We start from the raw sequence: 144,179 nt of genomic DNA, 5'->3' as shown, positions 1-144,179 counted from the left end.
CTCAGCTGTTATTTCTCAGCAACAGCTCATGTTTCTGCTCTTGAGCCATCACCAAAACATAAAAACCTAGTGGCTTATCTCTACTGGCTTAAGGGAGGAAACACAGCAATGCCATATTTCACCAATGACGTTGACAAGACAGCTCACACATTAACCTGGACAACCTCACGGGGATGTCACCCAGCATCTGGACACTCATACCCAGTGGTTAAGAGGACAAGCTCTGGGACCAGGCCAGCTAGAGTTTGAATTCTGGTTCTGCAACATCTCCTTTCTGAAATTTCCCACCTTTAAATGGGAATAATAGCACCTACCTGGTTGGCTTGTTGAGATGTATCTAACACAGCACCTGGCACATAATTAGCGCTCAGTATAGCTCTGTAATGACAACGACCACGAGGCATGTGCCCAACTGCAGCTTATTTATTGTCTGGTTTCCATTTAAGAAAACTGAAGACACAGGAAGGAAACCTGGATGGGAGTAGGAGTTGAGGTATTTGCATTACACTTAATGGCCCAGAAAGCAGGGAAGGAAACAAAGCTTTGACCCAGTAGTAGCCTCTCACATATGAGGAGCAGCAGTGTGATCTAGGAGGAGGACACAGGTCCACCCTTCCTGACCGTGGCTCACCAGCCTGAACACCACCTGCACCACCTTTGCCTGACTCAGAGCCCCCGCTACTGGGAAGCCTTCTGTGTGTCAAATGAAATCTTCTTCATAGCCCAGGCGAGGCCCTAGGTTTGCCCTCTGTTGCTGCATAGAGCAGTTCTACATCCGCTTCCAAATGGTGGCCCTGCAGAAAGTACCACGTAAGGACCCCTTATTCCTTCCTCAGTGCCCAGTGCCCAGACTGAAACTGTGGTTCTTCACTGCAAAGGCTCTGAAAGCAAATGGACATGGAATGAAACTGGTTTGTTCAAGACTTTTACCCTCTCAAGACTTCGTTCCTCTTCTACAATATGGAGAATTTAATAGAGAAGATGCCTCACAGAGTCTTGTACATAATGTCAAGACAAGTCTTAACTCATATTAAGCACTTACTAAATGTTAGCAATGTATATAAAATGCAGAAATTTAGACGATAGCTCATAGTGTTGTGTACAATGCAAGCAAACACGTCTTAACGCATATTAACTACATTAAATACTAGGAATTATTCTTCCTTCAAACACTCTTCTATTTATGATTCTGACACCGTTAGCCATATGTATGTCTGTATACCTCAGAAGCCTCTGAAAGTGTCTAGTTCCCTCCTTCATCGCTGGCTAATATCACTCAGTGTCTTTTGTTAATTCAGGCCCTTGGGACGCTTCCAAATAGTGGGGTGCCTGGGCTTTGTCCTAGGCCCTCAAACCTTCTCTGTCCCCTGCTGGCTAGTTCTAATACCCTCCAACCATTTTAACTCTAGCTCAAATATTTTCGTTGAGCTCCAAACTCAAATCTAACTGTTTACTTCACATTTGCATTAGATGTTATGCAGTGAAGAAATTGACCTTGACCAAAAAAAGGTCTATTCTTTGCACTTGGTTTCTAGGAGGTAATTTCTAAGGCCTCAGAATGTCCTACCTAATAGGTGTGTCTTTATTTGTCTGAGAGCCTTGGATCACACCAAATAGCCTAACGATGTGATCTGTGGTGGGGGATTTAAATTATGTTGTATCAGTGCAACCAGAGGGACTGGAAATTAAAATCAGCCTATGTGACGAAGCCCCAATAAAAAAATCTGGACAGCGAGGCTTGGATGTGCCTCTCTGGTTGGCAATAGTCCGTGCACATTGTCACACAGCCATCCAGGGAGAGTGATGCTATCCTGACTCCATGGAGAGAGGGCAGCGGAAACTCCACATGTGGTACTTCTGGATCCGGCTATAAATTTCTTTATTTGGCTGATGTTCATCTGTATCCTTTCCTTATAATAAACCATAAACATGAGTATGACAGCTTCCAGCGCATTCTGTGAGTCCTTCCAGTGAATTACTATCAGACATGAAGGTGGTTTTAAAAGTCCCAAAAATTGCAATTGGTGTCAGCAGTCAGAGTGGTCCCATAGCCTGTGTGGATTTTAACTTCACAGGGCAAACTTTTGTGGGTGTCCAACTGGCAGCTCAAACCTAATGTATCCACTCAGACCTCAGCTCAAATGTCACCTCCTCAAAGAGGGCTTTCCTGGCCACCCAATCTAAAGTGGCCTTTACTCACCAGTTACTTTCTGACATACCCACAATTTCAATTTAGTCAGGCACTTACACCAGCGTCTGAATCAGTCTTGTTATTTCTGTACTCATTTTCAGTCTCTACATTAGATTAGGAAATCCATTAGGGCCTAACACTGGTAGATGCTAATATTTTTGAATGAATGAGTGAATGAATGTTTTTCTACATGTGCTGTAATTGACTAAACATCATCTGAACAGTGCATCCCAGCTCTCCAATGAGATCACAGAGCAAAACGCCCATCTTTCCTCTGGTTCTGCTGTTTCACCTAGTAGAGCTCGTGCTCTCATGAGTACTGAGACTTTTTTAGGCAGGGCCCACAGCTCTGCCTCTTCTGACTTGTACCCGTCTAGTTGATGTTATAGACCAGATGGTGAATTTGGGAGTTGTTCCTGTTAAAATTCATTTTATTTCTACTTAAAGGATATAGTTTGTCGATCAGGGTCTATTCAACCACCAAAGTATTGGTTCTCCCACCCAAATGGGGTCAATACACGAATTGGTGCCCCCCCACAGAAAATAGGGTTCTTTCAGGTCTATCTGTCAGCCTTGCCCCAAACAACAGGCAGAACTTTTTCTTATTCAACTAACTCCAGACAAAATTAGATAGGCCTCGCGCCCAGCTGTCCTTGGCATCTCTTGTGAGTCTCAGATTCCCAGGGGCTTTGTTCTTCCTCTCACTGCCTGGCAAGGCCGGTGCCCTGCCTACATGTTCCTCCTCCCACACATGCCCTGTGGAGCCTCGCAAATCTCTACGGGGGCTTCTCGTGTCAGTTCCTGGGCTTTGCCTCAAACACACCAAGATTTTAAACATTCTAGTCATATGACTCTGGGCCTCTGTTTCCTCTTCTGTAAGATGGGGTGATCCTGCTCCTATGCAGGGCTATTGTGAGGAGCGAAGAAGATAAGGTATGTAAAGCAGAGTTTGGCACAGAGTTTGGAACTTCAACAAGGGAAGTTCACATCCTCAGAATAATACTCCCCCAATGGGTTCACCAGGTCCTGTATGGTGCAGGTTGGGGAAGGACAGTTAACTGCCACACACCTCCCCCTTAGAAAGGTTCCATGTGGAGCACACCTCAACCGTCATCTCACGCACTCGCTACCTTAAACATTAGAGCACCAACTCCCCTCCAGTGATGGGCTTACATTTCATGACAACATATAACAACAGGATTGGTGGGTTCAATCCCTGCCTGGGCAAGAGTCAGGGATGAGGAGTGATTGCTGCTCAGACTGTGGAACAGACTGATGACCCAGGAGTTCTTACTGAACTCTTCACCTCTCTGTCCTCTAGGCCTAACTAACATCAGGTTCCGAAAGCTTCCACAGGGCAAGCAAGACCAACTGGGACCACCTACAACTTGGTCCCACAGACAGGCCTGGGTCCTGGCCAGAAATGGCCTGTGCTACAGGGACACGAGCTGATAGGAGGCCTCAGGTCTGCACGCTGATTGGGCACAGCTAGAATGAAACCAGGTCAGGATAGGAGCTGACAACAGCCACCTCCCACCTGCCCCCACCAGCTCCCAGGCGTCTCTGCCCTGGGAGACTCCCTTCTGCTCAGGTTACAGAGAAAGGCCCTGCACACTGATAGGATAAAACACAGCTCAAAGATATTTCCTCCAGAAATAAAGGTAGCTGGAAAAGAAAGAAGAAAGAAATCATATTCTTTTCACTGCAGCATTTTTTTCTTCTCTTAAAGTCATTGTATCTGAAAGGTCATGCTTCAAGGTTGATGGCTTTCTTAGGATGCACTTTCAGTCTACTCCTCAGTTGTGGGGTCTGCATGTCACAAGATAGAGAGGCCGCTGCGGTGGCTACTCTCATAACATCTTAAATTGCAACCACCTGAATAGCTAAAATAAAACTCCCCAAGGCTCTAGGGTTCTGGCCTTTATAAAAATTGAATTTATAGGCTGCTCTGCTTTCAGATGTCCCTTGTCAATTATGGCTTTTGAAAAGAACCATAAACCCTGAGGGAGAGGCTGCTTTTCCAGAGTGTCTCAGAAGGCAGTGATTCTGGTTCACCCATCCATGCATTCATCATGTATCCATCCACCCACCCATCCATCCACCCACCCACCCCCCCACCCACCCACCCACCCATCCACCCATCCACCCATCCATCCACCCACCCCAGCCCCCACCCACCCATCCATCCATCCACCCACCCATCCATCCATCCATCCATCCACCCACCCATCCATCCATCCATCCACCCACCCACCATCCACCCATCCACCCACCCATCCATCCACCCACCCACCCACCCATCCATCCACACACCCATCCACCCACCCACCCATCCACCCACCCCCCACCCACCCCCCATCCACCCATCCACCCACGCATCCACCCACCCCCCCACCCACCCACCCATCCATCCACCCATCCATTCACCCAGCCATCCACCCACCCACCCACCCATCCATCCATATAGGCATTCATCTGTTCTTGTACCAACAATTGGTTGAGTGCCAGACTCTGTGCTGTAAAGTAGGGATACAGCAGTAAACTCACAGGCGTGCTCCCTGGTCTCGTGGAACTGACACGCAAGGTAGATAGAGGCGAGTAAACTAATGCAACAAGATGATTTGTTAGAGATATACTATAACCTGTCTTAGAAATAACTGTGTCTTCTTTCCCCAAAGAGAGAGCCAGGGCTTTCAGTCCTAAAGGCTTGTGCTTCCTCCACCCCCTAGGTGAGTACATGAATAACCTTTGGTTTTCAAAACTCCGAGCAAGAGGTCGCACGCTGGCCACTGAGGGCCAGCGTCTAGCCACTGCCTTCAGCCTGCACAAGGCTTTTAAAGACACTGTGTCTGGGAAGGGGGCACTTGGCGTCCAGTGTTGGTATGAACCACTCACCCTCTGCAGGCAGCTGGTTTGTGAACCTTCTCTTTGTCCGATGAGGAGGAATTGGACTGGCAGGAGCTCTCAGGCTTGGCTGTGGGTTAGAATCACCTAGAACTTTTAGAAGTCACTACCGGTATCCTAGACTACATTCAGGCCAATTAAATCGGAAAATCTGGAAGTGAGAGCCAGTCATAGTTTTTGAAGTTCCCAAGGTGACTCCAATAAGAAGTTTGCAGCTTCAAGCATGGGGCACTGAAGGGCTGTTATTCCAGCCCTGGGATCAGCTGCAGAGGGAATGGTTTGGGTTTCTGCTCCTCCTGGAACCAGAACATCAGCACAGCGGCCTTCCCAGGGAAGCAGCTACATTGTTAGCAGACGCAACATGGAAAAGGAAGCCACTGTGGATCGTGTTAGCCTCCGAGCATTTGTCTAAGCAGAGCCCCAAAATGACTGCACCTGGCTTCCTCGTGAGCTGAATCTCAGAGCTGGATTTTGTGTTATTTCAAAAAATCAGGAAATGTGTCCCTTTTTGTACAAGTATCATGTAAGTAATTCATACCTTTTACCCGCTCAGCAATAATACAAAGTAGCAAGTGCTAAAAGGGAGAGAGACCCCTGCTGCAGGAGCACAGAGGGTCCTCAAGCTGGCTAATACTTCTCTCCTCTTATCAGCACCCTCAGTCATTCACATCTACCCCGCTCAGCTCCCAGCCACACCCCACCAGGTCATGTTTCCTTGGCAAGGGCTGCTGGTGGTACAGAGCCCTCACCAGGGCCCCCAGGGAGAGGGACACTTTAACCTCAAGGTGGAGGGAGGTGGTAGGTGGAGACATTGGGGTCCAGGCAGCCATGTCCTCCTCAAACATCAGAGCTCTTCCTTTGACTCTGAAGCTGGAGGAGGGGTACTGTGGGGACAAAACCCCAAAAAACAGTTTCCAGGCTCTCGGCCTCACATAGAAAGGTGCTGGCTCGGGTAGTAAATGGCCATCAACTGTGATCAGATGCCAGCAGCTGTGGCTAGTTGGCCGTCAGCTGTAACCCGTAAGCCATTGGCCACTAATATAACTGCTGTGGCTACGCTAGCGGGAAAGGAATGGGGGCTAGCAAGAAGATGGTGGCTGGCAAGCGCAGACTGCTGTTAGGCAGTAAGGTACCCTTACTCAGGCCCAGCTTCCTCCTGGCCTCTGGCCTCTGGCCTTCCCACCCCATGCTCCAACCTCCGTCCCCAAACAAGGAATTTTAAAACATCTGAAATAATTGTCCCACCCCCTTTTCTTCTGCAAGGAGACCTCTATCCCATCCCTCTGAATTTCTCCTCATGGCAGCTAAGCCTAGACCCCAATTTTCTCCTGAAGCATATCGCTTTAAGAACCTTCCTTTGTTTACTGTTGGAACTATTGACTGTATTTTATAGAAGTAAAAAACCATAAGCTTGCTCTCTTTGTTGGCACAGCCAACGAGGAACAGCTGGCAGCTTTGTAAATGACTCCATTAAATCCCAGCTCTGTAGTGGGGCAAAGATTTCCACAGCTCAGTGCTTGTCAAACTCTGGAATCATCTGGGCGGATTTTTTAAACTAAGATGCCTGGGTCCCCACCACCCAGAGATTTTGTTTTAATTAGTCTGCATGGGATGGAAAGAGCCATGCATGAGGATTGGCTTTTAAGCCCCATTCCACTAACCCCCAGGAAATTCGAATGTGTGACCAGGTCAGGACAGGAACTGACAACAGCCACCTCTCACCTGCCCCCACCAGCTCCCAGGTGTCTCTTCCCTGGGAGACTCCCTTCCGCACAGGTTACAGAGACAGGGTTGAGAAGCACCGCAATGGAGCAGATCAATGAATATCTTCTTGGCCAGGAGTCTTGCCTCCTCATTCAGGAGAGCATCTCTGAAGTGCCGTGATCCAGTATGGGACATGATGAAATAATGCCACATCACTCATTATCTTACAGGGAATCTGCAAGTTCCCATCTGGTGCTCTTGCTGCCTCCAAACTCACCTCCAATTGGTACAGGAACTGCTGGGGCCACCCATCTCTACGTAAATACATTTCTCAGGATAAATTATCTCTGTCTTGTGTTCTATTCAATCAGCAAACGTTTTCTAAGCACATAGGAAAAGAGCGGTACAGCACACAAGATACCCAGCCCTGGCCCTTCCTCAAAGGGTCCCTTGTTCAACTGGGGAGATGAGCAGGTGACCACTGGCTGACCTGTACACTAATGCCTGTAAATTCAGGGTATACAGTGGCTTTCAGAGAAGGGCTGACAGTGTGAGCTGTGGTAGAGACAGCTTCCTGGAGGAGGCAGGCCAAAGGCAGGATGGAATGCAGAGAAGGGTTAGGTCAAAGGGAAGGCTTTCTAGGAAGAAGAAACAGCATATGTATAACTCTTATACCTTTGTGGTTATCATGTATAAGAGGAAAAGAAAAGGTATAACTGTATGGAGAGAAGCTGATGGGAGAAATGGGAAGATTAAAATGTTCTGTGGCTCATCCCTTCTCACTAACCCTATCATAACCCCCTTGATTGGGGCTGCTGTCATCTCCTCCTCCCCTGTATGTCCCTACAGTTGAGGGACATGAGTAGTAAGAAGTAGAGGGATGAACCATAATCCAAACTTTCACTATATCAGACCGAGCCAAATTAGCAAAAATTCCTTAGTATCAATTAATTTCCAGAACAAGTTCAAACACCCCTACATGTTTCACAAATGTCCTAATTATAGGTGATTTGTTCAAATCTAAATACAGTGTCCACACAATGCATTGGGTTGATCTGTCTCTTAAGTTTCTTTTCATCTTAAGCATTACTTCCCCACCTCTATTTTTTTATTTCATACCTTTTAATTTTTGAAGAAATCAGGTCATTCTCCTACAGAGTTTTCCTCATTCTGAATTTGGCTCACTACACCATCATATAAGGTTTAATTTAAAAAAAAAAAAAAAAAGGCAGAGAATCACCAGCACAGACCAGGAGACCTGCCTGAGATATATTCTCTAGTTGAATAGAATCACCAAAACATTAACTTCCTTTTATACTAATCTTTCAATTTGTGGTTTGAAGTATGAGGGAGAAGTAGGATACAACTATTTTCATCCCAAACATACTCATAGTTCCAGACTTTTGGAATGTGCTGAAAAAATTGTTAATGAGAAGAAAGAACACATCAGATAGGAGGGAAATTACACTGAGGTTTGGACTAGCTCAGAAGAGGTGATGAAAAATTGAGACAGTGAAAGTAGTTTTTCCAGTTGCCCCTGGGGAAGATCAAAGCTCACCCTCCTGCATTTCCCCTTCAGGTGAAAATCCTTCAGGGGCAGCAATGGAGCCTGGGTTTCCTTTAGAGCTTTGGAGAAAGCAAGAGTGTAAGAGTGGCTTCCAGGAATACTCTACATGCTGACTCATTTGAAATCCTCTCATAAACGGATAGGACCATCAGTTCTATCACCCTAGAAACATGTCCTACTGCACCTGGCACCAGAAGTAAATTGAGAATGAAAGAAAAACAAGGTGTAAAATGTACTCAGCCAGAAGCCAGTCTGTGAAAAAAGCCTTCAAATCATCAAGTGTATACAATTGATGGTGGAAGCCAGAATTCTCATTGACATTTAGTCAAAATGGAAGTTTTCTCCTCTCAAGAGTATACTGAAGAATGCAATAAAGTTACAAATGCACCATATATTTTCTCTGTGTTGATGGGGATTGGGTGAAATACAATCTTTTTTTTTTCCAGATTTCCCATTTGAAAAGCACAATCCTTTAACAATATGACAAACAATGAGTATGTCTGTTTCTGGAGTCATATAGTTTATACATCCCAAATATCAAGAATAAAACATAAATTTTGATCAGCCTATTACAGGAAAAAATAGCTTAACTTTTTAACTCTTTGTATGGAAAATATTATAAAATGACCAGTTATACGGAGAGATGACCAAAGAGTATAAAGCCAAAATGTAGGAAGATGAAAGTATTATAGAGATGTGTTAGGCAACTATTTAGTAAACATATTATGCCATCTTTCTGGATTGGAGGATGTTTGTGGTACTTGGCAATTTATTCACATTTGTATTTTGTTGTGATTTCTTTTCACATTTTAAATATTCACTTTTGTACCTAAAAAACTTAGGCAGAAAAAAAGTGGAATTTACAGAATAGATGAATTAAGAAGTTATAATTAGCTCTGCATAGTTTGATTTAACAAAAAATTCTTTTAAATAGAATGTTCTCCCAGGGCATTTTAATTATGACTTCATAGAATGTTACAACTTGAAAAGACTTTGGAGGTGATTATATGCTCCTTATTCCTAAGATAGCTGAAGGAACTAAGGTCAAGAAAAGGAATCAAGTCTCAAATTTACACTGTGAGTTCTTGGCAACGGCAGAATTAAAATCCAGGTCCCTTGCCCCCAGCCACACGCTCCTGCCTTCAAGGACTGGAGAGATGGATTTGTTTTTACAGGTTAGTCCCATCACTTAGACTGAAACACGACAGAGATAAAAGCCCCCTCCACTTCTGTACCACAGCCCTACAAAGCCAGGTTCCCCAAGTCGGGCAAGCAGAGAGCAGGGCTCTTTCATCATGGTGTGATTTACTCCCCACAGTGCACACTCCATATGTCCAGGGTCTCAACTTCCCACATATCTTTCCTGCTGCTAGAGAAGCTGCTGCCTGTAGATGCTGCAGATGCCCCCTGCTGGCCAAACAGGATATTACAGGTCTGGCTGCACTCCCTTTTACAGATTTCTGGCCTGGTCTCCGGAGGTTTAAACCCTGTACATAAGATACGGAGCTAAAGTGGAACAATTCTGCACATAGAAAGGAAAGGAAATGTTCCGTGAGATTTGTTCTGTTCATGCTCAATTAACTATGACAATCACAATTCCATCCACAAGATCTAGAAAGGATGAAGCCTGGGTTTTGTAGCCCACAGCAGTGCCTTGAAATTTAATATGAATAAACATTACCTGGGGATCTTGTTCAAATGCAAATTCTGATTATCTGGATTTACAGTGGATCCTGGGATGGCGTATCACTAACAAGGGCTCAGGTGATGGGATGCTGCTGGTTTAAGGACCACACCTGGAGGAACAACATTCTGCGTGAAAGTGCGTGGACTTCGGGAATTTGCCAAGATGGTGGATTAGGGAAACACTAAGCCTGCGGCATCCCAGGAGCACACCAAAATTACAAATAAATTATAGAACAATTAGTCTCAAGAATCACCTGAAGATTAGCTGCACAGATTACCCTTTTTTATAAGGATATAAAAAAGAGGCCACATGGAGATTAATAAGGGGGCAGGGGAAGACATGAAGTGGTCTGACTCCAAGCACCCGGGTGGTGGTTAAATGCCGAGCGGGACACCTGGGTGGCAGAACCCCTGAAGAGGGAGGGCTTCCAGCCCCACACTGGGCTCCCCAGCCCGGGGGTCCTGTGCTGGGAAGAGGAGGTCCCTTGGCATCTGGTGGTGAAAGTCAGCGAGGACTCTGTCTGCCCGTCCCAGTGAGACAGAAGGGAGCGGGAAACCCAGACGCCCTTTTATAGAGCCCGCACACAGACTCACTCGCTTGCAAACACTCACCTGGTCTCTGGTGGAAGGATGGCAGCTCGGAAATCCCAGGGATGTGAGGGGAAGAGCTGAGTTGGGGGACGCAGGGTGGAAGCTGGAGGGACAGAAGCCATTGTTGTCCCTGTGGAGCCTGACACACGTGTGGCCCACAGGCGGGTGCCATCTTTCCAGTGTTAAGCCCTCCCCCAGAGGGCCAAGTCTGAGGCTGCACTGGGTGGTGGAACCGCTGTGTGCGCGCGGCCTCCTTAGTACCCTGCTCCCGCCCAGTGGTGCTACATCACCTGGGACACTCTCGACTGCTCGCCCCACCCCACAGACTGTAAAAGCCTTTGTGCTGCAGCTGTGGGCCCTCAGCAGCCCAGGAGAGGTTTGCTGGGGGGCGGTAACCCAAGGCCTGTGCGGCAGCACCTCTTGGGCAGCTCTTGGGAATATGTGAGCCTAAGGCAACTGGTGGCTGGCTGCAGTGTTCTAAGGGCATTGTGGGAAGTAGTCACAGGCCAGGTAGTCGTCTGAGGCGAGGAGTATTCTTGCAGCAAGGAGCTGCGGTATTCTTGGGGCACTGTGCAAAGTGATCATAGGCCAGGCACTCACATAAAAACTGAATCTGCATTAACTTTGTAAAAACCACCGGCCACATCTCCCGTGACTCCCTGGGACTCCACCCCACCCAGCTAGTGCTGCTTTGCTGAGGGCACTCTCAACCAGCTCAGCCCTCACAACGAAGGAGGTTCTTTCTATGGTTGGGCTTTACAGGCAGCCAGCAAGTGGCAATAGGCCAAGGGGGTCCTGAGCCTTTTGCAAGGCTGCCTCAGGCCCACTACTTGTGGCAGCCAACCTCCGTACACAGCGAAGCCATCCCCACATGCCTTCAGGTCCAGCACAGGCAGCAGCCAACCAAATATAGCTTTGAGGCTCCTACCAGGTAGCTGCAAGCTGGTAACAGAGAAGGGTGAAATTAGCCTGCAAGGGAGCTCCGCCCAGGTGACACCAGAAACAATACACTCAGAGGCCAGCTTCAGACCACACCAGTACACAGTCTGGTTAGCCCCACAAGTGGCACACCCAGAGGGGAGTCTCAACAGGCATAAGAGCCCACGGAGGCAAATCCTCCTCTGTGGGGTCAGCCCACCCACAGGAGCTCATACACTATGGGCATAGCCAATCCTCACAGTCAGCCTGAGAGCCAAACTCACCCACTGATGCTCCAAAAGCAATCAAGTCTCAACTACAACAGAACACATACAAAATACTCAAGACACCCCTGGGACACACACACAGAAGACCAGGGAGGTTCCATTGAACCACACAGGACACATCTACACAAAGCCACTCTACTAAGACTGGGCGGCATAGCAGCCCTACCTAGAAACATAGCAACACACACAGGGAGGCAGCCAACATGGGGAGATAAAGAAACATGTCCCAAATATAAACAGGAGAAACCTCCACAATAGAACTAAATGAAAGGGAGGCAACCAACCTACCAAAAACAGAGTTTAAATATTCTAAGAATGCTTAAGAAACTTAATGAGAACTTCCACAAAGGAATAACAAGCATAAAAAAGGACATAGAACCATAAAAAAGAACCAGTCAGACATAAAGGATACAATAATTGAAACGAAGAATGCACCAGAAGGAATCAACAGCAAATTAGATGAAGCAGAGTATTGAATCAGCGATTTAGAAAACAAAGCAGCAAAAAACACTCAACTGGAAGAACAAAAAGAAAAAAGTAAAAAAAAAAAAAACAATGAAGATAGTTTAAGAGACCTGTGGGACAATATCAAGAGTACAAGCATTTGCATCATAGGAGTACCAAAAGAAGGGGAGCAAGGGATTGAGAATCTATGTGAAGAAATAATGATACAACACTTCCCTAACCTGGAGAAGGAAATAGACATACAAGTCCAGGAAGTGCAGAAAGTCCCAAACAAGATGAACCAAAACAGGCCCACACCAAGGCACATTATAATTAAAATGGCAAAGATTAAAGACAAAGAGAGAATTCTAAAAGTAGCAAGAAAAAGACAACTAATTACTTACAAGGGAACCCCCATAAAACTATCAGATGATTTCTCAACAGAAATTTTGCAGGCCAAAAGGGGCTGTCAGGAAATATTCAAAGTGATGAAAAATAAGAGCCTACAACTAAAACTACCGCAAGGCTGTCATTTAAAATTGAAGGAGAGATAAGGAACTTCTCAGATAAGAAAAAGCTAAAGGAGTTCATTACCACCAAGCGAGTATTACAAGAAATGTTAAAAGGATTTCTTTAAGCAGAAGAAAGGAGAAACAGACAAAATAAAAAAAAATATGAATAATAAAATGGCAATAACTACATATCCATCAAAACCACTTTAAATGTAAATAGATTAAATGCTCCAATCAAAAGACACGGTAGCTGAACGGATAAGAAAACACGACCCATTCATATGCTGTCTACAAGAGACCCCCCTCAGATTGAAAGACACACACAGACTGAAAGTAAAGGCATGGAAAAAGATATTTCTCACAAATAGAAATGAAAACCAAAGCTGGGATAGCACTACTTATATTGGACAAAAACAGACTTTAAAATGAAGACTATAAGAGACAAAGAAAGACATTACATAATAATAAAGGGATCAATCTAAAAAGAAGACATCACCCTAGTAACATTTAGGCACCTAAAATAGAAGCGCCTAAATACGAGTGTATACATATGAGCATAAATATATGTATAGTCACAGGATGTGAAGTACAGCATAGGGAATAGAGTCACTAGTACTGTCATAGTTATGTACAGTGTCACGTGGGGAGTAGACTTGAGGGGGTTATCACTTTGTGAGGGGTGTAAATATCTAATCATTATGTTGTTTTGTACATCTGAAACTAATTTTTAGAATTTAAATATTCTAAGAATGCTTAAAAAAGAAAAAAAGAAAAAGAAAGAAAGTGTATGGACTTTAGAGACAGAAGTTAGTCTGAACCCCAACTTTACTACCAGCTGTATGATCTCAGACAAAGGACTTAACCATCCTGAACCTTGAATTACAAGTCTGTAAACTGAGTATGTCCACACCTACTTCACTGCATTCTGAGCGGATTGTAGTTACCACTACAAGTACCTGAGATGTTATACAGCATGGAATGGACACACAGTAAATGGTGAATATTAAACATCATGTGAATTTTCTCCCAGTAGGCTTGTGTTCTTAACAGCTCACTGCTCGTGGATACTAGCAACAGATTCTGATTGACTCAAACATGTAAATCATAGCATCTCAAACCTATGGATGTCATAGTTTCATTTATTAGCCCCTCACTGCCAAGGTTAGATCCACCTGTAACTGTGAGCCCTGAGGCTTTTGGTCAGTTGTAACTGCCTCCGTAACACTGGTCCCAGGCATCCCTGATGAATGTACATATTCTTTCACATCTAAACTGGAAAGACAAAGAAGAAATAAGATTGAAGCCTCATCACCACACTGGAGGCGAGCTGTATTTCACATGTGCTCTAGGCAGACACTGGAACGTGACCTGCAAATAAAATCTTCAGAGAGTACACGGTGAGAGATTTGCTGCTGTGGAGCTAAAAGGTCGGGGTTTACAAAGCAGTACCGGTGTCCAGTCATTGAGACACCTCCACAAACCTTGTAAGCTTTCTGAGCTTTGGTTTTCCCACCTGTAAAATGAGATGGTGAAAACAATGCATCCAAATTAGATGTAGAATGTGAAGCGCTTGCTGGGCTCCTCCTGTGTGAGAGGGGTTAGAATTTCAGATCAATTGGGACCCTTTCTCCACAGGTAGTTCTGGACCCAAGGATCCAGGAAGTTAGAGGCAGTAGATGCTACATAAATGTTTGTAAATAAAATACACTGCAACTTACTTTATGGTCAAAGAGTTTAGGTCACTAAGTGTCGCAGACCCATCTCCCCACATGGGTTACATTTTGAAGCAAAGAATGAGTAGAACAACATTAGTCCCATCTCTGTAGCAGAGCCCAGAAGAGCCTCCCACACTGGCTCTCTCCAGCTCACCCTGACTCTTCTCCCGATAACACCAAAGTCCCGGAGCTCCCCAGATCCTGGTGCCCTGAACACCCCGGTACTTTTTCGCACACCTCTCCCCGCAATCCTCCCCAAACTTTGGACTCAAGGACCAGTCAAGCCTCTTTGTTGCAGCAAAATCTGTCTCTGGGTGATCTGAGCAGTAAAATAGTACATCAGAGGATAGATACTAGGGGGCTCACAGAATCACCAGGAAGGCTGGAGAAAAAAGCCGGGCAGCGGGATAGGAATGAAGGAAAGCACAGTCAGAGCCACAGTGCAAAACACTTCAGGCACAACCCCTCTGCTGCCACCAGCAAACACTAGAATCCATAGGTGTGTGTACGCTGGTGCCAGCAGCCCTGCAGGCTGACCCTGCCCCCACACTGCTGCCATCACTGACCTGGGAAAAGAGATTTATCAGCTGCGGTACCAAGTACCAAATGGATCTGTCCAGCTGGGCAAGTCTGGGGGACTTTGCCCTTCTTACAAGGGGGCGCAGAATGGGAAAATTCGGCTTTTCAACTTCCATAGTGAGACATGGAGCCTGCACTCCAGCCAGACTGACTTGGATAAAGGGCTCTGATGCCAGGCAGCCAGAAAGATAACAGACCAACACTACAATTCTACATGAGCACCACGGTGGTGTCAAAACTTCCCTGACACACTTTCTGTGTGTGTGTGTGTGTGTGTGTGTGTGTGTGTGTGTGTGTGTGTGTGTGTGTGTGTGACTGCCTTAGGACAGACTTCTCAAAAGCAGACCTGGAGAGGAGGAGTCACATATAAGTGATTTAGGAAGGAAATGTTCCAGGAAGAGAGTGAAGGAGCAAGGAAGCAGAGCAAGGAAGGGACCTATGGCAAAAGTGCTGCAGAGGTGGCTTCCAGCTGACACCACAGGGCAACTACACCTCAGAATCACCCCAACCCAAGGCTAGGGGCTGAGCTCCCGCGCTCCATGCCCAGCAGGCCCTGACTAATGGCAGCCAGGGTTGGAGGAGGAGAGTGGAAATATAAACTCCAAGACACAGCTTTGCGAAGTGGCTCTAGTCGCTCTAGCACACTCCTCCAAGAAGAGTGGAGGTGCAAGCTACTGAGAGCATGACACTGAGCAGCGATGGGAAAGTGGGGCCCAGCAGACAGGATAAGCTCTGACACTGTCTGCTCCAGTGACCCCACTAGACTGGGAGCCCCTGGAAAGCACTGCCTATGGCTGATTTCTCCCCAGCTTCCCAGCATTCTACACAGGGCAGGAGCTTAGTAGACATCCAGGAAATGTCCAAAAAGTGTATAAACACTGGCTAGAAGGAACATATTGCTCCCAGGTGCAAAATGAAGCAAAGGAACAAGTGCAGACCCAAACAGAAGGCAAGCAAGCAAGGGTCAGGGAATTTCGATCTGGATTTCAATTCCCTTTATTATCTTACAAGTCCTGGCTTCACTGTCTCCATCAATGGAAAGAGATTGTGGAGTTTCCAAGGTATCAGACGGGATCCAGTGTGAAGTGAACACTTGTCTCTAGGTGAACAAATGTTTGGAGTTCTTAGACACAGCCAACCTACAACTTCCCATCCCATTGGGAAGAGAACAGAAGCTGGAGATAATATGGTAGCTCCCAGAAGTCACAGCAAATACCCAAGGACACAGGCGATTTGCTACAGCAGCTGACTTCTTTTCACCTACTAGCAAGTAGAAGGCAGGACTGGACAGGCTTTTAAGCCCCTGATGGATGTGCTTTCACGGGAGAACCCCCAGAAATATTCATCCAGGCAGACTCTGGAGAAGAGGCTATTTTTAATTCGATGCCTTTGTATTGGCCAAACTCAGGGAAAGAGCAGAGCCTGGGGGCCTGGGGGCAATCACCTTCTACCATTTTAGGATGAAGAAGCAGGGTGATAGGATTTAGCAAAGGTTTGATTTGGGATGCGAGAGAGATCTGGGCCCTTCCAGTTTGTGGCACACATGGTAGCCCCAGGAGTACTGCAGACCACCGAGAGTAGGGACCGCTGAGTAAGGCCTTCCTGAGCATCTCTGTGGCCCAGGTCGAGTCATCAGCAGGTCAGCGCTTAACACCGCCATTGGCCTCTCGGGAGCTAAGGGCCACTATCATGGCTCACTGTTTTGTGGCAACTTGGCTGTGTCGCAATGCCCAGATATAAACATTATTCTGGATCTTTCTGTGAGGGTGTTTTCGGGTGAGAAACGTTTACATTGGTGGACTTTGAATAAAGCAGAATGCCCGCTGTAATGTGGGTGGGCCTCACCCAATCAGAGGAAGGCCTGAATAGAACAATACTGACGTCCCCTGAGCCAAGGGAATACTGCTGCAGAAAGTCTTTGCACTTGACCTGCAACTCCAGAACACCAGTTCCTTTCTGAGCCTCCAACCTGATGGCCCACCCTGCAGATTTACACACACACACACACACACACACACACACACACACACACACACACAGGGTGCCAAAAAATGTATACACATTTTAAGAAAGGAGAAATCTGTATTGAAATTTGGCTGATGGTAACCACTTTGAGCACCTCTTGTAATTGCAGAAGTCATTTGTGACTTGCATTCATCTTTTGTTATCGGTATATATTGAGTATCACAATTTTAATACAGTTTTTTCCTTTCTTAAAGTGTGTATACATTTTTTGGCACCCTGTGTGTGTGTGTGTGTGTGTGTGTGTGTGTGTGCATATATATATATATACATATGGAGAGAGAGAGAGAGAGACTGACTGTATGGATATATGGAGGTGCCAGAAGGATGGACTCAGTGGTGTCACAGTGTCCCCACACATGTGGACAGAGAGAGCTCAGAAAGCAGACAAAACTTTTTCTGTATGACTTTGACAGAGAGTGAACCTGCAGGGCCTTTGAAATCAGGGCACAGTTTGAATCTTATGGCTGGGAACATCTCCCAGGGTCCAGCAGGAAAGCAGGACAGACCCCAAAGATCAGAAAGGTCTACAGGTACCAGTGGCTATTGGCTAAGATAGAACATCTGTCTCCTGAAAAGGAGACCCCTAGCCCACCCAATCACACCAGGATAAGTCACAAAGCCCCCATTGCTGTAAATCCACCCTGGGGAGAAGAAGGGATTGTGAATAGACTGACTTTAACCTGAACTAACCGAGTTTTATTCAGCAGAATGGGAACTTGATATAAATTAGGTTCAATCACAGAAAATTAAAGTTGCATTTCTTGCACAGCTACCTGAATTATGAAGATTGTATGTCATCATCCCTGCAAAGACAGAATGTTCACACTATCCTATGCCCCACAGAGGGGACACTTAACCCCCAAAACACAGTCCCTGTGACCTTAAAATACATGCAGAGGCTCCAGCCCAGACCAACGGTATCAGCCTCTCTAGAGCAGGAACATTGTAGGTCCCCGGATGATTCTCATGTGAGTATAATCAGAAACTACTTTAGATCTTCCTGTTCATGGCTGCCACGTAATCCTGTGTATAAATGATTACTGGCTGGACTGACATAAGCAGAAAATTAAGGCTCTTTCCTTTCTTTGCTAGTTTGGTTTCTGTTCTGTTTTTGCAAAGTTGCAAATGTAGCCGTATTAGACTCAGCCTTAAATTCAAACTATAGTTAAAGTTGACCTCTCCCTTCTAATTTGCCAGAGATTACACTAGTAATTTCATCCTGCTCTCAGATGAACCACTGAGGAAATGACAATAGCCATTTTGAATGGCCAGCCCCTCATTCTGCCACAACCATAAAGCAATGACATGGAGCTGCCTGGCGGGGGTGCTGCCTGGAGGGTGGGACCCAGCGTCTCCATGTTCTCCCAGCAGCAGAGCTCTGACTTTCAGGCCCCAAAGGACCCGTGCAGGAACCCTGAGCCATAGATTCAGATAAAGAACCTCTGGGATGCTGAGTGCTGATTTTAATTGTGTCCTTTTCTGATGAATCTCACAAGTTTCCAATTGTTACTTTGTCTTTGGAGACCCTCCTCCAAAAAAAGGAGAGAATCTACTCCATGGAAAAGTAAAGAAAGAAGAAGTGAAATAAACCTTTAATTAGAGAGTGTTCAAATAGTTACAGCCAGGGTAGAAATGTCCCAAGAATGGTTTCATTGCTAACAATGAAACTAAGTGGGATACTGGAAAATTAATTAAAATTGGCATATCACAGTGATGTCAGAGTGTAAAGGATGAGGCCGCCTGGCATCTCAGGGTCCAGTGATCACAGCCATGCAGTCTGTCTCCTCGGGTACGGATGGAAAAGAGAGGGTCACCTCATGGTGGGAGCACCGAAACACCACAGCCTGGGAGGTATAGTAATGAGATGTGGCTTCTGTCGTCAAAGCTAGATAGAAAGGCCCATTAACAGACTTTACCAGGGGATCTAGGAAGTTGACAGTGGTGGATGAAACAGGGGAGCAGGCAGAGACTCTATCTCTAAATATGTGAGAGGATTCAAGTTTGGCAAGAAAAGCTGGGGTACCATCAGACTAACTTTGCCCCTGCACCCCCGCCAGATGTACTCTTGGCCCCCTCCATCTTGGGAGGATAACCTGTGCAGATTCTACAAGAGTCATGGACCGTCGGGCTTAAGGCTGGTTCAGCCACTGGGGCACCCAGCAGAGATTAGAAGCAGGGAGGTGGGTGATGTCAGGATATTTATTTATTTATTGCCCTGGCTGCCTCCCTGCAAGATCACCTCCCGCTGGCTCTGTCCCTAGGCACAGTCCTGACCCTCTCAGAATGACAAAGTGCGTGTGTGTCCTCACACCATTACTGCTCCCTCCGTCATTAGGGCCTCAGGCGTCACAGCTGGGATGCTGCTGGGCCACAGGCCACTGCACTTTTCACTGTGGCTCCCACACCCCACTTTTGTGAATGAAACCTCATCAAACTGCCGTTTGTTGAGGATCCCTTTCCTCTCTATTAGGGCCCTAACTAATAAATACAGACACCAAAACCTCAGGATCTTTTCCTGGCCTTCTCAAGTATCTGTGGGAAAAGACAGAATATATATTCAATAGGACAGAAAAACTATTCCATCTGAAGAACTAAGAAACAAAGACAAGAGGAAAAGCTTATAAGAATCTATAAAATGTTTCTCTAACTTTTTCTCCAGTTTGAGTCACCATTGTACTTTTGAGTACAATTGGTTAAAAATTAGTGGTCAGGGGCTTTTAAAATTGCCGGGAGAAATAGTACCTCCCTTAAACCAATAATGGAATTGCTTAATTGAGAACATAAATCTCTATTGTGAATACTGACGGTTTCTTTTTAACTATTCTGTGCAGCCTGGGCTCTATTGTTTTATAGCCGCATCAGGTAAGTGCTTATAATACAAAGTATTCCTCCCTTGGTATGTACTAAGTAATAAAAGTTAAGTTGTTCCTAAAATGATTTTCCATTTCTGTTTTAACAGCTATGAGTTAGCATCTGGTTTTTGAGGTTAAGAATGTTTCTAGTGCAAAGTGTCATTAATTCGTTTCCCGATGGCCCATTTGTTCAGGGATTCCATGCCTCTTGAACAAATTGCTAAGCTGTTAATGGAAAATGATATTTTGTTAGGCAGATTTGGGGAGGTGTCTGATTTGTTCCTCAAACAGTGTACTAGAGTCAGACTCTGGTCTACTGGCTCATAGATGTTTTTATGTATTTAGTTACTTATTAGAATACTAATTTGTGTATTTCTATACAATATTTTGGTTATTCTGTTTATTTTGTTTGCTTATAAGCCACAAGTGCTTCTTACTTTTCATAAATCCTTAGAAACAAGAAATGAGGGGAGAGACTTAATTATCCCCAAGAACTTTCTGGAGTTTTGTTCAACAACCAACTACCAGTAGACATATGAGGCGGAAAAAAATATACATGCCACATGGGGGGGGAGGGGTGAGTCCCCCCTTGTCAAATTGCCAAGCAGCTTCCCAGAGGAAAAAGAATTGTTCAAGAATGGCAAAATGAAAGGAAATAATTATAGCCAATCAGAACAAGCCAAATGTAAAACCCACCAAAAACTCATGAAAATGTGAGAATAAACGGGAATTAATAAGACCTGTCAGCATAAGACATAAAAGGTAGATCCAAGACGGTGGAGTAGATAAACACTTTGCTTGCCTTTACCCATGAATACATCAAAACTACAACTAAACTATAGAACAATCAACTTTGAAAACCATCTGAAGTCTAGCTGAACAGAAGTTTTATAACTAAGGATATAAAAAAGAAGAATACCTTCAGACTGGGAGAAGGGGTGGAGACACAAAACAAGCTGGTCCCACACCCACTTGTGGTGATTGAAAATCAGTCACAGAGGTTCCCCACAAAGGAGCAAAGGACCACACCCCCCAAAACAGGCTCCTACGAGGCACTCCCCGGCTAGTCACAGGCAGTGGCTGACGTGGGCCTACCCCAGAAGCCCTCCCAAGAGGCCCCAGAACCAACGCACTTGAAGGTTGGCTTCAGACCACAGCAGAGTACCACCCAATTAGTTCCACAAGTGGCACAACCAAAGGGTGGTCTCAACAGGCACCAGAACCCACTGGGGCAAATCCCACTCTGTGGGGTAAGTCCCCCACACAGCAGCCCATAAGCTGTGGATGTGGCCAAACCCCACAGCCAGTCCACCTGAGGGTCAATACCACCCACTGACAGGCCGACAGCAATCAAGTTTCAACTACAAAAGGAAGGCACACACAACCCACACAAGGGACACTCCAAGAGCACCCAGCACAGGTGACCAGTAAGGCAGTACCAGTGGGACCCCTACTACTTAAAGCTATCCAGCAAGAGTGGTAGACATAGCAGCCCTACCTAATACATAGAACCAAAATGAGGTTCTATGTATTAGAACCAAATGAGGAAAACAAAGAAATACCACAATGAGGAAACAAAGAAATACATCCCAAATGAAAGAACAGGAGGAAACTCTAGAAAAAGAACAAAACAAAAAGGAGGCAAGCAATCTACCAGGTACAGAGTTCAAAACAATGGTTATAAGGATGCTCAAGAAACTTAATGAGAACTTCAACAAAGAAATAATAAGCATAAAAAATGACATAGAAACCACAGAAAAGAACCAGTCGGAAGTAACAACTACAATAATGAAATGAAGAATGCACTAGAGGAAATCACCAGCAGACTAGATGAAGCAGAGGATTGAATCAGTGATTTGGAAGACAATGTAGCAGAAAGCACTCAATCAGAACAGCAAAAAGAAAAATGAATCCAAAAAAAAAAAAAAAATGAGGATAGTTTAAGAGACCTGTAGGATAACATCAAGCATAACAACATTCGCTTCATTGGGGTACCAGAAGGAGAAGAATGAAAGCAAGGGATTGAGAATCTATTTGAAGAAATAATGACTGAAAACCTTCCTAACCTGGCAAAGGAAATAGACATACAAGCCCAGGAAGTGCAGAGTCCCAAAAAAGATGAACCCAAACAGGTCCACACCAAGACACATCCCAATTAAAATGACAAAGGTTAAAGACAAAGAGAGAATCCTGAAAGCAGAGAGAGAAAAGCAGTAAGTTACTTATAAGGGGGCCCCATAAGACTGTCAGCTGATTAATCAACAGAAACTTTGCAGGCCAGAAGGGATTGGCATGAAATATTCAAATGATGAAAAGCAAGGACAAAAATATAAATAATAAAATTACAATAACTACATTTCTATTAACAACTGTTTTTAATGTAAGTGGATTAAATCCTCCAATCAAAAACAGGTGGTTCCTCAGGGATACTGTGGATGCCTGATCATGGCATTGTACACCAGAAGCTAAACATTAATGAATGCCAACTATAATTTTATATATATAATGTGATGGCTCTGTGTGAGGTCGGAGGGATAGTGGATGGGGGAGGGGGGAGGAGGGTTCACAGTGTGAGGGATATAAATGATGAACGTCTAAGTATTACCTTGTCTTGTACACCTGAAACTAATAAATTTAAAAAAAAAAAAACAGGGTGGTTGAATGGATAACAACAAAACCCTTACATATGCTGCCTACAAGATTCTCACTTCAGATTGAAAGACACACACAAACTGAAAGTAAATGAATGGGAAAAGTTATTTCATGAAAAAGGAAATGGAAGGGGGAAAAAAGCTAGGGTAGCAATACTTATACCAGAAGAAATAGACTTTAAAACAAAGGCTATATAACAAGAGACAAAGAAGGACCTAGCAATCACACTTCTGGGTATTTATCCGAAGAAACCCAAAATGCTACTTTGAGGGGACACATGCATCCATATGGTCATTGAGCATTGTTTACAATGATCAGAGGCAGCCTGGGTGCCCGTCAATAGAAGAATGAATAAGAGGAGGTGGCACATACATACAATGGGATATTGCTCGGCCAGAGAAGGGAATGGGTTCTTGCCATCTGCAGTAGCATGGATGGACCTGGAGGGTATTGTGCTGAGTGGAGTATTAGACAGTGAAAGACAGATGCAGTGTGATTTCACTTATATGTGGAATCTAAAAAACAAAATAAGCAAACAAAATACTCATAGATACAGAGAACATTTTAATAGTTGCCAGATGGAGGGGAGTTCAGGGGGTTGAAGTTTTTTTCCCCTAGTCAAACCTCTGTTGAGGTAGAGAACCATGACAGTGATGCTAATAGTGCCTTAAAGACAAGCCAGCTATTAAATCACTTCCAATCCTTCTCTTTTCCAGGCTAAGGTGAAAGGATTAAGAGGCACAAATTGGTTGTTATAAAATAGTCATGGGGATGTAGGGTATAGCATAAGAATTATAGTCAATAATATTATAATAACTATGTATGGTGTCAGACGGGTACTAGATTTATCGGGTTGATAGGTGGGAGGAGGGTTGGGGAGCAGGGTGAAAAAAAGTGACAGGATTAAGAAGAACAAATTTGTAGTTACAAAATAATCATGGGGATGTAAAGTCAAACATAGGAAATATAGTGAATAATATGATAATAACCACGTGTAGTGCCAGGTGGGTACTAGACTAGTGAGGGAGATCACTTCTTAAACTATATAAATGTCTAACCATATGCTGTACACCTGAAATTAACATAAGATAATATTGAATGTCAACTGTAACTGAAAAATCAAAAAGGTGGGGGAGGTGAAGGGCAATAAGTGGTCCAAATTTCCAGGTATAAAACAAATAAGTCAGGGGGAGGTCATGTACAGCATAGTCAATAATATTGTGATAGCATGGTACAGTGTCAGAGGGTTGCTGGACTTATCATGGTGCTCACTTCTTTAGGTAAACAACTATTGTATACACCTGAAACTAATAATATTGCATGCTGGCTATATTCTTAATAAAAATCTTTTTTTAAAAGACATAAAACGTAGTCAGGAAAAGATGTGTAAGAAACAAACTAAGTTATGGAAGATCTAGGCTGAATTTTGGTCAACGCCCAACTTATGAGCACAAATTTCTGGCTTGTGGAAGAGTCCCAGATGCTTGGCTGATGGCTGAGAATCTGGGCAGAACATGTCCCTTGTGATGAATCGGGTTGTACAAATCACACACACACACACACACACACACACACACACACACACACACAGCCCGTATTGGACCTGAATGAGCCCTGTGGATCATATTGAAAGCTTTTTGCCCTGGAACTTACACACACAGACACTTATGCACCTTCTTGCTTCCATACCTTTGCTTATGCCAGTCTTTTCCTCTTCCTAGAAGCCTCTTCTATTCTCTTTCTGCCATTTAAATTCAGATTTATATTAGTGATCCCAAAGAATGACTCTTCCCACTATACTCTGCTGCCTCCTCCTGCCTTGGGGGAGAGCAGGAGGGCTGTCTTGGAGGACAGGAGCCCGTGACCAGTGTATGAAGGGTCCACCATACACAAGCTCTGCCAGCCCCTTCATTCTACAGAGCGTGGATGCTCCTGACAGCTCCTCTCCTGCAGCTTCCCTCTGGGGGTCCCTTTGATTGCTGGGCCTCTGACATTGGGTGCCCCTGGGATAAGAAATTTCCCTCCAGAAGAGCATCTGCCTAAACCATTTTCAAGTCTGCCTCTGGCTCTGCAACTTCATCATCCTCTACCTCATACAGTCTCCTGCGGAATGAGCTTACAGCCCAGCAGGTTTGTGAACATGTTCTCTGAGATGAGGACATCAGTGGGCACAGAATAGGACTTACTACAGAGACTTACAGCTGCTGTTAATGGCCAATGGAGAGGAGACATTCAGCTCTTCCATAGTGGTTATCATGGACACCTTGCTTTATAGATACCATCTTTTTAAAGCCCACCAGTTAAAGCCCACCTGGAACACACATGTAACCAAAGTTAGGTTTATTGGCTTGTCACAGCAAGGGAGAGCGTATACCAGGGGAATCATGGAACATCTCAGAGGGTGGTAGTTAGGAAAAGTTACTTACTGAGCCTGGGGAGCTGGAGTTGACCACAGAATGGCCTCAGCAGGATTGGTCAGCATCTGTAAAGTAGGGCGTTGCTGGAGCACCCAGGAGCTCTTTGTAGAACACAAGTCATACAGAGCATACACCTGTGCTCATAGTAGCATCAGTCACAGTGGCCAAACGATAGAAGCAACCCAAATGTTCATGGTCACATGACAGGATCAATAAAATGTGCTATATTCTCGTAAATACAATGGAATGTTATACAGCCTTAAAAAGGATAAAAAGTTCTGACACATGCTACAACATGGAGGAACCTTGAAGAAATTATGCGAAGTGAAATAAGCCAGTGACAAAAACACAAATACTGTTATGATTCCATTTATAAGAGGTGCCTAGAGTCGTTCATGCAGGCAGAAAGTAGAATACTGGCTCCAGGTTTTGGGAAGGGAAGATGGGGAATTACTGTTTAATATAGGTATAAAGTTTCACAAGATGAGTTCTGTGGAAGGATGGCGGTGATGGTTGCACAACAATGCAAATGCACTTAATACCACTGATCTGTATGCTTACAAATGTTAAAATGGTCTATTTTATGTTATGTATATTTCACCACAATGAAATAAAGTCATGCAGAGTTACTATTAGATCAGTTTATCTGTACTATTATAACCTATGGGTCTGCATACGTAGCTGGTTAAAAAGGCTTCAGCTTAGACAGTTTCTCCTGAAGGCTTAGTTCACTTTCCAGTAGCCCCCCAATCCTCGAAGGATACATTTCAAGATTCCCAGTGGATGCCTGAAACCACAGATATACCAAACCCTATACATACTCTGTTTTTTTCTTATCCATACATATTTATGAAAAAGTTTAATTTATAAGTTAGGAACAGTAAGAGATTAACAATACCTAATAATATAAATAGAATAATTATGACAATATACTGTAATAAAAATTATGTGATCAAAGCATTAAGTAAACTAGGGTTACTTGAACACAAGCAACTGTGGTACCATGACAGTGGATCTGATAACCGAGACCTCTAAGTGACTAACAGGCAAGGAGCATGCTCAAGTGTGGAAATGCTGGACAAAACATCTGTGCAGGCGATATTTCATCACGCTACTCAGAACAGCGACTTACTTATGCATTTAAATTTAAAACTTATGCATTGTTTATCTCTGGAATTTTCCATTTAGTATTTTCAGTTTTACCACAGTTGGCCACAGGTAACTGACAATATGGAAAACAAAACCCTTGGATAAGAGCATAGGGAGCGGGGGAGCTAACTGTATCTGTTTTGCTAGTTTTGTCAAGATGTGATTTCTGCTTCAATTCATAGTTTACCGCCCATCTCAAATTAGCTGTTAACAGAGCTATCTTTGACTTTTTCAATCTCACTTGTTTATTTGTTCATTTGTTAGTTTATTCCACTTACTTAACAACTAAAGGTAGTGGATTTGGGATTCCAACCCAAAGCAGCTGTATGTTCAGCCTGGGCTTTTCGATTGCAGGGCTCCTCTAAAAGTTAAAGCAGGTTCTTGAAATCTACGCAGTCCATTTGTCCCTAATCTATAACAAATGCAATTCCACAACATGGACTGCTGTCGGCACCATAAAACCCGAAGGTGAACATGGCATCATCTGACCGTCAGGACCTTAGAAAATGAAGGGCAACAGATATATACACAGTTAATTGTAGGAAAGTATGATAAACTCTAGAAAGCAAATGATGGCCCGGTAAAGTTTCTGTATACCCAGGTAAAGTGTCTGTATGTGTGATGGTACTTGCTTACATTTAGTTAAAATTTTCTGACAAAGAAACAAGCCTCCTTTTCGGTTGCTAGAAATGAAATGAGACGAGATTCAAATTTAAAATAGGGACACTGCTAGAAAATGTAACACATTTACTGAGGTTTCTCTGACGTATAAATGATGGTGTTAGAATCTCTCCTAAGACTAGATTTAGAAAAAGCAGAAAAAGAAACCAAAAGGCTTCCTAATACATGTACATCTAAAGTGAGGGTCAGCCGATTTTTTCTGTAAAAAGTCAGTTAATAAATATTTTAGGTTTTGCAGGCCATACACAGCCAAAGATACTATACAAACAGATGAGCGTGGCTGCATTCCAATAAAACTTTATTTATGAACACTGAAATTTGAATGTAATTTTCACAGGTCATAAAATAGCATTCTCTTTTTTAACTCCTTACAGTCATTTGAAAAATGTAAAAACCATTCTTGGCTCTTAGAAGCACAGGCAGCAGGCTGAACTAGCCTGCAGCTATCATTTGCCGAAGCGCTGTTTTCAAGTCTTGCTTCTCAGCGTGGCGGCCGTCCAGCAGCACCCAGGAGCTTGTTACAAATCCAGCACCTCAAGCTCCGCCCCAGGTCCACAGAAGGAGAATCTGCATTGTAGGAACATCATCTTGTGTTGGAGCTGCACATCCTCATTTGAGACAAACTGGTTTAAGGTCTACACAGAAGCCGAAGCCAGACTGGTGAGTCCCAGTGCTATAATACAACTTCTCAGAAAAGCGGCCCTGAACAATGTTTGAATTTCTCTGTGCCTCGGTTTCCCCATGAGCCAGATGGAGTGGACAGCATTGTCTCCTTCAGCATGGCTGTGAGAATTACACATACACACACACACACACACACACACAGCTGAAACAATATTTGTCAGTACTATCACAACACTTCACATTATGCTATTTTCATAGCCACCCACTAGACAGGTACTGTTTACCCTATTTCACAGAAGAAACCGTGGCCCAGGGAATTGGAGACACTTGCCTAGGGTGACAGAATAAAGGTAGGTCTTTCTAAGGAAAGGTTCAAGAGTACAAAAGGGGACCCAGTCCCCAGGAGCCCAGGTCTTCATGTCCACGTCTTCCTTCTAATGGTCCACTCCAAGTAGCCTCTTTTAGCTACATTCCTGAGACAGTCCCCCACTCCCGAGCACACAGCTCCCCACCTCTGCTACAGGGGTCTCCCTGAATCTGTACCCCAAACTATACGTTCATCCCTTGAAATGTATCTTCCATTAAGCTGTGTAGTATTTTTCACAACTTCTTTCTAGTTATAGATTATAAATTTTCCCTCTGCTGAGTCTTATAGCTGACTGGCTGTTTTTCATTATATTTGTAGGGCTCAGGGAAAAAAAAGGCAATTCCTTTATTTGAGAATCCTGACATTTATTAGCATAATAAAATTCTCAAGATGAAATTGCAGTTTTCCAGACAGTAATTTCATTCACAGGACAACTTACAAGGAATTTATTTTAAGGCCAGGTAACACCTAAAATATATGAGACATGCAGAAAGTGCAGGCCCCAAATAAAATGAATGTGTTAGGCATTGAAACTTCAGCTGTTGTCTCTCACATATTCATGAGGGTCAGGGACAACAGCTCAGGGATTCAGGTTCTCAACCCGTCTTGTCTGCTTTCAAAGCTGCTGCTAGTTCCAGGAATTAAGGTTTTTGTAACCCGGTGAAAAATCATCACATCATGTCCCCTTCACATGTGACTGTGAAGCACAAAATAATCGCTGCTGTTGTTGTGGTTGTTGTTGGCAATACCTTTCACTTGGACAGAGATTTCACACTTATCGTTTAACCAACCTGCCAGGAAACCTAGTGGTGGCCGTACAGAAAATTCTCTTCTCAGCGCTTTGGTGCAGTTAAATGACTCAGATGAAGTCACGTAGTTTGTAAGTAGCACTGCCAACGCTAAACTTTGGTGCCTCTGAGTCCAAAAGAAAGAAGGTAATTTTAATAACAATCGGTTGTGGTTTTAAAGCACTTTAGAGTTCAGAAAGCAGGTTTCCTACATCATTGCATTTTATCCATACAGGGGTGCTGGGAGACAGGCAGACAGGAGGGAAGCCATGGAGGCAGATGGCAAACTTGATATTATTGAGCACATTTGTATGATGTGTCCCTTACCCTGGCTTCCCCAAAAGGCAGAGCCTGTGGCAAATGCTTGCCTGTTGTTGCTTTAGTCAGAAGTACAATCCCGGGGGAGCAAAAAAACAGAGAGGGGAGTGAGGCAAAGAAGGAGGAAAAACATACAGGAGTAAGAGCTGATCTGATTGACCATTATGCTTGGTTTCATTATGACTAGTTGCTTGATCGTGCAGGACTATCCTGTAAGAGGCCATATGAAGAACTGCCTCTCAGAGAAGTCACTCCAGGAGGAGAAAGGGAGAAGCATTGATCTACCAGCCACTGTCTCCCATTGATCAAAGGTTCACCGCATGGGGAGTTCACTTCCCAGCTCTTCTTGGTTACATGGTATCTTAGGCCTTTGCAGCAACAGGAGATGTGAGGCGCAGAGCACCACGCGTGGCCAGGTATCACTGGGATATGCTCCCATGACGCTGATCAACACAGTGAGAAAGAGCAGAGCCCATGCAAAACTGGTTGTAGTGGTGGCGACTGGGGTGAAACAAGTGGCCAAGGATCTGAGAACAGGCGACACAGAGGTGAAGTAGAGCATAAGAGATGTTTGATACAACTCACGTAAGTTCGTTGACATCCCAGAGTCTATTCATACTTTTACTCTCACCACATACAACACTGCTAGCATTCAAATACTAGTAAGTTCCAGTGTGGGGGGGAGAAGGGGGTTGCAAGCAAGTCTGTTTGATCCTAGAGCCTATACTATTTTTGTCATCACAAGCTGTCTCTTATGTACTCGTATACGTCCATAAATGTGAAACATGAGTGTGCACATATAGACACCATCCCTGAGAGTCACTGAGAGTTAGTGGGACAGCCTTCTTCTTAAGAACATACTCAGAAGAACAGTAGAATCAAAATCAAAGGCCTATGAAGGCAGAGGAAATCATTTGAGTAACCTGCATAAAGAGGGCCAAATCCTAGAGAGCAAAGGACTTATCAGATGTCTACAAACCATCCTTGGATTTATAATTCACCCCAGGTTTGGGGCACATCTATAGGGATACGTGAAACCCCTGCCTCAATATTGCAGAATGAAGGCCAAGATATGATTTCAAGACAGAGGAGGGGTGAAAGAAGACGAGACAAACGAGGAAGGAATGGCAGTGTCAGTCACCTGTTCTGGAAGCTGGGGTTCAGAAGCCTTAGTAATTCCAATGATAATGTCAATGAGGGTGCTAATGAACATCATTAAAGATGCAGCTTCTATGTTTTCCATATAAATCCTTTACAATATTTCTTCTATAATCTCCTTGATTTTATAAACAGTGACAGGTGGGAAATAACTTACTAGAAATCATTGATGATCAGTGGTGTTAGGAAACTTTCAGAAGTGCATTCAGTCAACAAACATTTTATTGAATGTCTACCGTATGTTAAACTCTGAATTCGGCACTGGAATTATTCTGGATTATGAAAACATGATCCATGGGCTCTAGAAGCTGAGTTTAGAGCAGCCCTAACAAGTAGGCTTCATCTTCTGAGGTCATGTCTAAACTTTTCATGAAAGAGTTGCATCAGTTATTAGCAATTTCTATCCTGGGCCCTGGGTTGAAGACCAGTAGCACTCATGCCATATATTTCATATCCCTTGAGATGTACTAATCTACTTAATCCTCTGGACGGGGGTGGATCTTCCAGAAGGCCATAAGGATTTGAGCTTGGAAGTTCTTAATTTGAGTTAAAAAAAAAAAAAAAGGGATGCCCAAAGGAGTTCCGTATCAATATCAATTGATACGGAAATAAAAGTCATTCAAACAACAAATGGTAGTCTGGCGGGCTGTCTCTCTGTCCACAGGGTGTCTGCAGCAACTCTCCCCCTGAAACAGTGATAATTTCCTCCTAAAAAGAAAAGAAAAGAAAAGAAACATTCATTTACAATCAAGAAAGGGAAACAACCATCCACCAGAGAGAGACCAGTTCAAGACAGAAAGACTAAGAATATGTGTCTGCCTCATCCTTACTTAAATTTCTAGAAATGACCAAAAAAATATGCTTTTAAAAATAAATTGATAAAAATAACAATAACAATAACAAATAAATTGATAAAAATAACAATTCTCCCATAAAAATATGGGAGAATAAGAAGAAAGGCTGTCAACAGAGCAAAATGTTGAAGAATACTTGAACACCAAAAGATACACAGGATGAGATTTTCAGAGGAGTTAATGGGGCGGGGGGTGCTAGAGCTTATCAGTGAGACAGGTTGGGGAGAGAGCCCCAGACAGCAGAAATCTGCCTCAGGCATGTCAGAAAGTAAGGAGAGGCACACAGTTCCTTGGAAAGCCTAAGAGACCCACAAAGTTCAGACGCTCCCATGCCCAAAAGATGAACTACTCACTATCAACTCTAACCCCAACAGCACAAAGAGACTGGATTTGGGAAACAAGAACCGTATGCACTGATGGATAAATACAAAATTCAAAGTTCAAAAATCACTTCCTAGCTCAAAATTTGTAAGCATTTAAGAAAAATCATTACTACAAAAGAAAGATGTCAAACTCAACAACAGAACTGACTCCCAAGAAAATATCAAGTTTCTAAAACAGAAATAGCCTTTAAAAGATGTGTATGAATCTCTTCAGTGGAATAAGATGATAAATCATCCATGAAACAAGAATGGGCTATTATGAAAAGGAAAAAAAAAATAAAGAAGCTGGAAATGAAAAGGATGCCCATTTAAATTACAAGAAAAAATTCAATGGAGGAACTGAAGAGCAGAATGGACATGGCTGAAGAATAATTTAGTCGCTGGAAGAATTGATACATCAATAAGAAAGCAACATCTAAGTGGAAAAAAGGACAAAAGATATCAACAGACAATTCACAGAAGAAATCCAAGTAGCCATTAAACATATGAAAAGAGGCTCAGCATCAGTGGTAATCAGAGACATGCACGCTAAACAACACTGAGATTCAGTGTCTGCCCATCTGATGGGAAATAATTAAAATGACTGATAATCCCCAGTGTTGGCAGCAGTGTTCGGGGAAACAGCCTCATATAGTTTTGGCAGGAGTATGAATCGGCACTACATTTTTAGAGGGCAGTCTGGCAGATCTTCTCAAATTAAAATATGCATAGTCTTCTATCCAGCAATTCCAGTTTGAGGGATCCTTCCGAGAGAAATACTTGTACATGTGCCCAAAGTGACTGTGCAAGAAGTCTCTGCAGCACTGTTTGTGATCGTGAAAACCTGGAAGCTGTGTAAGTGGCCATCAAAAGGAGGATGGATAACGAAACTGTAATATACATCCATACCATGGGACACCATAGGCATTTGCAAGGCTGCAGCGAAGTGCTGACATAGGAAGTTCTCATAGACATATTTCAGCAACAGCCAAGTCCTGACAAGTTCCAGATGCCAGGTATATTGTTTTAGCACTTTACAGGGATATCTCACCGAAACCTCACAGTGACCCTAAAGAGGTGAGTGCTATTGTTAAACCCATCTCACTGAGGAGGAGACTAAGGCACAAAGGTTTGAGTAGTTGCCCAAAGTCACACACAGCAAGGAAGGTAGGATTTAAAACAAGGCAGCCTGATTGTAGAGACCATGTGTTTATAAAATACATTCTATGATATATTAAGCATGTTTAAAAAATCAAATTGCTGAGCTGTTGGTAAAGAATCGTCCAACTTATGTGAAAAATAATAAAACTGTGTATTTCTTTATGTACACACAATTTTTTTATGTTAACACCCAGGAAATACTTGGATAAGTACAGTATAAACTGATAATTCAAGGTGGATGGAAATGGGGGTTGATATGAACAAGGCTTTCACTTTATATTGTACTTGATTTTTCTTGAAATGTAATCATAAATTAATTGTGTAATTAAAAATTTAACTTATAAAACTGGCCACCAGATCTCCGTCCACATGGGCATGGATGAGCTCTCTCTTTAGTGTTAGAAACGAAACTGGCAATCTCAAACCCCTTAGATTTGGGAGAGAGTAAAGACCTTCAAAGACATCTGGTCTAGCCTTTCTATGCAGGAATGTGTGTCACAGCATCTCTGAGAGATGTACATTTACCCTTTGCTTGGATACTTCCTGGGACAGGGAGCTCATCACTGCTCACAGCAGCTTATCTAGGACAGGGAAAGCAAACAATGTGGTTTAGGGAAAAAGCACAAGCCTTAGAGGCACACAGCCTGAGGCTTAACTCCTGGACCAGCCATGAACACTTAGACAAGTTACACAAGCTCCCTTTCCTATTTTTTAGTATATGTGCTGCCGAAGTGAGCACTAAGCTCCCTTTCCTGATCTGTGAAATGGGACTGATCTGCCACCCTCACGGAGCTATAGTGAAGATTGAATGAAAACCTGGACGTAAGAGCAACAGGCACAGAGTCTGACACAGAGAAGGTGCTAATACCCACATGTCCCCTCCCTTTCTCTTTCCTATAGTTGTTAGAAAGCTCTTCCCCGCACAAGGAGAAATCTGCCTTGAACTTGGTTCATCTAGCTTTCTGAGCAGTCCGCTTCTCCCAGTGTCTGGGTATTTGTAAATGGGTGATTTTCTGTGTACATTACTTATAAGATCCGATTAAGAGCTAACGGTCCGTAGAGCCCTGGAGACATCCATGAAGAAAAATCCAAGAGTCCCTATTATAGCAAAAGCCCAGTGAGACAGTCAAGTAATTCTGTGGAACTTTCTACACCTGCAAAGCTCAGACAGATGGTGGACCCTCGAGCTGTCTTTCAGAATCCTGGAGCCCCGTCCTTCCAGGTCACTGAGTCCTACTTTGTCTTTCTCCCACTTACTACTCCTACCAACAGCCACATTAATATAGAAATTGCCTCTTTCTACCTATATTATTTAGAAGGCAACATCTTTCTCAATGTGAGGTCCATGGCAAGGGAACAAATAACAAAGAGTTCTGGGAATCGAGACCTTCCAAACCACTTTACAGGTACTGTTATACTGTTATACACGTCCTATACAGTTACTGTTATACACGTCCTCTCATTTAATGCTCATAGGATCTGAGCCAGGCAGTATTTACATCCATTGGCCCGGTAGGAAAGTAAGCTCAGTGAGACTATGGAACCTGTCCAACGTCACACATGTACTAAGTGGTAAAGCTGTAGTTGGAACAAGAGACAGAGTTAGCCATGAGGGAAGCTCCTCTAACCACGAGGTTGCTTGCTAGGCTTTAGCTTACTCTATGAAGCTGCCAGAAGCCTTCCCAGAATGTCCTCAGGAGGGACATCCAGGATGAGTTGGAGGTGAGACATGGGCTTGGACAGAAGACTGGTCAATCAGTCTCTAAGTGCTGACAGTAGGAAATACTCAGGTATTCGAGGTGAGAGGAGGGCTGGGGACCAGGGCTAGAGGTGTCCGCATGGGTCAGAGGGTAAGCCAGAGAGAAGACTAGATCTACACAACCTCTGTCTCTTTTACTCCAATGTTCCACATCCTGTTATCCTAAGGACCTCCTAGGGCCACCTGCTCACTCTCCACCCCCACCTTTTAGAATGCCAGCAGCCTGGCTCTCCCTTTGGAGCTCAAGTTTCTCTAATACCAGTTTCACTCCCCAACTAGCACCTCTAAGAGTGATACCTTGTGGAAATCAATGAGATCGGTAAGTGTTGCATGGCGATTGGGGTCCACTCCCAGGAAGCTGTAAAAATCTCCGGAGGCATCCACAAGAAAGTGCTTGAACCCTTTCTGCAGACGGTAAGAGAGGGTATAACCCCAGATTTTCTCACTGACCCGGACTAGAAATGCTCCCTCGGTCATGTTCTCAAGGAGGTCTTCTGCATCTTCTCGGCTAATAATTCCTGGTTTCAAAAAGAAAAAATAAATGTCAGTTGCAGAAGGTTCTGCAACTCTTTCCCCATGCCCCTGCCCCCACTCACTGCCATCCCCGCTCATCCCTGCCCCCACTCACCCCCATCCATACTCATTCCTGCCCCTCAGCCTCTGTCCAAGGAAAGGTGGGATCTAAGGGGCCATCCAGCATTTGCCTCAGTCCACTGAGAGGCCATCTTGGCCCAAAGCAACCAGCTGTGAGCCTGGGGGCAGAGTTTCTACTAGGACTTGAATTTAGCATGTTTCCTCTAAATTAAGCCACACTAATTTGGATTAATTGAGTAATTAATTGGGTAAGAAATAGGAATGAGCTGGAATTCTAGCATTTATCGATTACAAATAGAAGTCAACAAGCATTGCCCTGTGGAGAGCCGTAAGAGACTTGCTTTAACGACAAGACCAGGGTGACTTACGATTCCTGCCTCAGTATCTCTCTGGTACCCATAAAGGAGCACCTGAAAACAGCATTTCCACTTAAGAAGTAACAAGACTTCCTCTGTCTACCTGTGGACACTAGGCAGACAGTTTCTTAATAAAGGCACATAACTAAGCTTCACCTGAGCTCAAAGAACAAAACTTTCTCAGGTTCTGCAATCCTACACAATGTGGTTTCAGGTCTGACCTTGGAGTGGTTTATGTCAGTGGCACTCCCGCAAAGGAGTTTAGGGTACCACCCTCACCTGGGCAGTGTACGTTTAGTGGATGGGCTCTGGAGGCCAGGGCAGTGGGAAGATGGGCATAGTCAGATGACTCAGACGACCTGCCCAGCTCTGCCCTGACCTGGCTATGTGGCCTCCAGCCAAGCATTCAACTTTTCCAATGGTAATCTTAACCCATTCACTTCAAAGGTACGGTACAACTCTCAACTCAGATAAAGAATTGAAAATCATTTCGTAAACTGAGAAGAGCTGTGGTAAAGCTGGCTACTGTTATCATCTGTTCTTTTAGGGGGAGAGGTGAATTGCAACAAGTTGTCCTTTAACACACTCACTTGTTTACCCTCTACATACATCCAGTGGGATTATTTACAGCCAGTGAGGTAACAGAGGGATAGAAGGAAGCTGGGCTGCTCATCCCCATGACTTGGAAAGGCACCACACACAAGGGAGCCCACCCCCGCTGCATCCCCCATGCCCCTCCCCAACTACCTCCAGGAACATTCCCCTCTAGTTCCTCCCCTTAACAGGAGGCACAATAGGACTTTCCTTGTGCCCAAAGCGGAAGACAGAGGCAACTGTTCTGTCACTTGTGCCCCTTTTAAAGACAGCCAGCACAGTTGGAAGCATCTCTTTCCTCCTTGACCAGGACTTACCACGGGACAATCAAGGCAGCCAACCCCGCCCCATCCAGGCTATAATACATAAGGAGAAAACTTACATAGGCAGAGAGAGGGAAGGAAGGAAAGGGGAGCCCTCCCGCGACAGCACACATGAAGAATCACACATGTAGGAGGCAGGATGCCCCCTGGAGGTGCCCGCTGGAGGGCCATAGTGGCTTCAGCCAGACAGACCGTGACAGACAAGAGAGGACGAAAGGGCACATCAGGCATCTGTCAAAAGATTCAGCACTGTCCCTCACCCACCTCCCTGCCTCATCACCAGAGGACCGAGACCTTAAAGGTGGCTGGGGTGGGGAGATGAGAGTAGGGGTGGGAGGAAGAAGGACCAGAAGATGTCACCCCGTCCCCACCCCATGCACCTCAAGCTGAAGCCCGGCCTAGACTGGGAGTGGGAGAGAAGTTGAGTGTTACATTGGGTGGGAGACTAAACAATCAAATTTCAATGTGACTCGATTTTTTAGTAGCTAAAAGTGACCAGTAACACCAAAATGACAACGTCATGTCTTTCCACCATCTAAATCCCTCGAATGGGCTCCCACTGACCTCCGGCAGAGTCTGCCTTAAGAATGATGGCACCCGCCCCGCCCCGCCCCACCCACCTGTCTAGGCTCACCTCATGCACCCTTACCACCTGCTCTCCACAAGCCTCCCTGTGCAGAAGCCCCACCCTCATTCCCAGCCCCCTTTGTCTCAGCTGGCCCTGAATGCTCACTGAAGGATTCCTCTTTTCTCCCGGGAATCACAGGCTGCTAGTTGCCTATACTCCACCTCTGTGCAAGTTAGAAAAAGATGTCCCTCTGAGTGGTTGAACTAGAAAAGGGTGCCTCTCTGAGCCAAATTGGCAAAGCTCACATTTCTGCATGTTACTCCCTCCCCCGCCCCTAACTAGCCGTCTTGGCAGGGTCCCTTTCTTCAGTGTACAACCCGCTCAACCCTACCAGAAAATGGTTTTTATCCCAGGAGGCTACAGAGGATATCCCACCTTGGGGCTTTCATAGCGTCCTGCCCAAACTCTACAGTATATTAGTAAACTGGCTGTGAACAGCTCAAGGATGGAGCCTGTGGCAGCCATGCAAGCGCGTGCTGCTCAGGCCTCCATTCAAGAGAGACCCCCCCACTGCACGGAGGAGTGTGGGGAGCGAACAGCCTCCAGCTGCTGCACCTTCAGGATCCACTGCTCTCGTCTGGCTGCTTCCAGTGCAGGGAGTTCTAGACTGAGTACCCCCTGACTCAGAGCCCAGCAGGTTCTATGACTGAGCACGGGGCATGAGAGCCACCATTCCTACCCAATGTGGGGCTCCTCTAGTAAGCAGCCCTTGCCCAGGGTCTTCTCATCAGCCTGACAGAGATTTTCGCTGAGCTGCACTCCAGTACCAGGTTCTTCCTCCCAACCATCCTTCCTTCCCTCTCTCCCTTCACAGGTGTCAGACCTCCAGCCCATCTGAAGACTCTCCCACCTTCCTCTGCTCTATTTCCCCTTTATCCTTCACAGGCATTTACTCCAATAAATCTCTTGCACTGCTGCTTCCTTAAGACCCAAATGGACACCAAAACCTTATCTTTGTACCCTAAGTGCCTGGGATGTCGTGGGGCTTGTTTGGAGCAGAGATCAAGTGCATGGACTAAAATCACAGCTCAGAGACTTGATCAGTAGGTGGCCTTGGGCAGGGTACATAAATCCCTCTGAAAGTCAGTTCAATGTCCTCATTTCTTAAGAGGTACTGATAATACACCTACATCAAAAGGTTGTTTGAGAATTCATTAAATTAATGCATGAATGTGCTCATCACAGTGCCTGAGAACATAACGTCTAACACAATGTAAGTCGTCTGCATTGGCTATACTAAGCATTGCACACACGTGCGAGTGGTAGGTGCTACCTCTGGTAGCAGTAAAGGTCACAGTACCTCCAGGCTATGTTACCCACACCCTGCATACACGGTCCTCTCAAACACAGGCTGCTGAGGGTGGCTTCCTCTGAATGGGACTGTCCCTGGGCCCCAGCCTGCGCCATTCCTAAGTGTCTCCAGAGTAAGCATCCATGTATTCTGCCCCCTCTTTGAAACTTACCTAGAAATCAAAATTGCTATTTGGCCCAAGACCAAAGATGATGCATTCTCACAGTTCAGGATGGCAAAGACCATTTCACAGAAAACCCAGCCCCCAAGAGAATTGATTCATGGCTGTGGGACATATAGGAAGCTTGCAAGAAGCTGTTATGTTTTCCTTCCCTATTCACTCTGCCCTCCCCTTCCCTCTCTCTCCCCCTGGATAGCCTCTAAGCCAAGTATTCTGGGAACATAGCACTAATCATACCCCACCCCGTCCCATCTGCCCCTTCTAAACACTCTATAATCTCCTGGCTAAAGAGAGAGGAGAAGGCCTCATGTCACCCCTTCTGGCTGGGAAGAGACCACATGTTGGAACCATGAAAACTTTCTAATTCCGCTAATGAGCAGTGTTGGCTGAGGCATGGCCTTACCAGAATATCGTCCAGGGCTGTCGTTCTAGAATGATGACTGGAGAATGTAACTACAGACTCTTTCTAAGCCATTTCTCACTCCTTACAATGGGAAATGTAGTTTTTCCTATAGTTTCTCTCCTTCCTTTATTTCTTCCTTTTTTCTTTCTTCCCTTTAAGAAACATTTATTAAGCACTCTTTGGGAGCCAGGCCCCATGCTGGGCATCTGAAAGTCGGCACTGAATGAGAAATAGTTGCTGCCTTCCAAAAGCTCTGACTCTGGACAGAAATAAAGATTGGCATATTTTTTTTTAAAAAAGGGCTCACTGTAACCAGTTGTAATAAAGGCCACATGGGGTATGGCCTCAGCTGCTGTGGTCACACCTAAGGAAGGTGCCCACGCAGCTCTGGAGCTCAGGGATGGAAGTGACAGACTGAGAACAGAAACGTTAGAACAAATGGGCAAGACAAGAAGGTCAGTTTGCAAAAGGAATTAGCACATGGTTTTTTGTGGCTGGAGGGAGGGCTAAAGTAGCAGCTGGGCAGTGGCATGAGGCATAGAGGTAGGCAGGGGTCAGGCCCCAAAGTACTCTCCATACCATGAAAATAATTATAGATTTAATTCTGATGGCCATCAGGAGCTACTGATGTTTCCTAAATAGAAGAATATGCGAATGTTCAAGGATAGAAAATGGATTCAAAGGGTATAAATTGAAGGCATATAAGCCAAGGATTTCAACTCAATGAGGGCTTCCTGTTCTAAGGATTGCTTCGCAGCTATATTTCCACAGTTATAGCATTGAAATCCAGCCCCCAAGCCACCAGGCTGCCAGAAATGGCCTCCATTTTGAGGTAGAGAGGCAAAAGGACACAGTGAGGGCCACAGTAGAAGATTTATGCCAGAGCCAGCACTGGGCACCATCTCATTAGTCTTGCTAACAACTCATAACTGAAGACACTGAGGGTCAGCAAGAGAAGTGACTTACCCAAGTTCACAGAGCTAGTAAGTGGTAGAGTCAGAATTTGAACTCAGGTCCTCAGACTCCAAGTTCAGTGCTCTTTGCTCTATACCACATTATCTCATGCAGAGGACAGTAAGTGCTGTGAAAGACACAAGAAGGAGGAGACAGAGGAGGCCTCTATAAGTCAGGACGAGCTTTGTACAGACAACGAAGGGGGTGTGAAGAGGACCTTGAAAGCTGGGTAGACTCTGTGTGAGCAGCAAGGAGTGCTGATGCGGGCAAAGGAGAGAAGAAGAGATACGATGAGTGAAACAGTGAGGACAAAAAATGATACATCCATGGGACATTTATATAAACGTAGCATAAGAGAAGTTTAATCTTAGTCTCAGGCGGTTAAAAGACATGGACGATGAAAGGTCTAACACACGTATAATCTGAATCTCACTGAGAAGAAGAGAATGGAGAGGAAGGAGTACTTAAAGAGTGAATGGCGAGAATTAATCACAGACGCGTAAAAGTGTAACTGCACAAAGCTACTCAATGTCTCATTTTGCCAACCAGACAGAAAAGTCAGTTTACCTACAAAGAAGAAACAATTAGACTAATGGTTGACATCTCAGTTGCAACAACTGAAGCCAGAGGACAATGAGATAATATTTTCAATGTGCCTAGAGAAAATAACAGTGCTTAATAAAACCCTTTCAAGGAGAAAGGCAAAATAAAGACATCTTCAGAAAAAATGTTCAGAGTTGACGATTAAGGAAATTCTAAAGGACGCACTTCTAGGTAGATGAAATATGATCCTGGACAGAGAACCTGAGATGCTAGAAGGAATGATGAACATAGATACTATAGGTTAACTTAAAAACATATATATTGACCTACAAAATAATAATAATGAATAATTTGAGGGTTTACAAAAGTAGAACCATAACACAGGACAACATCTTATCAAGAAAAAGATGAAGCTTGGAAAAAAAAATGGCGGCGTGAGGTGAGCCTCTGTAACGCTCCCCTGGAATTTACAACGAATCGGACAACAATAACTCCACAAAGGACTCCCTGCACAGCAGACAGGCAAGACGAAGAGGCCGACTACTGAATTCACCTCCAGGTGGGTGAATCGCGCGAGCGGGGGAGGAGGGAGAGGAGAAGTGCGGAGACGGAGCCGCGCGGGCGCAGGACACAGACCTAGCTCAGTGCTCGGAGCCCGCTGCTCCCGGATCTTCCGCAGCTGCAGGAGAGGGAAGGACTCGGACTGCTAGGGCTCCGCTTACGGCCCACAGGGCTGAGGGGGCAGCATACAAAACCGCTGAACCCAACGCTCCCAGCAGCAAAGACTGAGGGAAGAGGGCTGAAATCGGTGGTTTAAGCCCTCACTGCCGAGCGGAGAACGGAAGCCTTAGGCACGAGACTAGCCGCCCCCTCCCTACCCTCCCAGAGCTCGCCCCGCCCCCACCTGCCCCGGTGCTAGAAGCGATAAAGTTGCAGTGTCGGATCAAAGGACAGAATATTTGCTGCTCTGAGAACTGTGGACTGCAGACACAGATTCGCAGCTCAACTAGTTCCGGCAAAGGGGAGGGAGCTGTGGAAGCAGGACTGGCTGTGGTAGTGGTCGCCGCCATTGCTCTGGGCCACCTCTCACAACTCACCCCGCCCCTAGCCCCACCTATCTGGGCGGATCCCTGCAGGAGTAAACAGAACTGCTGAAACAAACGGGCTCTGAATCTGCTGCAGAAAGAGCTTTGGAACTCCAAAAGCTCTTCGCATACCTATCAACCTGTTGCAGAAGACACTCCTGTAGATGTCTAGGAAGAGAAATAGTAAATCAGTGATTGCCATGAATAACCAAGGCAACAAGATAGCTCAGAAAGAAAGTGAAAAGTCTCCAGAAAAGGAACTTAGAGATATGGACCTTTGTGATTTAAATGACAGAGAATTCAAGATCGCAATTCTGAAAAAACTGAACGAGATGCAAGAAAACACAGAAAGGCAGTTTAATGAACTCAGAAACACAATCAAAGAACACCATGAGCATTTTACAAAAGAGATTGAAATCTTGAAAAAGAACCAAATAGAATTTCTGGAGATTAAGAACTCAATAGAAGAAATTAACAATAAAATATCCAGCTTAGGTAGTAGAGTTGACCAGATGGAGGAAAGAATCAGTGACATCGAAGATAGGAACCTGGAATTTACACAGAGGGAAGAAGAAAGAGACTTGAGACTTAAAAGAAATGAAAGAACTCTACAAGAACTTTCTGACTCCATCAGAAAGAGCAATATAAGAATAATGGGCATACCAGAAGGAGAAGAAAGAGGGAAGGGAACAGAGAATATATTCAAACAAATCGTCGATGAGAACTTCCCAAACTTGTGGACAGAACTGGATCCTCGAATCCAAGAAGCAAATAGAACACCTAATTACCTCAATCCCAACAGGCCTTCACCAAGGCACATTGTATTGAAGCTGTCTAAAATCAATGACAAAGAAAGAATCCTCAAGGCAGCCAGGGAAAAGAAGACAGTAACTTACAATGAAAGCCCATTAGATTATCATCAGATTTTTCAGCAGAAACTCTACAAGCTAGGAGGGAATGGAACCAAATATTCAAACTATTGAAAGAGAGAAATCATGAGCCAAGAATAATATATCCAGCAAAGATCTCTTTTAGATATGAAGGAGTAATAAAGACCTTTCCAGACATCCAGAAGCTGAGGGAATTTTCTAATACACGACCTGCACTACAAGAAATACTAAAGGAGGCTATTAGACCACCATCAACAGGGACAACTTGTGGCAACCGAAACATAAAAAGGGGGAGCGTAAAGGCCTGAACTGGAATATGGGAATAGAGAAAGTAAGCGTACTGAAGAAACTAGAATACTCTAAATATCAAACTTTCTTTTACATAAACTCAAGGGTAACCACTCAAAAAACATCCAAATCTGAAATATATACTGTAATAAAAGAAGAAACAGAGGGAAACATCATAGAATACCACCACACAGAAATAACAGACAACAACAAAAAGGCAAAGAAACAATGGAGACACAGCCTTACCAGAAAACTAAAGACAGAATGACAGGAAATCCTCACATATCAATAATCACCCTAAATGTAAATGGACTGAACTCACCAATAAAGAGACACAGAGTAGCAGATTGGATCAAAAAACTAAACCCAACCATATGCTGCCTACAAGAGACACATCTCAGCTACAAGGACAAACGTAGACTCAAAGTGAAAGGGTGGAAATTGACACTCCAAGCAAATGGTACCCAGAGAAAATCAGGTGTAGCCATAATGATTTCCGATGAAACAGACTTCAGGGTGAAAAAGATAACAAGAGACAAAGATGGACATTTCATAATGGTAAAGGGGACTATACAACAAGAAGACATAACAGTCATCAATATTTATGCCCCCAATCAGGGAGCACCGAAATATACCAAGCAACTACTAACAGAACTAAAGGGAGAAATTGACCAAAACACAATTATACTAGGGGACTTAAATACATCATTGACAGCTATGGATAGATCATCCAAACAGAAGATAAATAACGAAATTGCAGCCCTAAATGACACATTAGATGAATTGGACATAATTGACATATATAGAGCACTTCATCCTAAAACATCAGACTATACATTCTTTTCTAGTGTACATGGAACATTCTCAAGGATAGACCATATATTGGGACACAAAATCAGCCAGAGCAAATTTAAGAAGATTGAAATCATACCAAGCATATTCTCTGATCACAAAGCTTTGAAATTGGATATCAACTGCAAAAAGAAAGCAGGAAAAAACACAAATACATGGAGATTAAACAACATACTTTTAAAGAACGACTGGGTCAAAGAAGAAATTAGAGGAGAGCTCAAAAGATACATAGAAACAAATGACAATGAAAATACATCCTACCAAAATTTTGGGGATGCCGCGAAAGCAGTTTTAAGAGGGAAATTTATATCATTACAGGCCTATCTCAAGAAACAAGAAAAATCCCAAATAAATAACCTCATGTTACACCTTAAAAAACTAGAAAAAGAAGAACAAGCGAAACCCAAGGTCAGCAGAAGAAAGGAAATAACAAAAATCAGAGCAGAACTAAATGAAATAGAGAACAAAAAGACAATAGAAAAAATTAATGTGACAAAAAGCTGGTTCTTTGAAAAGATTAACAAAATCGACAAACCCTTGGCTAGACTCACTAAGATAAAAAGAGAGAAGACACTAATTAACAAAATCAGAAATGAAAAAGGGGAAGTTATCACGGACACCACAGAAATACAAAGGATTATCCAAGAATACTATGAAGGACTATATGCCACCAAATTTAATAACTTAGAAGAAATGGACAAGTTCTTAGAAACATATAGCCTTCCAAGGCTGAATCATGAAGAACTGGAAAATCTTAACAGGCCGATCACCAGTAACGAAATTGAATCAGTCATCAAAAACCTTCCCAAAATCAAAAGTCCTGGACCAAATGGCTTCACCAGTGAATTCTACCAAACCTTCAAAGAGGATCTAATACCAATCCTGCTCAAACTCTTCCAAAAAATTGAAGAAGAGTCAGTACTCCCTAACTCATTTTATGAGGCCAACATTACCCTGATACCAAAACCTGGTAAGGACAACACAAAAAAAGAAAACTACAGACCTATATCTCTGATGAATACAGATGCTAAAATCCTAAACAAAATTCTAGCAAATCGAATACAACAATGCATTAAAAAGATTATTCATCACGACCAAGTGGGGTTCATCCCCGGGGCACAAGGATGGTTCAACATTCGCAAATCCATCAATGTGATACATCACATAAACAAAATAAAGGACAAAAATCATATGATTCTATCAATTCATGCAGAAAAAGCATTTGATAAGATACAACATCCATTTATGATTAAAACACTTACTAAAATTGGTATAGAAGGAAAATACCTCAACATAATAAAGGCCATATACGACAAGCCCTCAGCTAATCTCATAATTAATGGTGAAAAGCTGAAGCCCTTTGCTCTACGTTCAGGAACACGACAAGGTTGTCCCCTATCACCTCTGCTTTTCAACATAGTGTTGGAAGTCCTCGCCAGAGCTATCAGGCAAGAGAAAGAAATAAAAGGCATCCAAATTGGGAATGAAGAAGTTAAATTGTCACTCTTTGCAGATGACATGATGCTATATATAGAAAACCCTAAAGACTCCACCAAAAAGCTATTAGAAACAATCAATGAATACAGTAAAGTTGCTGGCTACAAAATCAACGTACAAAAGTCCATTGCTTTCTTATATACCAACAATGAAATCTCAGAAAAAGTGATAGAAAAAACAATTCCTTTTGCAATTGCAGCAAAAAGAATAAAATACCTAGGAATAAACTTAACCAAGGATGTGAAGGATTTATATGCTGAAAACTCTAAGACATTTTTGAAAGAAATTGAAGAAGACACAAAGAAATGGAAAGACATTCCGTGCTCATGGATTGGAAGAATCAACATAGTTAAAATGGCCATATTACCCAAAGCCATATACAGATTTAATGCAATCCTCATTAAAATCCCAATGGCATTTTTTAAAGAAATAGAACAAAAAATCATCAGATTTGTTTGGAACCACAAAAGACCCCGAATAGCCAAAGCAATATTAAAAAAAAAGAACAATACTGGAGGTATCACACTCCCTGATTTTTCCTTGTACTACAGGGCTACAATAATCAAAACAGCTTGGTATTGGCGGAAAAACAGACACATAGACCAATGGAATAGAATTGAGAACCCAGAAATAAAACCACATAAATATGGACAGATAATTTTTGACAAAGAAGCTAAAAACATACAATGGAGAAAAGACAGCCTCTTCAATAAATGGTGCTGGCAGAATTGGATAGCTACGTGCAAAAGAATGAAACTGGACTGCTATCTGTCACCATGTACCAAAATTAATTCCAAATGGATCAAAGACTTAAGCATAAGACCTGACACAATAAACTGCATTGAAGAAAACATAGGTACTAAACTTATGGACCTTGGGTTCAAAGAGCATTTTATGAATTTGACTCCAAAGGCAATGGAAGTAAAAACTAAAATAAACAAATGGGATTATATGAAACTGAAAAGCTTCTGCACAGCAAAAGAAACTATTGACAAAATAATGAGGCAACCAACTGAATGGGAGAAGATTTTCGCAAACGGTTCCTCTGATAAGGGGCTAATATCCAAAATATACAAGGAACTCATGAAACTCAACAACAAAAAAACAAACAACCCAATTGAAAAATGGACAGAGGACCTGAAGAGACATTTCTCCAAAGAGGATATACAAATGGCAAATAGACATATGAAAAAATGCTCAACATCACTAATCATCAGAGAAATGCAAATGAAAACCACAATGAGATATCACCTCACCCCAGTCAGAATGGCTTTCATCAACAAGACAAATAGTAACAAGTGTTGGAGAGGCTGTGGAGAAAAAGGAACTCTCATACACTGTTGGTGGGAATGCAGACTGGTGCAGCCGCTATGGAAGGCAGTGTGGAGGTTCCTCAAGAAATTACGAATAGAATTACCATATGACCCAGCAATCGCTCTCCTGGGTATCTACCCCAAAAATATAAAAGCATTTCTCTATAGAGACACGTGTACGCCAATGTTCATTGCAGCTTTGTTTACGGTGGCCAAGACATGGAAACAACCAAAATGTCCTTCGATAGATGAATGGATAAAGAAGTTGTGGTACATATACACAATGGAATACTATTCGGCGTTAAGGAAAGATGATATAGGAGCATTTGTGACAACATGGATGGATCTCGAGAGAATAATGCTAAGTGAAATAAGTCAGACAGAAAAAGCAGAGAACCCTATGATTTCACTGATATGTGGTATATAAACCAAAAAGAACAAGACAAACAAATGAGAAACAAAAACTCATAGACACAGACAATAATTTAGTGGTTACCAGAGGGTAAGGGGGTGGGGGGTGGGTGATGAGGGTAAAGGGGATCAAATATATGGTGATGGAAGGAGAACTGACTCTGGGTGGTGAACACGCAATGGGATTTATAGACGATGTAATACAGAATTGTACACCTGAAATCTATGTAAATTTACTAACAATTGTCACCCCAATAAAATTAATTAAAAAAAAAAAAGATGACTGGAGTTAAAAAATCCTATTCATTTAGGAAGATGGTAAAGATATATATATATCTTTATATATATATGTATATATATATATATATACATATATATATATGAACTTTAGAATATTAATTATGCATGTTATATCATCTAAATAAACCTCTAAAAGATAGGCATTGAGAGTGGTATAACCACAACAGAGGTGAAAAAACACAATGAGAAAAAAATTTTTTCAATGAAGCATGAAACAAGCTAATAACTGAAAAATAAATACACTATGGTTCCATTTATATTAAATTGAAAAGCCCACAAAGCTAAACACTATAGTATTTGGAGATTAATATATAAACAATAAATAAAGCAAAGAAATGATGGACAAAATATTCAGGATAGGGATCATATCTGGTGGAAGGAGAGGGCTACAATGGTGAGAAGCACACAGGGCCTTTCAAGGATTGGTAGTGTTTTCACTTCCTAAGCTTTCTTTACGCCCTTCACATACATATTCACATATGCTGAATATATTCAATGTTTAATATTTTAAAACATTTTAATATTATTGTGCTACAGCTCCCCACATATCACTGCTATGACATTCATTCAAGATTGGTCAATGTCTTTGGGGGACTAAGAGATTATCACCAAGAAATAAATGGTCACTAATGAGCTTTAACTGTCAAAGGTGGCTGTTTTGAGTCTCTATCGCATGACTCTAAGCACTGGCGTACTCTGAAAGAGTCTGGTTTCAATCATTTTGGGTACACCAAGCATCAGTAATATTTAAAATCTTCTCATGTAATTCTAATACGCAGCGAGATTTGAGACTCACTGAGCTAGAGAGTAGTCTTACAAGCCAGGACTGGCAAAGAAGTACACAGGGATTTTCACATTCTAGAAACTCTCTGTCTATTCAGAGTAATAGTCAGAGGTTTGAACACAGAGTTTTATAGACCTACTCTAGAGGGATATAGGATAGATCCTAGGAGGATCTATCTATCCCTGCCAGACAAGAAAGAGCTTTTCCTGGGCTGGGGCTGGGGTCGAGGGGAAGGATGGAAGGGAATGCCCTCACGTACTCTTCTGTACCCCATAGCCAGAGAGATTGAGAAGGTAGCTGAAAGTAGAGGAGTCCTGTACCCCAATGTTTGTGGAGAATTAGCAGGTGCTCTGCACCTGCATCATGTAGCCACAGCCAGGCAGAAATGGCATGGCTTTCGAGAGAGACCAGTCTGAAGATGGTGGCTTCCAGCCTCTGAGTTCCTGTGAAGCATGGAGGGGATCCAGGAGCTCCACCATGATCTCGTGTGGGATTTGAAACATGGAGGTGGAGCAGCCCTCATGTCTGGCTGCTGAGAAGAGTCCGGATCAGCCTTCTGGAGAGCCATTGGCACCACTAGTCAAATTCTGTGCATGTGTATCCTCTGACTCAGTCCCAATCCTGAGATACATTATAAAGAAATCCTCATGCAGGCCCGTAAGAGTCCAATGCAAGGAAGTTAATTGATTCTTAGATTAATTTGTGTGGTGATGAGTTGGAGGCAAACTGGAGGTCCATGACTCAGGGAGTGGATGGGCAAAATTAGGCGGCTACACCCCAGGGAGCACTGTGCAGCAATTTGAAAGAATAGACCAGAAGTACACAGAGCATGGGTCTCATAGCAGAGTGTTCAGTGAGATACAGTAAGAAACACCAGTGACACTTAGAGCGCCTCACCTTTCATGCACCTGTACATAAGTACAGGGTAGGAAGGCTAGATTCTAGGATCGGCAGCAGCATTTATCAATCTTTCCAAATTCCCCAATGAAAACAAGCTGAGCAACTAAAGAGGAAAACCAATAGTGCGCAGACTATGTTTACAACAACACTAGGTGCCAAGGTATCCCCATGAACCCCAAATACAAATTGTGGTGGGAACAAACGATTAGTATGAGACCTCCAGGGTATCAAGTGTGTACACAGGAGGAAGAAGAAACAAGGGTGACCAATGGACCTGAGAGCAGTGAACAGGAATTCGCTGGAAGGCAGAAGGCCAACGTGAGAAAAGCAGCTGAAATGAAGGAGGGATGTGCCCTCCCCAACCCTTGGTGAGTATGAGAAGCCCATGGCAAGACCCTCCAGGGCCACCTTTACCGTTGGGAATGAAATCTAAATTGAGCAAGGCAGGGGCAACAAGAAGAAGAAGAAGGTCCAGATCCATGTGTGGGAGGGGACCAAAGCCTAGCTGTCCCAAGAGGCAGGCTGCTGGATTTGTGAAGACTTCCCAACCACAACAGAGGAAGAGGCTCTATGGAGTGTAAAATACTTCCCAGGCCCTTGTTTCTTTGAAGAGTTCAGGAAAACTACTTTCACATAAAAATTAGCCACAGAAAAGCATCAAGGTCAAATCACATAAAACATTTCAAGAGGAAAAAAAGAAAGAAAGAAAGCGCAGAATAACATCCCTACAGGAGGTACATATACAATATATATCTCCTATAAATAAATACACAAGAACCCTTTCAACAGATATGGGTGAAACTTATCAGAAAGGCTGCTTATTAAGGAGAAAGGAGAATGTGGGTGGAGAGTGGAGATAAAGGAGGTTAAGTAAATAAAGAAACAAGGGAGTGCCTTGTTTAGTCCAATAATGCTAATAAACTACAGAGGCAGGGAAGGGAAGAGGTGACCAGTTAACTCAACCCTCAGGACTTAGGGTTTTATTTTTTTTTTTTTAACAAGTAGAGATCTTTAAGAGTATGGTGCAGCTCCCTGAGGGGCTACTAAGAAAAGTGGCAAGGTGACCCCAGAATCTAGGCTTGGGGGGTGGGCAGCCTCAGATAACAGTATTTGATGGGAGTTACTGAAACCCGGAAGCCCCAGCAGAAATCAAGGTAGGGCCAAGTCAAATTTTGGGGATGATCAATGTGGGTGAGGGCCCCCCCAGACCCTGGCTGTGCCTAGTATCTAAAAGTCACAGGTAGTCCCAGCAGCCATGACCATCAGGGGATTAGCAAAAACAGAGGACGAGGTCCAGAGCATAGCCACAGACCAGCTCCTTCCTTGGGTTCCTCCCAAGGTCATGAGCTTTCCCTGCACCCAGACACGAGTTGGGGGAAAGGAAAGAAACTTCAAGAAGGGAGAGGCCGGACTTTGAGCTTAAAATGCTTGAAAATTTGCTAGAAAGTAACCAAGTTAAACTGAAACAGACTTAAACCAGAGAAGACAGGATTATCTTTCACTGGAAATTTTAAGGTTTGTTTTGATATTTTTGTTGTTGTTGTTTAAGGCATTAACAGGAAATAGAGATCCAGAGTAAGATGAAATCACTTATAAAAATGAATAAAGTTATACCTTTTGCATATCCTTCTAGTAACAAGTTAAAGTTTAAAAGAGATACAGATATACATCCAGACACAGACCCGGGTTTCTCAACCTGGGCACTATTGACATTTTGAGCCAAATAATCTGTCATGAAGGCTGTTCTGTACATTGCAGGCTGCTTAGCAGTACCCCTGACCTCTACCCACCAGACGCCAATAGCACCTCGCAGCTGTCACAACCTAAATTGTCTCCAGACATTGTCAACTGTCCCCTGGGGCACAATCACTCCCACCTTGAGAACCACTGACAAGGAGATAGACCTAAAAGATCTCTAATTGGAAACTGGGGGGAAAAAGTTGTAGAAAAATAGTAGTGTATAATGTAATTTATGCAAGAAAGGTAGATACTACAATAGTTCATATAAAAATTATCATAATTTTGTAAACATAAGATCTATGAGTGCAAGAACTTTGTCTAATTTGTTCCTGCTATATTCTTATGTCTGGAGCTCACTAGGCCCTCAATGTTGTCGAATAAATCACTAATTAACTAGAATTATAATCCTATATCTAGCATTTAGGGAATGCTGACATTACGCCAACCACTGTGCTAAGGGCTTCACACACACTAGTTCATTCAAACTTCACAATAATCCTTTGATGCAGGCACTTTTATTCTTCCTATTTTACAAAATTGAAAATTAGGCCAAAAAAGATTGAGTTACTTGCCCAAGGTCTCACACTAGTAAGTGGCAAAGCGGGAAAAGCAATGCCCAGAATGTCTGATTTTGTCAAGCACTGTACCCAAAATGGCATGAGGGTGGGAATAGTCACAAACCTCCGCAAACAGAAACTGTGCCCAGTCTCCAGTACAGGGACCTTTCTGTTTGCATAGGCCTGTCTCCAGGGGCTAAAAGATTTAGTATACTATCCTGTTGAAAGCAACACCAAATCAGACAAATCTGAGTTTCCATTCAGATGTATGCCACTTATGGCCTGATCTTGAGCAAGTAAATTTCTCAACAGTATATAAACAAAAAGAGGGATACATGGCAGGCTTGACAAGCTCAATGACCAAAAGTAACCACACAAGACACTCTGAACATTAATTCCTACCTGGGTAGATCATGGTGAGTGGTCACAGCACAGGCCAATAGCTTCCTTAGTAAAAAGTTAATCTTTAACTGAAGGGAGACCTATCCATTGTTCTTGGGCATCTAGAATAACATACGTTCAAAATCTCAGAGTAATTTTCTTTTCCAGACCCGTCAGAAACAGATCCACTGGCAACAGAGCACAACAACACTAAAACTTTTCATTGTTATCTTGTTTCCCACATACAGTCTCTATTTGTTGTAGTTGTTCAATATTAAATGTCCTGCACCCACCAATGTAAAAGATGTATCAATTTCCAGTCAAGATGGAAGAGTAGGTAAACGCTATGCTTATTTTCTCTCATGACCACATCAAAATTATAACTAAACTACAGAATAACTATCATTGAGAATTGCCTGAAATCGAGCTGAAAAGAAATCACACAACTAAGGACATACAGAAGAGACCACATGGAGAGTTGTAAAAGGGGCAGAGATGCAAAATGGGCTAGTCTCACACCCACATGTGGTGATTATAAATCAGAAGGGAAATCTTGGCTGTGAAGGCACCCCCCAAGAGGAGTGAGGGGTCCCAGCCCCACACCAGGCTCCCCAGCCCAGGGTTCTGGTGCCAGGAAAAGAATCCCCAGAACTTCTGGCTATGACAACCAGTGGAGATGGTGGCTGGGTGAAATGGAAGGCAGCTAGAGTCCCACGTGCTCCTCTTAAAGGGCCTGCAAAGGGATTTATTTGCTGACAGACTCACGTCCTCTGAGCTCCAGTGCTGGGGCAGAAGCTTGAAAGGCGCCAGGTACTTACAGGAAGGAACAAATTGTCTGGCTTCAGGGCAAAGGCTAGAGGGGAACCTTTTTCCCGGACAAAAGTGCTAGCAGAATCCACTGTTTCTTTGTTGAACCCTCCCCCCCCCCCCATGTGCAGAGCAGTCCATATCTGAGTCTCCATCAGCCTAGACAAGAATGGTCTCCCTGCCCTGGTGATTGCCTGAGACCCTGCCCCATCCAACTTTCAGGCCCACCCAAGCTGTTTCCAGTAGCTTTTCCATACAAATAGCCTGTTTGGGCTCATGCTGTGGACTTTCCTAAAATATCTCAAAGGTTCACAAACCCAAAACAAGCAGCATCTGGCCTCAGTGTGCCCTGTACCTCTTGATGAGCAGCCCCAAGCCTGGCACCAGTGGCAGTTGGCCTCAGTGGTTCGTGGCTTGGCCTCTCAAGGCATCTTCAAGCCCAGTGCAAGTTGTGACAATCTGCAGATTTCTTTGTGGCTCAAGCTAGGTGGCCCTGGGTAATGACAGGCTGCAGCTGATCTTGGCCTGAGGTGGGCCCCCTCTCAGGAAGCCCCAAGGCCGGCACACCTGATTTCCTATTTCAGAGGCCCACCTGGTCACCTCCCAGGACAATGAACCCTGCTCTGTAGAGTCAGCTCCTGCCCAACAGCTTCTCCTCTGTAGTCGCAGCCAGTCCCCACAACCAATCAGCCTTAAGTCAACCCTTCACAGTGATGTGCAAACAGCAACCAAGGCTCAGCTACAACAGGGGGGCACACACAACCCACACAAGGGACACACCTGGAGCACCCAGCCAGGTGATCAGGGAGACTGCGCCACTGGTACCCACAGGACTCCTATGACATAAGGCCACTCTACTAAAACCAAGAGACATAGCAGCCCTACCTAATAAATAGAAACAAACCAGGAGGCAGCCAAAATGGAAAGACAAAAAAAAAAAATACATGTCTTAAATTAAAGAACAGAACAAAGCTTCAGAAAAATAACTGAACAAAACAGAGACAAGCAATGTAGCAGACACAGAGTTCAAAACACTGGTTATAAGACTGTTCAGTGATCTCAGAGAGAACTTCAACAAAGAGATAGGAAACACAAAAATGGAGATAGAAAACATAAAAAGAACCAATCAGAATGAAGAATACAATAACTGAAATGAAGGATACATTAGAGAGAATCAACAGTAGTTAAGATGAAGCAGAGTATCAAATCAGCAATTTAGAAGATAAGGTAGCAGAAAACCTCCAATTAGAACAGAAAAAAAAAAGGATCCCAAAAGTATGAGGATAGTTTACGGGACCTCTGGAACAACATCAAGCATAATAACATTTGTATCATAGGGGTACCAGAAGGGATTGAAAACCTATTTGAAGAAATAAAGATGAAAAGCTTCCCTCACCTGGCTAAGGAAATAAATATACAAGCCCGGGAAGCCCAGAGAATCTCAAACACGATGAACCTATAGAAGCCCACACCAAGACCCATCATAATGAAAACGTCAATTGATAAAGACAAAGAATTTTAAAAGCAGCAAGAGAAAAGAAGTTAGTTACTTACAAGGGAGTTCCCATAAAACTGTCAGCTGATTTTTCAACAGAAACTTTGCAGGCCAATGAGATTGGCAGGAAATATTCAAAGTGATGAAAAACAAGGACCTACAATTGAGATTACTCTATCCAGCAAAGCTATCATTTATAATCAAAGGAAAAATAAAGAGCTCCCCTAACAAGAAAAAATTAAAAGAGTTCATCACCACCAAACCAGAATTACAAGACATCTTAGAGGAACTCCTTTAAGTTGAGGAAGATCAAAAATATGAATAATAAAATGGCAATAACTACATATCTATCAACAATTACTTTCAATCTAAATGGATTAAATGCCAGTCAAAAGATAGGGTGGCTGAATCAATAAGAAAACAAGACCCATACATATGCTGCCTACAAGAGACTCAATTCAGATTGAAAGACACACAGACTGAAAGTAAAAGAATTGGAAAAAGATATTTCATGAAAATGGAAACAAAAAAGCTGGAGTAGCAATACTTATCCCAGACAAAATAGATTTTAAATCAAAGGCTGTAACGAGACAAAGAAGGACCCAGTAACCCACTTCTGGGTATCTAGCCAGAGAAACCCAAAAACACTACTTCAAAGAGACATGTGCATTGATGAAAGAAACAAAACAGAAACTCATAGATACGGAGAACATTTTGATGGTTGCCAGCTGGAAAGGGGATTGGGGGCCTAGGTGCAAAAGAGGAAAGGATTAAGAAATGCAAATTGGTAGTTACGAAATAGTCATGCAGATATAAAGTACAGCATAGAGAATATAATCAATAATATTGTAATAACTCTGTATGGTTTAAGATGACTACTAGATTTATCAGGTGATCACTTTTTAAGTTATATAGATGTCTAATCGCTATGCTGTACACCTGAAACTAATATAATAGTGTTGGTCAACTGTAATTGAAAAGTATAAAATTATCAAAAAAATAAAAAGTATGTATCTCTCTCCATTTTCTTTTTTATCCAGTCCTAGATATTTCAACGCTTTGCTTTCTCCTGCCTGCCTCCTTAGTCCACCAACAGATTTCATGTTTCCTTACATTTTCTCCTTTGATTCTAAATATATAAAAAGAACTGCAACACTGCTATTCCTTGGAGCGTTTTTGCAATCCTTTAAGACTTTGCTTCTGGGCTAGGTCCTCGGCCTTTGGCCCAAATAAACTCTTTAAACGTTTCTCTAGGTTTGGACTTTCATTCTTCGATAGGTAAAATGGATTCACATTAGTGTTATCCAAAGTTATTGGCCATATCAAGTGAAACAATGCCAGGAAAACAATGGCGGCTTCAACCAGGGTGGCCACTACTGCCAAGCTAGGCACAAACAAAGCCCAGCCTTGGCCTACACCACAGAAGTTGAAGGCCAGAGGCAGAAGCAAGGAGAGCCATAATCTGGAAACTGAGGCAGAAGGCCAGCATACAGATCAGAGCTCCTGAAGGACTAAAGCAATGGGGAGGGTTTGCACCTAAGCTAGCCCACAGAGGAGCCCTGGGCACTGAGTGTCACAGGCAATAATGCAGCACAGCCACTAGTGGGCCTCTGAAGAAAAAGACAAGGCCAAGGTCAGAGGACAGAGGCCCTTCAGGGCAGCAGCCCCAGTCCACATGGTTGCACTGGGTGAGGGTAAGAAGGCAGGGGACACAGAAGGGAAGATGTACGCCAGCATAGCAAAGAAGTCCAGGTTTGCTTTCACTCTCCCAATATTGCACATTAATATCACAGGCAGGCTGCTTGCAGCCAGCAGCTCCCGACTCCTCTCCGTTCTGCACTGTGAGCACAAATCCATGGTGTGTTCTTCCTGACACCTTGCCTATTCATCCCCCTGCATTCCATGCAGATGCTCTCAAACACTGCCAACAAGTTCACATTTGCTATCAAAATATTTATTTCATCAGTGCTAATCAGAGGCAGCCCCAGGAAAGAAAAGGCACTCTAAGCATTCTTTCAAAAGATATTCTGCTATAATGGATCCATAAATCCACGTGTTAATAAACCTACAGCAAACCCATGATTCAGTTTCCGGCCCCTCCTCCAACTCCATACCAGTTCCTGAAATCATTAGCTCAGAATCGAACCTGAGTAACCAAGTGAGCTCCTTTTATTTCTGTTCGGGCTTCTCCCTGAAAAGAAAAAAATGCAGGCAGGCCAGACATGACCTTTTACTTTTTATGGGTCTCAATTTATTTGATGTGCATATTTCTTCCAGCTTTCACTGCAGTTACGCCTCACCAGCTGACAACTCCTCCATTACCGCTTAGCTATTTCTCATTCTTTTTTGTGACTTCCCTTTCTTATTGCTATGCTTTCCAGACGATATCATTAAGGAGGCTGGCATTCTTAAGTTCTTCATTCTCAAGTTTCTTAAAGCATCCTAAAGCCACAGAGATTGTGATGAATGAGTTCAAACGCCTTCATTTTTTTATAACTCCAAATGAAATGTAACCACGGCTAATGGCTGAGATAAGGGTTTGACTGGACGAGCTTCTTGGTTCCAGATATATTTATGCACAAGAGGATAGCCCATGCCCACGGCTGTCTGCTCCAAGCTGACATGGTATCTAATGCTGCAGTTCATGACAGAGGGTTGTAACCACACAGCAAAATGATTTCTGAAACCAGCTACGCAGGATCCTATGTAGCACTAACCTCAACCAGAAGTATAAATCTATTATTCGATCCATGCCAGTCTTGCTGACTGCGCTGACAGTTTCACTAGGAGAGAGGACAGGTTATTTTCCTCTCTATGGTGGACACTGATCGGTCTTGTTCACTCAGGACCATTTGCATTTCTTTGGGGAAGCCACATGCTCTCATTCAGTCTATGCAGTTGGAATGGAATAGATTCTACCCCACTCCAGGGATGGTCATGTGACTCAAGCCTAGCCAATCAGATAGTTCATCCCTCTAACTGTAGTAATTGGTTCAGGGATGGGCATGTGATCAAACCAGACCCTACAAGGCAGAATATTGGAATTAATATTAGGACTCTTGAGAGAAAAGTGTGTCCTCTCTTCTGCTGGATTGGAACTAGGAGAATGCAGGCATACAGCCACAGCTGATGTGTTGCTTGAGAATGAAAATAACATGGAGAGCAACAGAGCTGATAAATGAAGAGAGGCCAGGTCCTGTGCCTGGATCAAGCAAAGCCTGAAGCTGGCACTGCTTTGAGGGTTTTTCAGTCATATGAGCCAGTAAATTATCTTTTTTTGTTATGTTGGTTTGGTTTTTCTGTTAATTGCAAGTGAATATAAGTTCCATGAGAGCAGGGAATTTGTCACTTTTGTTCACCACCACATGCCCTGTACTTAACACAGTACCTAGCACACAACACAGTGTAATATTAATAATCAGCAAATTAATTATTTAAATGCCTTACATAGGGAGGTTGCTTCCTAATATCCCTGCCCAGGTAACTCAACAAGCCCAAACACTGACAACTTCCTGTTCTACTCCATTTATTCAATGAGGACTTTACAGACTATATGGAGACCTTCAGGAATTCCGTGGGAAGGTGGGGCCGGCCTCAGGAGGAGCAGACGCTTGCGCCAGCCGTGAATGATCTAGAGATGGCTGGATGTCTCCTAAACGAGCAGCCATTCATCATCCTCAAGACGTCCTAGATTGCAAAGAAACTGACCTGCCCGAGCACTGCGTGCCCCAGTGCAGTCACTTAACCTTTGGGGCTGCATTGCGTCACGGATAAGAACATGGACTCTAGAGCCAGACCACCAGGGTTTGAATCCCATCACCCCGGCCTACTAACAGGCAAGTGGCCTCACATCTCTGTGCCTCAGCTTCTTCATCTGTGAAATGGGGCTAACGCTAGTAGCAAGAGCACAATGACATAAGGGTTAAATAAGTTAACTTATGTGCATAGAAGAGTACCCACATACTATAAGCACTGTGTACTTGATTGCTAGTATCATGACCTCTTCCAGGGAGTGGTCTGAGGAGTAAATAAAATACTGAATATTTTATGTTTACATGACACAAAAAAACAGCACAAAGTAATGTTTAATAAATGATCAGTTAAAACATAAAAGCCAGGGTGACCCCCACAGGCGAGGCCCACCAAGCACAGCTCATGGATACCAACCAGTGTACACCTGAGGAGTGGAACAAGGTCAGGTGACCCTTGCCCAGAGATACCACCAATCCGAGTGTGCACCGCCAGACGGACACAGCCCCAGGCAGGGTGCAGGACTTGGAAGCAGAACAGGGACCCGGATCTCAGCCTCTCTCCTCCCCTCAGCCCACACAGCCTCATGCAGAATGAAGTCTGCACGTCTGCATGAGACCCCTGCCCCTGACCACCTCCCCACAAGTGAAGGGGAACCCCACATACTCAGATGCCTTCTTGGAGAGAAGCGGAGGCAGAGGGGAGGAAATCCTAAAGACCTAGTCTTCCCCAATGGGACTGAGTTAACTAAAAAGACTAAACCATTGAATAGGAAGAAGTTAAAATGGACTCGGGTTTATTTTGTCCTCCACTACCTGGAGGGGACAGAGGGGTGGTAATAACTTCATGAGATTGGAGAAATTGTAGAAAAATTGTAGAACTGCATTTTTCTGTGTGCACTTAAATAAGCTTGAAACATGGCTGCACAAATGTTGATAGTGCAGGAGGCAGACAATGTATTTGTGATGCCTAGAGGAGAAATTGCATATGTAAGCCATGTTGACCCCCTGCAGGAAGCACCTCTGGGGAGGGCACTCCCTCCTACCTTGTGTGCCCCTGGGGGCTGGTGAGAGGGATTATCACTCATAAGGCATCTCCAAAGCATCATTATTGTAAATGAAGCCTATAAGCGAGTGGCTTTGGCATGTGAATCTGTGAAGAACTTAATTACTAAACAGAAGGTAATTTGAGTCTGACAAACATTTAATAATTAAGTATAAATATTTCATGAGTCTTCACTTTCAGAAAGGCTTCTCAACTGCTATAGTGACTGGACTTTTTTCTCTAGAAAATGTCAAAGCCACCATATTTGTTTCTCAGATAAACAGAGAAAGAATGGCTTGTGGTGGGGAGGTAGGGGAGAAAAATCACATAATCTGATTGAATCCCATCAGACAGGACCATCCACACATTCATGGTCCTGACTCGGTGGCTGTCTGGCCTCAGTTTACACACCCAGCAGTGAGTGCTCACAACTCCTAGAGGGAGCTTATTCCATCTCAGGATAAACAACTACTAAAATGTCCCACTAAACAAAGTCAGCCCCTTGTGATTTTTAACCAAGCGCTCCATGTCCTAGCCTTGAGGCCCCTAACAGATTAGGGGACACTAGAGATTTGAAGACAGTGGCTATGGCCCCCATCCCAAGCCTTCCTTCTCTACCCCATGCCTGCCCTCATGAAATCATGAGGCTATGGGCTCTGGACCAGCTGGGACCCGGGGTGCCAGAGCTGGGATGAGCTTGGGGCTAGGCAGCTATGGGAAACTAGACTCCAGGGCCTGGAACAAAGAAAACCCAAAGGCAGCTTCCGGGAGTGAAAGGAGGGTCCAACCTATGATATGAACTTCCTGGAACCCAGGAGATAGAGAAAGTCTTTTGTAATCACCAGAAATACAATGGGATTATCAGAAGATGACTGAATCAATTACATCATCAGAAATCACAATTTTGTTTATTGTTACCCTGTGCTTTTTAACATCCAGGTAGAAAATAAAAAATCAGTTCTATCAAATCCAAGTCATCTAGGTTCCCCAACCCTTGTCCCTTACCCCACGTTTTAGTTACCCACACCTAAACTGTGGGTCAGAAATCAAGATGATGTCATGAGAACATCCAAAGTAAAAGTGTTAGGTACACAGGAGACAGAGGGTCTGAAATTAAGTACACAGAACTATAGACAGCTGAAAGGAAGGAGTTAAAATCTTGCAAACATCGTTACCATCCATGCTTTCTCAAAGCAAAAACTAATTTCGCTCTTCTTTGTAATCCTTACTTGAGACTTTACAGCCAGGGCACGATTTTTTAAAGAGAAGGTAAAAGGTTTCTTTATTTTTCACTTGGAACAGCTTAAGCAAGAGCTTAAGAAGAAAGTAGGTCAAGTGACCTACTTTTTTCTTCTTTAGACATTTTTTGCATTTGGGATCAAAGCTGGTGGAAAATTTCCATTCCAAATTCTGCTCAGGAGAGGAAAATTAGCAATCTGACTTGACATGATGGAGCGTGACATGCCAACCACCCTTCCAAATGCCCCCTGTGTTACCCCTCATAGCTTTTAAGAAACATTTCAAGATGAGCATCATGTTCATAATGAAAGGAAATTCAGACTTGCACTTGTTTTGAAAGGCTAAATAAGTATCATCCTCCTTTTATGGAGAGTCATTTGATGTTGACTTTTTCTTTACTTCTAAGTGATAGCAGTGTATTAAACCACAATTCACAAGCTTCCAATCCTGATATGCACCTCCAAGGGCTACCATATTGAATTATTCCATGTAATAAATGGAAGCACTTATTGCATGCCAGGCATGTTCTAAACATTTTACTAATATGTTTAATCCTCATAACACCACTACAAAGTTGATATTATTACTTTCTCTATCTCTGGTTTCTTCAGCTATTCCTTGCTATTCATGGATTTAGGCCTGCGTCCACACTGCCAGGTCCCCCATTCTGGCTACCACCTCTTAACACGTTCCAAAGCCTCACCATAGTTTGCTCTCCTCCCACTGACCTCGGAAGCCAAGGACAGGGGCCTGAGCTGGCTCACTCTCTCCAACTCAGCCCCAGACACTCTAGCTCCTGAGAGTAATCCCAAAGACCAAACAGGGCATTCCCAGAGTTTCCCCTCCAGTTGGGCCAGGAATCCAGTGGCAGCTCTGCACTGCGAGGTCACCGAACAAGGAGGGCTGAGATTTAAAATAAAGAACTCACGCTGTGCATAAAAGAAGTTCAAATGCATATACAATAGGGGATTGTGAATCCAGAGAGAATAATTTTTTGCCCTTATTTCCCTCCTAGATAGTCATGTATTCCAGGAGGCACCAGAAAGAAACAGGGAAAACTAGGAGTCAGAAGCCCTATGTCCTGTCCCAGCTCCCAAACTTACTGCAGGTAAACAGGGGTTGGCTTCTCAAGCTCTCTGGGCCCCGGTATGGTGACCTATAAAGGGCCAGCCATGCCCAGCTCCAGCAGCAGCTGAGAGTGCCTATGGGATGGTGCACATAAAACCACTCTACATCTACACAGCCAGGTAAACACACAAGACTGCATGGCAGCATCGTGTGGAAGAATCACCAATGGTCAGTACTGGCCAGCCCGTCCAACCCCTTCCTGTACTGTGCAGCCCAGAGAAGAGGTGACCTCCCAGTGCAAGCAGTGAGAGGGGCCGAGCCTGGACTCCACTCCCACGCAGACTCTGCCTCCCAGGACACACTCTCTCCCACCTCTCCAAGGAGCTGCCTCCCTGCAAAACAGCCTGGTGTGTCTGCCCCTCACCTGCAGGACTCCTGGAAGGGCGATCCAGTGTGGGTCGCCATTGTGCCTCAGCTCCTGGACCAAAATCACCTCTAGCAACCGAAAAACTAGCAAGCGGGAGAAGCCCAACAGTTGTCAGGAGAGAAATACCCTCAATCCTCAACCCACAGACTTCCATACCCTGGCCAAACTTTCCCTTGCTCCTGACCCCTGAGAAAACTTTGGAGGCTCGGTAAAGGCAGCGCCAGTAACCCTGGAACGATGACAGTAGAACATGTTCTCGGAGTCCCACTGCATCACAGATGCCAGGGACAAAGCTTCAAGGCCCCCACACCCCCATCTAGAGAGTCCGCGAGCCATCCAGACTGTGCACTAGTAAGCTGCAACCACCACAAAGCCCTTCAGTCTACTGCAGTGAAATGTGTCCCTTCAGAACTCCCAGGCCTGAACCCTGATTCTATCCTCTTTAACAATCTCCCTTTCTCAAGATAGGACTCCAGAGATTAAGAATTAGTGGCTCTGCTCCTCCATGCACCCCACCGCAAGGCTCCTCTTGTCCAAGAGAAATATTTCCCAAGTAATCACTAAAGATGACTATTCCGATGTCTATTTCCTTCCTCCGCCCCCCAAACACATTTGGATGCATTGTGGTCAAGAGCAAAGTGGACACGGAGTCGGAAGGTATGGGCCTGTTCTAGAACCTCACAGCTCTGTGACCTTCAACACCCGTCTGTGTAAATATGCTCTGAAGTCGCAGTGTGGGAAGGCAGGAAGCAGTGCCCATGCCACGTGGGAGCTCTCGCTTTGCAGGGAAAGTAACCCTCAGTTGCTGGGGTCCCTGCTGATCTCACGATCTATGTGGAAGGGGAGTGCCTTCTCCCTGATTAAGCTCCCCCTTCATGCTCATCAGAAAGAGTATGACAATCCCACCTCACCTGAATGCGGGTGAGGCCATGCTTGAGGTCCACTCCCAGCACCTGAGCAAGTTTACCAATGCCAACCCCATCATCCACGGGGTGGCCCCATTCTCCACCACACCCTAAGGGCAAGCCAGCCCCAAGACAGCCAGTGGGTCGTTGCCAGGACAGTAAACCATGGACCACGTTGTGACTGTTTTCTAAAAGTAAAGCTCAGGAAGAGAAACAGATTCTAAACGAGCCAATGTGCAGACCAAAGGTGTTCTTAATAATTTTAGATACATGTCAAACTCCAAAAATAGATTGTTTTTCCTCACAGCCAAGCTTGTATGCACCAGCTTTCCTCAGAAGTATTTTTGGATGACTAGAAGTCTCTTGTAACCCCTGGAACATAACAATGAACAGCGGAGAAAGGAAGAATGACTTTACCACTTCATCTCTCTTGTTAACAAAAGAGACTTTATCACGAAACCCGTGGTAGCAGAAGGAAGCCAGCTCCCTCTCCCAGCGCCTCTGAGATGGTGCTCTGAGCTCATCTCCCTAAACTCTCTTTCTCTGGTGGTGACCTCAGACCCCAGAAGACATCAGCACTCACATTGATGTGGCTCATTACGGTGGCAAAGCACGTTTGTTGGCTTGATTTTCATACATATCCTGTGAAGTCGACGTTATAATCCCAATTTCCCACATGGGGAGTTTAAAGGACACTTCCAAGGTCACAGAGCTGCTCGATTCTAGACCTATATCTTCAGCCTCTTGTTCATCTTGCTCTTGACCACAACATATCCAAATGTGTTTGAGAGAAGGGACAGTCACAGTTCATTTCTAACCCACATCTAAAATCCAGCTAATTAACTAGAATTTTTTTTTTTACCCAAGAGAAATAAAAAGATTGATATTAAGATTGTGATAGATTGCATTGTTGGCTCAAAGTCTCCTCTCCTCTCTGTCTTCACACCTTGTGACATTCGGTTTTGCAGTTCCTCATACGAAGGGAGCAGAATATATCCCTCTGCCCCTGACTCTGTGACATATGGTAGCCAATGGCATGAGGTGAAAGTGACAATGTACTTGTTGAAAGACTAGACTGCAAGAGGCTAGCACGCTGCCACTTGCTCTCTGGTCTCTGAGAAGAGCATGCCTGGGCTAGCCTGCTGGCCCCAGGAGAGCACGAGAGATACGCCAAGCAGCTGCCCCAACCAAGATGTCCAGCCAAGCCCAGCTGGCAGCAGAGCTCCCAGCCAACCTGCAGCAAAGACTCCCTGACAATTAGACTGGTGCAGGCCGCCTGGGGAGCAGGGAGCTCCGTCTCTCCATAGGGATTAGTATAGAGGAGTCCTACCAGGAATGCTGTCTGGGAATTCCTATGTTGGGAAAGAAGTTGGATCGCACCTGTCATTCCATACATTGGGATTTTCGGTATGAGTCAAGTTACTTTAAAGAGTTTGGAAACCAACATGGAAATGCTACCTTTTTGCTTTTCTGAGCAAAGGCAATATATAAAAATAACTACTGCTTACTATCACCATTAAGTCCTGAAAGATAGGACAGTTTGACACTAAAACTGAGAAAAGGATATCATCTTAGAATATGACACGGCCCTTTCCAAGCAAAGACAGTTGGCCACCCTCCATATGTGAGCCTTTTTCTTTCATTCCGTCACAGATCAATGAAAACTTTGTCATTAAATAGCTCCCGTCCATGTATTAGCAACTTTTCAGCGTGCTTTATGGTAGAACTATCAAAAGAACATGACATCAGTTACATAAATTGCAAGACTGAAATCATGGTTCTGTTTGTTCTGTGACAATATAAAACTTAGGTGTTTTCTGTTTTGTTTTTTTTCACAAGGATAGACGTTAAAGATAAATTTGAGCACTTCTGGTGTGCTTTCTCATTGGCTGCCACAAGCATGGCAGAGCAACACATACCCTGCCAAAACTGTGTTTCCACAGAACTTTTGGGTGGCACCGCACAGGTGCCTGAGATGCTAGTGCTATGCTCCCGTGACTGTATTAATGTATAAATGAAAAAGAAAGCAGTGATACACATGGAAGCTCTCTCAGAGGCTCCAAGGACACACAATTGGGATGGAAGCAAAAGGCAGAGGGAATCCCTGGGACCAGCTCCAGGGACACATGGCTCAGTTCCCAGGAATGGTGACTGCCTTCTTTCTGAGCCATAAAGAGCCACTCCATCTTCCTTTGGATATGCGGAGGCCGGGGAACAGGAAGGGGTCTATAATACATGGTAGTTATAATAGGCCCTACTATCATTCAAAACTACCCACCCATGCCACAGATGCCAGGCTGCCTCTGACCAGGGAAATGTGAGCAACAGGAGTATGTGTCAGTTCCAGGCAGAAGCTTCAGGAGCCAGTGCATGGTTGGCCATGCCTCTCTTTTCCCTCTGTCATGAGACCACTAGGGTTTCCAATAGAGGCAGCTCCTTCTGTCTAAGGCCCAGATGAAGATCCAACCCCCAGTGGGTATGTAATATGGGTAAGAAATAAGTCTCTGTTGGTGAAAGTCACTAAGACTTAGGGATGGTTTATCACTGGGGCATCACTAAGCATAATCTGACTGACACAGTGGGGATGCCATTAATTCAGGTGGAGAGCACAACAGTGGCCACACAGAAAGACGTTGAGTTTGTCTTGGATGTGTTTCTGCACCAGATCCCTGGGCAGGTGTAAAGCAGAGGTGAGTGGCGATTACAGAGATGCCTAAAGCATAGGGCACTGGCCCCACTGGGAGCACAGGACTAACTGGGAAGGCTAGCCTAACCTCCCACATATGGCTCTGGGTTTGCTGATTGCTCCCAGCTCAACCTCACTCATCAGGCCCCGAGGGCACTCAGACACCCACCAGGGACCAGTGCGGAGAAACAACGGTTATTCTTTGGAATCAGAAAGACTGGGGTCTAATCCCAACACTAACACTTCATTTCTGCTTTCATCCATTCTTCCCATAGAGACTTACTGTGGTAGGCACTGCGGAAAATGGACAAGGGCCTTAGTTTCACAGGCTTATATTCAGGTAGGAGAATAGACATTCGACATATAAGATAAACACCAACTGGATGAGTACTCTTAAAGAAATAAACATGGTGAAGTGAGAGAAACTGGTGAAGGCTACTTTAGGTAAGAGATTCAGGAACGGTCTCTCTGAGGAGGAAATATTTTAGATGGAAAATGGATATGTGTCAGCCAAGCAAAAAGGTAGGGGGAAAGCAACAGCAAATGCAAAGGAATTGGGGCAGAAAAAAAAAATGGCTTGTTTGAGGAACAGGGAAAAAAGGCAGAGCTATGGAAGCAAGGTGGGCAAGGGAAGAACCGTGGCATGAGGCTGGAAGCAGGACCCATCACCTGGGCCTTGTGGGCCCTGGCATGGAGTTTGAAGTTCATTGAACGTATAAAGGAAAGGCAGGGGGTATTGAACAGGGGAGTTCAACAGGATCTGATTTATATTTAAAAGATTCTCAGGTTACCAAGTGGAGTAAGAACTGTACAGGGGACAGAGTGCAAGAGAGACCAATGAGGTCGCTCCTGCAGCCTGGACTGGGTGGTGCCTCTGTGACCTTCGTAACCTTGGACAGTGCCTTACCAGTGCTATGTCTCTGCCATCCCACCTGTAGAGTATGCCTACTACCTGCCCTTCATACATAGCTCACAAACACTCTGCGCTCCTGGAGGTGGGGATAAAGGTATGCAGGGGCTAGCACCATGCCCAAGCCTGGCCCACGAGGGCCTCCCAATCAGCCCTCGGGATCCCAAAGTCTCCAATGCCCACCATGACACTGGATTCACCTCTCCCTCTGGATGGAACTGAGAACACCTGGAAGCTGGCCACGAAGCAGGTGGGCAGTTCACATCACCAGGGCAATTGCGGGGAAATACAGGCCATTGTGGAGGCCAGTCAAGCTCCCAGGAGGCCCGCAGAAGGGAAACAGACAGGTAAGGGTCAGATGGGTGCTAACTGTAGTAGGAGAGATCGACTCTGACCAGTGGAGACCTCAGGCAAACCTGGACTTGACACTGATGAAGGAGGGAGATTCAGAGAGCAAGGCCAAGATACAGCTTATCCAGAGAAACCTGACAGTCTGGCCAGGCTGCTGGAGAATGAGAGACCATATGGAGCAGAGAGGAGATGTCTCAGCCAAGTCTGTCCTGGATAAGCCAGCCCCAGTTGACCTGCCAGCTGTCTGCTGACACATGAGCAAGCTCAGCTCAGATCACCTGAGGCTGGCCCATTCCAAAAGAACTACCTAGTTGATTCAGAAACTCATGAATAAATAATAAATGCTTATTTGTTTTAAGCCCCTGAGATTTGGGGTGATGCATTACATAGCAATCACTAACTGATACAGAGGGGTGTGATGGCCAGTAGCCCCTCCTACTTCCCTGTAGCATGTCTCTGCTGCAATTACAATCCTGTTTCCCACGTTCAGATCACTGGACGTGGGTCATGAGCCCTGAGATACATTTTTGAATTTGACTTTACAAGTCTTTTGGTGACCTTAGGAACGCTTCCTCCCCTTTCTGGGGCTGCTTTCTTACCTGTAAAAATGAAGCAATAGATACTTCCAGAGAGCCTCCCAGCTCTAAGGTTCTATGTTTGGATAACTCTGACCTCTTCATGCAACCATTCTGTGATCTAATCAACAAGTATTTGCTCAGAGCCTGCTGTGTGGCAGGCTATGGCCAAGATATGGGGAAACAGGCTCAGACAATAAGATGTGGGCCCTGCACACCAGGAGCTTATGGTCCACTGAGAGCTCACTGTCTTGTGAGTATAGAGAAGATGTCTCTGAGGAGCCCTTGATGGCCAAGGAGGCTGAGAGGTGAGAGTTATGTTCATCCCTTCCCAACAGAAAGAGAGAATACATATTCAGAATCCGTGGTTCCTCCCATCTCCTGGGCTCCTGCTCAGAGATGTCATGCCTTGGTCTCCAAGGGCTTCGATAAAGGTCACTCCATAGTTTAGCACATTCACCAAGGGAATCAAAACTTGTGCCTTGAACTCAGCACACTGAATGAGCAAGGAAATGACAGGCATGGGACATTTGGCCACTCTAGGCTCACCCAGGTGAGCCAGGAAAGCTGATATTTAACCCTGGGAGATTGGCCAGTCTTTATGGGGCAGAGCAGAATTAGCAGAGTCAAACATCCTCTACTCCCCTGATGATAACAGTCCTTCAGGACCTCCTTCCTAGCCCCAGAAGAGGTGCACAGGTGGGAATTATCTGCCCCAGCGACCCAGACAGCCATCTTACCATGGAACCAGGGGGCAATGGACTTGGTGTTTCTCTCGAAGCCAGCTCGGCGAGGTAACTGCTCCTCCTTAAACCAGCGGACTATGACTTCTCTGGAGACAGGACGCAGGGGGCGCTCCCAAGTCCTGCTGAGAAGAGAAGTAGTGTGGGAGAGTCAGGGAGGGAGGAGGAAGAGGAAAAGGAAGGGGTAGGAGGGGAAGACGGGGAAGGGAGGGAGGGAGGAAGGCCACTGTGAGAATGAATAAGGATGGCACCCATACTCATGCCTGTGGAGAGGCTTAAATGAGTCCAGGTACTCGAAGGCACTTTGCAGATTATAATGTACCAGCTGTTATTATTTCTCCCAAAAGAAAACTGATATCACTTGCTTTGAAAAGAAGCCACACAGGTAGGAGTAGAAAAGAGTATAGGAAGGGATGTTTGAGGGAAAGAAAAGGCACATTTTCCCTCTAGAATGACCAGGGCATTGACATCACTATCCAGGAAGCAGGACTCTAATGTAACTGCCCCATACCCCCACTAAAGAGAATTCTTTTTGTCCCTCGGTGTGGCCCCTCGGGGTGGTCCCTTCCCTGGCCTCCTAAGGAGACTCCTGCCTTTGCCGGCTAGTTTCCTTCCGTACTTTGGTGAGGCAGAAGTCAGGACAGCGACCAGAGAGAAATCAGAGAACCTCGATTTTCTCTGGGCGTGGCTGAAATTTGCCACCACAAAATCAAAAGGATAAGGACAGAGGAAAGAGAGAAAGGAGGGAGTGGAATACTGCACTGGTTGACCTTTGATGGATTTGATGGGGGAGCTGGTGAGGGATTGAACATACTGAGAATGAGATGAGTACAGGCACTTGAATAATTTATGGGTAATGAATTAGAGACTTTTTGATATTTTCTCACAGGGAAGCCAAAATTTTAATTGTTTTTGTGTTTGAACTGTGGTTCTTGAATGCACCCAGAGACGGGGCCACACAAGGCCCCTGTTATATTGGAGCTACACTAACATGAAGCACAGTCAGCGTTCAACAGCACGTGACATATAACAGGGACGCACCCACCATTTGCTGAATTAATATGCAGCAAGATCACATTGCATGAATTTAGGGCATGAAGGTACAGCATGTGGAGTGCAGGCCTTTGGCCCAGCTTCAATAACCACAGCCTTTTCACCTTTCCATCTGAGTGACAGAAACCTAGGAAATTCTTAATTTGCCACTGCATCTACCTAATAGTAATGGCATTTAGAATTCACCACTGTTGTTGTCATCATTTTTCATAAAGCAAATGTCAGCTGGCCCCTCATGTTGTCTCCGTATTTGCCTCGCACCAACACTGAGAGGTAGAGCTCAGCACTTCTTTCAAACTCCGGCATTAATGCATATTTTGACTTGCCCTAAAATGAACCCATGTACACATACACACACACACAGAGTAGTGAACTATGGGTTTTAGAAAAGATGTCAAGGTTGCATTGCATGGCTTGAAGCCATCAGTGGTGGAGCTGGCTCTCTAAATGCCTGCTTTCCCACCGCTGCTCCCTGGGCTCTTCTTCACTCCCCACAACTGGCTTTGCTCCTCCCATGCCCACCCTTTGGGGTCCCCCCATCTCAGCAACCTCGGGTGTCTTTCTTCTTTATTAAGCAGCACACAGCAGCCCTGCCTCAGCCTCTTCCTTCACACTTACATTTCCCAGTAAAAAAACCACTCAGGGGGAAAAAACTCTTCTGGTTTCTAGGACCCATTTTCCTTACAAGGCAAGAGGAGGTTATAAATCACAGCAAGAAAAATTCGTTCACTCTTGTCCCTCTATTTCTAAGCAGAGAATCTGGTTCATCAGAATGTAAATGCTAGGATGGTGCTCCAAGAAGCGACCTGGCCAGAAGCCTCCATCCTGCACCTGGAACATTCTGCCAACCACAATGTGCGTCTGCTTCCCAGCACAGCCAGTGCTGGTACCACAGAACTGAGAGCAATGAGGCCATGGGGACCTGAGTCCCATGGGACAACCACCGGAGGGAGGCTGAGCACCGCCTTGCCGGTGCCCGGGTCTGCTGCTCCACCTGCATGGCCCCTGGTCACGTGATGGCTCACTGTGGCCATCACTGCTCCCCTACTGACAACTACCCACAGCCAGTCTGGAGCCAGGCTGAACCACAATCCATGCAGCTCCATCACATGGGCCTGAAGGACAAATTATCTGTTTCCTTTAAAATGACACATTATCATCTTTATGGGAAAATGCCCAGAAGGCTTTTCTAACTACTCATATGTCTCCAAATCCAGGAAATATTAAAAAAAAAAAGTCTGACCTCATAAAAATCAAGAATTTCTGCATGACATAAACTTCATTGCAAAAGACAAACAGGAAAAACAAAAGGTGTTTATCACAAACAAAAGGATCCTCTTCTCTAATACTTAAGGAGTTCTTAGAAATATGAGGTGTAATCAAACAATATGGTAAATGTTTAAATAAAAAAAATTATTACAGTAAAAGACACATTGCCATTAATTCCCCTCAAAATACTCCCCCTCGCTTCAAACACACTTTCTGAAGCAGTCCTGGAAGTCCTCTCTCATGAGTGTCTAGTTGCGCTGTTGCTGCCGTGGCTGCCACGATGTCCTGAATCATTTTGACTTTGGGGAAGAGCCAGAAGTCACACGGTGCCAGATCCAGTGAATCAGGTAGTTGAGGACACACCATAATGTGTTTATTTGACAGAAATTGCTGTATACCAGAAGCGATGTGTGATACAGAGCACTGTCATGATGGAGGATGATTATGTCACACTTTAAAACACACCTTCTCTCAGCTGTAGCTCACACCCTACTGACTGTACCAAACAAGTTGAAACTTGTTACACACTGTTACTAAGGTTCGATGTGCCACTTCCTGTATTGAAGATCCCTGCCTTTGCTTGGATGGCACTTGGCAGCAGCATTCATCATATTTTGTGATCACAACGGAAAAGCTCCATGTCACACACCACTTCTGGTATGGCAATTTCTGTCAAATAAAAACATTATGGTGTGTCCTCATCCACTTTATTCACTGCATCTGGCACCGTGCAACTTCTGGCTTTTCTCCAAAGTCAAAATGACCATGAAAGGAAAATGTTTTGAATCACTTCAGGACATCAAGGCAGCCATGACAGTGCAACTAAAGACACTCACCAAAGAGGACTTCCAGAACTGCTTCAGAAAGTGGCAAGACGATGGGATAAGTGTGTTCAAAGCAAGGGGGAGTATTTTGAGTGGGATTAACGGCAATATGTCTATTACTATAATAACTTTTTTATTTAAATATTTGCCATATATTTTGATCAGACCTAATAGATAAAGAAAAGACAGTAACACAATGAAAACAGGTAGAGGAATGGACAGGTATGGAAATACCAATGGTCCTTAAACATATACAAAATACTAAATCTTACTTATAAATAAAGTGCAAATTTAAACTGTCACTGAGATAATATTTCTTAGACAAAACTAAAGTTTGACTACATGCTGTTGACACAGCTAAAGGATAAGAGTGTTCATTGGTGCCACCCCTGTGAAGAGCAAGTTGAGATAACTATCATTACTGTGAATGCACACAGCCCGTAACCCACTGATGCCACTTTTGGGAATCTCTCTTGTAGGTATTAGTTGTATGCATATAAAATTAATGACTACAATGTTATTATTCATTAAGGGCATTGCTGGTAATAACCTAAGATTTCAAACAACACCTTTGTCCATTAACAGAATTTTTGAGAAATTATAGCACATCTTTGCAGTGGAGTACTATGCAGCTATAAAAAAACTAAATTAAAATAAATAGTTAAGAATCGATATGAAAAGATTTCCAAAATATAGTTAAGTGGGGGAAAAAAACAAGATGCAGAACCCTATGTAGAATATGCAACCTATGCAAAAAACAAAAAAAGGCAGGAAGATGTGACTTTTTATGTTGGCAATTGCAAAAAGGAACTAGAAGGATACATAAACTAAGAACAGTAGTTCCACTGGGGGAAGAGAGAACTGAGCAGACGGAGGGCAAGGATGGGAGTCAGTCTTTTCTCCATACATCTTTTTAAACTTTCTGGTTTCTGAATCACATAAATGACAAGGAAGGAAAAAAGGAAAGGAGGGAAGAAAGGAAAAAATTCACACATGGTCAGCTCTTCCCTAGACTGCAGGGAGAAGAAGGGAGTTACGAATAATCCTAAATCCCAATCAAAGCAAAACTCAGCCTACCATCATCTGTGGTGAATGGACTCCTCTGCAGATTAACTGTGATTAAGAGAACCAGCAGACACTCACCATCCAGCCTCTGAGCCCTCACTGGGGACAGTAGTTGCTCAGCAATGATGGGGTCCCAGATCTTGGGGCTGGCCTAAGGTAGGCACAGGCGGAAGGTGGAGAGGCTCCAGGCAGTCTCTTTACCCTTGATCGTGGTAATCATGGGCAGTCACCTCAGTGCCCTTGTTAAAGCCTTCCAGAGATGCCGATGTGTGTGACCCTCCTGCATTCCACTACGCTTACCTGCAAACCTGCTATCAGAACCCAGGATGGCCCAGCACTGCCTATGGTTGGTTACAAAAGGCAGTCAGCCCTGGTTTCCAGGCCACTGGACTATATTTAACCCATTTGAGTTACACATTACAAATTCTTATGTTACAAATTTTTAACCTGGGATCTGTCGATCTTTAAGAGCTTGAAATTAGATGCAAATATTGTTGGGTATTTATATATGCACATTTTGGAAGGAAGAGGGTACACAGCTTTCTTTAGATTCTCGAAGGGATCCTAGACCCGGAAAAGGTTAAGACTCCCAGAACTCCAGAGTTATTAGAAATCCCTAACCCCCTCCTCCTGCCCCTCTCCACAGACTGGGACGCTGAGGCCCACAGAGGGTAAATGATTAGGCCCAGATTTCACAGATTTCATAGCAAGTTGGAGGCAGAACCAGAACTGGACCCCAGGTGTCCTCGGCCCCTATCCAAGGCCCTGCCCCCCAGGCGCACCTCCCGATACGGAGCCCCCACGCCCCCACCCCCATACACACACACACACACACACACACACACACACACACACACACACACACACGACCTACCTGACAGGCACCCCGTGGAGTGGCGGCGGCCCTGGCCCTGGGAGGTGGTGGTAGAGTCTGGCTTCCTGCTCGTGGCTCTGGCCAAGCTCTTGGAACATGGAGCTGAGGCCAGCCACGGTGCCCTTCTGGATGGGGCGGAGCAAAAGGCGCAGGTACTCGTGCCGGGCGTGCTGGGCTCGGCGGCTTCTCTCCTCATCAGCCGCCTTGGACCGACGCACTGGAAAGGGATAGAGAGCACGTTCGCCCAGACCCGCAGCCCAGGCCATACACTGAGCAAGCCAGGACTGGGCCAGGAGCCCCCGGCCTCGTCCAGAGTCCCAGGATTCAGCCGGATTCACCCGGATTCACCCACGTGGGCCAGGAATGGCAGGGCAGACATGCCCTAGCCGGCCGCTTTGAGCTAGCCTGTCCCTGTGGGGGTAAGAACAGTCATGACAGTTTAGGGTGGTCAGGCTATTCCTGTGGCCCCGTCCAGAATGAGCAATCGACCTTTCGATGGAAATTGACATCTCCACGTGTATTTCTTTCCGGGCGGATCCTGCTTAGGAGCAGCTTCTCAACCTCTGTGTCCACATGCCCAGCCTCTCCAAATACCACCACCATCACCACATTGACTGCAGGCTTTCTCTGTGCCCAGCCAGGGCTGCATGCAGTGTCTCATGATAGACACTTCCCCGACACACCCAGAGAGGAGGGCACATCACTATTTCTACACTATTTGAGCTAATAAGGGGCAGAGCCAGGACCAGAACCCAGGTGTGTCTGGTTCTAAAACCCATGCAGCTCTTCCCACCACATGGACCCCACCTCTCAAGCTGCCTTCATTTTCAACCCAGGTGTATTTGATACCAGAGCCCATGATATTTCCTACAAAAAGAAAAAAAGAAATCCCGTCCAACTCCTAATGTTACTCATGGGAAGCTATGGCCCAAGGAAGGGCAGTGACTCGTCCAGCTGGGTGGGTGGCCAAGCTGGGCCAGGAGCCATCTTTTCTGCTTCTGGAATGAGTTGCTGGAAACACTGGTGTTGCCGTTTGGGTGCCATTCCCTTTGGTTTCCTGCGGCCTTGACAGTTAGTAGGTGAGTGCTGGGGGAGGGGAAGAAGACCCTTTGATAGCTCTGTCACTTACAAAACCCCAAGATGCCCTTCTCCCCAGCCTCCCAGCTTTCTGTGTTCCTCAAGGTGGGGTCCTGGCCCAGCCAAGCGGCCTTCCAAAGACTTCTGTGTGTTGTTGCTTCAAAACACCAAAGGGCATCCTGGAACTGGGAAAATGCCAAGAAGCAACAACACCTGTTGGAGGTAAGGTCTAAAATTAAAACCAGCTATTTTGTCTTCTGATCACATCTCGTCAATCCCCTCTCTGCCTCTAAAATCCGATCCTTTTGTAGAGAACTCGTGGAAGCTGGCCATGTTCTTGTAATCGTGCACAACTCGTGAGCCCTCGCCTAAGCAGGGCACTTTCCCCTCCTGGAGTAAAATCTTACCCAGAGGCTATTTCTACTCCCACTCCATTCAGTACATGTGCAGCAAGCACCTACAACCTACCAATGTCAGAGAACTATGTTCTGTTAGTATTTGGAGAATACAAGGTCAATAGCCCTGGTCCTGAAATAAAGCACTTCTGATCCACGTTGCTGAAGACCCCTTCCCAAAACATGACATCCCCCAGACCTGAGAAAGGCAGCATGAAGTCTGTCCCTCACATGGTAATTACGGAAGTGGGGGGTCACGTGCAGAGGCGCCATTGGCTGCCTCTGGTCTATTCATTGCTGTATTCCAGAGCCTAAAATACATTTGCACCAATTAGCAGGCGATGCATATTCTTGCACGACTGTGCCCGATTAAATATTTAACCTCTGCCAGAGCTATAGAGACAACAAAAACCAGACCCTTCCCTCTAGGCACTCAGAACCTAGCTGGGAAAACAAGACAAATAAATATCTCTAACACAATGAAAACAGGTATGGATAAAGTATGGTCAGAGTTAAATGCTTCAGCACTCATGTACAGACAGAGCCAGAACAAACCCAAAAGAGGGAGCACCTGGCTGAGTCTGGGAAGGTCAATAGGAGTTTTCCAGAGAGAGAAGAATGAGGAAGCGTTACCTGGGGAGAAAACCTAGGTTTCGGTGCCCAGTCGGCTCATCTGTAAGTTCCAGATGCTAAAACTGCCATGCCTGCCATGTATGTGGGGAGAGGCTCAAACAAGGCAAACAGCCCAGTATAGACTCTGCAGCCACGGGGCTACAAACTAAACATAGAAACTGGTGCCCTACAGGGGAGTGACCTTGGAAAAGTTTACAGCTGCTGAGAGATAGCAACACTCAGTGACAGGCAGACAGTTTGCAGAAGGAAGTCATATGCGGACTAGGAAGACAGGTCCTTTGCACTCAGCAAGGTGAGGCCCTGAGCCATTGGTCACTCAAAGACTAAACCTAGCCTCCTAGCCCAGCACTAACCATGCCATGTTCTTCCTCAGAAGCCGTCAGTGACTCCTCCTGCACCCAGGATAAGAAGGTCCTTTCTTTCCCAGTCCAGTGGGCTTCTGAGCGCCTGCGACACTCTGGCTTTGGCCCCAGGAACCCTCCACCCCTTCTGTGAACTCTCCTCTGTTCAGCTGTGTTCACCAGTTCAGACCAACCGTGATGACCAGGCAGCCGAACCTGCTCAGAAATGCCAGGGGGCAGCACTGAGGGCACAGGGACGAGGATGCTGTGAAGGCTGCAGGCAGGAAGTGGGGTCTCTGCCCTGGCATTGGCAAAGCCAACCCTGCTGCCCAGCCTGGATGACGGAAAAGGGTCCAACGTGGAGTCAGCAGGGACAAGAGCAGCTCCATGACAGCTTTCTTTTTTCTTTTTTTTCCTCCCCAGGCATTACTTTTTGTTTGTTTGTTTGAGATATAATTGAGATATAATTATATGTCAATTATAATTGAGATATAATTGACATATTGTGTAAGTTTAAGGAGAACAATGTGTTGGTCTGATACAATTATGTGTTGTAAATGATTACCACCATAGCATTAGCTAACGTCTTCATGACATCCTATAATTATCATTTCATTTTTGTGGTCAGAATATTTAAGATCTAGTCTCTTAGCAACTTTCTGCTACAATATTGTTGACTGTAATCACTGCTGTGTATTAGATCTCCGGGATTTATTCCTGCAAGTTTTAACTGTAAGGTTTTTACCCTTTGATTAAACCTCCCCATTCTCCATCCCACCACAGACCCTGGTAACCACCATTCTAGTCTCTATTTCTATGAGTGGGGCTTTTTTAGATTCCATATATAAGTGAGAACATACAGTATTTGTTTTTCTCTGTCTGACTTATCTCACTTAGCATAACAACCTCAAAGTCCATTCATGTTGTCGCAAATGGCAGGATTTCCTTCTTTCTCGTGGCTGAATAATACTCCTCTGCGTGTGTGCGTGTGTGTGTCACATGTTCTTTACCTAATTCATCCATTGATGGACACTTAGGTTGCTTGCATATTTTGACTACTTGGAATAATGCTGCAATAAACACGTGAGTGCAGATATCTTTTCAGTATCCTTTTTTCATTTCCTTTGAATATATACCCAGAAGGATCGCTGAATTATGTGGTAGTTCTACTTTTAATTTTTTGAGGAATCTCCACACTGTTTTCTATAGTAGTTTATCCAGTATACAATCCCACCAACAGTGCACAAGGCTTCCCTTTTCTCCTCATCCTCACCAAGACCCCACAACAACTTTCCTAAGAAAGTCCCTGAATGTCTCTAGGCCTCCGTTTCCACCTCTGTCAAAATGACAATGACATGAATGCCTGCCTCACTGAGTTACTATGAAGATTAAATGAAATATAAAAACACTAGAGGGGCCGGCCCGGTGGCTCAGGGGGTTAGAGCTCCATGCTCCTAACGCCAAAGGCTGCTGGTTCGATTCCCACATCAGCCAATGAGCTCTCAACCACAAGGTTGCCAGTTTGACTCTTCAACTCCCGCAAGGGATGGTGGGCAGCGCCCCCTGCAACTAAAGATTGAACACGGCACCTTGAGCTGAGCTGCCGCTGAGCTCCCGGATGGCTCAGTTGGTTGGAGCATGTCCTCTCAACCACAAGGTTCACAGTTCGACTCCCGCAAGGGATGGTGGGCTGCGCCACCTGCAACTAGAAAAACGGCAACTGGACCTGGAGCTGAGCTGCGCCCTCCACAACTAAGACTAAAAGGACAACAACTTGACTTGGAAAAAAGTCCTGGAACACTGTTCCCCAATAAAGTCCTGTTCCCTTTCCCCAGAAAAAAAAAAAAGTAATAATAAATAAATAAAAATAAAAACACTAGAAATTATGACATATTTTGGAAAAGCAATGTTTTATTAAATCAGGCATCCTGATTTAATCCTGATCCTGACCCTTTCTTCAAATTTCCCAAAGCTCCCAAAGCCCGAATCTGAAACCAGGCTGCCTGGGTTCAGATCCCAATCCAATTACCAACTGTGTGACAGTGGACAAGTTCTTTAATCAACCTGGGTGACCATTTCCTCATAAGTAAAATGGAGATAATAATAATCACTACCTCATAAAATTGTTATGAAGATTAAGAAAGCTAATAACAAAAACCACTTAGAACCATGAAACACCATAGTAAGTGTTAGTTAAAATTTTAATTTTCACTAGCCCTGGTATTGCCGGGTCCAAAAGGGAGCCATGAACAGTTCTTAGTAAGTCGAGGAGGGGGCACCCTTGTTGGCCCATCACTTGGAATCTGCCTTGGATCAATTTATGAGCAGCTTCTCCTAAACAACACTCAAAATCTTAAAAGTTTGCTTTAGTTCCTTCTCAGAATCAGGGATGGATTTGGACTGTATCCCATGAATCTGCCATGAGAAACCCTCTGCCAGAATTCATGGAGTTTTGCGTTGTTTTGTTTTTTATTTAACCCAGTAAAAAGAACCAAAACGAACATTAACAGCCATACTGGGAGCAGCCACAAGCAGCTTTTGCCCTGAACCAGCAAGTACTGGATGGTCCTTACACCCCAGGGGACCGACTGCAAAGGTGAGGACTCAGACTGACTCACCTCTGCTTCCTCCCACAGCCCACACTCTGGCCCAAGACAATTCCCCACAGTTCTACGCAGCAGGCACTGCGAGGGTCTGCACTGCAAGCAGATCAAAGGAGGATGGCGGGCACTCCTACTTCTAAGGCAGGTTCCGGGATATCCTTTCTTCATATCTTAAAAGGAGAATAAGCCTCACCTCACAGAAATACTCTAACGACGACTGAGAGAGCACGAAAACACTGAGGACTTCAGAAGAAAGGCTGAATTTAGATATTGAAAAAAATGGACCAAACACAATGAGATACCACTTCATATCCATTAGGATGGCTATTATTTTAAACATGCATTTAATTAAAAAAACAGGAATAACAAGTGTTGGCAAGGATATGGAGAAATTGGAACCCTTTTGCAACGTTGGTGGGGAATGTAAAATGGGGCAGCTGCTGTGGAAAACAGCATAGCAGTTCCATAAAAAAATTAAACGTACAATTACCATATGACTCAGCAATTCAACTCCTGGATACATATGAGGTATGATCAAAAGATACAGCGAATGTTTAAATAAAAAATTTTTATTACAGTTAAAGATATATCCCCCTCAAAATACTCTCTCTCACTTCAAAGACACTTATCCCATCATTCTTGCCACTTTCTGAAGCAGTTCTGGAAGTCCTCTTTCATGTCTTTACATCATCCTCCATCATGACAACGCTCTGTGTCACACATCGCTTCTGATACAGCAATTTCTGTCAAATAAAAACATTATGGTGTGTCCTCACCCACCTTATTCACCAGATCTGGCACCGTGTGACTTCTGGCTCTTCCCCAAAGTCAAAATAACCATGAAAGGTAAACATTTTGAATCAATTCAGGACATCAAGGCAGCCACAACACCACAACTAAAGACACTTACAAGAGAGGACTTCCAGAACTGCTTCAGAAAGTGGCAAGTACACTGGAATAAAGGTGTTCGAAGCGAGGGGGAGTATTTTGAGGGGGATTAATGGGAATGTGTCTTTTACTGTAAAAATTTTTTTAAATTAAATATCCACTATAGTTTTTCATCACACCTCATACACAAATGGACTGAAAGCAAGAATTTGAACAAATATTTGTATACCCATGTTCATAGCTGCATTATTCACAAGAGCCAAAATGTGGAAACAACCGAAATGTCCATCAGTGGATAAATAGATAAACAAAATATAGTATGAACATACAATGGAATATTATTCAACCATAAAAGGAAGGAAGTTCTGGCACATGCCACAACATGAACGAACCCTGAGAGCATTATGCTGAGTACAATAAGCCAGTCACTAAAGGAGTTGGGAGGCAGAGCGAAGCTGAGCATTCTGGTTGGCGTGGCTCTTAACATTCTGTCTAGCCTAGGACAAGTTTTCATCTCTCTGGGTCTTAGTTTTCCATCCACAGAAAATAGAAACACTACCATCCTTTGTCTAAGGGCTGCCAAAACTACCAGACTGTTCTGGAATCATGGCCTTATCTGTGCTCAAGGCTCCCGCCCAGTTCTCTAACACTGAACGGATGACAGGAGTTGGTTTTCCTCTTGGCAGAATCTCTGTGAGCATTTACGTAGCTCCAGAAATATAGCCAGGCTCATCATTGCAAGAGGCAGGGTTTTTAGCAGTTTAAGTAACACACTCCGGCAGGGTGTGCACATTTATTCAGCACAGGTGTGTTTAGTGGCTACTTTGTGCCAGCTCTGTGCTATGCAGGACAAAGCTGTGCATTGCACAATTGCAGGGGGCGTAGTCACCGCATAGTCATCATATTCTTGTACAGATGTAACCACATGATCATCATATATTTGCACAGATGTAACAAGTTTCTGGCAGATGGCAGTGCAGGTCTTGACGAATGAGTGCCTTTTTCTAATTTTCACAAGAGCACCATATCCGCTGGCTACCAGGCTGGTGCTAGGGGATGTGGACACAGCAATGAGCAAGACGCATTCCCTGCCCTCAGAGAACTTACTGTCTATTAAGGGAAACGTGCCAACAAATGGTGAATGGAGTTGTGGTTGGGTGTGCATGGGGTGCTGTGGGGTCCCAGAGAAGGGGCACCTGATCAGGCAGAGAAACCCTCTGGAGAAGGATCTCTGAGCTGATGCCTGGTGGACACACAGGATTCAACCAAGAGAGGCTGAGCACAGGGTATTCCAGGCTCAGGGATAGAGACCAGAAGCAAGCAGTAGCTCAGGCATCCCTCTTAGGATGGGTCAGTGTCGGGGCCCGCCCGGTGGCTCAGGCGGTTGGAGCTCCGTGCTCCTAACTCCAAAGGCTGCCGGTTCGATTCCCACATGGGCCAGTAGGCTCTCAACCACAAGGTTGCCGGTTCAAGGCTCTCAACCACAAGGTTGCCGGTTCAATTGCTCGAGTCCCGCAACTAGCAACGGCAACTGAACCTGGAGCTGAGCTGCGCCCTCCACAACTAACTGAAAGGACAACAACTTGAAGCTGAACGGCACCCTCCACAACTAAGATTGAAAGGACAACAACTTGACTTGGAAAAAAGTTCTGGAAGTACACCCGGTTCCCCAATAAAGTCCTGTTCCCCTTCCCCAATAAAATCTTTTTTAAAAAAAGAATGGATCAGTGTGGCTGGACGGAAGCTTTCAGAGAGAGGGGCACGAGATGAGGTATAGAAACAGAAAGGGCAATTTAGGAGACCAATAGACACTGGGTAATGAATGTGAATGCTTTACCAAAGGGTGATTGGAAGCCACTGAAAGGTTTTAAGCTGGAGAGTGAGATGCTGTTTAGACTCTTCAAAGACTGATTTGGCTCCTGTGTTGGGAATCAATCTGACAGGCACAAGCAAGAAGGCTTGGAAAAGAGAAATTTAGGCAAAGAGCAATGGGAGTCAAAGTTAAGATAGCACCAGGGAAATGGAGTAGAGGGGTGTCAATGCGAAAAATATTAAGGAGGCTGAATCTTTATAACTTGGTAGTTTGGGGTTGATAGTGAGCAAAAAGGAAAAGATCAGAATGACAGCTAAGTTTCTGCCTTTAACAACCAGTTGATAAAGCAGGTTGGGAGGAACAGGAAGAGAAGGATTGAGTTTGGACATGTTGAGGTAGAGGTGCCTGTGAGGTGCCGGGAGGAAAGGTCCGGTGCGGACAAGGTCCTGGAAGAGCATTCATTGCTGCTTTTCATGAAAGCAAGGAACGTACTCACATCCCCTGGTGCTCCCCCTGCCTCTGCCCAGACAGAAAAGACTCAGTGCTTTACAGAACTCAGAGGGTCTAGTTACATCCTACAGAGAAACCAAACGCTTCAAAGCAGTATCAATTTGTAGTAACTCCTTGCATGAGTAGTATAATGTTTCCAAAAATTAGTGAATAATCATATATATAGGAAAAAGCACCAATAAAGATTTAAATTACATATAGGTTCCAATGTGTTTAAATTCTGCTTCATTTCCTGCTCCATGTGACCTTGGGCAACTTGTAGCCCCATAGCTACACTATTTCCTCATCTGTAAAATGGGGCCTCATTGGTGGCTTTGAGACATAAATAAGATCGTACATAGAAGGGGCTTGGACAGTTCCTGGCACATGATAGAGGTTCATTAAATATATCTGCTGTGAGATAAGCAGACTGGAATGCCACCTTTAGAAAGGGCCCATCCCTGTCAAGGCACAAAGGAGTGGTGGCAGGGAAGTAGTGTCAGATGGGGCTGGGTAGAGTCAGAAGTTCTCATCAGGGAATGGGAAAAATGAACCCTTTATGAAAGGGGAGGTTTCCTGACCCCTGGAAAAGGGAAACAGGCAATCTAGATATCGAAGGATGTGCACACAGGTCTCGGGTAGCTCAGCCTGTTGGAGCAGCCATCACCCAGGGAATGGCTGGGTTTGGCACCAAGATGGTGAGCCTGAGAGATGCGCCTCAGGGAAAGCAAGTGAGGTGCACCCACACCTAAACGTAGGCCAAGGGCAGGGACTCCAAGGCTTCTGTAGTTCCCTGTCAGCCATCCTTGTCCTGCCAGCATATCCTTATGGCTACAAACAGCGACCGCCTGTGGCCACGAAGAGCAATTTAGGACCAGAATGCTCCCCACGCCAGGGTGAACCTTGGAACAACTTCACTTTGGGACAACATAGGGCCCCCGGGGATTCTTGAGCAGTTCAAGAGGAGAGAGAAACCTAAGCAGGACATGAACTGGGCATGTGGCGACTCAGCCTGCCATTGTTCTGAGCTGTAAAATCAAAGAAAGATATGTGGCACCTGAGTTTGAGGAGCAGTTCAGATAGGTTATGTCCAAGGAGAAATTGCACAATTTCCCAGCCCATCACTGGATAGAAATCCCTTCTTTTGTGTTATGCTTTAGCTTTCTTTCCAGGCCTAAATTCTGCTCTGCACTGCCCTGTCTCCAGAACACACCTCATCTCCACAAGCCCCTTCAGGGCCCGTCCATCTCAAGCACACAGCATTTTAGGATCACTGATGTCAGACTCCACAGCACACTCCTCTCTAAGGAGGGAAGACAATGGAACCCACACAACTGGACTGCATACTGGGCCTGAGCACACATTTTTTTCATTCAGCTCTGACAACCTCCCGGCAAGGGGTGAGACAACTACCTCTCTGATTGTGAGTGGAGCCACAATCAGATTCACACAATTCAAGGAGGGAAGGAAGGGGTTAACAATAATACCATTCTAGTTTTTGTAAATAATACCACTGACCAAGTCAGGCTGGCTCATCTCTAAATCCCTGGGCAACTAAATGTTACCTAACTTCACACTCTGACAGGTTCACAGTTGAGAAATAATTAAATGAATTTCTGCCTAATACAGTCAGAGTTTCTCAGAAGCCAGAGCCTGCTCTACTGTTTGAACTGAAAAACTAAGTCTGTATTCAAGTGATACTAAAGGGAACAATTCCCTTTACTTCTAAGTTGGAGGATTTAATTTAGGTGTTTTATCAAAAACTGCTGTTCTCAGTAGATTAATGGCCTACTATATCTTTCATATTAAATGAATTGAGTGCAGAATGGCTTTGCTGGGTTTGAATGACAGGCTCCAGAGTTTAGCTCATCATTCTTTAAGAAAGCATAAAATGAGGAATCAAAATCATGAGGCCTGAATTATCATATCTTTTCTCTGTGTTTTGGAGATTTTTCCATTTTCTCTTGCCACACAGTACATTAATTAGCAATCAGGCAGCACTCGGGCCAAATGATTTCCATTCTCCATCCTAACGAAACACCAGCCCAGCCCATAACTTTCCATCTCATCATGTATCTACGAAAAGAGAAACACTTCACACTTGATAGCTCTTCACAACATAGAAAAAAACCTTGCTTCTTCTCTCATTTTACACTTCCAACAAGCCCCAACTCAACATGACCACCCCCATTTTACAAATGAAGAAACTTAGCAAGAACATGCTCGTGGTCACACTAGTAAGTGGCAAAGCTAGGACAGGACCCCAAGTCAGGCCTCCTTCCCCTCCACTGTAGTAGTCTCACGTGACTTCACTTTGTGACTTCACTAGTTCTTTTAGTATAAACTACATCCTACCTTCTTTTTTTTTACTATCTCTTATTCCATTCTGAATTTAAATGAATGAATCCTTCCTCAGCTCTTGCAGCACCCCCTGCAAATAAGATTGAACACGGAACCTTGAGCTGAGCTGCCGCTGAGCTCCCAAATGGCTCAGTTGGTTGGAGTGCATCCTCTCAACCACAAGGTTGTCAGTTCGACTCCCACAAGGGATGGTGGGCTGTGCCCTCTGCAACTAGAAAAACGGCAACTGGACCTGGAGCTGAGCTGCGCCCTCCACAACTAAGACTGAAAGGACAACTTGACTTGGAAAAAAGTCCTGGAAGTACACACTGTTCCTCAATAAAGTCCTGTTTCCCTTCCCCAATAAAATCTTTAAAAAAAAAACAAAAAAGAATAATCAACCTTGAGAACCATTTGAAGTCTAGCTGAACAGAAGCTTTATAACTAAGGATATAAATAAGAAGCCATGTCGAGACTGGTAGGAGGAACGGAGATGCAAAATGGGATGAGCTGGTCCCACACCTATGTGTGGTGGTTGAAAATTGGGAAAGCTATCTCAGCCACAGATATTCCCCACGAAGGAGCAAGGGACCCCAGACCCCCACATCAGGTTCCCAAGCCCAAAGTACTGGTGCTGGGAAGAGGAACCCCCTCAACTTCTAGCTGTGAAAAACAGTGGGGATTCCAACTGTCCAGGTGGGATGGAAGGATACAGGAAATCCAGATATCCTTTTAAAGGGCCCAAGCAGGCACTCACCCTGGGCTCCAGTGGAGGGATGGTGACTCTAGATGCATTGGAGACACATGGGAAGAGACTGAGTTGTGTAACTTCAGAGCTAGGACTGGAGGACAGTCCTCCTTTTCCCTGTGTGGGACTCTTCTCCTGTGCAGCCAATAGGTGGGTGCCATCTTTCCTGTGTTGATTCTACCCCCATGGGCCAAATCTGAATTTCATTGTCCTGGTGAGCTACACTGCTCCATCCTGCTGACTCATTGAGACCCTGCCTCACCCAACTTGCCTACTTCAGAAGGCTTTATCAGCGGCTGAATCTCACAGGAGCTGGCAGGTGGCAGAGGCCTCAGAGTGCCCTGGTTTTTTGCAGGGCTACCCTAGACCTGGTACGGGAAGCAGAGATCCTCAGTTCACAGTGTGGCCTCTTCCACACACCTCCAGGTACAGTGACCAACTGTAGGCAGTAACCAACTGTAGACAGATTTGTAGCTCCTATGAGGTAGTCCCCAGGCAGTCACAGGCATTGGCTAACCTGGGCCTGCTCCATAGCCCTTCCCAAGAAGCCCCAGAACCACCATACTTGGAAGTTGGCTTCAGACTGCAGCAGAGCACCACTCAATTAGTCCCATAAGCAGCACACACAAAGGGTGGTCTCAACAAGCACCAGAGCCTGCTGGGGCAAGTCCCACTCCATAGGGGTAAGGCCCCTGCACAGAATCCCATAAGCTGTGGACATAGCCTAACTCCAGAGCCAGTCAGCCTGAGGGTCAATCCCACCCACTGACATGCCAGGAGCAATCAAGGCTCAACTACAAAAGGAGGGCACACACAGCCCACACAAGAAACATTCCTGGAGCACCTGGCACAGGTGACCTGGGAGACTGTGCCACTGGGCCCCAAAGGACCCGTAATGCGTAAGGCCACCCAGCAATACTGGGAGACATAGCAGCCCTACGTAATACATAGAAACAAACAGAGAGGCAGCCAAAATGGGGAAACAAAGAGATACATCCCAAATAAAAGAACAGGAGAAAACTCCCAAAAAAGAACTAAATAAAATGGAGGCAAGTAACCTACAGGATACAGAGTTCAAAACAATGGTTATAAGGATGCTCAAGGAACTTAGTGAGAACTTCAACAAAGAGATTGGAGGCATAAAAAAGGACATAGAAACCATAAAAAAGAACCAGTCAGAAGTGAAGAATATAAGAACTGAAATACAGAATGCACTAGAAGGAATCACCAGCAGACTAGATGAAGCAAATGATTGAATCAGTGATTTAGATGTTAAGGTAGCAGAAAACACCCAAATCAGAATAGCCAAAAGAAAAAAGAAATCCAAAAAAAAATGAGGATAATTTAAGAGACCTCGGGGACAACATCAAGCATAACAACATTCGCATCAGACCAGAAGAAGTGAGAAAACAAGGGACTGAGAATCTATTTGAAGAAATAATGACTAAAAACTCTCCTGATCTTTTGAAGAAAATAGATATACAAGCACAGAAAGCACAAAGAGGGACTACTTTAAAACGGAAAAAAAAAAAATTGCCCGGCCCAGTGGCTCAGGCGGTTGGAGCTCCATGCTCCTAACCCCGAAGGCTGCCGGTTGGATTCCCACATGGGCCAGCGGGCTCTCAACCACAAGGTTGCCAGTTAGATTCCTCGAGTCCTGCAAGGGATGGTGGGCTCCACCCCCTGCAACTAAGATTGAACACAGCACCTTGAGCTGAGCTGCCGTTGAGCTCACGGATGGCTCAGTTGGTTGAAGAGCATCCTCTCAACCACAAGGTTGCCGGTTTGACTCCTGCAAGGGATGGTGGGCAGCACCCCCTGCAACTAGAAAGGGCATCTGGACCTGGAGCTGAGCTGCATCCTCCACAACTAAGACTGAAAAGACATCAACTTGAAGCTGAACGGCACCCTCCACAACTAAGATTGAAAGGACAACAACTGACTTGGAAAAAAGTCCTGGAAGTACACAGTGTTCCCCAATAAAGTCTTGTTCTCCTTCCCCAATAAAATCTTTATAAAAAAAGTATATGAATAATAAAGTAGCAATAACTACATATCTACAATTGTTTTCAATGTAAGTGGATTAAATGATCCAATCAGAAACAGGGTGGCTGAATGGATAAGAAAATAAGACTCATGCGTATGCTGCCTACAAGACACTTACTTCAGATCAAAAGATACACACAAACTGAAAGTACAGGGATACAAAAAGTAAAAGAGACGAAAATGGGGGGGAAGAACAGCTGGGGTATCAATACTTATACCAGACAAAATACGTAGACTTTAAAACAAGAGGCAAAGAAAGACCCAGTAATCCCACTTCCTGGTATTTATCCAAAGAAACCCAAAATGCTACTTTGAGAGAATGTGCCCATTCCTATGTTCATTGAGCATTGTTTACAGTGGCCAAGATGTGGAGGCAGCCTGGGTGTCTGTTGATGGAAGAATGGATAAAGAGGAGGTGGTACATATATACAATGGAATATTGTGTGGTCATGGAGGGAATGGGTTCTTGTCGTCTACGGTGGCATGTGGAGTATGTCAGACAGTGAAAGACAGGTGCAATGTGATTTCACTTGTATATGGACTCTAAAGAACAAAATAAACAAAACAGAAACAAAAAGAGACTCATTGATACAGAGAACATTTTGATGGTTGCCAGGTTGAGGGGGTGGGTGAAAAAGTTGAAGGGATTAAGAAGTACAAATTGGTAGTTACAAAATAATCATGGGGATGTAAAGTAAAGCATAGAGAATACAGTCGATAATAAGGTAATAACTATGCATAGTGTCAGGTGGATACTAAATTAATAAGGGGGAATCACTTGTTAAAGTATACAAATGTCTAACCATATGCTGTACACCTGAAACTAATATAAAATAATATTGAATATCAACTGTAACTGGAAAACTAAAAAGGGGGGGAGTGAAGGGCAATAAGTGGTCCAAATCTCCAGGTATAAAACAAATAAGTCATGAGGATGTAATGTACAGCATACGGAATATAGTCAATAATATTGTAATAGTGTACTATGGTGTCACATGGTTGCTGGACTTAGCATGGTGATCACTTCTTTAGGTATATAAACGTTGAATAACTATCGTGTACACCTGAAATTAATAAAATATTGTATGCTAACTATTTTTTAATAAAAAAATCTTTGAAAAATAAATTAAGAAAATAATTCCATTTACAATAGCATCAAAAAGAACAAAATACTTAGAAATATACCTAACCAAGGAGGTAAAAAACCTGTACACTGAAACCTACATGACAAGGATGACAGAAATGGAAGAAACCACAAATAAATGGAAAGATATCCTGTGTTTACAGATTGAAAGAATTAATATTGTTAAAATATCCATACTACTTAAAGCAATCTATAGATTCAATGCAATCCCTGTCAAAATTCCAATGGCATTTTTCACAGAAATAGAAAAAACAATCCTAAAATTCATATGGCACCACAAAAGATTCTGAATGGCTTAAGCAATCTTGAACAAGATGAACAAAACTGGAGGCATCTCACTTGTTGATTTCAAATAATATTGCAAAGCTATAGTAACCAAAACAGTATGGTACTGGCATAAAAAACAGACACGTAGACTAATGGAACATGATAGAGAGCCCAGTAATAAACTCATGCATATATGGTCAACTAAACTTCAACAAAGGCACGAAATATACCTAATAAGGAAAGGATCATTTCTTCAATAAATGGTGTTGGGAATGTTAGGTAGAAGTTAGAAAACTTAGGAGGAGAAGGGGTGGGAGGGAGTCCATAGTGCCGACAGAAAAAGCTCTAACTAGCTTTAATTTACTGCCTCCAGCCACGTATCTGTTTTTACAACAACAGATGACAAGAGGTAGTCGGGAACAAGATAAGGATCTGAATCAACACAACTGACCTCCACCTATCTTAGGAGGTCACACCCTCCCATGGAAGAGCTTGCACCACTTCTCCTGCCAAATCAATATGTCACTCCCTCACCCCACCCAGCAAACTCTAAGTTTTGGAGACAATAGCTCTCTCACCATTTTTTGCTCCAGCTCTCTCGCCCACATGTTCTCTCTCCCTCTCTCCCTCTCTCCCACCTCAGCTCGGCCTGGCCTGTTCTCTTCCCTGAGAATGTATCACTAATAAACCTAATAAACCCTGCTTGCATATTAATCAGCTTGCTGACCTTTAATTTTTCACTGCATCAGCAAAAAGAACCGAGACACCTGTAACAGGAAAACTGGATATCTACATGCAAAAGAATGAAATTGGATCCTATGTCATGCCGTACACACAAAAAAAACAAACTCAAAGATTTAAATGTAAGACCTAAAAATGTAAAACTCTTTGAAGAAAAATAGGGGGAAACTCCTTCACTTTTATCTTGGCAATGATTGTTTTTAATATGACACCAAAAGCAAAAATAAACAGGTGGTACTACATCCAACTGTTTCTGCATAGAAAAAGAAACAACAAAATAAAAAGGCAACCCATAGAATAGGAGAAAATATTTGCAAACTATATATCCAATAAGGGTTAATATCCAAAATACAGAGGGTGCCAAAAAAACGTATACACATTTTAAGAAAGGAAAGCAATTGTATTAAAATTGTAATACTCAATATATACCAATAATAAAAGATGAATACAAGTCATGTATATACATTTTTTGGCACCCCCAATATATAAGGAACTCATATAATTCAATAGTAAAAAACAAATAATTTTATTTCAAAAATGGACAAAAGACCTGAATAGATATACATACAACAGGTCAATAGGCACACAAAAAAGTGCTCAACATCTTTAACTATCAGGGAAATGCAATTCAAAACCACAATGATTTATCATCTCACACATGTTAGGATATCTATTATCGAAAAGACAAAAGATAACAAGTGTTGGCAAGAATGTGAATTTGAACCTTCATATACTGCCTGTGGAAATGTAAAATGGTGCAGTCAGTTGCTTTGGAAAATAGTATGGCAGTTCCTCAAAATGTTAGAGTTACCATATTAGAGACCCAAAAATTCTATTCCTAGGTATATCCCCAAGTGAATTGGAAATATATGTTTACATAAAAACACACAAAAGTTCAAAGCAACATTACTCATAACAGACCAAAAGTGGAAGCAACCCAAAGGTCTATCAACTTATGAATGGATAAACAAAAATGTGGCACATCCATACGTGAGTGCATTAGAATTTTATTCCGCCATAAAAAGGAAGTGAGTGCTGATATATACTACAACATCATGGACCCTAAAACATGCTAAATGAAAAAAGACAGACACAAAAGGCCACGTAATGTATGATTCTATTTATATGAAATATCCAGAATAGGCTAATCCATAGGGACCAAAATTAGATGAGTGGTTGCCAAAGGTGTGGCGAGAGAAGGAGCAACCAGTGGGGACAGGCTTTCTTTCTGTAGTAATGAAAACATTCTTGAATTAGATAGTGGTGATGGTCACACATTTTGTAAGTATACAAAAAAATCACTGAATTGTACACTTTAAAAGGATGAATTTTATATTGTGTGTATTATATTCACTTTTTTTGAAAGTCTGTTTAATCAATCTGACTGACATCTGGTTCAGAAAGGCTGGCCATAGAAGTCACCTCATATCTCTGCTGTCCTGGCTGTGGCACTGATTCCAATTATCTCTGAAGTAAATCATTGCAACCTCTCCTCCTCTCCCTCACTCCAAACCCAGCCTGAATCCTGTCACTCACCTTTAGAATTTTCCCACTGTCCACCTGTATTACATGCCTCTTTATTTTCTATATTTTTTGATGTTTTGCTCATCCTAGAAAGACTGCCCCTCCCAGAGCTAGCTGATTCCTAAAATTATAAAGGACTCTCCTGAAAGTGTGTCTTTCACATGCAAACCAACCAATCCAAAGCCCATAGCCCAACTACCTCCTTTATCTAGTTCTTATACTCGTGTCCCTATTCATCTGCCCTAATCACCCTGGGGCCAGGTATCAGACAATGAGAGACAGCCCCTGGATCCCAAAGCCTGCTGAAATTATTCTAACTAGCCAAGCCTAAACCTGATTACCCTACCTTGCCTTACCTGTCCCACAGAAACCACAATGAAGGCTCTTGCCTACATTTTCCCTTCACTTCCTCTGCCTCCTGACTGGCCCTGGTACTTCCCCGTTTGGCCCTGTGTGGCATGACATGCCCTCTATTTCTAGGAATCTGGGAGTAAGACCTTCTTCCTTCAAGACAGTCATTTCCACATCTGCAAGTCTTATCATACTTGATAAAAACAAGCCTGAGTACATATTAAAACACCACCCTGTCAACCTAGTTCCACCCTCCCTTTCCCACCTACATTCTCACCATCCCTGATGCTGCTGGAGCTTTATAGTCACCCCACATGTCTCCAATTTCCTAAGCATACTACACTCCATTGTCATATGCTTTTGCACATGCTGGGTACTCCATCTAGAGTGCTCTCTCCAGCTTCTTTGCCTCACTTATTCCTATGCCACCATCAAGCTTCACTTTACAATGCTGCATGGTACAATCTCCCACAGAGCCCTTACTCTGTGTGTCTATGCCCTGGCTGGCCAGTGAGTTCCGCCAAGAGAAGCACCATAATCCCTCATCTCTGGATCCCCAGGGCTTAGTACAGAGCCAGAATATTATCAGTAACTCCAGAAATGCAGGGTTTTCTTTTTTTAGTCTAAGAAATCTCACCTACAGGCATGGAAGCTCCTTGAGGGATCCCTTCCCCTCTGGGTCCTTAACAGGACCACGCACACACCGCTGGTCCTGAGTAAGGCTTCTGGGCTGCATGAGTGAACTAGAATGATGACTGAGCAAATAAACAAGTGGGGGGAGGGTAGCTGGGGAAGGTGGGCTGGACTCTGGGAGCCTGAGAAGCAAGCTCTACTCACACTGTTCTTCCCACTCGCGCTCCTCCTTCTCACTGGCTTGGCTCTGCAGCTGGGCCTGCTTCAGGGTCCAGTACAGTTCCTTTGCTCTCTGTTCTTCCTGAAGGCGAATCTGCTCTTCTCCTTGCTTCCTCTCCTCTTCCTCTTTCCTCTAAAACATCATGGGGACAGAATAATGTTAGGTGACAGTGACACTTCATGAGGGAGAAGAAGTGCCTCTGTGATTCTGCAGCAGGGCAGGGCTGAGTTGTCTCAGGATGGGTTTGCTCAGCAGTGGTCACTTCAGTCTCAGTCTCTACACACGTGAAATGGCAATAGTTACACCTACCATGTTTCCCTGAAAATAAGACCTAGCCAGACCATCAGCTCTAATGTGTCTTTTGGAGCTAAAATTAATATAAGACCCAATATTATATTATATTATATTATATTATATTATATTATATTATATTATATTATATTATATTATATTATATGAGACCCAATTTTATATTATATTTAAAAAGACCGGGCCTTATATTAATTTTTGCTCCAAAAGACGTATTAGAGCTGATGGTCCGGCTAGGTCTTATTTTGGGGGAAACACAGTAGTCGGGCTGTGGTAAGAATCAAATGGGCTGAAATATGTGGAACAATTTGTAAACTCTAAAACTTTCTGCAAAGATAAAAGGACTCTGGGCCATCCTTGGCCACACTTCCATCCTGGGGGAAAAGGGAGGGTAGGCACAGGGGTAAGGGGAGGGGCAAGTCTTCCTGGAGGCCAATTTAGCAGGATATGATCATATCTTAACCTTATGTCCAGATAAGATATTTCAAAAAAGAGCAGATTAGGGGGCTCCAAGTCTCCAATTTTTGTCCCATTTTTAAGCTCCAAAAAGGTCGTTTTGTGTGTGTGTGTGTGTGTGTGTGTGTGTGTATTTTCTTCTACCTTATTTTACATCAAAGTAACAAGCACATGCTAAACATGGAATATAAAACACTTGTTATAAAAAAAACAACTCTCCAAACTACTTCATCCCCACTGACCCCACCCTAGTCCATGACCAAAGGCCACCATTTTCAATTATTTTAGCTGTTCCTTCACGTGGTTACATCTATGTCTGAGTAATGCTGCTAATTCTTGATATATCAATTCTAGATAAATTACCTGCTGCCTTTCTTTTTTGGTACATGAGTATTTAGCACTTACATTTCCAACGCAGATACATGCCCGTACCTTTCCTTTCCTCCTCAGCACAATAAATTTCTATCACAATTTGTGGTTAAACTAATAATCATTGTAAATATAGCTCACTACAAAGCCAGAGAGGGTGCTATTTCTACCAATTCTAAGAAGTACATTTTTTTAACTTTTTAACATAATCTCTGAACTATGTGTGTCTCATAACTTACAACTTGTCTTTTAAATAGACAACAGGTTTTTTTCTTTCTTCTTAAAATAATGATATATTTTACAATTAATGCCATCTTAAATTTAATAAAGTATGGTAGTATGATGGCTTTTTTTTCAAAAAATTTTTTTTGCTTTTTCCTGAGTTAGTAATTGTTTTATCTTAAGTCGGAGATTGTCTTTTCCCAAACTTATCTAATGTCTGTAATAAATCTTTCTCTGTGTTTAACCAAGTGCTTTCTATTATACTAGGTAATGCAGCTTTTCCCAAGGGACGCCCTGCCCCCAACTGCCACCTTTCCTTCTTCTCCAATCTCCACTGGTTACTATTTAGGTCTCCTGTCCATCCATCTACCCAGGACGCACCTCTTAGCCCTCCCAGAGTTGAAGCCCTTGTTTCTTTGTTCCATGTTTTCTTTTTTGGCTACTTCCTCGTTTTGCAGCAACATAGCTTATAGCACTTCTCAGGTAAGGATGCAGAGAGAGACACTTTCTGAGTCTTGTCTGAAAACATCTACATGCTATCTTCACAAATAACTCCTAATTTAGCTGAGCATAGAATTTGATTAAAAATCATTTTCCTCAGAATAGAGAGTCCAGACATAAATCCATGCCTATATGCCCATCTAATCTACGACAATGGAAGCAAGAATGTACGATGGGGTAAAGACAGTCTGTTCAATAAGTGGTGTTGGGAAACCTGGACAGACACATGCAAGAAAATGAAGCTGGACCACCTCCTTACACCATATACAAAAACAAATTCAAAATGGCTTAAAGACTTAAATGTAAGATCTGAAACCATAAAATATCTAGAAGAAAATATAGGAAGAAACTTCATGGACATTACCCGGAGTAAGATTTTCACTGATATATCCCCTCGCGCGAGGGAAGTAAGAGAAAAAATAAACATGTGGGATTACATCAAACTAAAAAGTTTTTTCACAGCAAAGGAAACCATCAATAAAACAAAAAGGGATCCCACTGTATGGGAAAAGATATTTGCCAATGATATATCTGATAAGGAATTAATATCACAAATCTATAAAAAACTTACTCAACTCAACTCCAAAAAAACAAACAACCCAATTAAAAAATGGGCAGAGGACTTGAGGAGACATTTTTCTAAAAAGGACATACAGAAGGCAAGAAGACATATGAAGAAATGCTCAACCTCACTAACCATCAGAGAAATGCAAATAAAAACCACAATGAGATACCACCTCACTCCAGTCAAAATGGCTATCATCAATAAATCAACAAACAACAAATGCTGGCGTGGATGTGGAGAAAAGGGAACGCTAGTGCACTGTTGGTGGGATTGCAGATTAGTGCAGCCACTATGCAAAACAGTATGGAGGTATCTCAGGAATCTGAAAATGGAACTACCCTATGATCCAGTAATTCCACTCCTAGGCATCTACCCGGAGAAATCCAAAACTCCAATTCAAAAATCTGTATGCACTCCTATGTTTATTGCAGCACTTTACACAATAGCCAAGATATGGAAACAACCGAAATGCCCATCGGTAGATGACTGGATTAAGAAGCGGTGGTACATTTATACAATGGAGTATTACGCAGCCATAAAGAAGAAAGAAATCTTATCATTTGCAGCAACATGGATGGATCTAGAGAACATTATGTTAAGTGAAATAAGTCAGAAAGAGAAAGACAAGTACCATATGATCTCACTTATACATGGAATCTAAAGAAAAGACTATGTGAATGAATTAATCAGAAACAGTTTTGGGGACACAAAGAAAAAACCGAGAGTTGTTAGATGGGTGTGGGGGGGGGGGGGTTGGGGATAAGGGGAAAGGTGAAGGGATTTGGAAGCAGCTGGTAACCACAAGATGGCCTCAGGGTTTTTTTGAAAATTAATTTGGGGAAGGTATTCAATAATGTTGTAAAGATTTTGTTGGGTATCCGATGGACATGCGTCCTATTTGGGAGACCACCTCAGGGATACTGTGGATACCTGATCATGGCATTGTACACCAGAAGCTAAACATTAATGAATGCCAACTATAATTTTATATTTATAATGTGATGGTTCAGTGTGAGGTCGGAGGGATAGTGGATGGGGGGAGGGGGGTTCACAGTGTGAGGGATATAAATGATGAACGTCTAAGTATTACCTTGTCTTGTACACCTGAAACTAATAAATAAATAAATAAATAAAAAAGAAATTCCTATCAAAAAAAAAAAATCATTTTCCTGCAGAATGTAAAAGACCTTACTTCCTTGTCTTCTAGCATCCAGTGCTGCCACTAGGATTCTCATTCTTCTGCATAAGGCACTAATTTTTCTCTTTATCACTGATATTCTCTACTTTTAAAAATAATACGCCTTAGTGTAGATTTTCTTCCATTGATTGTTTTAGGCACTCAGGATGCTTTTGACCTAGAGTCCCAGGTCTTTCCAGTCTAATATGTCTTGGTTTAGGATTTCTTTGATAATTTATTTTCCTTTCATTTCTCTTTTTGATTTCTGGAACTCCTGTTTGTCAAATACGGGACTTCTTGAATTGACTTCTAAGAGCCTTACCATTTTTTTCTTATTTTCCATCATTTGTCTTTTTTTGTTCTATTTCCTGGTCAATTTTATGACTTTATCTTCCAAACTTTCTACTGAATTTTTTTATTTCCGCTATTGCATTTGTAATTCCCAAGCCCTCTTGCTTGTCCTTTGGTTGTGCCTTTTTGCTTCATTGTACCCTATACTTATTTCACGAATGCAATAGCTCATCTCTCAGGGTTTTAAGAGTTTTTTCCTTCCTCATATTCTGATTTAGGTCTACTGCGTCTGTTTTTTGCCTTTCGGTTTTATGTTAAAGTTGTTTTTATTTGCTGCCCATCATTCATGTTGGAGGCTTTCCTCACCTGTCTGATGTTGCCCGACTGTTCATGTTCAAGAGAGAAAGTAAGTGTCTGAACAGGAGGTTCAGAGTGTGTACATAGGGCTTTCTTGAAAGGTAGGCTTCACTCTAGGGTGGCTGGCTGAGGAGCCAGACATTTCATTAAGGAACACTCAAATGGAAGAATCTAGAGGTCCTGTCTCTAAGACTATTCAGTGTGGGTGGTGTCTGACACCCGCGTTCCAGGAGTCGGTGGTGGAGGCAGGCTGCAGGAGGGACAGCCTGTAGACACAAGTAAATAGGACCCCTTCCTGGGAACACTATGCCTTGAAGTGCCATCCTTGGAAATTTCCCCTCACACCCCCCCAGGACTAGCCAGAAACAGTCTTCCCAGGATTGGTAAGGGCAGCAGTGCTATCTAGGTAAGACGTCCCAAGCCCAGACCAGACCCCACATGAGCCCTCGTCCCTGTTTCTCCCCTGCAGGGTGCTCTCGGACCCTCTCCTCCATGCAAGCTGTTAACCGAAGGCCTGAAGGAGCTCCAGAACTCATATTTATGAGTCATCCTGGGACCCAGTGGCCAGGCCATGGTTCCAGAAGTGTGGCCTAGCAAGCAGATGAATCCTACTGGCCAGCACGTCTTTATAGAAGGATCACATGAGATTGGGTCACCAGAATGGAGCTAACAGGCTGGTTTTTATGTGGCTCAAATTGTTAACTTGTTATGGACAAAGGTACCACAAAAAACCACTTGCCAGCCTGAGCACCCGGCGGCAACTCCAGCTGCAGGTCCCACTGTTCAGAGTTCAGACACTTACTTACTCCTCCTGTTTCCCACATCCCCTCCCCTGTTCTCGCCACTGGGCTTGATTCACTGAGCCTCAAACCTTTCCCTTTCAACTCTCCATCTCCTTCTGGTCAGAGGGAGGGTGTAGTAGCCTGGAAGAAACAGGTGACAATGGGGACATGTGGGTCCAATCACTCCATATAGTAACTTGTCCCCAGTCACCAATCTCAGCTCCACTGTTCACAGTCCTGAGCCTGTGGGGGTTGTGGATGGAGCAGCTCAATACCATCAGCCCCCTTTCTGCAGGCACCCCACTGAGCCCCTCAATCTCCCAGCTACCAAACTTTTGTGGACATTTTCCCATTTATTCTTCTCTCCTCTCATTTTCTCCTCTTGGTGGCTTATAACTTTTTCAGTCCTTTGCCACTGTTTTAATAGATCAACAACAAAAAGAGGAGCTAACTGAGTTTTTAATCCTCATTTAAAAAAAAAAAAACGACAAGGTTGTTTTTTTTTTTCTTTTGGAATGGCATAGATTGAGGATTTTTCTCCATTCAGTGATTAATTTTTAATTCTAAAGAACAAAATTCCAACTTCCTAATGACCCACTCTCGGGGGTGAGGGGGAGATTAAGGATTAAAGAAGTTAAGTGGCCTCATCTAGTCATTCACTAAATACCTATTTATTGAGCATTTAGAGTCTCAGCCTGTTCTAGGCACCAGACAGACAGCAGTGAGCAAGACAGAAACAGGCTCCACTCTCTCAAAGCCTACATTCCAATGGGCAAAAACACTAAAAAAACAAAAATCAAGAAATATCAGAAAGTAATAAACAGTGTGCAGAGAATTAAAACAAGGTAAGTGATAGAGAGAATCTAGGAGGCTACTGGGGCTGTGTGACCAGAAGTCCTCTCAGAAAGGGTGACATGATTTAAGACTTGAGCAATAAGAAGGAGACCAATAAGTAAAGATCAGGGAGAAGAAAATTCCAGGCAAAGGAAACCACAAGCGCAATGTCCCCAGAACTGTAATAGGTTTCGCATGTTTAAGTATACAATTATCCACTGTGGCTGGAGGGGAAAAAGTTGAAATTCTATTTTTGATGAGTTGGAGATGCCATCGGACAGCCAAGAGGCCTGCCATTAGCAGGGGGGTGTGTGAGCTTAGGGTTTAAGGGCAAGTTCAGGCTAAGATACTGACTGAGAAGGCATCTGTGTAAAGATGATGTGTCTCAGCCATGGGACTTAATGTTGTCACTGAGAAAAAGAACATAAATCAAGAGAAAACACCCAAAGTGTCTGAGGACACTCCACTATTTAAAAATTGACAGAGAGTTGGAGTCAGAAAAGGAGCTTCAGGAGGAAACCAAAGAAAGATAAAACCCAGAAGGGATGATGTCTGTAGGGGAAGCCAAGAGAAGAAAGCATTTTGAGTAAAAGGACGTAAACTGAGCTGCAGGCCACTGAGACACAGCAAAGATAAGGACAAAGGAGCCACAAGGGACCGAGGGGCGTGGCCACAGGACGTGATGGCAGCCCTTGACAACAGCTGCCTTAGTGGAGTGGAGGGACAGCTGTCCACGTGGTGAGGGGGGATAGTGGAAGTGACTGTAGACAACCCTTTTGACATTTCCTGAGGAAAGAAACAGAAACAGGAAGTGGCAGCCAGGGGAGCATGTGGGGTGAAGATAAAAATGGGATAAGCTGGTTGATTTTAAGATGGGAAATACTAGAACAGAAAGATAATGACTACTGCAAAATTAAAACCAAAGTCTGACTCCAAAGTCGAATCAATTGAGTTTTTCCCCAAAACTGTATTTACTTTCATCAGTCACTAGCATCTCAAAAGCTCAGAGATCACCCTTCACACTGGTACAGCATTTCGGTGGGTTTCCATTCCTCCCCCAGGGCTCCCTAATCTCTGGCTCTGGTCACTGCATCATTCATTACACAGGGCACCAACCAAAACAGCTTCCATCCAGGCACTTCAGATTTATCACCTGCCCACAGGGGTCTTCCGGGCAGGTACAAGTGTAAGGGAAAGTCCAGACAGTCGAGACGTGTCAGAGCCAGTAGAGCTTTTATCCCCTGGTCCTACATTCTTGTGCAGATAAAAAGTGTTCTAGCAGCTTGCTCAGGCTGCCACAACAATGTACCACAGACCAGGGGGCTTAAACAACAGACGTTTATTGTCCCACAGCTCTGGAAGCCAGAAGTCCAAGATCACGGTGTCAGCAGGGTCGGTCTCATTCTGAGGCCTCTCTCTTTGTCTTGTAGAAGACTGTCTTCTTGTATCTTTCCGTGTGTATATATACCATGTGTCTTTCCATGGTCTTTCCTCTGTGCTCACACGTGTCTGTGTCCAAATGTTCTCTTCTTATAAGGATACCGGACATAATGAATTAGGGTCCACCCTAAGGACTTCACTTTAACTTAATTACCTCTTTAAATATCTTATCTCCAAATATGCTTACATTCTGAGATACCAGGGACTAGGACTTCAGCATAGGTATTTTAGAGGGACGTAAAATTGAGCCCATAATAAGACCACGCCGCAGGGAAGGGTCATGACTGGCATACAGTGGGTAAGTGGCATTCGACCACTCACCTCAAATTACTACGCAGTGTTCCTATTCCCACCAGCTGTGGTTAACATGAAGCAGCAAGTTAAATGGAAGCACCCATTTCCCCCACCCCCCAACCCATGGCAACCACCATGCTACTCTCTGCTTCTACAAGTTCAACTTTTTCAGTTTCCACATATAAGGGAGATCATGTATTTTCTTTCTGTTTCTGGTTTATTTCATTTAGCATAATATACTCCAAGCTCATCTGTGTTGTGGCAAAGGCAGAATTTTCTTCTTTTTTAAGACTGAATAATAAATAGTCCATCGTGTGTATATATACCACATTTTCTTTTTCCATTCATCAGTCAGCAGACACTTAGGTTGTATTTGGTGAAAGGGTGCAAAGTTTCAGTTATGCTGGATAAATAAATTCTGGAGCTTTAATTTAAAACATCGTGACTATAGTTAATTCTGTATTGTGTACTTGAAATTTGCTAACAGAGTAAATCTTAAGTGTTCTCAACACACACACACACACACACACACACAAACGGTAAGTACGTGAGGTGATGGATATGTTAATTAGCTTGATTGTGGCCATCATTTCACAATGTATACACATATCAAAACATTATGTTGTACACCTTAAATATATAACCATTTTTATTTGTGGATCACACTTCAATAAAGTTGGGGGGGAATTACCCCCAAACAAATATGTAAGCAAATAAATAATTGGCAGTGCCAGTGTCTACTCAATCCTCTTCACCTGAGAATGGGACAACACCCAGGGAGACAGAACCCCCAGCAACTTTCATCTCAAAGGACAATGACTGGCCACTTATGATGACAAAAGGGAGCTAGCTCTTCACACGGATGAGGAAGACAAAATAGAACATCTTGCAACTACAAATAGAGAGCATTGCGTCTTACTCTCCACAGTCTTGCTAAAATGCTCAACCCTCACAGGTGAGATTGCCTGAAAACTCTCATTTTTGTTGCTACGATCAGAATCCTTTGGCCCATCTGTGATTACTAAAGAAAAGCCATCTTTCTTACGTTTAACAGCCAAAAGCCAATACAGCCAAAAGGCAGCAAACACGCCCCTTCTACCCTAGGAATCGATCGCCTTTTTCTGGCAAGCCCCGAACCCTCTGAGCTGTCCAGCTTATCCAATCCCCCTTCTCCTGATAACTCATCAGTAACAGCACACCGCAACGGCCCGAGATGCCTGCGTCTGCCTCACCCCAGTGGAAAATGTCACCGACACAGACGCTTTTTCTGGAAGGCACGGTCATTTTTGTTGTTAGCCTGGCCCCAGTAACACCACCCTGCTTTGTGAGGTGGTGCATTCTAAGAGGGCAGGGCCCGGCCCGGGGCATATTTATACCTCATTGCCAGTGCCCAGAGCCCAGTGCCCAGAGCAGGACCTAGCAGATAGTGGGCGCTCCGTAAACACACCCGAAGGACGGAGTGAACTCATGAACAGATGAAGATAAGACAGGGATTGTGATGATCCGTGCCAGGGAAAGGGTAAACCACATCGTGTTGTCTTGATGATGCCAGTCTTGTCCAAGAGAAGCTCAGATAAAGTCTATAATTTTCAAGAGAAAATCAAAACGTGGAAAGTTTTCCCACCACTTATAATCCTATTGGGAATAAGGCAGAGATGGCAGTTTTGAAGGAAACCCAAATTTTGCCACCCTGAAGTTGCCTTTTGGGGACAATAATTTTAAGCTATTTATAAGAAGCAAGACTCAGAAAGAACCTTTGGCACCCCCACCCACTCCTTTCTTACCAAAGAGATTCAGACAGAAGAACCTGCTTCAGGAATGGGTCTTTGACTGAATCACCTTAGGAATCTTCACCCCAGCAGTAGTCAGGAAGACTTTAAGCCTGTTAGCTAGATACACACCCTCCCACCCATCACCTGTTTCCCATTGTTTCTGAGATGCCCAGCAAGAAATTTCCTGCCATGTATGTTTCTCTCTTCCTCAACTACCTGTAAATTGTCCATTCTTACTTCTGAAATCTAAGATCTCATCCTCCCCTTTTCTCCTTTGTCCAAAAATGTCATACATACCCAGTGTTGCCTCACTGTCTTTGCAATTTTCATGCTTATGTGAATTCCCCATGCTCATGTATTAAACGTTTGATTTTCTCCTGTTAATCTGTCTCTGTTAGTTTGATTATTAGCCCAGCTAAAAGAACTTAGAAGGTGGGAGGAAAAGTGTTCATTTCATTTTTGCCCCTACAGCTTCTATAGCTGTAAGGATGTCATTATGCAGCCAAAATGAACTCCAACCTTAAAGGAGAAAAAGCAAAAAGAAAATGGCTTTGAAGAGAAAATGGAGAAAAATCAAAGGACAACTTAACTGTATCCACTGTGGGAAACTGGGAAGAGATGGAAGGAGGAGGGAAACCAGGAGGTGAGAAAGGAGGTCACAGGACCTGGGGTGGAGGGAGAGACCAGGACCCTTACTGTCCGTGTTCCGTGGCCTTACACAGAGGAGAAAGCCCCCAAAAGCAGTCTCATGAGTTAAGAAAGCAGGAAAATAAAATGCAAATTTTATCTGGCCTCATGATCCCTTTCTTCTAAAGGAACACTTTTATATGCACACAAATTGCATTCAAATAGCACCAGCCACGACAGAATGGTTTTTAAAAACAGGTTTCCAGCTGTCTGTGTCTTCTATTTTGAAGTTCCCTTTTTAATCCTACACAAGATTCTGAAAATTCCCCTTCTCGCCCCCTCCCCAGTCCCTCCCCCCCATTTCCTAAAAGGAATTCCCACTGTTATCTTGCCTATGACAAAGAATTCACAGACTCACATCCTCAACACAGGCTGGCCAGCCAAACTCCCTCCACAACCAGCTTCTCACCAGCTTCTCTCCTCTCCTCCAGCCCCCATCCATCTCCCACTTCTGCGTGGTAAAATCCTCAGCACATCCAGTCAAGCACATTCTCTTTCCTCCACGCCTGCATCTCCTTCCCAGCTCCCCATGGCAGGAGAGTGGTACCATCTACCCACCCCTCAGCCCGGGGCTCAGTCGCTTTTGCTCTTTGCTTTCCCTCATCCCAACATCTAATTGATGTCAAACCTTGTGGATTTCACCACCACCATTTCTCTACGTCCATCCCCTTCTAGCTCTTTCCATAGTCACAGGCTCATCATTTCCCACCTTGACCATTGCAAAAATCCCTTAATTGGCCTCTCCCTCCCCCTAAACTTTCATCAGTTGAATCACAACACCACTATCAGTTGTCCTCATAAAACTTGATCCTGCCATGACCCTCTTTGTATTGATACCCCCACAGCTCTGTTTTGTCCACAGAGAATAATCCACTCCTTAATGTAGCAGTCAAGGGTTTCACAGCCAAGCGTTCGAGGCTTATGTCTGGCCCCAGCCATCATGTGCTTGCTCCTCTCCCCACAGCTGACCATTCGTCATTCCACATATCTCCTTCCGTTTCCTGTTGTTGCTGAGTCCAGACTCCTGGAGGTACTTGTTTGCCCTCCGCTGCCATCCTCGTGGCATGGTTGGGGCTAAGGGTTGCTCAGAGAGGTGTCCCTCTCTCCCCGGGCACCCTGGAAGCCTTTGGAGATCAGGGAGTCTATTGCTACCACCCTTCTCCCCAAACAACCTACACTAAGGGGGAACATAAGTATTAAATTAATGTTGTTGGTGCATTGCTGTATGCAAGACTGACATTCAGTTAGAATCTAGGTGTTGAAAGACCCAATAAAAATGACCTAAGCCAATCTCTAACCCAAAGCATAAATTCCTTCGGTGAAGCTGTCTCAGCTAGCTATTGCTGATTCGCAAACTACCAGAAAATGTAGTGCTTTAAAACAACAACCCTTCATTTGCTTGTAGGTTAATAATTTGGGCAGGGCTTGGCGGAGGGTCCTCCTCTCCACATGGTGTTGGCTGAGGTCAAGCGCTTAGCTGAGGTCATTCACTTGGGGAACCAAAAAGGAAGGCTTCCCTCACATTTCTGGTGTCTCGGTTCTCCTCCACGAAGCCTCTTTCTCTCAGCTTGGCTGGCTTGGGTTTCCTTCCAGCGTGGTAATCTAACGTAGAAGTCTTCTTATGTGCAGCTGCCAAAAGTGAGCATTGCCAGAGGGACAAAAGTAGAAGCTGCAAATCTCTTATAGCCTGTCCTCAAAAGTTAGAGTCACTTCTGCAGATCAAAGTACCTTCTACCGATCAAAGCTAGTAGCCACAAGGCGACACAGACTCCCAGGAGGGGAAAGAGACCCCACCTCTCAAAGGAAGGAGTGGCAAAGAATTTGCCACCCATCAAATTTAATCCACCACAGAAACCTTTTCACATACTATTTAGCCTATGCTTAACCATTTCCTGTGATGAAGGGCTTGTCACAACACAAGAGCCGTTCGTATACAGACAGCTCCGACAGAAAATATCCCTGCGCCATTCAACTTGAGTCCACGATCTAATGTCCCTGACAGAGGCTGCCCCGATCAGCCCCTCCAGGGCCTCACAGACATTACTTGCATTTCTGAGGCTCCCCAAAATGCAGGCATACGTATCAAATCAGGATTACTGTTGTACTAAAGTTTGAACACTCACATTTAACAAATTAATTTTGAAAACAGAAACAAACACAGAGTGACCATAACCTTCTTTGGAAATGATGCCAAAGGCTGCATTGGGGTCTCTCGTGAACCTGAGGGCCTGGCCAGATGGCTTTACTAAGCCCTCTATGAACCCCGACACAGAGCGACCCACAATTCCCCAGCCCTCATCACTGAGATTCTGAAGGAGACCAGCAACCAGAAAGTCTCCGCTGGGATCTCAATCCCTCCGTAATCTCCTTGTGAACTGATCTCAGCACCCCAGCTCCACTGAGCCAGCCTCCCAGCATCTGGGGCTCAGCCCTCTTCTGGGGAGGAGGGAAGCCAGAGATTGGAACAGTGACCCTCACTGTTAAAGATATATAAAAAGTGTTGGTTTTCTTCCCCAGCAGACTTAAGGAGTCACGTGCAAAAGCCAGCAACATAAACATCTCTCCACTGTGGATTGGATTTCAGATACTACTATGGAATTATTGTTAATTTCCACAGGTGTTACAGTGATTATCATGGCTGTACAGGAAAACGTCCTTATTCACAGGAGATGCTGCTGAAGAACTTAAGGTTTGATCAGGAGTAAGCCAACTAAGGCTCCCAGGCCAAATCTGGATTCCATTTATTATTTAAAGTAAAGTTTTATGGGAACACAGCCACACCCATTTGTTTACATGGTACCTATGGCTGCTTTTGTGCCACAATGGCCTGGTTCGGTAGCTGTGACAGAGACAGTATGGCACATAAAGTCTAAAATATCTACTATCTGGCTCTTCATAGAAAACAGATTGCTAACCCCTGGGTGTATGATATCTGCGACTTCCTTTCAAACTGTTCAGCAAAACAACAGAAACAAAAAAATGTATATATGTACGTGTGTGTGTTTATATACTGATTTATACATATATGTGTATAACACATATCCAGTGGAACCTTGAACAATGTGGGGGTTGGAGTACACACACCCTGGCAGTCAAAAATCCTCATACAACTTTTGACTACCCAAAAATTTAGCTACTAATAGCCACCTGTTGAATGGAAGCCTAATTGATAACATAAATAATGAACTCATTTTTTAATATTATATTTATTATCTACTGTATTCTTATAATAAAGTAAGCTAGAGAAAACATGTTATTAAGAAAATCATTAGGAAGAGAAAATACATTTACAGCATTTATTGAAAAAAAATCCACATATAAATGGACCCACTCAATCCAAACCTGTGTGGTTCAAGGGTCACGTGTGTGTGTGTGTGTGTGTGTGTGTGTGTGTGTGTGTGTGTGTGTAGAGAAAGAGGAGAGAATGCAAATGTGGCAAAATAGTAATAGTTGGTGAATTTAAGAGGAGACTATGTGAATATTCATTTTATTTTTTAACTTTTCTGCAAGTTTGAAATTTTTTTAATAAAATGTTTTGAGAGCATATATTGCTTCATTTAAAAACTCAAAAGAATCTCCTAAAAATATGTAACTCAAAGGAAAATTAAATAAGACCAATAACAATATAAATATATAATAAGCAATTGTAGTAGGTTTTAAGGTAATGAGAACAATCTCATTCATAGTAGCAACAAAAAATATTAAACTTAAGGTTTAACTAAAAAAGAAATGTGAAGCACTTAAATAAAATAACAAATTTTACTAAAGTCTAAAATTAGAAACACATAGGTACACGTATGTTCTTGTGAAGGGTTTGGTATTGGGTGGCCAGTGCATTAATAGGTGTTAAAAAACAACAATAAATGGGGGTGGCCAGTGCATAGGCCAGTGTGAGCTGTGCCCTCCTTAAAAAAAAAAAAAGCAGTTGATGACAAAGACAAGGAGAAGCTTTGAATAACAGGAAAATCATACCTCATTCCTTAACAAGAAGATTCAGAGATTCAGAATTGTAAAAATGTCCATCCTCCACAAATACAGCTATAACGTTGCAATTCCAGTGAAAATCACCATGTGGTTTTTTGTTGTTGATGAGAGGAGGAAAGTGATAAAATAATTCAAATGTATCTCTAGCTGAAAAAAGTGGGTAAGATTAATCAAGGTCATTTTGGAGATGAAGAGTAATGATAGGTTCTTACTCTAAGAGGTGTTAAGATTTAGTATTTTAAAGCTACTATAATTAAAGAAGTAAATCAGGCTCAGGAATGATCAAAGAAGAAAACTCCATAAAGAGATCCAGAAGTAAGTAAGAAGTAAGAATCAAGGCACCACGTCCAATGAGAGGAGAGGGGATAGATTACGTAACAAATGATGTTGGGACAACTGGCTAACCACTTGGAAGAAAATAAAGTGAGAGCCTTATATCATACCACACTCCAAAGTGAAGGAAAACTAAGTGCAAACAAATAAAATAAGAAAGACATAGATTAGTACTTTTATAAGCTTGTGGAAGCACAGATCTTTCTAAGCATGAAACAAATAATAAAGAAAAAGATTGATATAGTTGGGTAATAAAATTTTCAAACTTCTGTACATCCAAAAGCACTATAACCAAAATTAAGAAAAAAAAATCACAACACTGAGAAAAACACTTGCAGCATAAATGACCATAAGGGGCTAATGTCCTTACTATCTAATTATCATGGGGAAAAGGGGTTTTAAAAAAAAAGTCTAATGGGCAAATCCATTAATCTACACTTCACAAAAATAATCTAATTGTTGAGATTCAGCATAATTATTATTTTCTTCTTTTTGTGTATATGCATTTTCTAAATTTTCTAGCCCCTGCCCCCCAAAAGGTATTATTCCTGTAGAAAAAAAAATCTCAAAATAGGGATCAGGAAAAAATATTTTTTTAGGCTACCTAAACTTCTTACAGAGGACTATAAAGCTCCTTTACCAACTCCAAACTCTCCCCAAATGAGTAGGCATGTAAGGTCACCAACAGTTCCCTATCCAAGGCCAGAAAATGTGCATTTTCCATTTCCTTGACTCTTCCCAAAACCTCAATTGGGTGTTGTTATTACCCTAATATAACGAACAACAAAGTGAAGGCTCAGAGAAAAAAGTCCAGCAAGTTTCCCAAGGTCACACAGCAGTAAACAGTAGAGTTGGAACTGCGTCCCAGTCTGGCCTGACCACAAATTCAGCTCTTTCCAGGCCTCATTTCAGGACCCTTGATTTGGGAAGCAGAAGGCCTGAGTTCTAATCATGGCTCTGTCCCCAACCACACATGGCTTTGGCACATCTTTTCCCCTGTCTGACCCCCCAGTTTCCTCATCTGTACAATGAGAAGTGGATTGGCCCAAATCGTGTGTCAAGTTCCTTCCTGCTCAGATATGCCAGATTTCTGTTCTCATAAAGCACTCAGTATCAACCAATGGCCAAAGACTGGTCCAAACCTGACATCAGCCCTAGTGGCCTGGGAGCTAGAGTAGGTGGCCACACCCAGATGCCCCATGCACTGGCTCACCTTGAATTCCTCCTGAATGCGCTCCTCCAGGACTTTGGCAGCCTTGCGGTCCTCCATCTCCACTTTCCACTTCTCCGCCAGGATCCGAGCTTTCTCATTGGCCAGAGCCTCCCGGAATTTCTTGGTGATCTCTGCCTCCTTCTGTCTCCTTCCAAGAGAATACCAGCAGGTATAAGCTTGTGTGGTAAATTGAAGGACCCCATAACAGAATTTCAAATTAAAACTCTGGGCAGTATTTCTTACTCTATCAGAATGACAAATGTCTAAAATCAACACAACTCTATGTTGGCAAAGGTGGGGAAAATATAGACACTCTCCTGTAGAGATAGAAGTGGAAAGCAGCAGAATTGTTCTGGAAGCCTGGAAAAAAAGACTCCAAAATCTCATTTCTCACTCAAGTTTACAAAGATTTAGGTAGAGATGTTCATCAGAGGGTTTTAATAACCAAAAAAATGGCAAACTACCTAAATGTCCAGAAACAGAACCATTAAGTTAGGTTCTCATGCAACGGAATAGCATTATCAGTCGTCTTCAATAACATCATGGATCTATATTAATCAATGTATCGAGGTGTGAATAAAGCTGTTTACAAAGTATGAAAAGATGGTCCCTGACTTACGATCTTTTGACTTCATGATGGTGCAAGAGATATGCATTTCATAGGAACTGTACCTTAAATTTTGAATTTTGATCTTTTCCAGGGCTAGCAATACGCGGTACAATACTCTCTTGTGGTTCTGGGCAGCAGCAGGGAGCCTCAGCTCCCAGTCAGGTCATGTGGGTAAAACACCAATACTCCACAGTGTATTCATGGGATTAGAAGATTTTGCCCAACTGTATTAAGTCTTTTGAACACGTTTAAGGTAGGCTAGGCTAAGCTAAGATGTTTGGTAGGTTAGGTGTATTAAGTGCATTTTGACTTATGATATTTTCAACTTATGGTGTGTTTATCAGGATGTAACCCCATCCTTAGTCGAGGGGCATCTTATTACCTAAAGGTTCACCACGCTTACCTTAGGTGGTAGGCGTTGGTTTGTTATTACAATTTTACACTTAAAACACTGTCATTAAAAATTGGGGGGGAAATAATAAAAAAATTGGGGGGTGGAAATATTAAAGTCAACTTACAGATTTCCAAGTTTGGCAAAAAAATGTTATAAATTGTTTATGAAAAAGTCTGACTCCAAATCTCATTGGGGACTCAACTGTCCATCTTGCGTGAGAAACGTAGGTAACATGAAAAGGAACAAGCAGATAACAAAAGTGAATCCAAACTGCTCTACAGTCTCAGAGACAACTCGGTGAGGGAAAAAGCAAAAGCATGCCACATGCATTGTCTCAGTGAAGTCCCAGATTAGCTCACCACTAACTGGTGGAGCCAGGATTTGAACCCACAAGGTCTCCCTGATGTAAGACTCTGATGCTTTGGTCATGTAATCTCAGCAGAGCTCAAAACAGCCAGCCAACTACCTGGCACCTCCTTCCTCCCACCCACAACCTATTATTCTTAGCTTGGACCAAGGCCCCATATTCAGACCCCACCCGACACCATGGCAACTCTCACCAGAGCAACTCGGCCTCCTTCTGTGCCTGGAGGCGTGCCCTCTCTGCAATCAGCTCCTCGGAGATCTCTTCATAGGGCTTGTCACCAGGGCCTTCTCCCATGATCCAGACCCAGACCTCACCATCTGCCCCCAGAAGCCACTGGATGTGCTTGTTACTCGCTGACTCACAACAGAAAAAGAAGGAAGAAAGAAGAAACAGGTCTGAGTTGTAATTAGTAAGCAACGACCTAGGATGGCTGATGGTACACAACCATCACATGACTCTACAGAACACTGTGACCCACAAGGATTCCAGAGAAATGTCGGCCCAAGTGAGTCCCATGGCCCTGTCTTCTTCCCACTCCCTCTAGGCAGCAACACAGCCAGCCAAATCAGCAGCCTGGAGTGGGCAGCCAAGGCTGGGACTAGTGTCTGAGGCCAAGTGGCCCTGACATCAGCAACACAGAAAACATCAGGTGACAGTGCCACACTCTCTGAAGGAAGTGACTGGTGTGACTCCTGGACCAAGGCAGTTAAGAGCCAGAGAGCCTTCTCCTCTCTCTGTGTCTCTTTCTCTCCTGTCCACTGGCTGGAAACAAGGAATTGGAGACAGACGGTGAAGCTGCAAGATGAAAGCGCGAGGCCCCTGAGTCTCCTTGACACACATCCACCTGCCTCATGAGCAAGAAATAAGTCGCTGAGATTTTTCAGTTCACCTATTGCAACAGATTCCATTGGTTACCATGACTAAAATGGAAATCTATCCCAAAGATGGTAGTGCTGAAACAGAAATATAAACTTTGTGTCATTGCCTTAGCAACTGGGTGGCAAGTGATGTTTAGCAGGCTGAACGTCTGGAGATGCACGTTATACAGGAGTAAAACATGTGGTAAAATTGTCAGACACTGTAACTTAAAAGGCAGACGCTTGTGCCTTCTGAATTTGTCACTCTAAGGAAAGAGATTGGAAAACAGAACATTGGTGGTGTGTGTTGGTTCCTGGCAGCTGTGTTTGGCAAAGTGTGACGGGAAAGAAATGAGTTCAAGAAAGAATTGAGAGCTTTGCGAGTAGAAATGAAAGGGAATAAAGAGAATACAGAAATTTGGGACTCTGTAGGATTGGAAAAACCACCTCCTTCTAGTACCTAAATTGCAAGAGATGGGATTTTTTTGCATGACAGAACGCAACAAAACTTCTAAGGTGAGTAAAGTGACCTCGGCACTCAGCGCTGTGGCAGCCATGAGAATGTGCTCCACAGACATCCAACTACAGGAAGCAGTACTGACGAAGCACTCCATCTCCCGTGCTCGTTTGCCCAAGGTCAGGCTTCCCAGAGGTAGCTCCCAGCCTTTGACTGAGCATGGCAGGCTCGTTCCTAGGATACACTGGACTCTTCCGAAGGGCAAATTCCCAGAAGCCTTGACAAACCTTCCTTGGATTTCATGGCTGCCTAGAATACCCTGCCGCCCAGCCTGCCTTTTCCGTCTCCTTCACTCAAGGTCAGACCTGCATTGCAGCGTGATAGCTCTGCCAGCCTCCTCCAGCTCCCTGCCCTTTTCTCTCATGGGCATTGCCTTAGTAAAACGTTCGTGTGTGTTTAATCCCATCTTTGTCTCTGCTCCTCAGAGGAGCCAGGCTAACACAGGCCCTGTAAGAGTGTGATCTCTCACCCTTACCTTTACAAAGACCCTAAGGTGGATGCTCTCAGGTTGGACAGGAGAGGCATAGAGGTCAAGCGGCAAAGAAGTCCAGACAATTTGTGAAGAATGACTAGAAATGAACTATGGATGTTGTTGCTAGGGTATTGAAGCCGACAGATCAGAAGCCTCCTAAGTTTTTGAGTCTGAACTAAAAAAATTTTTGATTGTTCAAGACTTCAGCAAGTCTTGGGCACCCAACCAATGAGCGGGAGGCAGGTTTCAAAAGCCATGCAGGTCCAAGGAGGGCGTGATCCTCAACACCTACTTCAAATGAGGCCGAGGGGAATGATGAACAAGGAGGAGCCTCCTCAAGGGCAGTCAATGTCCACTCAAGCCATCCCATCACTGCCAGGGAACTTCATAGAGCCTGCCCTAGAGGATTTAAGGAGTGCCATAGACTACTGACTGAGTAGAGTCAACATTCTCCCCTTTTCTGCAGTGGATATCCTGACCCTGCTCCAGCACTGCATATTGTGTCTTAAACGTAGGCTGTGTTTAGGTGACATGTCTTTTTAGCCACATCTAAACCTTATAGAGACACATGCAGAACCCTTGCAGACTTGGGCTGCATGCAGTGACTGGATGAGACCTCAGGTGACCACCTTAACGAGGTGGTAAGTGTATTTATATGGAGAACAAAATGTGTGAGTGACTAGAATGACAATTTGTGGCAGTGACCTGCCATGTCCAGCACCCCATGACCTCTTCCTGAGCCAGACGACAACTCTTCTCAGCTTCCCTCCAGTTCTTTAGGTCAGATGACAGAATTCTATTAGGTTGGTGCACATGTAATTGCAGTCTTGCAGTTATTTTTAACCTTTTAAACCGCAATTACTATTGCACCAACCTAATAGTCTATGGAATGTCAGGGGGTGATTTGTGCCACTTTCAGGCTGAGGCTGTTTGTAGCTGGTTTGCCTTTTCCACATTCTCTATCTCATCTACCCAGCTGGAAATAAATTACTCCAAGATGGTGGAATTGCAAGAAAAAAGCAATTACCAGTCAATGGTTAAAAGCAAGCCACACAGAAAAGCTACCCAATCCACCTCAAACTGATATATTCAAGAAATAAGCCTCCGTTGTATTAACCCGCTGGAATTTCAGAGTTTATCTATTGCAGAAGGCAACATTCATTTCCCTGACTAATATAGGAGGGCATTGTTATTTTTAGCATGTTAAAAGCAATATTACAACAGAGGAACACCAGTTTAATTATGATGGATAGAAACAGGGAGGCAACCACTACAAGAATTATAAAGCTTCCAAATTAATAGTGGGAGAAAGTAAATGATAACAGGCTTACCAATCTTGCAAAACTAAATAAAGAGAAAACAACAAAAAATGTGTAGCTGTTACAGCAGACACTGTCAATTACCTACTCACCATTCCAGTCTACCTCCCTCCCTTACCAGAAAATCCCAATTTGTTCAAGAAGTAGCAGAGACCCCTCCGTTTCGGGAGAGGCAAGTTTCTATGTCAGCCTCAAAGGACAAATTGGTCTAAACCCATCATGTAATGTCATTCTCATTGGTAAGTGATCCATGTAGGACCAGATATTCCCATTTCCAACAAAGTCAATGTAGGCAATAGTCCCACTGAAGAGGCTTCTTCCTCCAAACCAAGGTGAAGACTCCTTAGGAGAAACTCCTTCACCCTTTGCTCTTTTACCTTATCTCCTTCCTCCCTAGAATGAGGAAGTGATGCCAGGAGTTGCTGAAAGACTATTGCAAACATGAGGAAGAAAGCCACATGCTAAGATGGGTACATGGAAAGACAGATGGAGATGGGGCCTGATAACTTTGTTGAGCAGCTAAACCAATATTACCCATCGCGGTTGACCTCCAGATGTCTCAGTTGAGAAAAATAAGGAACTTCAAGGACTAAAGCTCTGTAATTATTATATGATAATGTAAATATGAAAGATATATTTCATTAAGCAATTATGATTAGTCATGTATTTTGTTATTTATGGTCTAGCACATTCATAACTGACACACACAATAAACACAAAATAACAGAGAGGCCCTAAACCCTAAGTACATTCATTAGCACAGAAATGTGAACAGAATTAATTCCTGTTAAAAATCTGAGAGTGAAAAAAAAAAATCTGAGCGTGTTAGATGTGATCTAAAACTAAAATCCGACTGTATGTTATTTAAATAAAACACGCATAGAAAAAAAGAAAACAGTTTAAAAATAAAGAGCTAGACAATAGATGGTGCAAAGACAAGCAAAAAGAAAGTGAAAGTGACGTTGTCAAACAAAGCAAAATCAAGGACAAACGTGTAAAACAAGACAAAGGAGAATATTATGTGATAATAAAAGAAGCAAAAAAGATACAAAGTCATAAAACGTTACACAACATACAACACAGCAGACAACTGCATAAAACAAAACCCCTAACAAGGCAAGGAGAATTTGAAAGTGTATATTTATTATGGCAGGAAGTTTTACTGTACTTATTTCAGAAGTTTGTGGATCACACAGATTTTTAAAATTAATAATATAAAGGATTTAGATAATACAGTCCACAAATTTTGTTTAACAACTAAAAAAGCTTTATTCTTTAAACATTGAGAATATCTTCTTTCTTTTGATCTTGCAATTATGAGAAAAAATGTAGAGGCCATATTCTCTAATAATAATACAAAAATTATAAATCAATGGGGAGAAAGAGCCATTTAAAATCTTCACTGCTTTTTGATCAAGAAAATACTTCCCCGATAGCCCATGAATCTTACAGGAACTCCAAATGGAATTATTTGGGGCGGGGGGGGGGGGAATGTAGGAAAAAATATGAGCACAAGTAACAGTGAGCTCAAAGGAAAAACTATAAGTTCAAGGGCTTTTCTTTTTGATGTCCCCATGAAGATAAACCTCTCTTTTCCAAACAGTAACAATAGGAGGTACAAAACACCAATTAAAAAATGCATAGATATACAAGAAATACCTCTATGGCATCTATACCAGAGTGTGAAGTAGTGAGCATGGTGGAAGCCCCAGGCTTCTACACAGGTCCCAAAGCAAGCGGTCAACAGGACTGTGACCTCTACAGGGTAAAAGGGAATAAAGTTTCTCCAGGTGAGACAGTGACCCGAACAGAATCATTACTGAAGCCAGGTGCTGGTAATATACTTGGCAAGTTCAAGAAACAGCAAGGTGCCATGGTAGCTGCAGTACGAGTAGAGTGAGCAAGAAGAACTGGAAATTAAGTTGGAAGGACAGCAACAGGCCCAGTCACATTGGACATTGTTGGCCCTGATAAGGACTTTGGATTTTATTCTGAGTAAAATGGGAAGCCATTAGAAGTGGAGAGTGGGAAAGTGACATACTCTCATTTACATCTCAAAATGCTCACTCTCCCTATTGTGGGGAAAGCAAGGAGAGGTGGAAAACCTGCAGGCTAATTAGCATTTGTAATAGTCCAGTGAAGGACAACCGTTTCTTGGATCAAGGTGGTACTGGTGGAAGAGGTGTAAAGTGGTCAAGATTTTGGAAATATTCTAAAGGGAAAAGCAATATTTACTTAAATTTTGGATATGAATTGTGAGAGGAAAACAACAAGAAGACTGCAACATTTTAACTTAAGCAATAGATGAATAATGTTTCTGTTTTGGTCAAATTAAGTTTGAGAGGCAGCCGAATGGCTCAGCTGGTTAGAGCGCAAGCTCTGAACAGGGTTGCCAGTTCAATTCCCACATGGGCCAGTGAGCTGCGCCCTCCACAAGTAGATTAAAGACAACAACCTACCACTTAGCTTCTGGAGGGGCGGCCGGATGGCTCAGTTGGGTAGAGTGCAAGCTCTCAACAACAAGGTTGCCAGTTCAATTCCCACATGGGATGGTGGGCTGCACCCCCTGCAACTAAAGATTGAAAAAGGAGACTGGACTTGGAGCTGAGCTACTCCCTCCACAACTAGATTGAAGGACAACAACTTGGAGCTGATGGGCCCTGGAGAAACACACTGTTCCCCAATATTCCCCCCCCAAAAAAAACCAACTCACAGAACCGGGTTAAATGTTAAAAAAAAAAATTAAGTTTGAGATGCTTATTAGACATCCAATAGGCTGGAAAGATAAAAGAGAGTTCAGAGGAGAAGCTGGAACTAAGATATAAAATTTTGGAGTCATCAATGTGTGGATATTTAAAACCACAAAATTGGGTGAAGGCAGGTAGAGAATGAGAATAGATAAACAAGAGAAAAGGCCCAAGGATGAAGGCCAGGACACTCCAATACTTAGTCTGAAGGAGGACCCCACCAAAGGACACAAGGACAGAAAGCCTGTGAGGTAGGAGAACAACCAAAAGAAAGTAGTATCCCAGAAGCCCAGGAAGACAGAATTTCAGGAATTAAAGGAGAGGTCAACTTGTCAAAGGTGCTGATGGGTGGATGGGAGGAAGCCTGAGAAGTGATCAGTGGATTCAGCAACATGGAGGTCACTGGTGATCTCGACAAGACTGGTTGCATGAGTTTGTGAAAAGGGATACTTGGGAACATGTAGCGGGAAATATAAAAGCATATCATTATAACTTTGTGGAAGGGGAGTATTTTTTCTACAAGACATAAAACAAATAAACTATAAGAGACAAGGCTGATAAATTTAATACAGATTGAAGCTTAAAATCTCTACACAGAAAAACACACCAGAGAGACAATTAAAATCGAGTAAGTGAGAAAAGATATTTGAATACATGTACCTGTCAAATGATTGTAATAATTAATCAAAGCAATAACAGCTAACATCTACAGAGGGCTTATTTTCCAATCCCGGTCAACACACTTTACATGTATTAACTTATTACTGTCTAGAACAATCTTTCTCTATTGGAGTCCTGGCAGAGGAATAAGCCCTACAAAACTAATGTGAATGATTACTTTTCTCAGTTCTCCCAAGGATAATATATATAGATAGCACTAACCTAGACTGTAGAAAAGTTAACTCATTACATACAATGTATCTTTTAGGGCAGTGGTTATCAAATAATTCGCTCTCAGGACCCTTTAGAGTCTTTAAAAATATTGAGCATCTCAAAGAGTTTTTGTTTATGTGGGTTATGTATCAATATTAAGGATATTCAAAATTAAAACTCAGAAATTTTGGAATATTCATTTGAAATAATGGCAAATCCATTACACATTAACATACATAACATTTTAATGAAAAATAGCTATATATTATAAAACAAAAATATTCAAAAACTATATATTCAATTGGAAAAGTTGCCTTTTTTTACATTTTTGCAAATCTAATGTCCAGCCTAATAGAAAGCACCTGGATTCTCATATCTGCTTCTACATTCACTCTGTTGCAATATGTAATGTTAGTTGAAGTCTATTAAAAAAATTGACTTCACACAAATATGCATTGGGAAAGAGGAGAAAAGAGAAAATTTAATAGTTTTTCAGATATTTATTAATAATCTTCTTTGATACTATACCAGAACTCAAACAAGTGAGTTTAATCTTCTTAAAGATTAGTTGTGATGTCAAATCTGAAACCATATCAATGAATTTATTGTACTTTGTTATACCAAAATTCATTGGTCATGTTAATTTCTTAGTTTTGACCGACGTACCATGGTGACATAAGATGTCACCATCAGGGGAAGCTGGATGAAGCGTATATAGGAATTCTCTGAACTACTTTGCAACTCTTCTATAAGTTTAAAGTTACTTTAAAATAAAAAGTTTAAATTTTGAAGAATCAAAATAAAATAAAAATCCATAGGTTTACTTTGCGCTTTGGAAGGATCTTTTACTCATATATGATTTTTCAATGTCATTCATTGGTTCTTTGGAAAATACTGGTTCATGAGTCAAGCAAATCTTCACAATGTTGACCCATTTTATTTTACAATATCAGGAAATCATGTTTCTTAATGTCACTATGAATCTCATGAGAAAAACCTTTACGTATTAGGAATATAATAAGTGCAATGTAGCAAATACAAGTTTTTCAAAAATTCTAATTTTTGCTTGAAACCTGGAATTTTATCACTGGCATAAATTCTATTAGTTATTTTCCTTAAAGTGACAGATTTGCTTTAATCATTTTCAAATACCCAAGTCTGCAAAAAGACATACTTTGTCAGTCTTCTTTCAAGTAAGAATTGTAGTCCATGAATAAGGAAGATAGTTTAGCATGCAACTCAAAAAATCATAGTGTTTTTCTTCAAGACACTCATCATACTTCAATATGCAGCAGAAATGCTTTATACATACTTCCCACCTTGCATATAATAAAATGAATAAGGTTTACTGTTTCATCAAAGAGAGAGATCATCATCAATTTTACTGTGAGTGTGTGATGGTGAGAAAATACAATGACTCCTGCTACTAAGATAGCAGCCAATTTATTGATTTTGCATCATCAGTACAAGTGTAAACATAGTGAAAAGGGCAAATAACATCTTAGTATTGTCATGAAAATGGTTTTGACCTTTTCAAACATGGGACATGTAAAGTCTCAGACAAACATGTGGACATGTAAAGTCTCAGACCTCCAGGCATTCGTGGACCACAATTTGAGAATCACTGCTAAGACACCAAAGCTTAATTCTCACAGAATTTTGCTTGGAAAAAAAATTATCTAGAATATACAAAAAATCTTTATAAATCAATAAGAAAATGATGAACAGCCCTATAGAAAAAAGAGCAAAGATAGTGTCACAAATGCTATTAGTTACCAACCAGTTATCCCTCCATCCTCTTGGCACAGCTTCCTTGCTTTCAGTACTCTGAATTTAATCAAGACAGCAATATGCTTGTTTAAAATTCTCATTTTCTCAGTCTCCCTTCCAGGTCAAGGTGGCCAAAGTTCTGGCCAATGAATATAAGTAGAATGTTGTAAGAAATCGTTTGCTGTCCTGATACAGACACTGCCGAGTGTTTCTTTCCTCTGTTCTTCACAACTGGAACACAGATGTGATGCTAAGAAGTACAATAACCACCTGAAGACCCAAAATACTAAGCCATCATCTGAAGATCATGAAAGAAGAGACAGAGACATTGATGATATCATAGAGACGCCATCCCAGCTCAGGACTGCTTATTTCTAGATTTCTTTTGGTTAGGTTAAAAAAAAAAAAAAAAAAAACCTACTTATGGAAGTCTGTCATAATTGGATTTCCTGTTGACTGCAGCTTAATGCATTCCTGTTAGATTATTAATATGAATAGTCATTTAACAGGAGAGGAAATATAAATACTAAACTAACACGTTACAACAATGAACTATCATTTCATCCCTATAGGATTGGAAAGAATGAAAAAGCCTAATGGAACAAGTAATGAAAAGGATATGGAATAATAATAATTCTTGCAAATTGCGGATGGCAGAAGGTACTGATACAACTGTTTTGAAGATATTTGGCAATATTTAATAAAGTTGAAAATGCTATACATAATAATACTAAGGAATATACATAATACTAAGGAATAGCACTTCCAGATACATAATTTATAGAATCTCTTGCACATGTACCCAAAGAAACCTGAACAGAAAGGTTCATGGAAACATTGTTCAAAATATGAAAAATTAGAAACAACATAAATACCCAAGAAAAATAAATAGGTTTGAACAACACAGATATATCTCTTTTTAAAATGCAGAACCACAAAACTAAATTAAATTCAGTTTGCAGATAGTATAATGTCATTCATATAATGATTAAGCAACACATTGCTTATAAAATATGTATTACAATATGAAAAAGATGTAAGCATGATACACATTGGATTCATAATAAGGGTTACATATGGGGAGAGAAGTGGGGTATAAAATTTTAGAAAGGCATTAAAGTGGGTCTCAACTGTATATGAAGTGTTTAAGTAGAAATGAGGAAAGCACAATGTGAACATTTAAGAAAGACATTATGGGTCCATTAGTATTATAGTCTTTCTATTTTGCTTATATGTTTCAGTATTTTATAATGAGAAAATTTTAAGGTTTTATTTTAAAATGATATAACATGAATAAACTAAGTTTTCAATCTAAGACATTAAAAAGAACAATAAAATCAGATAAAAGAAAATAGGGAAAAAATTAATGAAGAAAAAATCTAGTATGAGTGAAATGTAATGCACATATACATTATAAATACAGCCAAACATTTGTTCTTTGAAAATGTAATAAAAGCCACCTGGCATGCCTAATTAAGTGAAAAAAAAATAAAAAAAAAAATGTATACATTAGGAATGATAAACACAATGTAAAACAAAAGTGATTACAAGAAAATATCATGTATTAATAAATTTGAAAATATAGACCTAAATATAGGCATAAACCTTCAAGGCATAAACCTTAAATTATATCATTGGTTATTTTTTTAAGATATGACCCAAAAAGCACAAACAACAAAAGAAAATATATATAATTTGGGTTTCATCAAAATTTAAAACTTTTGTGTTTCAAAGAACTCCATCAAGAAAGTAAAAAGGCAACTCAAAGACTGGAAGAAAATATTTGCAAATTATATATCTGATAAGGGACTTGTGTCTGCAGTATATAAAAACTCTTACAACTCAATAATAAAAAGACAACACAGTGAAAAAATGGCCAAAGCATCTAAATGGATATTTCTCCAGAGAAGATACACAGATGACTAATAAGCATAAGAAAGATGCTCAGCATCATTACTCACAAAGGAAATGCAAATCAAAACCACAATGACATGGGACTTCACACCCACCAGGATGGCTTTAATCAAAAACATAGACAGTCTGAAGGTGAACAATAATGAATGCCAACTATAATTTTATATACATATGTATACATATGTATGTATATACTTACAAGAGGCGCAGTACAGTATTGGGAGTGGAGACAGTGGAAATGTGATGGCTCTGTGCGATGTCAGAGAGATAATGGATGGGGGGTGGGGGGTCCACATGTGAGGGATATAAATGATAAATGTCTAAGTATTACTTTGTCTTGTGCACCTGAAACTAATAAAATATATATATATATTTAATGTATATATATATATATATATATATATTAAAATATATATACATTAAATATATATATATATATAAAAAGCATAGACAGTAACAAGTGTTGGTGAGGATGTGGAGAAATTGGAACTCTCATATACTGCTGGTGGTATGTAAATTGGTGAGACTGTTTTTGGAAAACTATCTGGCAGTTCTTCAAATGATTAAACATAAAGTTATTACCAAATGACCCAGCAATTTCACTCCTAGGTACACACCCAAGAGAAATGAAAACATGTCTATGCAAAAACTTGTATATGGGGCCGGCCCAGTGGCTCAGGCAGTTAGAGCTCCATGCTCCTAACTCCAAAAGCTGCCAGTTTGATTCCCACATGGGTCAGTGGGCTCTCAACCACATGGTTGCTGGTTCAACTCCTTGAGTCCCGCAAGGGATGGTGGGCTCTGCCCCCTGCATCTAAGATTGAACACGGCACCTTGAGCTGAGCTGCCTCCCGGATGGCTCAGTTGGTTGGAGGGCGTCCTCTCAACCACAAGGTTGCCAGTTCAACTCCCGCAAGGGATGGTGGGCTGCGCCCCCTGTAACAAGCAACGGCAACTGGACCTGGAGCTGAGCTGCGCCCTCCACAACTAAGACTGAAAGGACAACAACTTGAAGGCACCCTCCACAGCTAAGACTGAAAAGACAACAACTTGACTTGGAAAAAAGTCCTGGAAGTACACACTGTTCCCCAATAAAGTCCTGTTCCCCTTCCCCAATAAAATCTTTTTTAAAAAAATAAAAAAACTTGTATATGAATGTTTATGGAAGCATTATTCATAATAGCCAAAAAGTGAAAAGAACCAAAATGCCCATTAAGAGATGAATGGATAAACAAAATGTGGTATATCCATATAATGGAATATTATTCAGCCATCAAAAGGAATGGTATACTGACACATGTTACAATATGGATGGATCTTGAAAACAATGTGCTAAGTGGGGGAAAACCCAGTCACAAAAGTCCACATATTATGATTCCATTCATACGAAAGTCCAGAAAAGGAAAATCTATAGAGACATAAAGTATATTAGTGGCTGCTAAGGTCTGGAGCAAGGAGAGAGGAGCCTGGGGGTGATGTTAAAGTATATGAGGTTTTTCGGAGGTGATGAAAATATTCTAAAATTGACTGCAATGATGGTTGTATGTATCTGTGAAAAATACTAAAAACCACTTAATTGTACACTTTAAATGGGTGACTTGCATGGTATATAAATTATCTCAATAAAACTATTTTTTTTAAAAATTCTCTCCTGGTAATATATAGAATAAGTGGGTGGCAGGGCGGTGAGGTGGGGAGGAGGAGATCAGTTAGGGTATAGAAGATCTAAATAACACTATTAACCAACTTAACCTAATTGATATTTATAGAACACTCCACACTACAGCAGAACACTTTTTTTTTCAAGTGCACACAGAACATTCACAAAAATAGATCATATTCTCAGTCTTTAAAAAAATAAAATCTCAACAAATTTAAAGTGTTTGATATCAGGTAAGTACTCTGACCATGATGGAATAAACCTAGAAATCAATAAAAGAAAGATATCTGGGGAGAAAATCCCTGCACATATTCAGAAATAAAACAACACAATTCTAAACAATCCAAGGATAAAATAAGAAATCACAAGGTGAATTTTAAAATATTCTTATTAAAGAAAAATAAAAATAAAACACACAAAAATCCATAGGATATAGCTAAAGCAGAGAATTGAGAGAAATTTATAGCATTGCATGCTTATATTAAGAAAGAAGAAGCATCTCAAATCAATGGTCTACGCTTCTACATTAAGAAATGAGAAAATAAAAACCAATTAAATCCAAAAATGAAAGAAAGAATAAAGATAATAAATCAATAAAATAGAAAACAGAGAAGAATTCAATGAAACAAAAATTAGTTCTCTGAAACCATTAGTAAAACATATAAATTTTTCACCCAGACTCATCAAAATAGCAAAAGAGAAGACACAATTTACCAACATCATGCATGAAAGAGCAATAACACTGCAGATCCTACAGACAAAGGAATTTATGAACAATTTCATTCCAATAATTTGGTAACTTAGGTTAAATAAACAAATTCTTTGAAGACACAAAACACCAAAGCTTATTCAAGAAGAAATACACAACCTGAATAGCTTTGTTCTACAAAATAATTAAAATTTGTAGTTTAAAACTTACAACAAAAACCTGGGGCCAGAACACATTACTGGTGAATTCTATCAAATATTTAAGGAAGAAATAATACCAATTCTACACAAACGCTTCCAGAAAATGGAAGAGGAGTGAATATTTTCCAACTTATTTTTGTGAGGTCAATCTTACCCTGAAATTAGACATTTCAAGAAAGCTACAGACCAAAATCCCTCCCAAACACAGATTTTTTAAATTCTTAATAAAGAATTAGAATTCAGAAATATATAAAAAGGATAATGTATCATGACCGTATGTAGTTTATCCCAGGAATTCAAGGTTGATTCAGAATTAAAAAATCAAAGTTTTTCAGCATAACAGTAGACAAAAAAGAAAATAACTATGATAAGCTCAAAAGATACAGAAAAACATTTAACATATCCAATATCCATTCCTAAGAAAAATTCTCAGCAAACTAGGAATAGTGGGAAAGTTCCTTATCCTGATAATGTGCATCTATGAAAAAGTTTTGGTTAACATTATATTTAATGATCAAAAATTGACTACTTCCCCTTAAGATGGGAACAAGGCAAGGTTGTCTGCTCTCGTCATGGTTATTCAATATTGTACTGGAGATTCTAACCAAAGCAATAAGGAAAGGTAAAGAAGGAAAAGGTGCATACATGCCAGAAGGGAAGTAATTAAATTATTTCTGTTTGTATATGGCATGATCATCTACATATAAAATCTCAAAGAATTTACCAAAAAAACACACCTATTTGAACTAATAGGTGATTTTTAACAAGGTCACAGGAGATAAGGTCAATTGTATTTTCTATCTTTTATTAACAAACAAGTAAAAATTAAAATTTAAAACACCGTTTACAATAGCATCAAAAAAAACGTTAAGAAATTTAGAAATAAACTAAACAAAACGTGCTCTCTCATTTCCAACACATTGCTGAGAGAAAATGAAGACCTAAATAAATGGAGCACTACACCTTTTTCAGGGATTGGAAAACTCAACTACATTAATATGTCTCACCCCAGGTTAATCTATAGACTCAGTGCAACTTCAAATTCCCAACAAGCTTCCTATAGAAATTAACAAGCTGATTCTAAAATGTATGTGGAAATGCAAAGGTTCTAGAAGAGCCAAAACAATATTAAAAAATAGCAAATTTGAATGACTCGCACAATTTAGTTTCAAGATTTACTATGAAACTCCAGCTAGCATGGTATTTGTGTAAAGGTAGATACGTGCATCAGTGAAACCCAATAGAGTCCAGAAAAACCCACACATGGGCCACAAACAGCCCAGAAAGGTTTCCCTTTTCTTTGACACCTCCTCCTCTGCACTTATATGGCCCCAAGTGTCCTGTTCCTTAAACCCACTTTTTTCTTTTGCAGTTTCCATGTGAGTGTGTTTAATGGACCAGAGATTCAGGCTACAGTCCCAGTTTGTCTGGAACGGAGGGGATTCTCAAGATGCACAACTTTCAGTTTTAAAAACTGGGATAGTCGGCGTCAACCAAGACAAGATGCTTCACCCTAAGCACGGATATTATCAGTTTACCCATTATATCCAACCTCCCTTCTAGCTCTGCCTCCCGTAGCTCATGACTCTGCAAGGCGACAGCCTTACCTTCTCCATGACCCAGTCTCTGCTCGCAGCTGGGAACCAGAGCTGGGCCAATCAGATGCCCACTGAACGGAATCTAAACTGAGGGAGGGAAAAGGTGGAGGTCATTTGACAGTAATGGATTTTGGAGGTGGAAGGTCACATGGATTCAGATCTGGGGTAGTATTGGGGGGGCTGTGTTTGCAGAAGAACAGTGCTAAGAGCTGGCCTGCAGCAGCAAGTGTACAGAGAGAAGCACCAGAAAGAAACCAGGACAAAAACAACTCTGGCTGTAGACACCTCTCTGATTTCAGACCGCACTTGCTGCTCTTGAATTCTGGGAGACAGCTTGGAAGAACCCTCCTTTGCCTGGTATGTCCTCACTGAAATGTCTGGCCACCCCAGCCAGATCGTAGGAGTCTAACAAGCAGAATCCTAGCATCTCTCACAGTGGAAGCACACTGCACACTGCACATAACAGGCACTCAGGACTTGTGGGTAGAATCAATTACAGGCTGTGATGATTAACTTTATGTGTCAATGTGCCTAGACTATGGTGTCCAATTGTCTGGTCAATCTAGATGTTGCTGGGAAGGTATTTGGTAGATAAGATTAACATTTAGAATCTATTGACTTTAAGTAAAGCAGATGACCCTCCATAGGGTGGGAGCCCCTCATCCAATTAGTTAAAAGCCTTAAGAGCAAAAAACTGAGATTTCCCCAAAAAGGAATTGCCTCAAGACTGTCACACAGAGTTCTGCCTGAGTTTCTAGCCGGCAGCCCTCCCTACAGATTATGAACTAGCCAGTCTCCACAATCATGTGAGCCAATTCCTTAAAATAAATCTAGAGATAGAGATAGAGATAGATGATGAGAGAGAGAGAGAGAGACAGAGAGAGAGAGAGAGAGAGAGAGAGAGAGAGAGAGAGAGAGAGAGAGAGAGAGAGAGAGAATAGCTAATCTCCTAAGGGATGGGACACTTCTGATGTAATGGTGCCCCCTCCAGTGAATCCTGCAGGGAGGTGGCTGCCCCTCATAACTGGTGTGTTCTCTTAACATAGGTGCCTTTTGTTCTAAGCTGTGAACCCTAATCTTCTGGAAGAAAAACAGAAAAGAACTCAACTGGGCGTGAGAATTGTGCTTATGTTTATCAGGTACTTTCAACATACCAGGCTCTACTGAAGAGACAATCTCACTTCATCTTTCCCACAAATCTGGGATAAAGTCCTATTATCATCATCCCCAATTTACGTAAGAGGAAACTGAGGTTCAGAGAGCCTTGAGTAACTTGCTAAGGTCAAATTCATAAGTGGAAAACGGCTGCAGTTCCGGAGAGGGCACAGCCACCGTTTGAACTCTTTGACCATCGAACAAACTGCATCTGAGACAAAGGATGTGAATGCCGGCCTGGGGTGGGCATAAGATACGTTTTCAGCAATGCCAGGCAGCTTTCTGTTGTGTTCAGAACCCGTAGTCGGCTCACAGACACGGGGTCGAGTCACCCTAACCATCCTCCCAGCACTCCTTCCTACATTGACTGTCCAATGGCTCTGGATACAGATCCCCAAGCTGGAGGCCACATTTCTTGCAGAAGCCTTGCCTCTCTTACAAAAAGAACAGGGAAAAACCCAAGGTCTTCCACCTGGGTCATAATGCCCCATGCATTCGTATGCTGGACTTGCTGTAATTATCACTGGGAAACCCACAGTACCCACCTCCTACCCCGACTCCTTTCAGTACCGAGACAGCAGAATCGGTGTGAGGGCCGGTGAGGGCCTCTGGAATCTAGTCTTCCTGCTCTTTCCCAGCTCACTTTTCTCATCTGGAACATGTGCAGCACAAATAGCTTAATCTGTAAAACGAAGGGATTGCATGTGTACTGGGGGCAGGGACCAGATGTATGAAATCTTTAGCATGTCAGAGTCTGAATGTGAGAACCCAATCATGGTGGCCAGAAAAATAAGCACATCAGTGAAATAACAGGCTAAAACTAAATGATCCCTGAGGCTGAAAGATAACGTAATTTTTAAAGGACCTGGGGGATATAGGTGTGAAAATGGACCCAAAGAATTTAGACCCCCCAGTCTAATGCAAAATCTGGTTCCAAATGGAAAAATCCTACGGAGCTTTGCTAATTTTTATGTGAGAAAAACCTGGAAAGCAGTAACACTAGCCAGTGGGAGAGACAGCGGAGGGACAGGTAGCTGTCTGCAACCTGTTACTTCAGACCAGCTACTCTGAGCTGGAGCTGGGGCCTGGGGTCGGGTTACAGGGAGTCAGGAGATAACCAGCTGGTGGCCTTTCTCAGAAATTGCCCCAGCTGACCTCCCGGCTGGAAGGAGAAGCAGGGAGGTGGCAGGCATGACCTCCCCTGAAGCAAGGGGAGAGACATTAACCCTGGGCAGCTCAGCCCAGCTGGGGCCCTCCAGCAGGCAGGAGAGGTCCTTCCCTCCACCCAGAGCTGAGCAAAACTCAGTCTGTTCAAACAGTCCTTGGTCTTTTGGCAGCAGTCAGGAGAAAGTCGGGGTGGGGGACAGGAGAGGAAGGAGGAACTATGCACACTGAAAGTCAAGTTCTCGGCTGACCACTGACCAGCTGTGTGGCCCCAGGCACGGGCCTTTGCTGTCTACTCCATCCCCGAGTGCCCAAGCTCTTCGTGAACCTACAGAAACATGGGAAAAGTACAAGCATTCTGTTCCTCTCACATCTCCCCCTCAAGAGTGCAGGAGAGACTCTTTCTCCCGATGGTTGTCAATCTTACTTACTATCATCAAACTTTTTTAACCTTTGCCAATCTCACTGTCTTAATTTGCAGTGATGTGGTTTACTAGTGCAGTCGAATGCCTCTCCACATGGTTCCTGTGATTTGACAGTTCACTCCCGTGAACTGCTGGTTTATCTCTTCTCCCTGTTTTGCTGTGGTTCGTCTCTCACTAACTCTTGCAGAGCGCCCTCATGTTCTCTAGGTAGTAATCCTTTGTCTGTGATACGTGTTGCAAATGTTTTCCTCTCTTTTAACTCCTGTTTTGTTCTTTTTTAAACTCAGTTTGGTATCCTTCATCAAGAGGATTTTTGAAATCTAGTCACATTTATTTTTCAGTTCCAATGGAGATAATAACGTATTTCATTGATTTGAAGACACATTTTAACGTTTCTGAAATCAGGATGTGTCTTACAAATGAAAAAAGAGTGAAGTTAGGGGAAAATAATGGGGTCTCTTCCCAGCCTTACTCCTAAATTGTGAACAGAACTTAAAGCTCAAGGAAAAACAATAAATTCATCTTGACACTTAAACTTTTAAACCTTCCTGTAACTCTACAGGCCTGCGTCAGACATTACACGTCTTCTCATCAGACTGGTATGTATTGGTACCTGGACTCCAGTCAAGCATAAGACCTCCTTCAAGAAAATCTCTGTGTGACCAGACTGCCCAATGCCCCACTTGACAACCACCTGAAATCCATCATAATTATCAACACGAGTTAACTCGTTGTCATGGACCAATCCAACAGCTAAGAATGCAGGGCTCCTTTCTCTCTTGTGATCAGTTACATTATACAAACGAATGATTTTCCTTTGTTCCTTGGCACATTCCTGGGTTTGCTCCGAGTTACATTTCCAGTTTGTAAACTCTAAGACCCATGGAAAAATCTGTGTCACTTATCTCTAGCCAAAGCCTCCAGACCTTTCTGAGTTCATTTGACAAAACAATTTACAGCTCTTTTAGTAGTATATAAAAATAGTGTGTCTTTCTAGCTATGGTGTCTTAGATTTTATGAACTATGAAGGACCCAACTCCCAGGTCCCTCAGGGGGAGAGATAAACTAAGGCACGTAAAGGGCCCAGAAAGGCCAGGTGCAGAGGGGCATTCCATCTGAGTGACTTCCTAGGCCTTGCTCTTCCTGCCACCCTGACCCTTCCTCTTAGCATCCAGAACGTGGGGCCCCTCTCTGAGAACCTCTTCAGACTCCCCCTATCAAAAGTCTTCAGCTGGATGAGGCCACAACTTCAGTCTCTGCTTCTAGATACAGAATGCTCAGAGCTGGCAATTAAGGGCTTCACATAAGGTTGCTCTCTCCACACAGCCAGGAAAACTGTACCCTCACTCCGGACACACCCAGGCCTGCAAGGCATCAAGATAAACTAAGGTGGGAGATTCTATTAGTGGCCTCCCCACCCCCTCCCCACATGGCCATGTCCTAGAAGCACTGTCCCCGGTGCCCAAAGAGCTACAGTCCAGAAATCAGAGCACGCCCGCCCCTGACTCCCCAGTGTTTCTATGCAGTCACTGGCCACTAGGAGATCCAAGTCAATCTACTGGAAAGCTGTTGGAAACAACAGAAAAATTCAAGAAGGACATTGGAAAAAATCAGCACGCCAAAATCAGTGGTGCCCCACCACATTATGGCAGCAAGAACAGGGCTGGGGCAGAAGACAGCTTCAAGCATGGCTTTCTCTTAGTGTTTGATGACTTCTGTTCGACGTGCTGAAAATCCTAACAGTGTGGGGTGTGCTGGCCAAATCACTTATACTGTGGGGCAAAGGGGGAACAAAATATTTATCACTTTCCCCTCAGAGAGGAAAAAATTGTAGGGAGCCATGAAACCTGCACAAAGTAGAGTTAATGTCCAAATAATTATTGGTATTAATAAACCTTGAAGGATGAAATAAGTAATGGGGAAAAAAATCAATCTAAAATCCTCAATTATGTCAACAAAATCATGAAGAAGAATGTTTAGGAAGTCCTTATGTTTCCCATCTTCAGTAAATAATGTTTCATTACTGATAGAGAAAATGGATTTGAGCACTTTTTTAAAATATGCTTTAAATTAGTAGGTACTATACATTTTCTAAGAGACACTCCTACAACAAAATGGTGACAAAAGGCGGAGGGAAGAAAAGATTCAGGCAAATATACATTAAGCAGATGCAAAGACAAAGAGCAAGATTTTTTGCTTAGGATTTGGGTTAAACTAAAACCTAAGTCAAAATCCTAAAACAAGAAATGAACATGAAACGAGTTATAAGACTGAAAAGGTGACAGATTTGCCATCACTTACATATTATAGATTGTATTTTGGCTTCTGCAACATATCCCAAAACACAAGCACATTGTGATTTTTTTATACTTCCACCGAAGATTTACAAGGTCGAGGGGAGGGGTCACGCTGCACAGCAGTCTTTCACTCAAAAAGGAATCCGTTCACACCTGTCCCTGTCAATCAAGGCCCTCTGACACACAACGCATGCAACGGCCTTAGCAGCTACTCATCCCCCACACATACCCACTGTATCCCCACACCTTGTTCCCCATGTCATGATGGAACAATGCAAGCAACACCCTCAGTCCCATGGCACTTTCAAGCTAATGGAGGAAACCAACCACAGCCCAGCAAACAGATTCAGAAGAAAGGAAAAGGAGAAGGAGGGCAAATCCATAGAGATGGAAAGGAGATCAGTGGTTGCCAGGGGATGAGGGGAGGGGAGGGCGGGATGGGGAGTGCTGCTCACGGCTGCAAGCCTTCCTTTTGGGGTGATGAAATGCCCTGGAATAAGATAGAGGCGGTGGTTGCACAACATTTTGAATGGAGCAAGTATCACTGGATTGCACACTTTTTAGTGGTTAAAATGATAACTTTTATGTTGTGTGGATTTTACCAACTCAACATTTAACTGAGAAATGAATGATGAGATGGAACCAGCCTCATGAGGATTTGGGAAAAGAACATTCCACGCAGAGGGACACAGATGGGTGGAAATTAGGTTGGAGAGTGGGCAGAGGCCAGTGAAAAGCATCTGTATTTTCTTTGAGTGCAATGAAAGCCAATGAGGCAGGGAGCTGCATGACCTAATTACTGTGTTAAAGGGGCATCTGGGCTGCTGTGCGGAAAAAGGGACGTAGAGGGTGAGCGTGAGGGAGGGAGGGGACCACTGAGAACACAGCTGCATTAGGAACGTCTGCAGGCAAGTACAGGTTTGCAGCCGGGGATGGTATTCAAGGTTGGGACTTCTAAGCCCGGAAAGGGAACGCATTGAGGCTAGGAAGGCCCCCCAGGCAAGGTTGCCATGGTTACTAAACGTTCCCAGGAAACAGAGAGAAGGCAGATGCCCAGTTAGAAAGACTGTCCCACAGCTTCGTTAGGGCATGACCAGTCCCACGTGAGGCACCAAGACCAGAGCAGGTATGCAGCAGGAGGGGCTTCATGCTGGGACACAGAGAGGATACTAAGGAGAGTGATTCCCTCAAGCCCCATGTCAGGGCTTCTGGGAGCTGTATGAGCTGAACTGGCAGAGAGGACTGGCCCTAAGAGGTAGGAGCCACTTCTTGACCGCAGCTGTGAGGAATGGAGGCAGTGCGGGCGGGAGGCCTCCACGGGCTGCAGTGCGGGGAGGCCTGGGGGCCAGCACAGGAGGCACGCGAGGATTCTGACTGTGTGGCGGCTTGTGTGGGCAAACAACAGAGGGGACGATAAGCCAGCTCCCTGAGTGTGCAGGCATGGTTCACAGTGTGGCCTGCGTCAGCCATGTTAAAGGAGAAAGTGGGAAGGAGGGTGGGGGAAAGATGTCTGGTTTCCAGGTAAAGGATGTCCAGGTGGATAAGGAGGTGGTTACAGAGGATCCGATCTAACACGGAGAGAAATTGCCAATCACGGCAGAACTGACAGCCCCAGGTGGGGAAGCTTTCGGAACCATGACAGTAGCGTGAACACATGTGTCCTGACTCCTGAGTCCCAGGCAACACCCAGCTCCAGCCCCAGGAAACTGGGATAACCGAGCAAGCACAGAAGGGGACGGGAGGCTGTGAAGGCAGCAACTCCTGACGTGTGGGGTGGGAAGTGAGAGAGAAAGAGATTGCCAAGGTCATAGTCAGGGGGGAGGCTTGGCTTAAATCTAACAGGAACATCATGTCACAGACCTTCTCAGAGTCTCAACATAACAATACCAATTCCTGTCAAACATCAAGTGTTGTGAGAAATGTGACAAAACCGCAGACATGATGGCAGATGAGAAAACCACCTAAGCGGAGGGTCTGTGTCTCCACAACAGGGTAGAACAGCAGAAGATTCTCACCAAAGTATCAAGTGGAAACAAGAAAAGACATTCCTGCATCCTCAGGGGAGTGACGTGTGTCACCCCAGTTTATTTCTGTGTGGCTCCCAAATGTGTGTTCCAGGATCAATAAAAGCCCCAAGGTTCTGTAAACTGGGATAACACGTGTCATCAGTGTTTACTCCTACCCTCTGCAACCACAGCTGGAAAGCAGACAGATTCTTGTGGGCAGGGAACGCCCTACTGCCCTGCCCTGCAGAGCCTGAGCCCTAGGGGTCAGGCCTGCTAGGAGCTGGAAAATGTCCCCCGAAAAGAGAGGGTGGGAGGGAAACCTTAGGGCACAAGCAGGACTGGGGGCAACGGGCAGGAGGAGGCGAGGCTCCATTCTAGACTGACCAGGACGAAATTGTGCTCAGGGACCCCAAGGGGCTGGCACACAGCTCAACAGGGCACAGCAGATGCTTCCTTCAGGACACACTGGGTGGGGAGGGGGGAAAACTGGGAAAGGGGTGCCTGTGAAGGAAAGGAAGATAAAATATCCAGCCAGTGGAACCTGTGCCCACACACCCCTGCCCTAGCCACCCTGCAGCTGCTTTGCCCCAAGCCTCACTCCTGGCATCCGGGTGGGCTGCATTCCCTGTGATCTGTCTCCCCACCGTCTCAGGGGGGCCAAGGCTCTGTCCAGTTCACCAAAGTGAGCACTTAGTGACGTCGGATAAGAGTGAATGAGTAAACAAACGAATGCGCGCCCAGACAATTTGTTAACTTGAAGTGATAGTTCAGAAGTAAATAAATGGAAAATATCAGTCACTGGACCCAAGATCAAAGTCAGGGTGTGCGCCCCGACTCCATTTCTTAGCATCTAGGTGACTTTGGAGGCACTGTGTCACTTCTGTGAGCCATGGCTTCTTCGTCTGCAGTGGGGGTCATGGGGCTATGGGAGCATTCAGTGGGGGCAGGCGCCTGGTAAATGTGAAGCTCACTGACAATGTGAGGGATTGTTGAAACCCCTCATCATGACCCAAAGATGGGAAGCAGGCACTGTGTATCCTGGACCCGGCAGTAAGAAGCTCGTCAGCCTTTGGAGCAGAGCCAGCCCCCCAGGGCTTCCTCTTATCTGCCCAGACTGTTCCACCTGCAAGACTGAAGCAAAGAGCTGAGATCTGAATGGGATTCTGGTCTGGAATACACATATTCCTCAGCGTGTTTCCTCCTCTTTTCCATTCTTTATAAATCAGAAAATTAATTACCCGGAAAAGAGTCATCTGCACTAGAAACCCCAATGAGTTTAATGTATAATTTATACATGAAAATGTAGATGTCAATGTGTGACAAATCGCCATAAAAATATTTTTGCAGTTAAATTTCCAGGCATCTGTCTTCCTCCCAGAAGAGCCACAGTACAGACAATGCAATGCCCCCGGGCTCAGGCTGGGTGGGGCTGGAAAGGCAGCCTGTCATTTTCACCAGCCAGCCATGCAGCTGCCAGCGCAGCCTGGTCTGGAAGGCCCCAGCCTTTGCGCCTGCCACACACAGCCAAGTCACCACTCTGCCCCCTTGGGGTCCAGCTGTGTCCTGATTTAACACTCTGTGCCAGCTCTGTGCTAGATCCAGGCAGGGATGGAACACAGAATGACGTGTGGTCTCATGCTCCAGTGGCTTTGAGTCCCCTGGGACAGCCAGGCAAGCAGGTGATGAGTGACAAGGACAGTGTGGCAAGTGGCGGGCCAGGGTGGGTCCCACATGTTAAGCAGCTGCAGAGGAGCAAGTCCTGTACTGCCCTGTGCCACGAGCATCCCCAATTATTCCAGGGGGTGGGGGCTAGTCCTAAAGGAATTTGTCAGGAGGATGAAGGCAGGGGGACATTGCAATAGGAAGAACTGCATGTGCAAAGACAGGCTAGAGAGAGCACGTCCAGATGGGTGCGAGTGTGGCCAGTGACACACGGTGGGGACTGTGCAGCAGTGATCCTGGAGGGAAGAGCAGGAGCTAGGTCTCCAAGGGGCCAGGACGCCCTGTCCAGACACAGGACTTTGTCTCAGATTGAAAACTTCAAACACAGCAAGTCTGCACTTCACTCTGGAGAACAGATGGAGGACAAGAGGGAGCTTGTTGTGGAGAGCAAACGAGCGAGATGAATGGGCTCTGCAAACCCTCACATGCAGCACCCCCCGAGAGGCCCAGGCCCAGCAGAACCCTGACTCCTGCCCCAAGTTTCAGCAGCCTGCCTGCTTCCGGGCACCATCATTCACCGGTGCACCAGTCCTCGGGCTTGACTGGCACGTGGCAGCATGGAAACCACTTGAAAAGTAGGTTGGGCCCTTGCTTCTTGTCTATAGTTGCCACTGCCATTTGGGACTGGTCATTCATTGTGCAGGAATTCCCTGACACCCTCTCTCCAGTTGCCCAATGGGGTACCCTCTCGCACGACAATAGAAAAGAGGGGCCTGGTGCACAGTGCTGGCCCTCGCTGAGAACCACTGTGCCGCATGCAAGGGAGGGAACAACTGCATGTCTTCATTGTACCCTGGCCTGTCCCAAAACCCCTGGTGAACTGGTAAAGGTCAAAAAGAGCCTCCTTCACTGGGCAATCACCCACTGTGTCTGAGACGATCTGAGATCCCAATGGTGTCTTTCCAGAGCTTGGCCTCCCACCACCGCAAGATAACACAAGTCCCCATTCCCCGACCCGTCACGGTCCCTGGGTAGCCACCTGTGCAGCCTTGGAGCCCTGGTCCAAAGACAGAGGCCTGAGGTAATGCAACCGGACACTCATAGAACAAGGGTTTCGAGCCCCGAGCCCACATCACACCAGTGCCCATTTTTAAAGAAACCCAGCCTGGCACCAATAACCGGCCCCTCAGTGACTCCCCGACACATACCTCGCTTGACCTTCGGGGGCCTGAGGCCCTCCGCCTGGGCCAGGGCCTCCCAAACCTCACGCTCCCTCCAGCGCCTCAGCTGCTCCTCTCGCATTTTGTAGAAAAGGATGTGCTTCTGCACATCACTGAGCTCAGCGAGGAGCTCGGGATCGATGTACATGTCGTGCAGGATCTGCTGCAGCATGGTGTCAGCTGGAGGCAGACAGAAGGCAGGGCAGCCAGCCAGGGAAGCCCAGCCAGGCAGGACACCCTGCTACTCCTCACCCTGGCTCCTCACTCCAGGGCCACTCCCAGAGCCACCTCTCTGTGAAGCATTGTAGCTCTGCCTCAGCTCACAGCCAGCAATAAACTCATCTCCTCTGCCCAGCACAGCACCAGGGGCCAGGCAGCAGGAAGCCAAGAGGCAGCCGGGACCCTGCGAGCTGGAACAGGCACCAGGAGCAGTCTAGTTTTCACAGTGGATCACCAAGCAGCGCATCCAAGCAGCGCCTGTGTCTTGGCCTCCCTTGGGGTTCGGGGACAATAGGGAGGGTCAAAGCCTCGGGCTCCGCAGGGCAATGCCCAGGCACAGCCCTGCCTGGGCCGCAGGTGTCAAGTGATCTGTCAGTGTAAGGTAACAATGACACCAGCCGTATCGATGACACTGGCCTGGCCAGCGAGGAACCGATCGCTCCTCCACAGGTAAGAGGAGCAGAAGGCAGCTTTGCCTACTAATTCCATGTCTTTTGAGCCAATTTCAAAGAGGCCTGAGGAGCCAGCCAGCAGCTTGTAGGCTCCCCGGCCTCTTCCTCCACCTGCTCCCCATTTCCAACCTTCTTTTCCAGAACAGGTGGCATCCTCAGGTAATGCTTTTAAAACTGTCTGAGGGGAGGAAAGAGCTTTCTTTCTAACTATGTTAAAGCCAAGAAAGAAAACAAAATGGAATCAGGAGGGATAACTGAAGAGACTTTATTGCAGAATTCAGGACACCTCTCCCCTTTCCCTATAATGAGTTCTAAAGCTATGCATGTGCTGACAGAGTTATCCTCAATTTAGGTTGTTGTTGACCTTTTTGTTGTTTGTTGCAGGTGTCTAGAGATGACCAAAAAGAATGAAGCTGCGTCTTCTCTGTGCCCTGAATCTGAAGCAACCTAGACAGAGCGGGATGCTGCCTGGGAGCTGCTGTTGTGAGGCCAAAAGCCCCGCCTCATGGGTGCTCAGAGCTCCTCACAGCTGCCCTTGTACCCCGGGAAGGAAATTGGGGTTCAGAAAAGGTATGTTGCCACACTGGGACTACCCAGTTTTCAAATTTGACATTCACTTGCCACTTTGAGCCTTTTAATGTTTTAAAAATGCAACCTGACCAGGAAAAAACAAACAGGATTTGGCACTGTGGCCTGGTGATCATGTCCCCTTGCCTCCCGGTGAGGACCCAAGAGTGACGGAACGCAGGTGTGAGTGGGCGCGCTTCTCCCTCTGCAAGGTTAACACACAGCAGGAAGGAGAATTAAGTGGGTTCAGATGAGCTTGAAGCCCACAGCATGAAAAAGAAGTGGGGAGGGCCAGGCTGGCCCTGCCCCGGGTCGAGCTGGCCTGGCCCACGGTGACCCAGCCCTGGGAGCCTCCCTGCCGCACGGTGCTGCGGCCCTGGGCTCCGGCCGCCCTCCTCTCGGTCCTCCCCACCTCGGGCCTTGCAGAGGCTTCCCCCGTCCGGGGTCCTGGCCCCCTGGGCTTCCTAGACTCAGAGCCTCCCCCAGCCTCCTGTCGCCTCCCGCACAATTAATTCTCTTTCGTGCCCTAACTGCCGCTGGGTGGGAGCCCGGAGGCGGAGAGGAGACAAGGGTAGAAAGGGCACGAAGGGAGGCCAGCCTCCTGCTGGCAGCTCCCTTTCCTCTTGGGTCCCCAGGCCGCCTACATGAAGAAGAGAGAGCGCTGTACAGAGCAGCAGGAATGGGCAGGCTGCCTGGGGGGTGAGGTCCGGTCTCGGGCGGCGTGGGGATGCTGTCATCCCTGCGGTAGTGACGCCGTTGGCAGAGGGTGGGTGGAGGCTGGACGCGAAGTGCCTCCGCTGGCGCTCCGCGCTGGGCTGCAGCTACCTGGCAATCCCAGGTCAGTGGGGCAGGAGGCCAAGCCGCGCGGCGCAGCCGGGCGCGCGCCGGATCCGCTTTCCGGAAAGAGGCGCTCGAGCCGGCGCGGCCGGGAGCTGCTCGGCCCCGCGAGGCGCCACCTCCCGCCTGGCGGCCGCCAGCCAACCCCCCCTCCCCCCCGGGGCGGAGGCCGCTCGGGCCGGCCTGGGGCGCCCCCTGGCGGCCGCGAGGAGGACAGCACGCGGGGAGACGGTGGCTAAGCTCCCGGGACGCTCCCGGACCTACTAGGTGGCGGGGACCCCTTCCCCGCGGTGCGACGAGGACACCGCGGCTGTCAATGGCCCCAACCCCAGTGGCAGGGGCAGCGCACGAAAGTCGACCTCGGCGGTTCCGCCGGGGGACTACCTGGTGAAAACAAAGCCAGGAGGACCTGGGGTGTTCAGACACGATTTTCTGCCGCCTTCCAACTGACTGTTTTGTCTTCATTTTGCATTGGCGGATGTGATATGTTCAAGTTTGCATGCTAACGTAATTTCTTCTGGGGCGGGGGGTGCGCGCACACGATGTTGTGCGAGTGACTGGAAACCACTTGAATGTCCCCTCTGGGCTGGGGAACCGCGCCATGTGGAACACTACACGTGTCACTAAGAAAGGGGTCAATAGGGCTGCTTTGGAGAGGGAAGATGCCCACGGCAGATAAAATGAAAAGGCGACATGCAGAATGTTATGCACATTTTTTTAAGTCGGTATGTTTGATTACTTTTGTGTAGACAAAGGGAAAAAATTAGAAGGACACACATGGTTTTCTTGGAAGGGGCAGGGAAAGCACTTTAGAAAATTGTGAATTGTTTGATACAATGAGTGAGATACCCTTAGATATGACTGAAATGAAGTGTATTTTTAAAATCCTAAAAATCGTGTGACTCCCAAAAGTTGGCCTCTGGAGGTCAGTGCTACTAGGGCAGGGGCCCCTGGGCACAGACTTGTGCACATGGACACCCACCTCCAGGGAAGGATACACGCAGGCAAAGCCCGACCTCCCTACCCAGGAAGGCTAGACTTGGGAGGGATCAAGTGTCCATGTCGCTGGAAAAGGGCCTGGAGGCATTTCTCAGGCAGCTCTGGTGCTGGTGTGGAGCGACCAGGAGAGCAGAAGGCAGGGAGAATAGTCAGTGGACGGTGGCCAAAGTCTAGGAGATAGGTGATAAGGGCGGCACAGGACCGGCCAGTGGGGATCACGGAGGGCAGAGTGGGGAGACAGTCCTCGTCCCAGAGCCTCGTATCAGGTATCTCTGCTTCCACCTAAAATCCTTTTAAAACTTAGATCATGCCATTCTCTGCTGCTAACATTGCAATAGGTTCCATTTTACTCAAAGATCAAGTCCTTACAGAGGCCCACAAGGCCCTTCATTATCCATCACACACACACACACACACACCCCTCCTAGGGAGGGAGAGCCACTCTCCCTCCATCACTTCATCCTGCTGACCTTGGCTTTTCACAGACACACCGGGAACCCTCCCTCCCCAGGGCCCTACACTGGCTGTTCCCTCTGCCAGGAATCCCTATGGCTCAATCACCTCCACGTCTTGACTCAAACTTTTAGCTCCTCTGTACTCGACCCTCCTTATTCTGCTCAATCTTTCCCCTTATCAGTTACTTTGTAAAATATCACAAGGGCAGGGGCTTCTCTGATGTCCTCGATGCCTAGAACACTGCTTGGCATGCAATAGGTGCTAGAAAAATACCTACTAGAAAAGAGAAGGAAGGAAGGACTTTTCAAGGAGGAATTAACTGGAGCCTGTGCAAATGCTCTGGAGGTGTCCCGCATAGGATTCTGGGGAGAGGTGGTTAGAGACGTGGACCTGGAATCATGGGCAGAAGGGCTGAATCTGTGAGGCACTAGGTGGTCCGATGGCCCTGCCATGGGCTACCTGCCCTGGCTGTCCCCCCATGTCCTAACCATAGGCTCCCTCAAAGGCAGGGTCACATGATGGCCAGAAAACCCCATCACCTCATCTTTGGGAATGCCTGGGCACAGCCACCATGCAAGGATCAGCTGTAGGCAGCTTCTCCTTATGTTTCACCCCCTGCTCTGCAGTCACTTGGGGAAGCTCCTCCCAAGGGCACATTTAGGGTCTCATCTGGTCTCAGTTTTGTAATCCAACGGCTCAGTGAAAGTCTAGAGTAGTTTCTGCATTGTCAACAGTTAAGCTCTACTGAAAAATCATGGCCATAAAAACCAATAGTGTCTCTGAGTGAGTGCCACAACTACTTAGGAAATGCAATGTGAGAAAGATCCCATTCACAATGGATATGAAATACTGGGAATTAATGTAATAAACAGTGTGGGGACCTGCATGAAAAGGAAAAAATCTTCACTAAGGAGAAATACCTAGGATTTAAGTGGGTATCGGAACACAGCACATTCACTATCAGAAAGACCTAATACTGTCAAGTGTGCAGTTCATCTCTGTGTTAGCAAGCCTCCAAGATATTCCCATGATCCCTGCCTCCTGGTGTTCATGACCTTGTGTGGCCCCTCACACATATCAGTTAGTCTGTGCGATCAATAGAATATGCCAGAAGTGATGATCTGTCACTTTGTGATTGGGTGATAAAAGATATTCCTGCTTTCCATTTGCGTTCTCTCACTCTCTCACTCTCTCTCTCTCTCTTCCTGTCATCACTCACTCTGGGGAACCACATTGTGAGACCCCAACCTGGTGAGGGTTGAAGCCTCCCACCCACAGCCATGAGTGAGATTGGCAGAGGGTCTGGTCAGGTGAGGCTGCCGCCCTGGCCAGCAGTTCACTGAGGCTGTGAGAAGGAAAGGCCTGTGACCTAGGAACCTTGCTGGTTGGACATGCACTTTTGGGAGACCAAGCTGGGGTGAGCTGAGCCGCTCCACAAAACACAGGGCTGGAAGTTAGCATTCCTGAGTGCAGAAATGGAAGAGGAAGAAGAGCAAGAGACAGCCACACAACCTGAGGCTGTGGACCTCCCTCCCCCAAGTCTTTTCTTATTTTTTTAATTAAGGTGTTTGGTTTGTAACATAAGTCTCAGATGTGCAATATTATAATTCAACATCTGTATATACCATGCCATGCGCACACTACCAAAAGTCTAGTTTCCATCCTTCACCATATAATAAATCTCCTTTACCCATTTTGCCCTCCCTCCATCCCTCTACTCCTCTGGTAACCACCAATCTGTTGTCTGCCTCTGAATTTGGTTTTTTGTCTGTTTTTTTTTTTCATATTCCACATGTAATCGAAATCATATGGCATTTGTCTTTTTCTATCTCGTGTACTATAATTCCTCCAAGATCCATCCCTGTTGTCGCAAATGGTAGGATTTCACCTTTTTTATGCCTAAGTAGCATTTTGCTTTATATGTACATATCACATCTCCTTTATCCACTCATCCATCGATGGACACTTAGGTTACTTCCATATCTTGACTATTATAAATAATGCTGCAATGAGCATAGGGGTGCATGTTATCTTTTCGAATTAGTGGTTTCACATCCTTTGGATAAATACCCAGAAGTGGAATTGCTGGGTCATATGGTGATTATAGTCTTAATTTTTTGAGGAGCCTCCATAATCCTTTCCATAGTGCCTACACTAATTTAATTCCCACCAAATCTTCACCAAAATCATATAACTCATAAAACACTTATTGTGAGTAGATTTATTTAGGGAAGAAAAAAGTGAACTTTATCCAATTCTACCAGAACAGAGGAGAGACAAAACGGACTGCTACGGGACACAGGAGTTGGAGGCACATGGGCTGCGAGGGGCACGAGTCCCCAGAATCGGCCGAGTTCATGGGGAGGGCTCAAGGCTTTGGCCCCTGTGGAATTGGTGGGATCTGAGTAGCTCTAAAAGGCAGGGTGACATCTGTGAAGAAGCCAACAGCACAGACACACACATTTATGACTACAGCTTCAGAGCCCAAGGCTGAAGCCAGCCAGGCCTGACCACCAGGGCAGTCCTTGTCTCCACCACTCGTTTACCTCTTCTGTATTTGCATTGTCTTCAGGACGCTCGCTGCGCAGGGCTTTTGTCAGCATTAAATGGATGCAGTAAGTTACGTGAGCGTGGGCCAGCAACATAGTAGGTGAGTTCTGTTTCCCAGCTCCTTTAAACTGGGACCTGGTTCCTCACTAACTGGATCAATCAAAATATTAGGTGGGGGTGGTGGGCTGTGGTAGCTAATTCTGTCTGCCCAATAAGCTTCTCTGGACTCCTGTGGTTTAAATGGAAAAGTCCTAAATCCCAGACAGTCATGTGACTCGGGCCTGGCATTGTAGACAAACACTGGCAGAAATCGGCTAATTTTCTACTACAGTTGCTAACCTGGGGCTGCTGGCACTAGTGTTTCCCCCACAGTGAAGAGAGTCCCCATGCTGTAGAAGAGAACGGGGCCAACACGCGGAGAGAAGCAGAGATGCCAAAGGAGAGAAAACACCCTGACAGCCACCGAGGCCTGGCTCCTCCCTCCATCTGTGATCTGCCACTGTCCCTCCCTGTCACAGGAGCAGGTTCACCCACTTCCACTTAAACTTGTTTGAGTGAAGGTCATTCCAACTCGTGTGGCCTGACCACCCCCGTGGCTTGGCTCTATTTATCTTGCCAAGGGTGCTGCAGAGATGGAGAGGACAGGACACTGAGAAGGTGAAGCACCTAGGCCAGACCACCTCTCAGGGCCTTTTCTGACTGCCTTTCCCACAGGAAGTCCTCTCACCCCCAGGCCTCTCTCTGAATGCAGCCCTCCTACCTTCTCGCTGCCCCAGGCCCCTTCCTTAGCTTCACTCTGGGAAGTCAGTGACATGGTGAAGACAGAGGCAGTTCCTAGAGGAGGGTCCTCTGCTCACAGTGTGCTGAGTCCCTTGTGCCTGCACACACTCGTGGAGTAGGAAGCTCTGGGTCCTCAGGCTGGAGGCAGCACTGAGCCGCTGCCGCCCCTCCACCCTCCGTCCGACACCAATGGCCTGCCCTTGCCCACACCCTGGCTCTGTAAACCTCTCCTGGATCCCCAGTCCTACTAGTTAGAAAACACTCTACTCCATCCAAATTCCCCTGGAACGAGGCCGCTCAGCAGTCTAGCAGACTGACTGTCTCAGCCCAGGAGTCTTATTAATTCAAAGGGTGGGAGGCAACTCTGGGGCCCGATGTGGCAAACAGGCTTAGTCCCTGGTAGGCGGGCAGGCAGGGGCAGCCCCCCACAAAGCCCTCCAAGGTCCTCTGGCACTTACCAAAGACCATGGTCTGTCAGCCCTGCTGGCTGCCCCTCTCATCTGTAGTCACAGCTACACCACAGGCCCGGCCCCACCAGGCTCCAAGGCCGTCCTGACCAACAGAAGGGAGAAGCAGTACCCTGGCCTCGCAAGCAGCTGAGAACCCAAGTAAGCACGGTTCCCAAACCAGGTTCTCACACACCAGGGACGCCCTGGGCCCCCATCCCCATGCCCTCCTCATGGAAACAACCAGGGAACTGCAGATATTTCTGACTTGTGTGCTGTGTGGTCGTAGGACCGTGCCAAGAGCTTTCTTTTTTTGTATCTCATTTAATTCTCGAAACAAAATTATGAGGCAATTTTATTATCCCAAGTCAATTTTATTATCAAGGTCACACAGCTGCTAATGAATCTAGGACTTAAACCCAGGTCTTGCTGAGCCCTGATGGGTTTCTGCACCCCGCCTCCCAACCCCCAGGCTCTTGTTCTGATCTGGACAGTCCTTCCAGGGCCACACAGCTTTGCCCACACTTCCCCCATGTCCAACCTGGAGGGTGCTGGTAGGAATTAGTGTGGCATCTGCCCCCACTGCTCACAGACCACAGCTCTGGCCCTGTGGGAGCCCACATCTCCACTCAACGTGACAAGGTACCTACCACCTCTAGGCCGCTCGCTTTGTGGAGCACGAGAAGGCTGAGCAAAGGCTGTAAACAGCCAAACCAGCCCACTGCAGATTGGACCCTCAGATTTCCTACAAAGCAAGATTCTGGAAGTCAGAAAATCCAGTTCATCTTCAATTCCCTAAGCTGTGGGACTTGGAGCACAGACCACTGCTGTCCTCCAACATTTGACCTCTTTTCTTCTTCCTGGACCCACAGCTAGATACTTGCTAGCCTGTTGTAGTTCAGTGTGGCTTCTGAGTTCTAACTAATGGAATGTGAGCACAAGTGGTGTGCAGGCCATTTAGGCCTCATGCCTGATACTCTCTCCCTTGATCCTCACCCTCTTCCTAACCACCAGCCGATGAGAGTCAACTTCAGGACCTATAGGAGGGTGGAGTCACAACACAGAAGGATCCTGGGTCCCTGAAAGACTGTGTGGAGCAGAGCATTCCCCACCTCAGCCCCCCCTGCAACCCACCAGAAACTGTGACAGAAGCAAGAAATAAACCTTTGTTTTTCAAAGCCACCAAAGTTTAGGGGGTGTTGCAACAGTGGTCAGTCTATACTGACTCTACCCTTACGCAATACTCCTCACACTAGAGCAAGTATTAGAATCCCCTAAGGGCTGGTTAACACAAAGTGCTGGGCTCCATCCCAGAATTTGCACATTTTCCAAGTTACCAAGCTGCTCGGTCTAGAGACCACACTTTGAAAACCACTGCACTTTTTGCCTCAGCTGCAGTGTTGGAATTACCATCCCCATATCACTGAGGAAACGGTACCAGTTCTTGACTCTTTTATTTGCACTGTGCTGCTTTCACTATGCTGTCAGTGCACGCCCCACACCTGTCCACTTTCTTGCTCACGGTGTCCTGTGAATCAGTGTCAGCAGAGGGAGGGAGAACATTCCTTGGGATGGAAATCGTGAGCTGTATACCCAGCTCTGCCACTCAGCAGCTATTCTGGCAAGGTAAGTTCTGTTCTGACACTGGGCAAGTTCAGTTTCCACCCATGTAAAATGGAGAAAAGAGGGTTAGTCCTCTTCCCCTCCCTCAATTCCAAACACACCCCACCAGCCCAGCAGTGCTGGGCCCACAGGAGGATTTTTATGTGCTGTCAGACTGTTGCGCTTTAGTAGCAGCTACATGAGTGAAGGAAAAAATACTGGTCCCAAATGTCCCTGTTCCAGCCTCACCCCTGAGAACCACAGTGACATTCACCCATATTGCTGCCTCCAAGACCAGTGGCTGACTATCTTAGTGCAGCCTTGGGACCCCACACCCCCGTTTCTTAGAATATCTGTTATAGGTTCTCTTTCATATGGGAATGCTACCAAAGTACCCCCACTCCCTGTAGCTTCCTGGAACCACTTAAGATATCAACAGACAGGGGAGGTAAACTCACTTCAAATGCAGTTATGCTTGAAAAGAAATTCAAATGCACACATTGCAAACAAGAGGAGGCCCAGGAATTGCTCAGAAGAAAAAAGGGGAGAATGACACGAAGTCGTCATGACAGTTGTAATAGGGAGTGAAGCTTTAGGGTCTCAGATGAGAGGTTTAACTTTTAGCATAGGTGACCTAATGTTCTGTTGGCTATTGAGGAGTTGATTTCATCCTCAGAGCCCAGGTGATGCCCACTCCTAGATTTGGCCACTGGTGGTGCATGGTGGTGCCCTCAACTGAGATGGGGAAAGACCGGGAGAAGCAGGTTGGGGTGTGGGTGGAATTTAGGGTTAGGGAAGACCAATTGTTTTGGATCTGGTGACTGAGATGTCCATAGGAATGGACAGGGATACAGTCTAAAGCAGTTTTGCTGACACCTGGGCTCTCTGGGCAGCAGCCTGAGCCATCCATTCACTGAGAGGGCAGCCGATACCCGCAGGAGGCCTCCCACAGTGTCTACCTCTTACCTAGGGTCCCTGGCAGATACCCTAGCCCCCAAGCTCCATTTTGCAATGAGATTGGCTCCTTTAGATCTCCTGCCTGAATCCTATTTTAAAAAGTGAGCTCTGCTAAGTGGACAAGAGATGCAAGGAAATTTGGGTAAGCCACAAAAATTCTGAGTGTCTCTAGTGGAAAACTTTGCATTATTTGAGCACACCACTTACCAGATTCTGATTCTAGACCGTCGTTGCCTTTGAGCTGTTCTACAACTCTCTAAGTTGCAGAGTTTATGCAAAATATTTTTGTCTATGGACATTCATTTAGTACATCTAAATGAGGCTCAATTTACCCACTACCCCTGAAAAAAAAGCCCATCTCAACACCCCTTTACTCCATGTAGACTTATAGTTCATTGTGATTTCTCCTTTAAGCTGGTTGTTAATCTTACCAGCTCCCTCGTTTAATCAACGATTTAAATAAAATCTTTGATGTGTACATGTATAATATTTGTATGAGCGATGCCTTTCTGCGAAAAATTATCTCCAACAGGGAATGGGAAGGACTACTGCATCTCAGAAAAGGGAAGATTTGCCGTGCTCCATGCAGCTCAAAACCCACTCCCAGACCCATCCATGTCACCCGCAGCAGGCGGTGTCTACCTGGGCTTGCACACCTCCAGGGACAGGGTGGGTATCCTGGGTTTGCATACCCAAGGGCCACTCCAACTCTCTCCATACTGGACCACAGCTGTGCAGATTTTAAAAGACAGAACAAAAGAAAAACAGATCCAAAAGTAAAATAAAACACAACACTCCCACCTCACCACCAAGACAGATGAATGACTGCTTGTGCCCAAAGAATCACCTCCAAACAGGGCCAACAACCCGGGGCTCCTTGCACAGGCACAAGGAGGAAAGAAGACATACAGGCTGGGCAGCTCTGCAGCCAAAGTGAGGAGATGGCTGGGCTCACACTGCCTTAGAACAGAACTGTTAACCTGGCTCCCGTCCTCACCTTGAGGAACTTTTTAGACAAAGGTTTTTTCCTGGAAGGTAGAGGGAGACACAGGCAAGCACAGTGGTGGAGGACTTCATGCACCTCTCTTTCTCTCTCTCTCACACACACAGCACTGACCGGGCCCCCAGTCCTGCTAAGGCCGCCCTACTACAGTGATGGGAGGGGCACAAAGAGCTTCCTGGTCTTAGCTTCTGGCCAGCTTCAGGCCTCCCCTCTGGCCTCAGCCTCTCACTCAAAGGCCTCAGGTGGGTGCCAGCACTTCCCTGGGCGTGTTCTTCTTACCAGCAGTGGGACCAGATGGGCACCCACCCACCGCCACACACACACACACACACACACACACACCACCACCACCACCCTCACCCCCCGCATCCAAACATTGATGTCCTGCCATTTTCAGAGCACCTGCAATGCTTTTGTGTTCCAAGATACTCTAACCCCGTTTCTCCCACAGACCACACTTCTTGGGCTCCTCGAAGGCCGCCTGTGGCCCCTCTGCCGGCTCTCTTGGGCCAGCCTCTATAGACAGCCAAGCCAACTTTGCTTCCTCTGGGGGTTCCAGGGCAACTTCTTGGGTGTGTTGGTTTCTGGCAGGATCCACACTCCAGGCAAGAAGCAACCCTCTCTCCTGCCTCCCCACCCCTATGACAGAGAAAGCAAACAGATCTTGAACTCCAAATGCCTGCTGAGGCTCCTCAAAGGCCTCAAAGCCTTGTTCCTAAAAGGAGAAGGAAGTGGGTTGTTTCATTTCAGCCTGGCTGGGAGATGGAGCTGTCACATATAACCCAGGAGACTCAGCCTGGTGGGGACAAGTAGCTGTTGATAAAATGTCTTTAACAATTATGGAAGCGATAATGTTAGGGATATGTACTAAGTAATCTGGTCCTGTGTTAGAACGCTTTACCCACCTCATCTCATTTAATCCATGAAACCCCACATGGAGGTATTATTCTCCCCATTTTACAATAAGCGTTCAGAGAAGTTAAATAACATGCCAAAGGCCATAGGGCTGGTGGGTATGGTGACTGGAGATTCAATAGCGCTTTCAAGTTTCCCAAGCTTTCATCTACACTCAATTTAATACTCCCAGAAACCCTGTGAAATAAAGAAAATTATCTCTACTTCACAAATGAAGGAACTGAGGCACTAAGCCCTTGGGGTTTTTCTTTTGTTTTGGGCCCAAACTCAAACTCAGGCTCAGTACTGTTCCCATCACAGCACAGGTCCTAACTCACAGGAACGGCCGGGCACCAGGAAATGGAAGATCCCACCACAGCCCTTCCCGTCTCCACCGGAGAGCCACTCCCCAGAGCCGAGACCTGCT

At 44.2% G+C, this 144,179-nt stretch overlaps 1 protein-coding gene across 3 annotated transcripts; it reads right to left on the bottom strand.

Moving 5' to 3' along the window:
* Positions 1 to 27,156: 27,156 nt before the first annotated feature.
* On the bottom strand, positions 27,157 to 132,162 carry SH2D4B (SH2 domain containing 4B; the record flags this gene model as incomplete). 3 transcript variants are annotated; one of them, XM_081074106.1, is made up of 8 exons in its annotated part: positions 27,157 to 30,837; positions 34,563 to 34,783; positions 67,128 to 67,255; positions 72,216 to 72,432; positions 90,453 to 90,600; positions 106,055 to 106,202; positions 107,619 to 107,778; positions 131,979 to 132,162. In XM_081074106.1, 8 exons carry the CDS (start codon positions 132,160 to 132,162, stop codon positions 30,745 to 30,747), a joined length of 1,299 nt encoding a protein of 432 aa, XP_080930232.1. In that variant the 3' UTR covers positions 27,157 to 30,744. The 3 variants fall into 3 exon arrangements, with proteins under 3 accessions (XP_080930232.1, XP_080930231.1, XP_080930233.1); XM_081074105.1 differs by having other exon boundaries at positions 67,128 to 67,252; XM_081074107.1 differs by lacking the exon at positions 34,563 to 34,783 and having other exon boundaries at positions 27,163 to 30,837; positions 67,128 to 67,252.
* Positions 132,163 to 144,179: the final 12,017 nt, after the last annotated feature.

The sequence above is a fragment of the Rhinolophus hipposideros genome (genome assembly GCF_964194185.1).
Source record: "Rhinolophus hipposideros genome assembly, chromosome: 15".
Classification (NCBI taxonomy): domain Eukaryota; kingdom Metazoa; phylum Chordata; class Mammalia; order Chiroptera; family Rhinolophidae; genus Rhinolophus; species Rhinolophus hipposideros.
This window is presented reverse-complemented; position numbering and strand designations above follow the sequence as displayed.